Raw genomic sequence first — 144,179 nt, forward strand, 5'->3', positions numbered from 1 at the left:
CTGTTTTGACAAAATTAAGGTTTAAAGATGGAAACTGTAATGTCATTCATTACTGTGCAAGGCCAACATGAAGGCATAATTTCCCCCTTTTTTCAGACACTGCATTATAATTAAAATAGATTAATCCATTACTTTTGTTTCTGCAATGTTTTTTTAATTTTTAATAATTTTTTTTCCTGGCATAGTTGCAAAAATCAGTAAAGCATTTTGCACTGTTTGCATCTCTTTTCTGTCAGTCGGTTATTATTGCTTATTTCAGTTTGTGATGAATACTGAAATACTTTTTTTCTTAAGAGATTTTATTTATGTATTTGTCAGAGAGAGAGCGCAAGCAGGGGGTAGCAGCAGGTAGAGGGAGAAGCAGGCTCCCTGCTGAGCAGGGAGCCTGATGTGGGGCTCGATCCCAGGACCCTGGGATCATGACCTGAGCTGAAGCCAGGTGCTAAACCAACTAAGCCACCCAGGTGTCCCCTAAAATACTTTCATGATAGAGAGGAAGGGGGTATGAACTATCCAGCCTAGGTGTCAAATGTCATAGGTGGGCCTCCAGTTACACCACTGCTTGAACCCCTTTTTCCTCAGCCTCTCCTCGGAAACTTGCTTTCCACCCAGCCTCTTCCTCTGTGCCATCTCATCTCACCTCAATCCCGGAGGCTAGGGTTGAAACGGAGGTTTCATATCAGTAAAGTCAATCAACAAACCCTTAGACATACCTCTAAATATTCCTTCAATGTGGAGGTACTTAATACCATTTGTTTTCAGAATTAGCCTTTGTCTTCAATTCTAAAAGACAAGGAGGATTTTGATCAGCCCATCACAATCACCACAAATTATAGAACAAGTAGACCAGATATTGAATCACTTCTATTAAACTTGATCATACCAGATTGACATTACTTCATTTGAATGTAAAATGACTTTCCCTAATAAACTTGGAAACTAAAAAAAAAATGTTAAGTATTCTATATCACTTAAACTTGTAGTTTTAAGGGGCGCCTGGGTGGCTCAGTGGGTTAAAGCCTCTGCCTTTGGCTCAGGTCATGATCTCAGTGTTCCAGGATCGAGCCCCACATCGGGCTCTCTGCTCCGCGGGGAGCCTGCTTCCTCTCCTCTCTCTGCCTGCCTCTCTGCCTACTTGTGATCTCTGCCTGTCAAATAACTAAATAAAATCTTTAAAAAAAAAAAACTTGTAGTTTTAAAATAGACTAGTAGAGCAATTTAAAATACGTGATAATATAACTTTATTGCACAGGAGAAAGAAATAAGATGGATTAACTTCTTTGCAACTGCTGTAATACTGACAGGATTTGCCAGTAAGGGGAACTTTGCTTCCATTTCCAGTAGGAAAAGATAAAAATTGCTGATATGCTCAGTGTTATTTTGCAAGGAAGCTGTATACTTACTAAATTAGGTGTAAAAACTTAAGAGTACATGACATAAATTCTCCCTGAAAGCATTCAGAGTTTCTCTCAGGCAAGCCCTATTCCAATTTCTTCGCCTGCTTTTGCTTCCCCAGTCCAGAAAGTATGAGTATTTGAGGGTGAGTGATTCTCTTTGCAGTTCCCTCCTGGGAAGAAGTCATCAATGCAAGACCGCAAATGAACAGCCAAGGCTGTTTCTTTGTTGATGAGCCAGAAGCCTGAGCAAAGGGAAGCCAGCCTTTTTTTTTTTCCCCCCTCCTGATCTGGTTGGCAATTTAGGCACCTGAGATCTGTGGATATGTGGTCTACTCTGTGTAAACTAACCCTTCTAGGCGGGGCCCTTGGAATACTATCGCAGAATGGGAAAGAGAAAAGCCAATGAAGCTTAGATGTCTTTTGCTTTGGAAGAGGACTTATACTTGTTTAATGATGTCTTTATAATATCCACTGCATGAAAATAGAAAAATTAAGGATTTTGAAAGTCTACCTTCTATTTAAAGAGAATGTTGGTTCTGGTTCACTGACACGGAGGCAAGAAAATTAGAAAACTGAGTTCAATCTTCATGATTAATAGCTTCTTAAAATCTTTAAAATTGAACATCTATTATCTTTAACCAAGAAAGGCTATCTCAACCTGATTTTTATTGATTTATTTTTTTAAAAGATTTTATTTATTTGACAGAGATCACAAGTAGGCAGAGAGGCAGGCAGAGAGAGAGGGGGAAGCAGGCTCCCTGCTGAGCAGAGAGCCCACCCGATGCAGGGCCCAGTCCCAGGACCCCGAGACCATGACCTGCGCTGAAGGCAGAGGCTTAACCCACTGAGCCACCCAGGCACCCCTCAATCTGATTTTTTAAAAAGAATTCCAAAATGTTTAAAGACTGGTACTTCAAAGGAAAAAAAGGTTAATCAGAAAGGTGATAAAATAGGGCTTGGTTTACATAATGAGGTCTTTTAATTTGGGCTACACCAGCAGAGTTAGGCCATTTCCCTTTTATCATTTTTTTGAAGTATCAATACTTCAGTGAAATCCACTGGGACCTGAAATGAATATTTTCACATTTAATTAAGATAGGTTCCCAGTCCTATTAAGTCACAGACTCCAAGGGTTAAGTGCCTCAAAACCTTTTTCAAATGCCTTTGTTTGACCTGCCTTGCAAATCAAGTTTGCCTAGCATAGGGAAACAATTGTGAAACTATAAAGAGATATTCACAAGACGTTGTGTTTGTTTTATTAATTTGTGGTTAATGAAGTTGACTGAAACTACAACTGGATTTCCCCTGCCTGAGAAGCTTACTAATCCTATTCTTCTCAAAACAGAACTTAGTCCTTTGTCGCCAGAGGCAGGGTTAGCTATCCCAGCGCTTTTTCCCTCGTGGCTACTGTGATTGATCAAGGTGTGAGTCTGTGGCCACAAAGGTCATCATCTTTCCCTGGAGTGGATAAATAGACACTTAGAGGAAAAAATTTTCTCTTTCTCTGGCTTACTAAATTAGGACTACCAGGGGAAAGGTTTCCCACCACAAGGAGATCAATAGGAGAGAGCAACCAAGAATATGAGACCCAGAAGAATCCTGGCCCCAGTGATCTGTGGGTCTTACCTCTCAGCTTTGGCTCCTGAAGCCCAGCCTTTGGTTTGAAGGTAGCTCTTCCAGCTTTCTGAGCAATGAATCTTCACTTTTCTTTCCTGCTTAAAAATCATTTGAGTTTCTGCAACTTGCAGCCAAAAAGTCCAGATGAATATATGTGCCATTTTACACCACTTGTTTATGTCTTTTTTTTTTTTTTTTTTTTTAATTTAGTTTGTAGTTTACATACAGGAAGACTCACTTTTGGGGGTGGGGAAGGGATATGCCATTTTATCAGTTATGTTAACTAGCAAATGCAGACAGTTGTGTAACAACCACCATAATAAGATACAGGATAGTTCCATCACACCCCAAAATACTGATTCTTTTGTTTTGTTTTGTTTTTAACGATTTCATTTATTTATTTGATGGACAGAGAGAGAGAAGAAAGCAGGCTCCCAGAGCAGAGAGCCCGACTCGGGGCTCGATCCCAAAACCCTGGGATCATGACCTGAGTTGAAGGCAGAGGTTTTAACCCACTGAGCCACCCAGGTGCCCCCAAAATACTGATGCTTTATGGTCAATCCCTGTGACCGGGCTCAACCCTGGGGAACCAGTGATTTGTTCTCTATCTCGGTAGTTTTGACTTGTCCAGAACGTTGTATAAATGGAACCATATAACATGTAGTTTTTGTGTCTATCTTCCCTCACTTAGCACAGGGATTGGTAAGCTTTTCCTCTAAGCCAGGTAGTAAATATTTTTAGCTACCACACCATGTGGGCCATATGGTCTTTGTTGCAGCTATTCAAATCTGCCGTAGTAACACAAAAGCAGTCACAGACAATCCCTAAATGAATAAATGGGTTTGAATTGGGCCTAGAGACCAAATAGTGTGTTGGCCCTTAACTTAGTATAATGTATTTGAGCTCCCTCTATCTTGTTGTCTGTAGTAATAATTTGTGTTTATCCATTTAACAGTTGCAAGGTATTTGGGTTGTTTCCAGTTGCTGGTGATTATGAATAAAACTACCAACATGTGTGTACAATGTTTGTATGAACTTATTTCATTCTCCTAAGTAAAATACCCAGAAGTGGAGTTGCTGGGCTGAATGGTTATTGCATGTGTAGTTTTATAAGAAATTGCCAAACTATTTTACAAAGTAGCTGTACCGTTTTGGACGCCCACCACCAACATATGATAATTCCATTCTCTTTTCTTTGCTAGAACTTGTTATTGTTAGGGGTTTGTTTTTGTTTTTGTTTTTTGCCACCTTAATAGTAGTATAATGGGTTCTTGTGATTTTGATTTGAATTTCCCCCAAAGAATAATGATGTTAAGTATTGTTTTAGGTGCTGGTGTGCCTGGGAGGTTTGGTTAAGCCTTCAGCTTAGGTCATGATCCCAGGGTCCTGGGATCGAGTCCCCTGTTAGGGTCCCTGCTTTACAGGGAGTCTACTTCTCCCTCTGTCCTTTCTCCCACTCATTCTCTCAATGTCTCTCTCAAATATTAAATAAATAAAATATTTTTCAAAAAAATATATTTTCAGGTGCCTATCAATCTTCTTTGGTGAAGTGTCTACTCAAATCTTTTGCCCATTTCTTATTGGGTTATTTGTTTTCCTTTTGTCGAGTTTTACAATTTTTAAAAACATATTCTGGATACTTTATAAATATACTTTATACTTTATTATACTTTATAACTATATTTATAAGTATATGCATACTTTATAAATATTTTCTATCAGTCTATGGCTTGGCTTTTCCATTTTTAAATATCATCTTTCAAAGAGCAAAAGCTTCTATATTTTGATGAGGTATGTTAAGGAATTTTTTTCTTTGCTTGTCACGTTCTTGAAGTTGTTTCTAAGATATCTTTCCCCAGTTTGAGCTCACAAGGATTTACTCCTTTGATTTCTTCTAAAAGCTTTATAGTGTCATATTTTACATTAGGTTTATAATCTATTTTGGGTTACTTTTTGTATGACATGTATAATGTCACAGTTCTTTTCTTTGCATATGGTTGAATGATTATTCTTTCTTTGTTGAATTGTCTTTGCCTCATTGCCAAAAATCAATGGGCTATATTTCGGTGGGTCTATACCTGGCCTCTTGATTCTGTTCCATGGATCTACAAGTCTATCTTTTGCCATTTTCCTACTGTGTTGACTATCGTAGCTTAATAGAAAATCTTGAAATCAGGTAGTGTTCATCCTCCAACTTTGTTCTTTGACAAAATTATTTTGGCTATTTTAGTTTCTTTGCCATTCTTTATAAATTTTAGAATTTTTTTCTACCTAAAAAAAAATCCTGTCAGAGTTTCGTTTAGAATTTTGTCAGATCTATAGATCAATTCAGAGAGAATTAACTTCTTAACAATATTGAGTCTTCCATTAACATGACACCTCTCTCTATTTACTTAGGTCTGTTTTTATTTTATTCATCAGTGTTTTATAGTTTTCAGCTCAGAGAATCTGTGTATATTTTGTTTGATTTATACTCAGTATTTAAATTCTTTGTAAAGGACAATTTTCTATAATTTCAATATTCAATTGCTCATTGCTACTATATAGAAATACCATTGACTTTTGTATATTAGCTATTAACTTTGTATCCTGTGACCTTGTTAAACTCACTTATTAGTTCGAAAAGCTTTATTATTATTATTATTATTATTATTATTATTATTATTTTGGATTTCTTGAAATTTTCCACAAAGCAAATGTTATCTTTGAATAACATTCAAAAAAAAGAAAGAGTTTTACCACTGCTTTCCCAATCTGTATGTCTTTTCTTTTTCCTGTTTTATTACACTGTTTAAAAGTTAAAGTATTATACTAAGAGTAAATATGAAATAAATATGGTAAGAAAGGTATCCTTACATTGTACCCACTTAGGAAGAAAGTGTCCAGACTCATGCATTAAGTATAATGTTGCTGTAGGGTTTTTTGTAGATGCTCTTTACCACGTTGGGGAAGTTCCCTTTCATTCCTAGTTTTGTAAGAATTTTTATTATGTATCATTTGTTAATGTAGTGAATTACATTGATTTTTCTGAGGTTGAACCAACTTTGTGTCATAGTGAATTATCCTTTTTATATAACATTGGATCTTATTTGCTAATACTTTGTTGAATATTTTTATGTCTTGGACTTGAAAGATATCATTCTTTAGTTTTTTTTTTTTCTTGTAATGTCTTTGTCTAGTACTAGCCTCATAAAATAAGTTGGAAACTGTATCTTCTATTTTCTGAAAGTGTATTGTAGAATTGGTGTAATTTCCTCTTAGAATTTGGTAGATTTCTCCAATGAAACCATTTGGGCCTAGAATTTTCTTTGTTGGAAACTTTGCAATACAAATCCAATTGTTCAAAAGATATAGTACTATTCTAGTTATTAATTCTCTTTTATAAGATTTTGTAACTTGTGCATTTCAAGCAATTTCTCCACTTCATCTAAGTTATAGAATTTATGGGAATAAAAATTATTGTCTTTTTTTTTTTTTAAGATTTTTGTTTATTTGACAGATCACATGTAGGCAGAGAGGCAGGCGGAGGGGAGGCAGGCTCCCCACTGAGCAGAGAACCCGATGCGGGGCTCGATCCCAGGATCCTGGGATCATGACCTGAGCTGAAGGCAGAGACTTTAACCAACTGAGCCACCCAGGCACCCCTTCATACTCTATTATCTTTTTTTTTTTTTTAAGATTTTATTTATTTATTTGACAGAGATTTCACGTAGGCAGAGAGGCAATCAGAGAGAGGAGGAAGCAGGCTCCCTGCTGAGCAGAGAGCCTGATGTGGGGCTCCATCCCAGGACCCTGGATCATGACCTGAGCTGAAGGCAGAGGCTTTAACCCACTGAACCACCCAGGCGCCCCCTCTATTATCTTTTTAATGTCTGCAAGCTCTGCAGTGATATATCCTTATCTTTATAGTGATGATCTTTATATTAGAGGTTCATTTTTACTCATTTTTTCAAAAATTTAGATTTTCACTGCATTGATTTTTTTTTTTTTTCCTCCTCTTTTCAATACTACTGATTTCTGGTCTTTGTTATTTTCTTCATTATGCTTGCTTTATTAGTTCTTTTAGTTTCTTTAGGAGAAAGTATGAAGCATTGACTTGAGACTTATCTTCTAATGTAAGATTTATGCTATAAATTTGTCTCTAAGCATTATTTTAGCTGCAGTCAAAATGTCTGACATTGTGGTATCTTCATTTTAATTCAGTTCAAAATATTATCTAACTTCCTTTAGATTTCTTTGGTCCATGTATTATTTAGAAGGGTTTTTTTTTAAATTTCCAAATATTTGGGGATTATCCATATATCTTCTTCTTATTGATTCTAGTTTGATTCCATTATGGTCAGAGAACATATTTAGTATGATTTCAATTCTTTTCAATTTGTTATTTTTATGTATTTATTTATTTTTGCCCAATGACATGGTCTATCTTGGTGAAGTTTTCACATGCACCTGAGAAGAAAGTGTATTCTGCTATTGTTAACTGAAGTATTCTGTAAATAAACAAGGATATTTGAACAGGGTATAGAATTCTGGTTGACAGATGTAATTTTTGGCATTTTTCTTTTTTCTTTTCAAACTTTATTTAAATTCTAGTTTTGTTTTGTTTTTAAGATTTTATTTATTTATTTGACAGAGATCACAAGTAGGCAGAGAGGCGGGGGGGGGGGTAGGGAAGCAGACTCCCTGCTGAGCAGAGAACCCAATGTGGGGCTCGATCCCAGGACCCTGGGATCATAACCTGAGCTGAAGGCAGAGGCTTTAACCCACTGAGCCACCCAGGCACCCCTAAATTCTAGTTATTTAACATATAGTGTAATATTGGCTTCAGGAGTAAAATTCAGTGATCTATCGCATACAATACCCAGTGCTCATCACTAGTACCTTCCTTAACACCCATCACTCATTTGGCCTATGCCCTACCTATCTCCCTCCATCAAGCCTCAGTTTGTTCTCTATAGTTAAGAATCTCATGGTTTGTTTCCCTTTGTTTTTCTTTATTTATTTGTCATATGTTCATCTGTTTTGTTTCTTAAATTCCACATCTGAGTAAAATCATATGGTATTTGTCTTTTTAAAAATTTCACTTGGTGTAATACACTCTAGCTCTATCCATGTCATTGCAAATGGCAAGATTTCATTATTTTGGATGTCTGAGTAATATTCCATCACACACACACACACACACACACACACACACACACACCACTTCTTTATCCATTTGTCAGTTGATGGACATTTGGCTTTCTTCCATAGTTTGGCTATTGTTGATAAGGCTACTATAAACATCAGGATACATGTATCCTTTTGAATTGGTATTTTTGTATCCTTAGGTTAAATACTTAATAGTGCAATTTCTGGGTCATAAAGTAGTTCTATTTTTAACTTTTTGAGAAACCTACATACTGTTTTCCAGGGTGGCTGCACCAGGTTGCATCCCACCAATCGTATATGAGGATTTCCTTTACTCTACATTCTCACCAACACCTGTTTTTTCCTGTGTTGTTAATTTTAGCCATTCTGGTAGGTATGAGGTGGTTTTCACCATGGTTTTGATTTTGTATTTCCCTGATGATGAGTGACATTGAGCATCTTTTCATGTGTGTGTTAGCTATCTGGATATCTTCTTTGGAGAAATATCTATTCATGTCTTCTGCCCTTTTCTTAACTAGATTATTTGTTTTTTGAGTGTTGAATTTTTCTTTCTAGATTTTGGATACTAACTCTCTATCAGATATGTCATTTTCAAATATCTTCTCCCATTCTATAGGTTGTCTTTTAGTTTTTTTGGTTGTTTCCTTCACTCTGCAGAATTTTATCTTGAAGTCTTAATAGCTCATTTTTGCTTCTGTTTCACTTGCCTCCAGAGATGTGTCTATAAAGAACTTGCTACAACTGGGGTCAAAAAGGTTGATGCCTTTGTTCTCCTCTATGATTTTGATGGTTTCATGTCTCACATTTAGGTCTTTCATCCATTTTAAATTTATTTATGTGTATGGTGTAAGAAAGTGGTCCAGTTTCATTCTTCTGCATGTCACTGTCTCGTTTTCCTAACACCATTTGTTGAAGAGACTGTCCTTTTTCCATTTGATATTCTTTACTGCTCTGTTGAAGATTTGTTGACCATATAGTTGTTGGTCTATTTCTGGGTTTCCTATTTTATTCCATGTATCTATGTGTCTGTTTTTGTGCCACTGCCATACTGTCTTGATGATTACAGCTTTGTAATATAGCTTGAAGTCCAGAACCAACCTTTCTGTTCTTTTCCAGGATTGTTTTGGCTATTTGGGTCTTTTGTGGTTCCATACACATTTTAGGATTGTTTGTTCTACCATTGTGAAAATGTGAAAAATTCTGGTGGTATTTTGATAGGGACTGCATTAAATGTGGAGATTGCTTGGGGTAGTATAGACATTTTTAACAATCTTTGTTCTTCCAACCCATGAGCATAGAACATTTTTCCATTTCTTTGTGTCATCATCAATTTCTTTCATAAGTGTTCTACAGTTTTCAGATCTTTTAGCTTCAGATCTATAGTTTATAGATCTTTTACCTCTCTGGTTAGGTTTATTCCTAGGTATCTTATTTTGGTGCAATTGTAAATGGGATCGACTTCTTGATTTCTTTTTGTGCTCCTTCATTATTTATGTACAGAAATGCAACAGATTTCTCTACTTTGATTTTTCTATCCTGTGATTTTGCTCAACTCATGTGTTAGTTTTAACAATTTTTTGGTGGAGTCCATTCAGATTTTCTACATAGAGTATCATGCCATCTACAAATAGTGAGTGTTTGACTTCTTCCCTGCCAATTTGGATGACTTTTATTTCTTTCTGTTGCCTGATTGCTGAGGCCAGGACTTCTAGTACTATGTTAAATAGTAATGGTGAGAGTGGACATCCATGTCTTGTTCCTGACTCCAGAGAAAAACTCAGTTTTCCTCATTGAGGATGATTCTAGCTGTGGGTCTTTTGTAAATGACCTTTATGATGTTGAGGTATGTTATCTCTGTCTGTACTTTTTTGAGGGTTTTTATCAAGAACGGGTGCTGTATTTTGTCAAATGCTTTTTCTGCATCTATTGAGAGGATCATATGGCTCTTGTCCTTCTTTTATTAATGCAATGTGTCACATTGATTTGCAAATATTGAACCACCCCTCTAGTGCAGGAATAAACTGCACTTGATTGTGGCGAATAATTCCTTTAATGTGCTGTGGATTCCATTTGCTAGAATCTGTTGAGAATTTTTCCATCTATGTTCATCAAGGATATTGGCCTGTAATTCTTTTTAGTGGAGGCCTTTATCTGATTTTGGAATCAAGATAATCCTGGCCTCATGGAATAAGTTTGGAAGTTTTCCTTCCATTTCTATTTTTTTTGGAACAATTTAAGAAGAGTAAGTATGAACTTTTCTTCAAATGTCTGGCAGAATTCCCCTGAGAAGCCAATTGGCTCTGGCCATTGGTTTGTTGGGAGATATTGATTACTGACTCGATTTCTTTGCTGGTTATGGGTCTGTTCAAATTTTTTATTTCTTCCTATTTCAGTTTTGGTAGTTTCTATGTTCCTAGGAATTTATCCATTTCCTCCAGATTGCCCATTTTGCTGACATATAATTTTTTGTAATATTCTCTTATGATTGTTTATATTTCTGTGGTGTTGGTTGTGATCTCTCCTCTCTCATTCATGATTTTGAGTCTTCTCTCTTTTCTTTTTGATAAGGCTGTCAATATAGTTGTCATTCCTTTGTAATAATAGCTAACACTTTTTGAGTGCCTGCTCTGTACCAGTGTGCTAAACACAGATATGAACTCACTTGAACTTCATAATAAACTTATGAAGAAAGTAGTGTTAATATTTCATGCTCAGTTGGTTCAGCATTTGCCTTTGGCTCAGGTCATGATCCCAAGGTCCTGGGATCAAGTCCCACTCTGGCTTCCTGATCAGTGGGGAGTCTGCTTCTCCCTCTCCCTCTCTCCCTCCCCTCTGCTTGTGCATGATCTCTCTCTCTCTAATAAATAAATAATCTCATGTTATATATAAGGAAATCAGAGCACTGAGAGTTGAAGTACCAATGTAATTGTCCACAATCAATTAGTGGTAAAGCTGGAAGTGTATATTTGTCTTTATCATGCTCAGTACTCTTAGTGTGCTCTTTGGTCAGTAAATTATGTCTTTCAACTCTGGAGAATGCTAGCTCAAATCTTTTCAAATAGTGATTTTTCCACTATTCTCTCTTCACTCTCTTATCAAAGCTCTTTGTTGGCAAAGGTCCTCGTGTATGGTTGTGTAGGTAACACACAGCGTAACTCTAGGAGCACCATTCACACCAGAGGCTATGAACTATATATTTTCTACTTTCAGTCAATTCACTTAGAGACTTTTTTTTGGTCAATTCTCAGTCAAGGAATTGATGTTTAAATACATTTCTACTATATGCTTATAAAGTAGCTATTACTGTCTGGTACACCAGGAAAGAAGATTGTTTCTGATAACTTGTTATCAAGGAAGTCAAGTTTACCTCAGCTTTTAAACCATAATCATAATCATAATCCCACTTTTGTGTGTCACATTCTACTGTCTTAAAAATGACTCTTGTACATTATTTAACCCGAATCTCATCACAGTCCCATGAGATTGTTTGGGACTATCGTATCATTACCCCCATTTGATAGATAAGGAAAATAGATCTCAGAAAAACTAAGGGCCTTACACATGATTACAAAGCTATTGAATGGCAGCTGGATCCATGACTGAAGGGTGAAGTCAAGGCAACACAAATAGACTCTCACATCTTGGCTCCTCTTTCCTTTTCTCTAGTCACTTTTCTTATTACTTTTTTCCAGGCACTATAATTTTTCAACATTCCTAAATACCTCAGGCCATTTCAGAGCTGATCTTTCTCTTCTCTCCTCCCTGCTTTCTGCTTCCTCTATCCCTCTGTAGAGCCCATGGAAGAGGAGACCACCTACAAGTCTACCACAGAGAACCTCATCTATGATTTCTTTACCAAAGTCTGACCTTTTCTGTGCCTGCTTCTTTCCCACCAAATTCTGAGCTCCTGTAGAGGCTGTGGGGGAGGGGGATTGATTCTTACCTCTCTGTGAATTTATGGTTCTTAGCACAGGGCTTGGACAGTACAGAGTTCACAGTAAGTGCCTAACATTTTATGAATGAGTGAATATTTGAAATACAAAATGGACTTCCAGATACAACATTTCTATGAAGTTTAATAGTTTGAAAACACTTTTATATGTCAATGCTTAACTTTTTACTTTCAAACACTCCAAAAAATACTAAATGCTGCATTAACATATGTCAAATGAATAATGAACAAATTAACTAATGAGTGAGTTAGTGGATCATAACAACAAAATAATACAATATCTCCATAGGTGTTTAATAAAAACCACTCTCACTTTAAAATTTAATGCAGTCAGTTTCATATGCAATTACCTCTTAACCTTTACTGACATTTAAATCTATAAACATTTATGTGATGTAAATGTTTTAAAATTACTCAGGGAATCTGAATGAAAAGTATGAGCAAATACAAACCTGCCATGTTAGATATTGATTTCATCATTTCTGACCTGGGAAAATAAAATCAATGTTTAATAGGGCAGCTGATGACAAATGGTAGGGGCTAAATGAGCTTCTTGTGTGTATTCATTCTGATGATAAGTGAAACAAAAGGGATCCATTGTGAATTACGCATGTGGCGGAGTTGATTAAACCCGCCTGCGCAGTCACAGTGTGATTGAAATATCACTGGATCACGATGAGCTGCTCCTCCGGATGCTGTTTGCCTTGCAGGAGAAACAGGCAGGCAGATCTACCTCGGTTCAGTGATTTTACTGCATATATACAATTTCAGCCAAGTGCAACAGAAAATACTTAGAATAAGGGCAGCACCAGAAAGACAGCCAAGCCATAAATGACAGCATGGCTGTTTCAGAGAGCCCTGATGCAAGGAACAGAGAAGCTTGAAAGGAGCAATGGACGCCAGGCATTCCATTACATCGTCAAAGCCAGACTAAAGAAGATCATGTCTCTGCTAGTTTGGTAAGCAGGCAAGGCAGGAAAAATACAAGTAGATATTCAAGGGGAGGAAAATGTAAAGGCACTCGTGTCACACCTGAGCCAAGTACATCATGCAAGATTACAAGGGAATTTAGAAATGAGAGGGGGAGGAGGTACCACTGCAGAGATAGAACCCCCATCACGTAGCTGTCGTACCTGTCGGTGCCAGTCTACTTCCCTTCTCCATTCAGCAAATGTGAATAAAGATCTTGCTGAGATACGTAAAGAATGCAAAGGGAACAGGTCACATCTGTGCTCCGGTAACCCTGCTCGGTTAAAAGTGCCCTTTGCCATTATCAATTTGACGTAGTTGGAGATGATGATGAGGAACAATGTCTGGTTCTTGCATGAAACCCATTTCCCAACAGAATTCTATATTACACTGGATTCCACTATTATTATGTTATCACAAAGATATTTACTTTGGGAGGCATTGAGCATATTTTGGGCCATAGGAATGTTGTTTAGGAAATGATTTCTTCAAATTTCTGGCCATTAGTATCTATGTCAGCAGAGGGTAAGAGGGGAGTTTTATTTATTTACACTGTATGTTCCAAATCAGCAATTTATTTATTCCCTCCAGTAATCTGGCATTCTCTCAGGCTATTTTAGAAACCTCTTTTAGAGATTTCCATTAAAATCCATTAAAAGATGTCCATTTAAACTGAATTATACTTCTCAGCAGGTAGTTAAGATATTAATACTAGGTGACAGTTACTTATAAAGTCTTTTCTGTTTGATTCTGACATAACTCCAGAAAGATACATGGGTCCAGAAGCTCACAGGCTAAAATATCTACCTAAAGGAAACAGGGGCCTTTTGTGGGACTCTGCATTTGTAGGTTTTCAGAGCAGCTAGCTGCAAGCAGGTTAACATAATCACTTCACAAGTTGGACATGAGAACTGGAAGGGTTGAGGGGGAAGCATTAGCAGAGGTGAGTATGATGCATTTTGGGTAGCTTATGCTATTTTAAATAATTCTTTGAAATGTTATTCTAAGCTTAATAATCACAAGGCAGCCTCTGTCTTGACTATATTTTCTCAATTATTTGGCATTTGGAACAAATGCTTCATTTTACATTACATTACACTTGTTTAATTCAATTCAATAAACATTTTAAAGCTGCTACTTATACTCTTTTCAACTGAGAAGTATATCCCAAGGGCCATGTGCTAGAAAGACTAACTATGTAAAGCATAAATTGTGGGGTGGTTCCTGGAGTCTAGATTTTACACAGGAGAAATTTTAAACATTTTTATATTAACATTATGAGTACTACATGATAGATCAGAATGAAAAATCCACATGAATTTTTTGAGAAAGAACAGCTTCAGAGAAATTCCATCTTAAAGCAGTCTGAAGGCATATACTCTTCTGCTGTAAGTGGTACCTAGGAGGAAAAATGTGAGAACATTCTATGTAAGACAAGCTACCTAACATGTAGGAGTGGGAAGAGTCTAACCCTGGTCCTTTTACTCAGAAATTATAATTAAGAAGTAGTTGTAGAAAATATTCTGTGTGAACACCCATGGAAGATGTAGAAAGACATGAAGGAAAGATCAATTCTATTTAAAAGTGTCATATGAGTGTTAATACTTGGAAAGAGCTTGGAAATCTGAGTAGAATTCCTACAGGTAGAGTGTGTGAGAGAATTGTCCAGGTGAAGGGGTCAGCCTGTGCAAAGGCTCAGAGGCATGAACTAGCATGGAAGATTTAGAAACGAGGAACATTCCCTGTGCTGGAACATACACAGGGCAGAAGGAAAAAGATGTGTTTGAAGTTGTGCTTATGTGTATTTTTTTCTGTGTTATTCCAGATTAATCAATATCCAGCCTTTAAAGGAATCTTCCTGTGAGGAATTAACTTTATAAAGTAAAAATAACTTCTCCATTTATCTGCAAAAAGATTAAATTTTAAATTAATTTACATTGTGGCACAACTACTTTTATAGTCTTTTATAATAGATTGGATGAACATTTCTCCCCCATTTACCCACAGAAGGGTTTCGTTTGTTCCCACATAAACAAATTTATGTTTATGTAGTGTCTACTATTGTCTGGAACAGTGGCAAAGACTGCCTCGCTCCTCCAAAAGAAAAAAAAAAAAAGATAGGAAACCTTCTCTGAAAAATGGTCCTAAGCCCAGGTGTATCTAAATATTTACACTTCTCAAGCCTCAGCGGAAGGCCAAATCTTGTTTCAGATGTCAGGATGATCTGAGAGAGAAGCGTCTGCCCTGGGTGAGGCCTCCTGTATTCCTTTTACCAACACCTGCCAGCAGAGGCTTGAATTTAAGTGTACCAGAAAACCAGTCAATTGATGCCACCAACTATAGACAGTAATTCCCAATATTCTCACAAATGTGGAATAAAGCAAATAAATTTCATTGATTCAATACCAGTATTTCCTTTCTAGCACTTGGAGGATTATCACAGAGGTCTCTCTTTACTTTCACTCTCCTTACTCAGAAGTGCATCCTTGGTTTCCTATGAATGTTCTCAAGGAATTCTAAATTGAGAAAAATCGGGGATCATGACCACATTTAAAATGTCACTGGATTAAAAACAGTTGTGGAGATGGGAACTTATGTCAGCATCAATAAGAACAGTAATTACTGACCCATAGTAAGTTCATAGAATGACATAGATAGAAAAACAAACTGGGGCCTTGTCAGGAAAATTTCATGGTGCATGAGACAGGTGGAGAGGGATGAGGTAAGAAGACTGACCAGGCCAAAGGGCAAATGCACAACGTGGTGATTCCTTGTCATGTTCCCCACAGCTAAGGTCTGTGTACCAGCTTTCCAGAGTCAGAACTGCATTTTTCCAGTGCTCCCAGAGTTCTCAGGATAGAGTGATACACAAGCCAAAAAGCAAAGCAAAAACTTTTTGTATTAGCACAATGTCGATTCATTAATCTTGGGATTGATTTCTGTTACGTGGAGCATCCTCTCTGACACCAGGGTCCCAGGAAGGCATCAGAAGCCTGCTTGACAAGCTTGGAGTTAGAACAAAGGAAGGGGGGGAGAAAGAAAGGTAAATCATACGGGTCTCACTGCAGTCCCACAAAAAAGAATGCCTTTTGCTGCATAAGAAGCAGCATAGTGTTGGGTGTGTGGGTTTGGGTTTGAGCTCAGCCTGGCATTTACTACCAGTAACCTTTGGTTGCAGCCTCAGTTCCCTCATCGGTAAAATGAAGATAATAGATAATAACAATGTAGATGATAGCAATAGCTAACTTTTTTCTTTCTTACTCCAAAGGGCTTACAGAGACCAATTTCACATCCAAGTCCAGGGCAGAAGGGATGAAGTCTCCCCAAGAGCTCTTTGCCATCTTTGCCTGCCACATTTTTCTTGGTCTCTTCACTTGTTTCACCAGCAGCAACTCACTACTGCTGATTCCCCCCAGGGACCGAGGGGTCCTGCAGACCTCTTCCCTGGGCTCTCTGGCCCTGCTGATCTCCAACGGATGGCCCAGTAGGGACTGCACATGCCTGGACTGCGAGTCCACCAAGGAGTAGTGTAGCCCACCTCTTCCAGTTCCTGTCGGAGAACCTGCTGCCCCTCCCTCCGCACCAGCAGGCTCTTCTCCGGGGTGAAGACTGCACGGGGCCATCGGACACTTGTTCTGACAGTTCTGGTTTCTTCTCCCTGTGGTTAAGGTCGATACTGAACTTCAAGTCATTGTATATGGTCCTTTCCTGCTTCCGCGCGAATTCTAACATCTCAATCCACCACACTAGGTCTGTCTTGACAATGCCTTGCCTTTTGCTTTCTCCATGGATGGAAGTCACCTAAGCCTGCAATTGGGCTCACTTGGCCCCCTTGGCTCCCAAGCGCGCACATGCGTGTTGGAAAAGTGCAGGATCCTGCGCAGGCTCGGGGCATCTGACTCCATGATGGACCAAGGCTACCTCAACCGCCTCCTACCTCACCACCAGGTAGGGCTCTAGGGCAGGACCAGAGGCCAGGGCTGCCCTGTCAGACGGTCCCAGGCCAGAGCCAAGTGAGTGGCAGGATCTGGCGGCCTCAACCGTGGGGACCCCTCCCTGCTGTGTCCTGGAGGCCTCGGGACCCCCTGTGCGCCCCTGTCTGCATTCGCTAACTGTTAACGAGCAGCTATGTGGACCCGGTGTGGGCCCTGGACCTTGCAGATATCCCTCAATGAACAATAACTCTCAGAAGTGAGCATTACTGTTATCCATATTTGGCAGATGAGGAAATGGTGATGCTATTGGTCCCCACAGAAATGGTGAAGAGTCTTCTCTACCTTGTTATCTTGTCTCCATCCCATTTCACAGAGCAGGGTTTGACTCCTTCCCCAGGTTTCTCTTAGCTTTCAGAGGAGTGAGTCAACTGTTCTCTGGATCTACTGACCCTTGAGGGGCAGTGGGATCTGGAAGGGAAAAGTGATCTCTGGTTTTGTGACATGGAGAGGGGGAGGACTAGTGGTATATTCCAATCCAGCCTGGGGCCCCTTGTCTCCTAAACTATGTGAACTGAAACATGTCGTACTGAGATATAATTGATTCCTGCCCCGCTCTCTAAATCTCCATCTGGCCCATGAGAGGGATTCATATTCCTCATATTTAAACATTTTTGCCCTTATTGTGTGCCAGCTTAATGCTCCTGACTTCAATTTACCAAGTGCATTCACACCCTCCTTTCTCTCTGAGGGTGTAAATTCTGTATTCTCTCATTGACTAGCACTGAAAGGGTCATGCCCAGATCATGGTCCTCTTCTCCTTTGCGTTCCCTCGTGGCTATCAAAGAGTCTTGAATACAACTATACTTCATCCACTTTACCCTATCACAGAAATTCTTTATCTAGTGTCAGATTATCAACATTTTTCTTCTATGGCCAGTGTGGAAAACATCAGTAATGTCCTTAGTAATGTATATCCCAACACAGATAAGAAGAAAGCTGGCTAAGGTAGTATTCAGTGAAGAGGGCTTCTAACTTGGTCTTCCCACCCAGGTTACCAGAATCGTAAGGACAATTACAAATCACTTTAAAATACATATTTTGTTGTTAATCAGGCATTTGGCAAAGCCAAAAGATCAAGAGACAACTGCCATAGAAAAAATAGTTTGTTATATTCACAGTTCCCCAAAGGAGGGGGCATACCACGCCATAGGGGGCCACATAAGGAGGAACTGGGTTTGGTCAAAAGGCAAAGGAATTAAGGGAAAAATGTGGGCACTAGCCTTTATCAAGGTTTCCATGGGAAGGAACTGGAGAGGCAGGGTAAGTAGGTTAGGGTTTGAGAAGTTTTAAATAATATCAGCAGAGTCTGGAGCATAGTGGGTGTCCCTGGTTATCGGCCACCTGATCCTGGGGTGATTAGGGCAGACAGTGGCCCAGAGTGTGAGAGTCCACTAAGGGATATGGTTGAGGGGTGTAGACACTAGATTGGCTGGTTTGCTTATGAAGGGTATGCTTACAGGTGAGTTGTTTGCTGTCTCTAGGAATTAGCTAATCCTGAGAGGGGTACTTGCTCTGGGGAAAGCAAGGTTCCCAAGATGTCAAACAGTGAGAAAATAGAAGACATTGTTAATATGCCAACTGAGTGAGGTCCGTCTGATCCAGACATTAATGCTCTTAGAGCATTAGAGAAGGTCATTAATCCAACACTTAAAAAAGATCACAAAAGAATTGAGAATAACTTAATGAAGACCATATGGAATATGGACTGTAAGCAAATTACTCTAAATTAGTTTGGGCATCGTTCTTTACTACAAACTGTGAACACAATGTGCTATGATATTTATAATAACTTCCAATGTTATCTCACTAGGAATCCCTGGAACACTTAGCATTGTGGCGAAGGGAAGCTTTCGGTTTTGGTCTTCTCTACTTCTGTCCTGCTGTCTCCTCCTCTGCTGGGCCTCTCTTTGATGATTCCCATCCATCTGTTGGAATGGTCATTTCTTATAACTATTTTCAAATAGCTTCTTCTTTTGATCTGTAACCATTGCAAACTTGAATTTTTAAGAAGGCAAGTGTTCTCCAATTGTATTACTACACCCTTGTCAATCTGTTGCTAATTAAAAAAAAAAAAAATCAAGATTCTCTCATGCAAGGCCCATTGAAAATTACCTACCTGAGAATCATATCATCTGCAGAGGGTTAAGGGCCCCACTGCTTTGTGTTCAAGAAGTTTTTATTGAATACTTGGGTCATGAAATAAATAACATTTTCTTTTATTAGCCTTCACGTTTTACTTTCATCTTTAGGATTCATCCATTTGGAGTCCACCTTGTATGATCTACTTCCCCATGCTCCATGCAGACTCTCTCCCCCTGTGCTGAGCTCTGCTAGTCTGCAGGGGCTTGAATGTGCTTTCACAGGGTGAGGGGTTTTTGTTAGGGCCTTATTGTGTTCTCCCAAATCAAATTCCATGTTCAAATTCCATTTCCGCCATTTATCAAATGTCTGACATTCACCAAATAAACTTAATCTCTATAAGCCTGTTTATTGCTCTGTAAAGTGAGTTTATAATAATACTCACCCTATAAGGTTGTTGTGGGGATAAATGAACTAATACATATAATACACTTACCACAACACCTGGTATATCCTAAATGGTTGATAATGGTTGTAATTACTACCACAGATATCCTAATTGGCTCTTCCTGAAAGCTTCTGGCATTTTAAGTAACTTTTGTAAATTATTAGTCTCATTCACTATGTTGATTTGCTAGTTTGATTTCCAAATAAATAACTTTATTTCTAAGCATTACCACCAAGTACCAACTACTGGACCTAGAGCATAAAGACCTTTATAGACTCTATTAAGTTTTATCTAATCAAAAGTATTATAAATTCTTATACATCAGAGTCTATTATGGATAGGACTACATTAAGACTATGGACCCTTGGGGGAGGAGTCAAGATGGCGGAGAAGTAGCAGGCTGAGACTACTTCAGCTAGCCGGAGATCAGCTAGATAGCTTATCTAAAGATTGCAAACACCTGAAAATCCATCGGCAGATCGAAGAGAAGAAGAACAGCAATACTGGAAACAGAAAAACAACCTCTTTCTGAAAGGTAGGACCGGCGGAGAAGTGAATCCAAAGCGACGGGAAGATAGACCCCGGGGGCAGGGGCTGGCTCCCGGCAAGCGGCGGAGCAACGAAGCACAAAATCAGGACTTTTAAAAGTCTGTTCTGCTGAGGGACATCGCGCCAGAGGCTAAACTGGGGCGAAGCCCATGCGGAGTCAGTGTGGCCTCAGGTCTCGCAGGGTCACAGAAGGATCGGGGGTGTCTGAGTGTCACAGAGCTTGCGGGCATTGGAACGGGAAAGCCGGCTACAGAGACAGAGCCGACAGTAAGCTCACAGCTCGGTGTTACCTTGAACCGGTCGCAGGCTCGGTGAGCTCGGAGCGCGGCCGGAGGTCAGGCAGATGGGAGTAACTGGGCGCTGTTCTCTGAGGGCACACTGAGGAGTGGGGCCCTGGGCTCTCGGCTCCTCCGGGCCGGAGACCAGGAGGCTGCCATTTGTATTCCCGTCCTCCGGAACTCTACGGAAAGCGCTCAGGGAACAAAAGCTCCTGAAAGGAAACCCGAGCGGATTACTCACCCCGGCCCCGGTAAGGGCGGTGCAATTCCGCCTGGGGCAAAGACACTTGAGAATCACTACACCAGGCCTCTCCCCCAGAAGATCAATAAGAAATCCAGCTGAGACCAAGTTCACCTACCAAGGAGTGCGGTTTCAATACCAAGGAGAGCAGCAGAATTCCAGAGGAGGAGAAAGCAAAGCACGGAACTCATGGCTTTTTCCCTGTGATTTTTTTTAGTCTTGCAGTTAATTTAATTTTTTTCTTTTTCATTTTTTGTTTTTTTTCTCGCCTTCTGGTAATTTTTTTTAACTTTTACCTTTTTCTTTTTTAACGTTTTTTAACTAGTTTATACAATATATATATTTTTTCTTTTTTATATTTTTCCTATTTGTTTTCTTTTTTTAAAAATCTTTTTCTTTTTTTTTTTTCTTTCTTCCTTTTTGAACCTCTTTTTATCCCTTTTCTCCCCCCTCACGATTTGGGATCTCTTCTAATTTGGTTAAAGCATATTTTCCTGGGGTTGTTGCCACCCTTTTAGTATTTTACTTGCTCCTTCATATACTCTTATCTGGACAAAATGACAAGATGGAAAAAATCAACACACAAAAAAAAAAAAGAACAAGAGGCAGTACTGAAGGCTAGGGACCTAATCAATACAGACATTGGTAATATGTCAGATCTAGAGTTCAGAATGACAATTCTCAAGGTTCTAGCCGGGCTCGAAAAAGGCATGGAAGATATTAGAGAAACCCTCTCGAGAGATATAAAAGCCCTTTCTGGAGAAATAAAAGAACTAAAATCTAACCAAGTTGAAATCAAAAAAGCTATTAATGAGGTGCAATCAAAAATGGAGGCCCTCACTGCTAGGATAAATGAGGCAGAATAAAGAATTAGTGATATAGAAGGCCAAATGACAGAGAATAAAGAAGCTGAGCAAAAGAGGGACAAACAGCTACTGGACCATGAGGGGAGAATTCGAGAGAGAAGTGACACCATAAGATGAAACAACATTAGAATAATTGGGATTCGAGAAGAAGAAGAAAGAGAGAGGGGAGCAGAAGGTATACTGGAGAGAATTATTGGGGAGAATTTCCCCAATATGGCAAAGGGAACGAGCATCAAAATTCAGGAGGTTCAGAGAACGCCCCTCAAAATCAATAAGCATAGGCCCACACCCCATCACCTAATAGTAAAATTTACAAGTCTCAGTGACAAAGAGAAAATCCTGAAAGCAGCCCAGGAAAAGAAGTCTGTAACATACAATGGTAAAAATATTAGATTGGCAGCTGACTTGTCCACAGAGACCTGGCAGGCCAGAAAGAGCTGGCATGATATTTTCAGAGCACTAAACGAGAAAAACATGCAGCCAAGAATACTATATCCAGCTAGGCTATCATTGAAAATAGAAGGAGAGATTAGAAGCTTCCAGGACAAACAAAAACTGAAAGAATTTGCAAACACCAAACCAGCTCTACAGGAAATATTGAAAGGGGTCCTCTAAGCAAAGAGAGAGCCTACAAGTGGTAGATCAGAAAGGAACAGAGACCATATACAGTAACAGTCACCTTACAGGCAATATAATGGCACTAAATTCATATCTCTCAATAGTTACCCTGAATGTTAATGGGCTAAATGCCCCTGTCAAAAGACACAGGGTATCAGAATGGATAAAAAAAACAAAACCCATCTATATGTTGCCTCCAAGAAACTCATTTTAAGCTCGAAGACACCTCCAGATTTAAAGTGAGGGGGTGGAAAAGAATTTACCATGCTAATGGACATCAGAAGAAAGCAGGAGTGGCAATCCTTATATCAGATCAATTAGATTTTAAGCCAAAGACTATAATAAGAGATGAGGAAGGACACTATATCATACTCAAAGGGTCTGTCCAACAAGAAGATTTAACAATTTTAAATATCTATGCCCCCAATGTGGGAGCAGCCAACTATATAAACCAATTAATAACAAAATCAAAGAAACACATCAACAATAATACAATAATAGTAGGGAACTTTAACACTCCCCTCACTGAAATGGACAGATCATCCAAGCAAAAGATCAGCAAGGAAATAAAGGCCTTAAACAACACACTGGACCAGATGGACATCACAGATATATTCAGAACATTTCATCCCAAAGCAACAGAATACACATTCTTCTCTAGTGTGCATGGAACATTCTCCAGAATAGATCACATCCTCGGTCCCAAATCAGGACTCAACCAGTATCAAAAGATTGGGATCATTCCCTGCATATTTTCAGACCACAATGCTCTAAAGCTAGAACTCAACCACAAAAGGAAGTTTGGAAAGAACCCAAATACATGGAGACTAAACAGCATCCTTCTAAAGAATGAATGGGTCAACCAGGAAATTAAAGACGAATTGAAAAAAATCATGGAAACAAATGATAATGAAAATACAACGGTTCAAAATCTGTGGGACACAACAAAGGCAGTCCTGAGAGGAAAATATATAGCGGTACAAGCCTTTCTCAAGAAACAAGAAAGGTCTCCGGTACACAACCTAACCCTACACCTAAAGGAGCTGGAGAAAGAACAAGAAAGAAACCCTAAGCCCAGCAGGAGAAGAGAAATCATAAAGATCAGAGCAGAAATCAATGAAATAGAAACCAAAAAATCAATAGAACAAATCAACGAAACTAGGAAAGAATTAATAAAATTGATAAACCCCTGGCCCGACTTATCAAAAAGAAAAGAGAAAGGACCCAAATAAATAAAATCATGAATGAAAGAGGAGAGATCACAACTAACACCAAAGAAATACAAACTATTATAAGAACATACTATGAGCAACTCTATGCCAATAAATTTGACAATCTGGAAGAAATGGATGCATTCCTAGAAACATGTAAACTACCACAACCAAACCAGGAAGAAATAGAAAGCCTGAACAGACCCATAACCAGTAAGGAGATTGAAACAGACATTAAAAATCTCCAAACAAACAAAAGCCCAGGGCCAGACGGCTTCCCAGGGGAATTCTACCAAACATTTAAGGAAGAACTAATTCCTATTCTCCTGAAACTGTTCCAAAAAATAGAAATGGAAGGAAAACTTCCAAACTCATTTTATGAGGCCAGCATCACCTTGATCCCAAAACCAGACAAGGATCCCATCAAAAAAGAGAGCTATAGACCAATATCCTTGATGAACACAGATGCGAAAATACTCAACAAAATACTAGCCAATAGGATTCAACAGTACATTAAAAGGATTATTCACCACGACCAAGTGGGATTTATTCCAGGGCTGCAAGGTTGGTTCAACATCTGCAAATCAGTCAATGTGATACAACACATCAATAAAAGAAAGAACAAGAACCATATGATACTCTCAATAGATGCTGAAAAAGCATTTGACAAAGTACAGCATCCCTTCCTGATCAAAACTCTTCAAAGTGTAGGGATAGAGGGCACATACCCCATTATCATCAAAGCCATCTATGAGAAACCCACTGCAAATATCATTCTCAATGGAGAAAAACTGAAAGCTTTTCTGCTAAGGTCAGGAACACGGCAGGGATGTCCATTATCACCACTGCTATTCAACGTAGTACTAGAGGTCCTAGCCTCAGCAATCAGACAACAAAAGGAAATTAAAGGCATCCAAATTGGCAAAGAAGAAGTCAAATTATCACTCTTCGCAGATGATATGATACTCTATGTGGAAAACCCAAAAGACTCCACTCCAAAACTGCTAGAACTTATACAGGAATTCAGTAAAGTGTCAGGATATAAAATCAATGCACAGAAATCAGTTGCATTTCTCTACACCAACAGCAAGACAGAAGAAAGAGAAATTAAGGAGTCAATCCCATTTACAATTGCACTCAAAACCATAAGATACCTAGGAATAAACCTAACCAAAGAGGCACAGAATCTATACTCAGAAAACTATAAAGTACTCATGAAAGAAGTTGAGGAAGATACAAAGAAATGGAAAAATGTTCCATGCTCCTGGATTGGAAGAATAAATATTGTGAAAATGTCTATGCTACCTAAAGCAATCTACACATCTAATGCAATTCCTATCAAAGTCCATCCATCTTTTTCAAATAAATGTAACAAATAATGCTAAAATTTATATGGAACCAGAAAAGACCTTGAATAGCCAAAGGGATATTGAAAAAGAAAGCCAACCTTGGTGGCATCACAATTCCGGACTTCAAGCTCTATTACAAAGCTGTCATCATCAAGACAGCATGGTACTGGCACAAAAACAGACACATAGATCAATGGAACAGAATAGAGAGCCCAGAAATAGACCCTCAACTCTACAGTCAACTAATCTTCGACAAAGCAGGAAAGAATGTCCAATGGAAAAAAGACAGCCTCTTCAATAAATGGTGGTGGGAAAATTGGACAGCCACATGCAGAAAAATGAAATTGGACCATTTCCTTACACCACACCCAAAAATAGACTCAAAATGGATCAAGGACCTCAATGTGCAAAAGGAATCCATCAAAATCCTTGAGGAGAACACAGGCAGCAACATCTTCGACCTCTGACGCAGCAACATCTTCCTAGGAACAACGCCAAAGGCAAGGGAAGCAAGGGCAAAAATGAACTATTGGGATTTCATCAAGATCAAAAGCTTTCGCACAGCAAAGGAAACAGTTAACAAAATCAAAAGACAACTGACAGAATGGGAGAAGATATTTGCAAACGACATATCAGATAAAGAACTTAGTAAACTCAACACCCAAAGAACAAATAATCCAATCAAGAAATGGGCAGAGGACATGGGCAGACATTTCTGCAAAGAAGACATCCAGATGGCCAACAGACACATGAAAAAGTGCTCCATATCACTCGGCATCAGGGAAATACAAATCAAAACCACAATGAGATATCACCTCACACCAGTCAGAATGGCTAAAATCAACAAGTCAGGAAATGACAGATGCTGGCAAAAATGCGGAGAAAGGGGAACCCTCCTACACTGTTGGTGGGAATGCCAGCTGGTGCAGCCACTCTGGAAAACAGCATGGAGGTTCCTCAAAATGTTGAAAATAGAACTGCCCTTGACCCAGCAATTGCACTATTGGGCATTTACCCTAAAGATACAAACGTAGTGATCCAAAGGGGCATGTGCACACGAATGTTTATAGCAGCAATGTCCAAATAGCCAAACTATGGAAAGAACCTAGATGTCCATCAACAGATGAATGGATCAAGAAGATGTGGTATATATACACAATGGAATACTATGCAGCCATCAAAAGAAATGAAATCTTGCCATTTGCGACAACATGGATGGAACTAGAGCGTATCATGCTTAGTGAAATAAGTCAAGCAGAGAAAGACAAATATCATATGATCTCCCTGATATGAGGAAGTGGTGATGCAACATGGGGGCTTAAGTGGGTACAAGAAGAATAAATGAAAGAAGATGGGATTGGGAGGGAGACAAACCATAAGTGACTCTTAATCTCACAAAACAAACTGAGGGTTTCTGGGGGGAGGGGGTTTGGAAGAAGGGGGTGGGATTATGGACATAGGGGAGGGTATGTGCTTTGGTGAGTGCTGTGAAGTGTGTAAACCTGGTGATTCACAGACCTGTACCCCTGGGGATAAAAATATATGTTTATAAAAAAATTAAAAATTAAAAAAAAAAAGACTATGGACCCTTTTCTCCTTTAAACAAAATAATTTTAAATTATACTTGATGACAGGATCGGTATAAAAACAATATACTCAAGGCTGCATTTATTATTACATGTTCATCATTATTACGTTCATTGTTTTTTTCTGATTTTAAAAGAAATTAAAACTACAACATTTTCATGGTCCCTATTATAGACCCCAGTGTCTACTGTGTGAAAGAATAAGTCAGGCCTGATTTAATGGGACTCAGACCATAGTGAGAGTCAGGGAGCCGTAGTGATACTATTTCCTCAAATGCAGCTAAAGATACTGCTACAGCTGTTTTGTTAATAGGGTTAATATTACCAAAATCATTTTTGTAGTAAAATATTATAGAATGATAAAGATTCATACCACCTTGAGACCACCTAGTTTAACACCCATTGTTCATAGATAAAAAATTAAGACTCAGTGTCAACGTGTTCAGCTTGGATCTATAAAGAGTAAGAGCTAGAACCCCGTTCTCCTGATTATTGGGCAGTATTCTTTCCACCATACTATCCATTGCTCTTGAAGGCTTTATTTGAGCTTGGTTTTTAATTTGAGCTCATGTTTCCTGGAACATTTCCTGTAAGAATTTTTTTGTGTTCTGGGTTTATAAAACTGACAGTAGAGAGGAATACCCTTTTCCTATTGCTGGTGGCCTTGTTTGGAACCATTTGGTCAGAGCCACTTCTCACTTCTTTCCTATCTCATAATCCCTCCAGGGCACCTCTACTCCAGAGATGTGGGTTGTCTGGCTGTAGTATCCTTGGGAGAGGGCTCCTTTAGATATGCACCTCCCTAGGAACTGAAGTCTAACAGGCTAGGGAGCAACGTCAGGGAAAGGGGAACTAAGATTTGTCTGTTGCTTATTGTATAACAAGTTATTAACTTGGTGTTTTATGTGTAATCTATTCTTTAATCTGGAAAGTACTTATCAATATCTTGTATCTTGAGCCCCACCACTTGCTACATAACTCAAACAACTAGGGAAGGCTAAACATAACTGGTCTCCTGAATATGTTGGCCTTCTTAGAAACTATCTTATTGTGAGCCATAATTTTGCAGTGGATTCCAATACTAGCTTAATCTTTGGGGTTGTGGACTCAAGGTTCTTCAAGATCTACATATATTTGAATATTATAATCTCTGGCAGAATGTCCCAAGTGGCCTGGTAACAATGATTCCAGCTTTGCTATAATGCACAGGTTAATTATATCCTTGTGACAATGCCAAAGTATGGCTTCATTACCCAAGGGATTGTGTTTATCTATAGTGATTAAATTAAACATCCATCGACATTTCTGAGAAATACTCTACCACTATTTTGTAGTCTTTCTAATCCACCTAGATTAATCCTTTTGTGTGCAGACCATCAATATTTCCATAGGATAGTTTTCTTATGGATCATTCCCATGTTAACATACTAAAACAGTATTTAAGATGAAATATTTAGCCTAAATGGAGAGGCATTAAAAACAAAGACCAGCTGTTGTATCTATGTACTTAATAAAAAAAAAACCAAAAACAAAACAAACAAAAAAAAAACAGCTGGAATCAATATAGCATTTGGACACATGGTTGAAGATGTGCTTTTTGTGAGGAATGTGCCCTTGAGGGAAATGAACCTTTGCATTTGTATACTACTGAAGTGGAAAATAGGGGAGAACCTTGAAAGCCAGGGAATATCTTCAATTACATGAGATGAGTGAAGAATGACTGCTTTGAACGTTACTGATTTCAAGACAGCCAAAATAAAACAGCATTTTAATTAAATCCTGCACACTGGCAGGGAAAGCCCAGTCCCAACTTTGTGCTAAATTTTAGGAACTGAGTATGAATAGAACTCTTCGGGTATCTAAGTGGCCTGCACATATTGGATTAGGGCTATCCAAGATGGTAGCACTAGCCATTCATTCAATAAAATACATTTTAAAATTCAGTTCCTGGTCTCACTAGGCACATTGCAAATACTCAGTAGTCACATGTGACTAGTGGCTACTCTATTGACTAGTGCAGGTATCGAACATTTCCATCATTACAGAAAGTTTCTTTAGACAGCACTGCAGTAAACATTCAATAAATACATTGTGAATTAATGAATGAATGGATGGATGCCTAAAAATTTTTTTTTCTGGGTTTACATTCTTTTTCTTTAAATTTTTTATAAACATATATTTTTATCCCCAGGGGTACAGGTCTGTGAATCACTAGGTTTACACACTTCACAGCACTCACCAAAGCACATACCCTCCCCAATGGGATGCCTAAAATTTAAAAGGGGAGAAAAGATATTGCTCTTGTAAAAAGTTGAACCAGTCCTCTTAAAAGAAGACATAATAGGGGCGCCTGGGTGGCTCAGTGGATTAAAGTCTCTGCCTTCAGCTCGGGTCATGATCTCAGGGTCCTGGAATCGAGCCCCACATCGTGCTCTCTGTTCAGCGGGGAGCCTGCTTCCTCCTCTCTCTCTGCCTGCCTCTCTGCCTACTTGTGATCTCTGTCTATCAAATAAATAAATCCTTTAAAAAGAAAAAGAAGACATAATATTTTGGGGGAGGGATGGGGGATGGGTAAAGGGATAGAATGACCTTTTAAGAAGTATAATGTCCTATTTCATTGACATGTCTTAGACTTTTGTGACAAACTTCTCTGAAACTTTTAGTGAAGTCTGTTTTGTTCATGATGACCTGTGTGGGTGGGGAGTTTTTTGAGGAGCTCGTTAAAGGGGCTTTATTTCATATGGGGGGTCAGCATGGTGTAGAACAGAGGCCAGACATAAGGAAGAGGGAACAAGAAGTGGAGGAGGTCATATGTCACCAAGAAGACAGGAACCTTAGGGACAGATTTGAAATTCCATAGACCAGAGAACCAGGCTCAAGCCAACTTTACCTATAATTAAAGTATCCTGACTACACTTTAATATACCGTATCAGGAGTCATCAAGCCAAATCTGGCCCCCTATCTGTATTTGTAAAGCCTACCAGCTAGGAATGGTTTTTATACTTTTCAATGATTGTGAAAAAAAAAATCAAAATAATAGTATAAACACGTGACAATTGTATGTAATTCACATTTCAGTGTTCATAAAAAGTTTTGTTGGAACACAGCCACCTCATTTGTTTACAATTGCCTATTGCTGATTTTGCGTGACAATGGCAGAGTTGAGTGTTTGAGGCAGATACCAAATGGCCTGCAAAGCTTAAACTTTGTGCCCTGTCTCTTTATACTGCATCAGTATAGGGAGCCCTCACAAAAACATTCAGGCCAGGAATGGTTTGCACTAAAACAAGGCTTCCTCATGGGGAACCCTTAAAAAAGAGGTTTTAGAAGATTAGGGATGATGCGAGGAGTAGAGAATTACTTAAAAGGAAGGAAACCTGTACATCAAATGTAAATGTCTGCATTTTTATTGCTGATGATAGCAGGAAAAATGGGAGAGATGAAAAGAAAACTGCAACCTAAGACAAAAATCATGCAGCCTTTCTGAGGATTAGTTCAGGCAAGTGTCCATCTGTGATTCAGAATAGCCCAGCACCAGATGGGTTCAACAAAGGCCTATTTAGTGCCTCCTAAGGGAGGGCCCTGTGCTAAAGTCAATGTGAAGGAAGGATGGGAAGCCTAAGTTGGGCCCTTATTCTCCAAAAGAAACCACACATAATCCCTTGAGGAGATAAGGAACCATACTGGATTATTGGTGATAAATGTGGCAAATGAGAAATTCTGGAAATAAGTTATGGAACTAGGGGTGGGATAGAATCAGCAGGAGTAGTCAAGAAAGATATCCTAAAGAAAGAAGGAAGGAGTTGAGTTGCAGCTTGAAGGCTGACTGGGGGGAGAGGTGGGAAGAAAGGCATTCCAGATGGGGAAACGGACAAGCAATAGCTTGGCATTAGGTGGAGAGAGCTCTCCTCTTTTAATCTCTCTAAAAGAGGAGAGGTCAGCTAGGCTGAAGTAGGTGGATATGATGAGGAGAAGCTGGAAATAAAGAAAAATAGGACAGAGACAGGAGTTTGGGGAAATTTTTGAAAGCCAGGATAAAGGGTTTCCCAGATTGATAAGGAGAAGCACAGTGTGTTTGTGTAAAGAGAAAGGTTAAGAAATTCGTATTCTTCAAAGCAATAGCTCAGGGAAAAGTTATGTGAACATGAAGAAATCAGACAAGTCTGTTGATATTCTAGTAAGAGAGAGATGAACAGTAAGAAATAGTGCACACCTTAGACCTTACAAGATAGGAAAGAAATTGTGTTAACAGACACATCTTCTAGAGCTTCCAAGGATAAAATATAACATGAGTCTAAGAATAAAGGTGGGAATTGTGCAGCCAGCTCTATGAATCTAGGCACATCATGGAATAGCCAACTGCTGGCAACACAGTCAATGGCTTTATTTACACAAGGATCTGGTGAACATCTTCGAAAAGATAATGAGTAGAAGCATTGGCCCAGACAACTGGCTCCTTAAAAAGTATCCTACATGACTGAGGAATCACAGATGTCCCTTACTCTTCTGAACAAAGGATTAGAATTAAAAAGGCAGTTTTTCAAGAGGGGAGAGGTTCATAGAACACTACGCTAACACAACTAAGCCTGAATGGGGGGAGTGGGACATTCTGAGTGGAGTCCTGAGTAATATTATTGGCTCCTGACACAGCCTTTCCAGAACTTCTCTCCAGATTCCTGGGAAGAAGGCAGTGAAGAGAGTGTAATGATCCTCAGTGAATTTTAGATAGATAGATAGATAGATAGATAGATATAGATATCTATATCTATCTACCTATCTACGGTCTCAGAGACACTGCCGAAAAAACATAGCACAGTCACCATCTTTTTTCCACCGCCTTCTCTCTTGACCAGTTCAGTGTGAATGAACGGCCATACCACTGACCTCTGCAGCTAACAGATGACCACATCCCCCTTAGTAATGCTGACCAGCGGTGATCAGAGCCATGAAGCTTGGAGAATACCATCCTAAGATATGATCAGTACACATAGGAAAGGCCATGTTGTCTGTGAAGATGATAAAAGGAACCAAAAGACTTCCATTGCAGAGACTGAACTAAAAATGGCTAATAGTAGATGCTACTGTTTTTATACTGCCCTTAAGAACCAAGCTTTTTACCATTTAGGTTGGTGACCATCCCTAAAAATCCTGACTCCTCCAATAAGACAAAATTATTTTTTATAAACTGAAGAGTAATCATTTTGTTAGTTTTACCAGCAGATGGAACATCGTGTATGATTTTTACTAGGAGTCACTGCTTCCCCATGGGGATGCTCTAAAGAAGAGTTGCACTGCCACATCAGTGAGCCCTGATTTGAGCAGATCAGATGGGCTTGGAATGAATAGCTGCAAGGTCAGGTACACCCTACATGGAGGTTCTTGTCAACACTGACCATAAACATACTTAGTGTTTGTGTGAGAACAAACTGACTGGAAAAAAATAAATAAATAAAAATTATCCCATGATTAAGATGGCTTCTTGTAGGTATGAAATTGAAAATATCCAATTACCAGACTGACCTGGCACACTTGAGGAAAGGGGCTTATTAAAAAACAGAATGTTGGGGCGCCTGGGTGGCTCAGTGGGTTAAGCCGCTGCCTTCAGCTCAGGTCATGATCTCAGGGTCCTGGGATCGAGTCCCGCATCGGGCTCTCTGCTCAGCAGGGGGCCTGCTTCTCTCTCTCTCTCTCTCTCTCTCTCTCTGCCTGCCTCTCCGTCTACTTGTGATCTCTCTCTGTCAAATAAATAAATAAAATCTTAAAAAAAAAAAAGAATGTTAACAAAAAGTTTGAATCATTTCTTGGTAAACAGAATTAATTGTTTCTTTGTATAAGTAAATTTTGTGTGGATGGTATAGAGTTTTATGTTTATGAAGTTGTCCGAAACATCAAAACCTTTTGGTGATGATGCCACAACTACATCAGTGACTAGAATGAATGAGAATCATGGGCACTGAAATTGAAATATGTTTCTGGACTAATTTCTATAGAATAGAGTGGTTGTACTACAAGTAAGCTAAATTCTATAAGGAATAGAGGATTTAATGATCTAATTTCCCATAATTTATTTCTACCAACAGAGAGGGAAGATAGATGGTTAAACTTCAAAATAAAATGTTACTATGCAACTGGTTTATTGTCAGAGCTCTTCCATTTTCCATAAAAAAAAAAATAACTTTTGGATTAAATTCTTCTCATTACATTTTGATGTCATTCTTAGGCAATTAGAATTAGATTATAAAAACTCTAGGAAATCCTTCCAAAAGTAAATAAGAAACAAAACTTCAAAAGAAACCACAAATTACTAGCTCAGAAAAAATTATCTGTGCATCTTTCAGATGAAAATAAAACACATTTGAATGTCTAGTTTATTTAATAGGTTATTTTAAAATCATGAAGTTCAGGGCAAGTTCCCTCAGTGAATACTAATAAGTGGTGAATAGTTATTCTGGTGCTTACTCCAACTCCATAAATTCAACAATGGTGTGATGTCAAAATAAAGGAATATTTTCCTTGTCTGCTGGGAGCACCACTTCCTGAGCCTTAATTAGAGGGTGATGCATAAAACATTTTTTGCTAACCTAACATATTTGGAGTCAAGATACTGTCCAGGGAATATACTTTCAAATGAAAAGAACTTATTTTGGGTAATAATTATTTTTGATAATTAAATGCTTCTCAACTCTCTGCTTAAATTTGAATTGCTCTGAGACAAATGTTTATTTTCAAGCTGGTAACCAGGAAAATGAAGGTATAGACAGCAAAGTTCACTCTTTATGGGGTAAATATATGCATGTAGATGGAATTTTAACTTAAAGTTTATTTAACACTCTCTTTGGCTAGGAAAAAGCAAAAAGCAAAAAGGAGCACCATTTTCTTTTCAAGTAACAAATGTGTTGAACACATGGCACAAGTGCCAAACACATGTATGCCAGCACAGGCCAGGGCAGCAGACTGGCCAGCCATTGTGATGACCTTCCACACAGCCTGGGAGCCTCCCTGGCTACAGCTCTAGGAGGGCTGTGTCTTTGGCCCAGAAAGCATCAACTTTGAAAGTCAGCATCACATTTATACACCGTAATGTAAAACTTTGTTCTTTGGGAGGACAGGTTATTCTTACTTAGATGAACTTTGGAGATTTTCTTCTCCTGTTCAGGGGTTGAGTCAAACATTATAGAGCCTAGAGCTCATTGAAAATTAGGTATGAAAGTAAACTGGTTAAAATAAGAAAGACTATCACATAAAATACACGTTTTTAAAAACGGATTAATACCAACATTCCCAAATCCAAAAGCTAGCATATATCTGATAATTAAATGTCTAACATATCTATAATGCCTTTTCCTACATTTTTGGTTGTATGTTTGTTGATGACTTCTTTATATGAAAAGTATTTTTTATTAATTCAACTTTCTGTACAAAACTTAGAAATAATTCACTCTTTCTTCTGGCAGAGATGATTGATCTTTAAAAAAAACTTGTAATTTAGAAGTTTCTTTCCAACTACACAACTCATTGCTAATGGCCTATATATTTTTAGAAAATTTCTAATAGTGCTTGCTTCAGCAGCACATATACTAAAATTAGAAAATTTCTAGCAAATTGAAGAAATTTAAAGTTAAATGGAAGACATGTGTTGTAGGATTTTAGGGCATCTCAGATTTTTTTCTGGAGTGAGTGACTAATCTTAACGATTATTTGAATTGATACCAGTCTATTATTTGGGTCATTTTCTCTGGAGCCACTGGACAATGGCAGGACAGTCTGTATCAAAATTGCTAAGACTATATCCGATATGCTATGTCACATAAAATGTGTAATTCATGTACAGATGTCTTTACTAATCCACTCCAGGTTTGTATTTTCAAACACAGGAATTCCATTCCATTTGTTTTTGCATAATTCCCATCAAAAAGTGAAAAAAAAAGTGTGTCATGCTTTCATAATTATATGTCTTATTTATTGCCTACATTCCTGACCAGAAAGAACTCTCTTGGTATGGTATCAGTGAGCACCGAATCCTCTGTAATGTTCCACACCGATGATAGGAAAAATTTTCCACAGACCAGCTGATGGCTTGGTACATCACAAACCTTTTTTCCTCTGTGCCCATATGCTTCAGTGGCAACTGTAGTAGGACGTGTTTATAGCCTGATTCCACCTCTGGCCCTGTCGTTGTACTGCAGTGCTGTGAGTCAGCGCAGTGGGAAGTGGGAGTATTCTTGGAGCTCATCCCATACCGAGCCAGCTAGCAGGAATATCCCTGCACAAAGAAGCGACTGCCAACCACACAAATATTTCTCAAACTAAGTGCTTCACCAGTCCTGCCTCCGCTGAGCCGTATTTTAGCCCCTCGTCAATCTGATATACTTGACACTAGAGAAAGGATGGCAGAGAGTATGTTAGAAAAAGACGGCAGTCATGGCCAGCCTTATGGTTATTTTTATACAAATATATGATGATATGGGGTAGCACATTGCTAAGCGTCTACCCGCAGCCTTGAAAGAAAGTTGTGCCATGAAAGGCCCTGAAGCTAAACATTTGTGACAAAATTAACCCTAGTGATTGTTGGGCCATCCAACCAGAGGCTTCGTGGTTCTCCAGAAGTCATTAGTCAGTCTCTCTTCAAGCCTGAAGCAGTGAAGTTGAGACTAGATCTGGGGAGCTTCCCCCTCAGGTGTTCTACGCTAAAATCCGCGTGTTCTTCTATTTAGAGTTTGTGTGGGGGCAACTCTGAAAGGGTGAACATTGGCTTAGTAACTTAACATTGAGAACACCAATGCAGGGAAGGGCAGGGGAGGTGGTAGAACTACTGTTGGAAAAGGCATGTTCTTGACCAAAGTAGAAAAATTTGTAACATGCGATGTGTTTTCCGACTAGTTATTTCAGTGTCTCTAGGCTTTCACAGGATGGAGAAGTAAACCTGCTTGTTATTTAAGCCCCTGTAATCAGTAGTTGCAGCCCAAACTATTGTTGACAGAGACAAGGTAGCATCAGATTACCGAGAGAAAGTTCCTGAGTTATTTCTTCCGCCATTCTGCTATCTTCCAATGCAAGACAATTGTTTAATAATTTAATAATAAGAGGTACCTGGGTGGCTCAGTGGGTTAAAGCCTCTGCCTTTGGCTTGGGTCATGATCCCAGGGTCCTGGGATAGAGCCCCAGGTTGGGCTCTCTGCTCAGCAGGGAACCTGCTTCCTTCTCTCTCTCTTTCTGTTTGCCTCTCTGCCTACTTGTGATCTCTATCTGTTAAATAAATAAATAAAATCTTTTTAAAAAATAATTTAATAATAAACAATTTATTATTTCCCATAATTCTGTGGGATAGATCCGCTTGGCTGGGAGGTTCCGTCCACATGGCGTCATGTGGCTTACATGGGTAGCTGCATGACCCAGGTACTCAGCTGGGGCTGAGGAACACTGAAGAACACCCAAGAAGTCCTCACTCCCATGTCCCACACCTCAGCTAGGTGCTGATGAAGTCTCTCCATGTGGTCTGCCATTATTCAGTAATGTAGCCCAAGTTTCTTTACACAGTAGCTAGCGCCCACCACAGCAAAGCAGAAACTGCCAGGCCTGGTAGAGCCCAGGCCTGGAGTTAGTGCAGCCTTGCCCCTCACCCTCCATCACGCTGTGTAGGACAAAGCCAGTCACTAAGCCAGCCCAGATTTAAAGGCAGGGGAAACAGACTCTATCTCTTGATGCGGTAAGTGGTCTACTGCAGGTAGAAGGATGGAAAATGTGTTGGCAGCCATTTTTGTAGATGGTCTATATGCAAAGAGATGGATGTTCCTAAAAGGACAAAAAAAAAAAAAAAAAAAGGTAAGATGGAGTAGAACCCAGATGCTCGCTTTTCTGGCACATAAAACACATTGTCTCAGTCAGATCTCGGCCTTACTTTCTAGTCAGTCACTATTTAATCACTTGACCCTATAGAAAGTTGATACTGCTGGGAAAAGGGATGATGCATGTTTTCGTAGACGTGGCCACCTAGAATGGCACAATCTGTGGTGACCATGTTCTAAGATTGAGCTTTCAGAGTACAAGTTCCCACACTAGTTTTTCAGCGTATGCTGAGCTGAGCTGATTCACTGAAGCAAACACATTACACACAGATATGCACACACACATGACAATCAAATTGTCAACTTATTAATTTGAAACTGGAAAAATAGCTAAGTAATCCAGAATATTGTTTTCTGATCTGTATATCTTTTCGTAGAATTTGGACAATCTACTTGGAAAGCCAAATTATTTCTGGAGGTCACTTAAGGAAAATTAGAATCAGAATGGAGGAATTAGATTATCTTAATGTGGTGTCCTCTTCTACGAGGTTTAAAGGAAGTGCCTGCCAAGTGGGCAGTTAGTTAGACTACTGGTTCCCTGGCTAAATCAAATCCGTAGTCTGTCTGTGTACAGCCTTCAAGCTAAGAATGACAGTGTTATAAAGAAGAACAAAGAAATATACAACCGAGACCATAGGTGACTAGGAAAGCTTAAGGTATTTACTATCTGGACTTTTACAGAAGAAAGCATACTGAGCCCTGAGCTAGACGGCAAGCTACTTGACAGAAGGTATTCTCTGTTTCTCCTAGAACAGTGTTTACAAACTGCATGTCACACCCAATAGAGGGCTTTGAAACTAAGTTACTGGGTAGAAATCAGTATGTTAAAGGCCCAGTTGTGTCCTCTAATATGCATTTGTTAAAGTCCTAATCCCCAGTATGTCAGAATGTGATTGTATTTGGAGATGGGACTTTCAAAGAGATAATTAAGTTAATATGAGGCTATGATGGTGGGTCCCAATTCAATATGGTTGGTGTCCTATAAGAAGAGGAAATTTGGATACAGACACATACTGAGGAAAGACCATGGGAAGACACAGGGAGAAGACAGCTGTCTATAAGAGGGGCAAAGGTGTCAGAAGAAACCAACCTTGTTGACACCTCGATTTGAGACTTTCAGCCTCAGAACTGTGACAAAACACATTTCTGTTGTTCAAGCCACTCTGTGTGTTATCCTTTGTTATGGTGGCCTTGGCAAACTAACACACAGGAATTTTAGAAATATGCAATAGACTGAATGGAAAATGTCAGGGAGCCCTGTATAGTAAAAGAATAAATATTGTTTAATATGGTTTTATTATTATAAGTATATGGTATGTATGTGTTGGGGAATTGATATCCATGATGTATTTCTCAACATGGCTCATGGTCAAAAAGTTTGAGAGCTACTGACTTAGAATATAGTGGGCGCTCAATGTGTTTGCTAAATAATAACTTGCATCATTGTGTCAGGGCCCCATCTGGGGCTCAATGACATTTCTGCTCTTAACTGTCTTTCCCTGTAAGGACCTCTCTCTTCCTCTTTACATTACTTCTGGTATCATGTTGTGATCACTTAGGGTATGATCCTCTTTTATACTGTCATGTCCCTAATTCTACCCTAAATCCAATTCTGCTATTCACAGGGTCTTAACTGCTTCTTGATTTGTGTGGCTTCTGATCATTTTCAAAACATCTCCAAACAGCTAATTTCCTTCATTTTTTTGGGATGTAGCAGATATCTGTCATTTTTATACGACCAGCATGGATACTGACAAATGGCAATATCCTTCCAACTTCTCTTTTGGGGAACCTATCCATACTCCATGTGGTTCTGGAAAGCTGTTCTGTTCGGTGGGTATGTGACCCAAACTGGTCAAGGTCTTCCCTGATATTTGATATATGGTTCTTAGTTTTAAGGACTATGGGAACCCAGAGATGTTTTTCCTTTAGCATGGTGTACGCACTGTGGAATGAGGCCAGACCCAGACTCGAGCAGAGAGTTGGAGAGAAAGAACTCTGGCAACATGGCTGGAGGCCCGTGACCCAGCCGTGCCTAACAGCTTAACTTCAGCCCTCAAATCAGTATTCTCTTGTCACTGCTTGAATTTAACAAGACGGGTGGGTTCTATTTGCTTCACATCCGTGTTACCGTTGGGTTAGAGTTGGCTATAAGTGCTGGTTATGTGGGCTGATAATAAACACCAGGCTACCCAATGAGAAGTACTGGTGTGTTGATAAAGGTGGATTTAAGGAAAGATGATAGAATCTGGTTTAGGTACTGAGTGAAATCAATTATTTACACTATGCAAGTGGAAAGGAGATGTGTTAACTAGGAAAGATGACGGTAAACAAAGAGTGTTAAATGAATGAAGATCATGTACAAGAGGTCCGCCTGTATGGCCAACAACAGAACTAAACCAATTAGCCAGCAGTTTTAAACCTTTCAGATTTATGATGTTTTGTTTAGAGGAGTAAATTATTGTATGACAAAGATAGTAATTACCCCGTCCATTTTTAGTTTTACTTAAAAAAAAAAAAAAAAAACCGTAAAAATTAGGGAAACAAAGGTATAGCTTCAAAATCAGGTTTTAGTGAGTTAGACTAGACCAGAAGGCAAAATCTGTGTATCTCTGTCTAGTCACCCAGGTGTCTGTGAGGCTCTGCCTTTGACCTCTATAGAAGCCTTGCTGTGGGTTTTGTTTCCTGAGTCGAATAGATCCCCAAAGTGTACATTTTTGGAAGACACTAAATTAATTGCCATGATAAAAAAACATCCCTGTAGCTCATGGACTGTCAAACATTAAGAAAGTACAATAACTTGAAGCTCACCCAATTTTTAATGCACTAAAGAATTACACCGAGACTGAAAACACAGCGAGATTAATAGGGGGCCTAGTGGATGGAGAGTTTCCAACACACTGTGTAGCATATACAGCCAGCTGAGAAGTTACTAGTGCTGCAGGACAATAGGCAGGCTTCACTTCATACACTGAATGAGACAGCACAAAACTAAAGACACTCTCAACAGCCACAGTTTAGAGTCACCCCTATCTTGATCACTTATTTCCAACTTCCTTCTCTGTTTTCCTTCTGTAAAAATCTCCATAGAGCCTCTAACACCACTGATCTCCATTTTATCACTTTTATTTCTTTTTTTCTGGGCTCCCTGTGCTTTAGTTGACTTTTATAAGATTTTGGCTGAAGGATTCTCCTTTTCAAGTGGCTTGCTTGCTGCCGTAAGAGTCCTTAAAATCACACCTGCTATTATATGTCCACTTGCCCCAACTTAGATTTTTTTTTTCCTTAGTAACTTTCTTTATGCATTCACTGGTCCTATTCCATTTCTACTGACTGTCTTTCAATTTCAGCAATTCTTTCTCACATTTTTTGGGCATACACTAAGGAGCTCACCCCAAAGTTCCAGAATGTCATATCCAAAGGATGTGTTTTAGTGCTTGTTTGACCTTTCTTTGAAACTCTTCTCTCTCTCAGCTTTCCATACAGTATTTTCACTGTTTTTTTGTTTTGTTTTGTTTTGTTTTTTTCTACTTCTCAGGGTGGTCATTCATTTTCCTTTCCTGGATTAACTCAGCCCAGCCATTGTGCTGTCCAATGGAGAATTGCACCATCTGGGTGTTTCACCTGCGTCTCAAACTCTGTCTGAAAGCAGCCTCACTATTTCCTCTATCTTAGTTAATTGTATCCATCAATGAAACCAGAAATACGAGATCACCCTTCACTCCTCCCTCTCCTTAACAGCTAATGAGGCATCTCCATGGCCATGACTCTAGTTCCAACCCTGTCAACCCTGAATTCACTTTCTAATGGATCTTCATCTTTATTCTTCCACAGATCACCCTTCCCCACAGCCCATCTTCTCTCACTGCCCACTCTGTGGTTTTCTACAAATGCAAACATGATTCTTGGGCACGCTTGCGTGAAATCTTCCAATACATTCTACCATCTCCCGCAGTGCTTCTGAACCTCAGCCTGACTCTGAATCAGTAGTTGCTTGCTAAAACATGATTTTGACTGGGGCTGGGGTGTGGCAGTCTCCCTTTGCTGCTGCTGCTGCTCCTTGGACCACATTTTGAGTAGCAAGTGTTCTAGATTCATGTCCGAATCCCATAGCCCCTTATAGTCTGCTCCCTGCTTATTGTGATAGCTGCAGTTCTTGACATTGTTGGGAAAACACCTGTGATGCCTCAGTCATTCCAACCCTTCATTCCACCTTGATCCACTGACCTTCACGGTTTTCTAGCCACATTTCTCATTTCATTTGTAGGCCAATTTCAGGAAGTACCAGCTGGGGATTAGTCTATATTCAAAAGAGAAAAATCAAATAAAATTTCCATAATAACAGAGGAATACATGTTTTACAAGCTCTTAAGTGTGAAATGGTTCAATAATATCACATTTGTTTCACATTTCTTAACAATTCACCTTTGGGTCTTTACCATGGCAATCTTTTTTTCTTAATGAAAATCTCACTAAAATTTTCATGAGGCCAGCAGTGAGGGAACAGAACTATATTAAGAGTCTTATGAAAAATATATTATACATCTTTCTCTAGATATTGTCTTTTAATATTTTCATTGGATTATCAATTGCTTATCTTCATTCCAGCTTTATGACTCCTTTTTATTTTATCATTAGAAGTGGTTAATAAAAGGGTAGATTAAAATACATTTGGCTGTTTGATCAGGGTTGAACATAATTTCCTACACCACAGGCACTCGAAAGTAATGTTTATGTGAGAGAAGATTGACCTCCCCTTTCTCTGAGCCCAGAACAGATCTCATCATAGGAAGAACAGTCTCTCCTAAAGAAGTTGAGCCATTAGGTTCGCCCCTATCTCCTGCCACTTCCGGCAGCACAAGCCAACATCTTATTAATCATGGGAGCTGTTGCGCTATTTTACACCTTTCTGTACTTTTGCATATGCTGTTTTCTTTGCTTAAAACTCCCTTCCTCACCCCCGTAGCTAACTCTCCTTGATGTTTCAGAGTTAGGTTGAATGGCACCTTGAATTAGGAAGCCCAAACGGATTGCCTCAGCGGAGCTAGCTTCTTACTGAGTTCCCTACGTAAACACAGCTGGTCCTGCTGGAAGATCTGATTTTTTGCACAACCCCTATCCCCACCCCGTTAGAGGCAGGGACCTTCCAGCTCCTGTGCCTGGCTGGCACAGTGTTCACCTATAAGGTGCTTGTGGTAGGTGGAATAATGCTGTCCCCCTCCTGAAGATGTCCACGTCTTAAACCCCTGAACCTGTGAATGTGTTACTTTACATTGGCCAAAGGGAATTTGCAGATGGAATTAATGATCTTGAAATGGAGAGTTTATCCTGGATTATCGTGAGTGGGCCCAATCTCATCACATGGATCCTATTGAGATGGAAGAAGAGCCAGAATCAAAGGAGATGTCAAGTGAAAACAGAGGCCGAGGGATGCAGTCCTGAGCTAAGGCAGGCAGGTAGCTTCCAGAAGCTGGAAAAGGCAAGGAAATGGGTTTTCTCCTAGAACCAGCAGAAAAGAATGCATCCCTGCCAACAACTTGGTTTGAGCCTGTAAGAACCCATTTTGGACTTCTGACCTCCTGAACCCCAAGATACATTGTTTCAAGACACTAAATTTGGGTAATCTGCAGCAACAGCAGCAGTAGGAAACTAATGTGGTGCTCAATTAATGTTCTTTTACAGAACGCCTGAATTAAAAAAATGCCTCAGGGTCATCTTCTCTCTCCTCCTGTTCTATCTGCTCTTTCTCCCTGAGATGTGAGGAAAGCTGCAAGCAATGGCCCTAGGAGAGCTGCTTGGTCCAGCGGGGTCAGGGCTGGGCAGGAAGGTGGGGGGCTTCCCACTACATCATTCCACCAAAACAGGAAGTCACACTTCATTAAATATTTTCTATCACCTCTTGGTGCAAGACCCTGTGGTTGGTGCTGTGGGAAATCTTATTTGGTCTATAGTTTACTTTTGAATTCCCTAGAACTCTTTGAGAATAAGCACTGCATTACAGTAAATTCACACCTGGCGATCAACCTCTGCGCCCTGCCCCCAGCCTCCCCCTCCCCCCAACCCCCTAGTTCCCTGCCTGCCCCAGAGGTGCTAGAATGCCCACCTCCTTTGAGAACACGTGTTTCCTGACCCACTTAGGTAATTTTCTGAAATAGTGCAGTTTTCCCTTCCCCAGACCTTCATTTCCAGTTTAACGTACATAAATGTGTACTGAAAAAGACTTTTTTAAAAGGTAAATTTCCTTTTCACCATTATCCTCACAGGGCTTTTTAATCACTACGGTGACAAGTGAAATGCCCATAGCTCTGTGACTGTGCTAAGCTGCCAGGCCTCTAGGTGTCGCCACCAGCCAAGTCCTGTTGAAGGGTGTCTGGCCCCATACATACTAGCAGAGCATGTGGTTTTTTTCAAATTATTCAGGAAAAAAAAATATGGTTTTCCTCTGTTACATATATACATTTATATATTCCCTTCTAGCTCTAGTTTGCTGTGCAAAATTCAAACTAAGAGAATAAATGATAGGCGTAGTGACTTTTTAATTTCATTATTTTGTTTTATTTTCCACATCAGCACTGGAGTATGAGGGATTTTGTTGGGCTCTCAGAATATTCATCAAAGAGGCACTCAGTTCCATAAATTCACAAAAAATTGTTTTTCTTGTACAATACCATTTTAATATTTTCCCTTCCTTTAGATCTGCATACAGTTTTGGAGGCTACAGAGTTGATTTGATTTTCAAACCAGGTAGAAAGCAGCAAACATTGAAGAGTGGATACATTTAGAGTTCTGGAAATACTCTGAAAGTTCACTAGTCACTGATACTCGGTTCTTCCCCATTCTGAAATTTTACAACTTATAAATGTAAATATATGGGGCTCCTGGGTGGCTCAGTCAGTTGAACGGCTCAGGTCATGATCTCAAGGTCCTGGGATCCAGCCCCACATCAGGCTCCCTGCTCAGTGGGGAGTCTGCTTCTCCCTCTGCCACTCCCCCTGCTCTTTCTCTGTCTCTCAAAAAGAAATAAAATCTTTAAAAATAAATAAATAATGGAAATACATGGTATTTCAAAATCTGAGTGGGAGAATTCTGAAGGGCTCAGAAGGATGAAAACCCTGCCCTCCAGGACTGCTCCTTTCTGATTTCATCATTTGTCTCCACCTTGCCACATCCAGAAGAGTTGTCTGCTTTGACTTCAAAACATGTGACGGACTTTTACAAAAATCAGTTCCGTTGCTTTCCTTTCTCCCTTACACTAGCACAGCCTCCTCTGTTCACAAGTCCTTGTTTGTGCTGTGGCTCTGCCCCTACCTTCTGCTATTCTGCTTTCATCCTCTCTCCGCGATTCTTGTCCCTGACCTTGGAATCACTGCAGCTTGCTTCTGATGGCTGTGAGAGGTCACATTTCGTCGGCTACGGCAAGATTGACATTGAATAACTGGAAAGAATTTTCTGTTGAAAGATACTTCTTGCCTCGTTTTTCTTTAAACTAAGATTTAGCAGACCTATGTGTACACACAGAAACCACACACACATACGCACACACACATAGAAAGAAAATGAGAACTTTCCAAATCTTGCATTTAATATTTATACAGTCATTTTCTGAAAGCTTTGAATATAACCAAAGCTACTGTTAGGCAAAGAACTTTGACTATAATGAAGGTTATTGTAAGACAAGAGAACATGCTGTTTTTATCATCCACCCACTTGCTCTCCCCAAGAAAAATACTGAACAGCAGTTAGCTCATTTTAAGGGCTATATCTAGTTGCTGCTAAACTGGCAGACTTCTGTCGGGCTTCTAAAAGCAATTCGTATTGATTTCTGACTTTAGGGCTAAAATTAATAAGGAGCCCAGGAAGGCCAGGGTTTTTCCTTGAACAGAGAAAAAACCCAAAGGTTATGTTAGTGACTGAATTTTCTGCACTAGTTAAGGATTAAAAAAAAAAAAAGGAAAGAAAGAGAGAGAGAGAGTACATATATTAAAGACTATCAGTCACATTGAAAAATGGGCAGTTATATAATAAAAGTTAATATCAGATTTTGGTCTCTTTTTATTGTAAGCCAGCAGTGACCCTTCCATTTGCCTATTAGAGAAAGTAGAATGTTTTGTGAGCTAATCATTCTGTAAAATAATACCTCCCTGGCCTGTGTGTTATTAGATGGCAAACTCTGGGTTTGTGGAGTAAGAGTAATTCATTCCTGGAACCAAGACTAATGTTACTACTGATTTATAGACACCTGTAAAATCCGTATCATAGAGCCCAAGAATTAAAATGGCACAGAGCATCTCTAGTGAGGCTCCTCACCCACCACTGCAGAAATCCTTTTTACGAGTGGGCTTGGCGGCACCACCATCACCTCAACAATGAGAGATCCTACTATGACGGAGGTAACACTAGAAGCTATTTTCTTTTTAAGTTTCTTTAAAATTTTTATTTATTTATTTGACAGAGATCACAAGTAGGCAGAGAGGCAGGCAGAGAGAGAGGAAGGGAAGTAGGCTCCCTGCTGAGCAGAGAGCCTGATGCAGGACTCGATTCCACGACCCTGGGGTCATGACCTGAGCTGAAGGCAAAGGCTTTAACCCACTGAGCCACCCAGGTGCCCCTAGAAGCTATTTTTATATTCCCAATCAAGTCCAGAATGGTGTTGGTACTCTTTTTTTTTTAAAGATTTTATTTATTTATTTGACAGAGAGAGAGATCACAAGTCGGCGGAGAGTCAGGCAGAGAGAGAGAGAAGAGAGAAGCAGGCTCCCGCTGAGCAAAGAGCCCGATGCGGGGCTCGATCCCAGGACACTGAGATCATGACCCGAGCCGAAGGCAGCGGCTTAATCCACTGAGCCACCCAGGCGCCCCTGTGTTGGTACTCTTAATATCTACTTGTTACTCTTGATTTAGTAAATGTGTCTCAGTATCACACAAAAGCCTCAAGTACCGGTGAGAAAAATCAAAACAGAAAACGGGCACAGCAAGCATTCCAGTAGCAAGGCTAGAGAGAGCCACAGCTAAGGAATGGACTGTTCTGGAGTGGTCATCCTTGGAAGCCAATTACTTTCTCAGCAAAATTAATTTCTCTTTCACTTCAGGTTCACTTAAAAGTTAATAAAAGGAAGAATATCTGGCAGGATCATCTATCTCTCCATCTACCCACTCGCTTAATTTCTAGCCACCATGAACTGAGAGTCTGGGAATGCACATAATCATTGGATTTAATTGGATCTGGCACATTCTATTTCCTAATAACCTTCTGCCTTGTCTTCCATTAGAGGTAAAATCTTTTAGGGTGAGAGGATAGGTCAGACTTTACAGAGAAGTTTTTCAATTTTCTGTTTGCCATAGGACTAAATTAAAAACAAGAAGATTTAAGAGCCAATAGCTATGTCCTTTATGGAAGTACTGGGTTCTTGGTATTTATTGTTGAGGAATTAGAGATTCTAGTGCAAGGCTAAGACCAATGTTCTAAAAATAGGTTGGTGTGTATCCTCTGATAACTGATTAATGAAGAGTCCTTTCTAAAAGCTTTAAACATATACTTTAGCATCATGCTTTTTCATTTAAATAGTACTTTGTTTTCAATGTGAAACTGAGAACCACAAAGCAAGGAAGACTAGAAGTCATGAAGTCATGTCACATCCTAAGATTTGCATCTTTCTGTAATGTTTGTGTTTGTGACATGAAGCTCACCAGCTTAGGTAATGACTGAGTTGCCAACTTCCTACAATGAAGTTTTGGATACTTGACAGCAAGGCATCAGTGTTGCTTGTAATGCAAATTTTCACTTAAACTGCCTAAACTTCACAAAACACTGATAATCCTTTTGCTCTTAATAAACATGCCTAATTCCCTAAGAGAAGTCACAAAGGAAATTCATTTATGATACATGCCAGCTATTGATCGATCACGTCTTAGCTCCAAATTTCACCCTCAAACATTCTGTAATCATGGACAGAATCCCTTTAAGCAGGTCTCCCTCACGTGAGTCCAATGTTAAGCTTTCTCAGTTGTAGGCTCTCCTGTGTGAGAGCACGGTGGGTCAGTTGTATGGGTCTGATGGTGCTGCCTTCTCTTGCGGTGGTGGTGGGGGGTTGTCGCAGAGCACAGGGTCCCACAGAGACCTGGAGCTCTGGCCCAGCCATAACCTCCCTCAGCCCCCTTGACATGGACTCACGCTTCTAGTCTCCTCTGTCTGTCCTGCATCTTGACTCCCTCTGCAAGCCTCCATGCCTGGCCAGAGCTCCCGGGCCCCTGACCGCACTGGAGTTTGCTTGCTGTTGCACATGACTGGAGACCAGCCAGCAAACCTCGATGCCATCAACCAGTTAGCTGCAACCTTGACACCCACCCCCCACCAGGAGCTCTGAAGCCCCACTTCCCTCCCAAGTTTGTCCCTCCTTGGGTATTCTCCCTTAGCCCTGCAGTAAAACATAAGTGTTCTTATATCTGATAGTCACTTCTTTCTCAGTGCTTGGGAATTCTTTGTATTTAATTTCCTGTACAAATAACCATGTGGTGTTTACCTCTCGCTTGGTTACAGACTGATAAAAACACACTTCACTTAGTGACTGGTAATTGTCAGCAGAAAGAACGCAAGGGATAGGCGTGACAGAGATACAGTAAGAGAAGAACTAGACTTCTCAGCTCATGGCCCTACTTTCGATGATCTATTAGACTGTTGAACACATACTAATAATCCATGTATTTTATTTGACTGTAGGGTCAGCTTTTATGTAAGAAATTTATTGTATGCAAGTTAAAAAAGGACGTACCAGTAATTCATCTCTCTTAATATAAAGCTGACCCAAACCAAATGGTATAAAACACACACACACACACACACCAAGAAGTTAGCTTCTGAGATACTAAGCAGTGAACATTTATGCTCACAAGTAAATTACAAAGAGTACTACACTTTCACAAACATCACACAAACAGAATATCAATACTGGGTGTCAACAAACTCACATAATGGTCTTAATACAGAAGAGATAATGGTTCTGGCTTTTATAACAACAAATTTGGGTTTCACTGGGGACCGATGATTACACCCTCCCTAAAATGGGAAAATGCTATTTTCTTTCTCAGATGTTTACCAGGTAAAAAAAATATATAAGCTGAGATACAAAGAAAAAAAAAATATGACTTACTAGCACAGAGTTCTTGGGCTTTGGCTGGACAGCTTATTTGGTGACTCTTAGTTCTACTACAAATTATGAGAAGGATGCTCTTCCAATCAGCAAAAAATTAGAATGTAAATTTTAACTCTATTGAAAATACTATTCAATAAAGAGCTATTTGCAATGAAAATGCAGTAATGTTTTCAGTAATGGTGAAAACACTGGAGAAAACAGATCTTCCCCATCATCTAAAATCTATTCTCTCCTGAAATTACCCAATTTTCAGGAAGATGGCCATCTCTTGAGGTAGACACCACTCCCACCCAAATTCCCCTATCACAACCTGTCATTTTGCCTGCATATCCGTGATTCCAGCAGTAGGTCTGTCCACCCTTACTGCAGATGTACCGGTTATATGCTGGGGTTCTAGAGGACAGAGCCCCTCTGGAATTGTCTCAGAGTTAGCCTGGTCTCTAAATGAGTCAATGACAGGGAACAGGTTTCCTGCAGTCATTCAGAAGCCACCCACAAGTCTGAATGCCATAGTCATTTCACCTGCCAGATATGTAACTGCTAAAATTCTGTTTGCCCGGTCACTTTATGACTAGAATGGGAAACTTGTCAGGATTCAGTTTCTCATTTTGATTCTGACGGTGTAATAATACATACTTACTAGGCATGTAAAATAGTAGAGCAAGGGAAGCTGCAGCTGGAGGCATTCCTTCTGCCTGCCAATCTGGAGAGTAAAAATATCACTGCTGTCATCACTTCTGCTACCTGTACTAGTTGAGTAGGATGTGGCTAGGAGCAGATTGTTTAGGAGTGGTTTACCACTAAAGACAGGCAGGGAGAGAGAAGAAGGTAAATCCGGTCTAGGATAACAGAGTCAATGCCAAATTACAGGTCTTTTTTTTTTTTTTTAAAGATTTATTTATTTATTTAAAATTACGGGTCTTTTTGCCCCGACTATTGATCTCAGAGTCATCTTTGAATCTGGCTTTGAATCCAGAGCCCAGAATCTGTATTTCAGTCTAGGGATGTTATTAATATGTGGCATGAAATGGATTGATATGAAGAAAAATACTACCCCAATTTAATACTTTGGGATAGTAATATCAATAAGCTACATCAAATGAACATGAGAAATGTTCATCTATAATTTATCTCAGACAGATTCTGTGGGGCTATTCCATCCATCCTGAAAGGATAAAGCCTACATACTATGGTAGTTCATGAGAATGACAAATAATGAGCCCCAAAGCAACATACAAAACAGCTATGTGAAACACAGATAGTTGGCATCTGTTGGCATACAAGGACTATAATACAATCACTCTCATTTCAGGGAAGGGTCCCAAACAAAATAATTAAACAACAACAATAATAACGTCAAACAACAACAACAACAACAAAACCCAGGGCACCTGGGTGGCTCAGTCAGTTACACATCTGCCTTCGGCTCAAGTCATGATCCCAGGGTCCTGGGATTCAGTCCCAATTGGGCTCCTTGCTCAGTGGGGAGCCTGCTTCTCCTTCTGCCTGCTGCTGCTCTCTCTGACAAGTAAATAAATAAAACTTTTAAGAAACAAAACAAAACCCATTCTCCTACTTAACAGCTACTGTCGCCGTCCATTTTTTTAATGACAAAATGTAGGTTTTCCCCCAAAACCGTTTCGCTGAGAGTAGCAACAAGAAAATGGCTTAAAACCCTGAGCAAAAAAGGGAAGATATTTTCCCTTAATACTCACATTCTGTTTTAATCTTTGGCAATGAGACCAGAGAAAAATGTGCAAAAAGTAGATTATCCGTATATTCCTATGAGCTCAAATGAGTTTTACAGATACAGACAATTAACATTTTAGGAAATCTAGGATAAAATCCTATTGATATTTATCACTGTTTGGCAGATTATAGATGCATCTGTATGGTTCATTAAATTTCCTCTTTAAAAAGAGGGGCGACTGGGTGGCTCAGGTCATGATCCCAGGGTGCTGGGATCGAGTCCCACGTGGAGTTCTCTGCTCGGCAGGGAGCCTGCTTCTCCCTCTCTCTCTGCTTGCCTCTCTGCCTACTTGTGATCTCTGTCAAATAAATAAATAAAATCTTAAAGAAGAAAAAAAAAAAGAAAACACACACACACACAGACCACCATGACTGTTTACAGATGTGGACCAATTAGAGAGGAGATACCACTTTGTAAGGCAATAAAGGAACAAGAGGTTAGATACAGAGAGATGCCCCATATTACCATACACAGAGAGATTACTCTTTTTATCCCAGGGAATAAAAGAACCTCCCTCTTCACTACAAAAGTGCTTCAAGCTAGAAGGACAAAAAAGCAAAATGAGAAAAACATCTTTCTTGGCAGTATTAGAAAATTATATTCCAAAAGATGTTCACACTTTCATTTTACAAATGAAAGAAGGAGCATTATGCCAAAAACCCCAAAAACCTTTTAAAGGTTTTGTAAATTCTATTGTAAATTCAGGCAAAGGTTGGTATGGAAATAGTACCATCCAAGAGGACTATAACACAAGCTATACATGTAATTTAACATTTTATAGTGGCTACCTTAAAAAAAGTAAATTCATTTTAATATTAATTTAACCCAATATGCCCCAAATATGATCATTTAAAAATGCAGTCAATATAAGAAGAATCAGTAAGTTATTTTACATTCTTTCCTTCATACTACATCTTCTAGTATGCCAGGATCCTATTAAAAAGCTATTAAAAATGCTGTCCCTGGGCAGCAAGAGCCTCAGAAGATAAGGCTGCATGGTAATTTCTCATTCTTATACCCATCAGTCAGTTCAGACACATGAAAACATGCTATGAGCACATCACATTGTGTTATATTCATAGGCTACAGATCTAACTCATTCAGCTTAAGGATTATTTAACTATGAGTAAAGGTTCAAAACAATCTATAACTTAAAGTAACTTTTTTGATGTCCTTTTAAGTATAGTATCATTTTGGCCTAGCGTAATCTTACATGTTGGTAAACTAAGGAAATGTGCATATATAAAGATTTCCTTTCAATAAAATTTTGTAGCAGAAAACCAAATGATATTAATTTCCTGCCAAATAACTAGAATTGATGAGCCTTACGATAAGCTTCAAAGAAAGAACCCTGCTAGAGCACAGAGGGGCTTCTCTGGGCGAATATGCGGACAAGCTGAAAATTAGCACACAATAAAAACACACAATATATGCACTTAACTTTATTTTCTCCAAATAGAAGAAAGCTTCACATGCTTTTCATACTTTTGGTAATTGCTTCAGAAGATTTTTCTACTCTAAATATAATCTCTTTAAATAGTTAAATAAGCATTAACTGATAAAAAGGTAAGTTATAAAGAACTTTTACAAATTGATAATTAAAAAACAGAATACCATAGGAAAAAAGGTAGGAGACGCAAAGAAGAATTGCCAAATTCCTACTTAGGAATTACCATAATAAAACACATTCAACCTATTAGTAATCAAATATGTGCAAAATGAAACCGCAATGAGATACCATGTTATATTTTTTGGCTTGACAAAAACTTGATTCCAATGATCCTGAAGGTGGGCAGGATCTAGAGTACTGAAAATTCTAGGATACCAGTGGAAGTGTGAGCTGGTACCATGACTTTGGAGAACATATCTACTGATAATGTGCTTTACTGTACCACACAGCAATTCTATTCAAGGTATACATCCAGTCTTGGCTATGTGCACCAGAAGTCATATAAAAGAATGTTCATAGCAACACTTCCTTTTTCTATTTCAAAGAAAGATGCAGTTCAATATCCAGCAACAGAAGAAGGGAAAAACTGTGATACAGTCATACAATGAAGTAATACCTAGCAGTGAAAAGAAACCAGGATACCTGTTCCAAAACGATAGCGCCCAATTGCAAAGAACGTAAAGTGACAGAAGAATACAGTTCAATGCCATTTATTATTACTTAAAGGTACAGAGGATAAAGGAGGTAAAACGGTAAAGGGGAGAAAGGCTATGATCTGCAGACTTCAGGGGAGGGGCTCCCACTCTCAAACGGGGATGGGAGAGGGCCCGAGAAGAGCACACAGCGCCTCAAAGGAAAGGCACTGAGCTGGTGGCAGGCACACAGGCGCTTGTTCTCTTTATATTTTAGTGTGTGTGTATGTACGTGTATATATTCCATTGCAAGAAATAATCTTAAAACCTGGAAGGGCTGTAACAAGTGAAGGAGATTACACATAACATTTCATGACGGAGTGCCAGGAGCTGACCTCGACCCTATGGTTCATCACTCGGCGGTAATGGCCACCATTGACTGAGTTCTCCTTCACGGTGGAGACTCCTGCCCTGCTCAGACAGTACCCACTCCAGTCCAGGAGCTCAACACATGCTGACTGAAAGGATAACCTGCACTTCTAGAAGAACTAGGAACACTGAAAATCTGGGGTATAAGTGGGCAGTAATGACCTGGCTTCTTTGGCCTCACAATTTGGCACATTTCCTTCAAGCTTAGTCTGTTCTCTTTTCTCTCCTCCTTCACCCTCCTTCTGTCTCGGTGCTTAAGGTCTGAGATAGTTCAGTGATGAGATCAGCTTCAGACTCGGCCTTCAGAAATGTTTTCTCCCGCTTTCGGAGAGGGCTGCCTCAAGGGAGGCCTGGCTGTTTAAGGGTGGCGGCTACACTGTACTTGGTTTTTTGCACCCAATTAAGGGAACAAATCCACCAGCCTGTGGCTTCAGTGTACTCAGGAAAGCACTATATCTACTGGAACAACCAAGGGAACAAGAGATCTAATGTGTCCTTGGTCCTGGTCACTGAGAGGATTCTGTGATCACTTCCCATCACACATACACATAGGACCACATCATGTTGGTCTCCTCGAATGGTCAAATGCTCTGTCCACATTTTTACAACAAATCTGCAGCATTCAGGTATGAGATTCAGGAACAGGAGTACAAGTATAACATCCCAATTGAACAGGAAGGTTTCAAGCAAACACAGAACAGACATTAGAAAAGGTAAAAGAAATGGCAGGAGACAAACACTCCATTTTCAGAATATGTGTTTTCTGGAATTTATTTCTCTTTAATGCTGAATATAAAATCTGAGGTTTTACCAGGGCCCTTAAAGACAAATGCATATACACTGAAATCTAAAAATAATAATTATGCAGATCAAAGAGGGCCCTGACACTTAAGAAATGCTGTTAAATGAAAAGTATTTCTAGATAAAGCAAAACCCTATATAGCAAAATCAAATTAAAAAAAAAAAAACAAAACAAAACAGAAAGAGGCTTTGGTACCTTTCAATAACAGAAGACAAAAACAAGTTTAGTTCATTTTTAAATTCATGTAACACAAAAACAGCTAGGTATTTAAAGGAATCTATAAAACAGAAACACATCTAAAATATATCAGAATTTGACAGAGAAAAAAAATTTTCCTTTTCTTCTCTTTGATTTTAACAAAACACTGGAATTTGGAAAAAATCAGTATTTCCCCAACTAAATTTTCTTTTGGTCTGCATATACCTAGCAGGATGGCACTCTGTATTTTATCTAATTTTAAACTGGCATAATTTTATTTTTAGCAGCACATTTCCTTTGTCCCAATGAGCCTACTCCAGGAAATAAAAATTCTGAAATGCCTTTGATATTACATCTACGTCTGCAACTCCCACCTAGTTCTTTCCTAGGTTTTTAAGCGTGTGAATATTCAAATCTAAAGGCAGCTAGTTAAAGAGGGGAACAGGAAATCATTACATGTTTGGAATTTAGCTGGTAAAACAGTACAAGGAAAGAGACAAGCTCCTCTGAAAACAACCTGGTCCCAGAGGGCAGTGCCCGGTGGAGCCTGGGTATTGCTGCAAAGGCCACACAGGGTGCTTCCACCTCCCTCAGAACAAGTACAGCACCAGCCAGGGCTGGGCTCTCTTATTTCTATGCTGATTTAAAAATAATCATTATTATTATTAAAATAATGAGATGAGGAGAAGACGATGTGCGACCGGTAGCAATTTAGCAATGCCATCCAACTAGTCGGTTTAGGAGACCCATTCGGGTCCTGCCATAACCACAGTAAAGCAAAAGTTTTAAGATAAATAGATCTGAGGAGCTGTCTTTGTCTAGCAAGTCTCTTGTTGATCCCACAACCCCAGAATCTAACTTGCAAGGCCTGGATCTTACCAAGTTGGTTCTTGGTGCTCATTGGCAAGAACAGACTAAATGAAGTTAGACCACTGTGGCATTAAGCTCTTTAAAACTGTTGTTATCTGCAAATGAAATTCTGAGCCTAGTCAGAAGACGCACGGACTCAAACACAATATCCAGTTCAAAATAAAAGATTTCTGGATAGTCCCTGGGATTTATCAGATGGAATGTGACCTGGATCTTCTTTAATGCCACCTAAGCAGTAATACCCATGATTTCACAGCAGCTTTCCTTGGAGAGAAAATTGTGGATCATGTATTTGTTCCAGTCAAGTCGAAATCTATGGTCATGCTTGCTCTTCTTCGGTTCCCAGTCCTGGGCTGCAGATCTCAGGCTGGGGTTTCCGCGTCAGCATTCAAGTCCTTTAGAGTGGTCCACATTTAGTTAGTTGGAGGGTGAGGGAACACAGGTGACAGGGCTTTCGTTCTTATGTACTTTGAATTTCTTACATTCTGCTCAGAATCTGAAGGACAGGTCCAGCATCACGATGCTGAGGAAAGCAGAGTATTTTAGGCAACCCTCTAAGAATTTATCCTATTCGAGACTGTTTATGTTTGGCAACCAAAAAATCCAAAGACCATAAACAGGGACAAGGATGGAGAAAAGGAACCTTTGCCTGAAGGAAGCAGACATGCTCAGCATCCATTCCGAAGGCAGTAGAGAGATTCTACATGCCCAGTACAATTCAGAGCTATTCTCTGACCGTTCCTTTCTCTGAAAGCTCACTGGTATCCACACACGGAATGAGAATACGTATCTACATTACCCTGAAAAATCTGGGACTGTACATTGGCCAGAAATAGTAGCAGGCAGTTAAAGGTCTGGTGAAAAGCAACCAAGGGAAAAAAAATGAAATTGTACCCCAATATTAGTATCTTTTAGTATGCCTCATTAAGGGCTCACAAAATATATCTAGCCAAGATCTTCCTTTCTCAAAAAAAATATAATCCATTCACAAAATAGAATAAGCAGCTGTTAGTTAGGGAAGCTGCATTTAAAAATATGTTACTTGTGCATAAAGAAGTTGCTAGAGCTGAAAATCCCTTCAGATAGGAGTCAGATCATTTCCCTATAAATTTACTATCTAATTAGGACACCTCCTAAAATACATCTTTTCTAAGCTCTCTTTTACATTTAAATAAAACTTTTCCCTTGCAGGAGAAGAAGAAGCCTCTATTTTCCAAAATACCAACTATTTTTAATCCCTGTAACTTGGTCCTGATCACACATTGTTACGACAGTGATTTCTGGAAACATCTGTAGGAGTTTGGAGGATTTATGGAAGTAAGAGTGTCCATTACCAAAGGAGGCTAGAACATCTTTATCTAAAGGTGCTATCACGAAGCCCAGGACTAGTGACAGTTGTGACTTTTGCAGCAAAAATCTGCAGCCCTTTGTCAGCCAGCATTGCTTTGTTCCTCTATGATCAAAAGATTCTACTAGCTTGGCAAACTAAGTTCAAGGATATGATCCAGGCTGCTTAAAGAGAGGCGGGTCTGAGCAATACTGGCATCAACTACAACCTAGGACAGATCCAACATCTTCTCTCCAATGGTGCCACCCACTTTATCTTTCAATCATTAAGGAAGCACACCTGTAACAGGTTAGAGTACCTCCAGGTGAATGAGGCAACTGCAGGCAATTTTGAAAATAAGGGAAAACCCACCACAGTCCTGATTTGGTTCTAAGCAATCATGCAACCCCATTTTACCCATGTCTTCTAAAAACACCTTTTCCGTGGCAAGCAAAGTTACTGATGATGCACGTGGCTTTAGTCACAGTGATGCATTAGGTAAGTAGGTGTGTGCTGAGTACCAAGGGGCGCTCCAAAATGCATCTCCGTTATCTTCCACTTGTCTTCTCTAAGGTTCTGCCTATTTATTTAAAAAAAGAAGAAAAGGTCACTTGTTGCATTGGGTTGATAAGAAAATTCATCCCGGCAATGATTTTTAATGATGTCAGGAATGGAGATGTTGGAAATCATAAGAAATCACCGCCATGTGATTGATGAGAGCAAATCCTAGGTTTCACGATCAGCATAGATTGCAATCATACCCACCTAACCTGCCAAGTATAAAAGGAGAAAGGAACCCACCTGTTTCCAATGACTGCACTGACTGACCATGATTTCCTAGCTGTTATATATTTTGAATATCACCTCTGAATGGCAGGGGTCCCAAAGCAGAAACTTCTACTCCAGACTCTGCTTTAGGTCTAATTAAACAACAAACCTGATGGTTTTCTATCTGAAAATTATTGGTGAAAAGGCCTCCTTTTTAGGTAGGTACCCAGGATGGGTTGGCTTCTACTGGCTCCAACCAGCCAAAGAGGAAGTGGGCTCTCCTAGGGTTTCTGTCCTTTCAATTTTTTGAAAGAAGAGAAGTGAGAAACCTGTATTTTTAATATGAGCAACACATTAAATTCTTTTCAAAGTTCTGTGTAGGACAGATGCATCCAGACCCAGTGTGTCCTACAGGCCACCATTTTGTGACCTCTCACCTTTCTCTGCCTGTCCATGTCTAAGAACTGCCCAGAGTCTACCTTACACCTGGGCCTGTTGGGCTTGTGAACGTTCTCTTCCTACCATCTCTCTATTCTCTCCTCACTGTGTAAGAACAATTACAGATGCTAGTGGTGATTTATATGTTCCCTGACATATATGTATATAGTACATAGATAGCCCTATTGTTTATGAACATATACTGTAGAGAGGGAGGGAGAGAAAGGAAAGGAAAAAAGGGGGCATCCATCTTTTAGTACCTTATACCCATGAGTGCTCTGTCTAGGCCTTTGAGTGTGGATTGTGGATTGAGTGTGTTTTACTACCACAGTAAAAAAAAAATATGTGAGTAGGAAGGGGTAAAAGCTGAATTGCTCTTCAACATATTTTCACCTCTCTCCTATGCCAAGTGTGAGTTGCCATTAATCCTTAAGGCCCTGAATGATTCACGAGAGAAGACTGCACAAACACTGCTCCATGGACTTGCACTTTGGTTCCATGTGCTCCTGCTCACGTGACCGACTGAGGGGCTGGAATTTGGTGGGCTGAATGGGTGGGGTTGCCCAGGGCCTTTAATGCCTTTGGAATGGTCGACTGAAATCAAGCAGTTGTCAATGGCCTTGGAAGACCAACTTTAACACTGCGACCACATGTCATATGAAAATGCATACTTATAGATTATAGACTTCCTGGGAAATTTATAAAAATAAATATTTTTAAAGAGTAGAAAAGTCAGCCTTCAAAGTCTCTAAGGAATCTGCCTCTTCAGGGAAAAATGAGAACAAAGATGGCAGGCACACAGTATTTTTTTTTTTAAGGTTTTTTTTTTTGCAGAGATAATGATGTCCACTAGATTTATACATCCTTTAGATTACTCCCACCCATGTTTTTTCCAGGTCTTTGAAGATAAATCTGGATTGTTTAATATTTTTGGATGAAATATGTTGTAAAAACACTATAATTTTCCTAACAAGTATTCCAATGTTCCCTCTTTATAAAAATAGTTTTAAGAACCTTTAAATATTATATGTGTGGGTTTTGCCACTGTTTAAAACATATGCATGGAAACCACCCACAACCATCTGTGGACTTAGTAATGTAAAAACAAAGCAAGATTTCACATCGGCTATGAACTGCGGGTGTTGGTATAAAATTTATATTATTAATAATTTCTGCTTTCCTCCCATAGGTGTTCCAGAAATGGACAGATCCTGGGGAGCCTCAAGAGACCTATTGCTTACAGACATCAAAGTACCCAGTACTGCACTTTCATTTCAATTTAGTGTTAAAAATAGATACTTTAGAATTCAGTCTCAATTTGAAATAGAGTCAAAACCTCAACTGCTTTGTATAAAAAGACTGCAAGGAAATATACCCAAAAAAGTTAACATGCTTATCTCTGGGTGGTGGGATAATAGGTGATTTTTATTTTCTACTCTACTCTATACTTTTGTATTTTCTTAAATGAACCTTTCCTAAATGAGGTTACTTTCATAATCAGAAGAAAATGGTATTTTTTAAAGGGGGAAATAAAATATTACCTTATTTAATAAAGAAACCCTATTTTTTACTTTGGAAGTGAATCTATATATTTCACAAACTTGTAATAATATATATAACTTCTGGTCTTAATACTAGAAAAGCTTGAGTCTTTTATGTTTCTTCAAAGACATATGATATAATAAAGTAGCTTCAAAAAGCTTTCTGATTTAGTTTAGGAATTTTAGTGTTTTTTTCAAAGTTGACCATTTATTATTACAGACCATCTCCCTTCCAAAGTACAGGAGTTAAATGTGCAAAAAACGTTAAAATATGGCTTTGATTCTGCTATTTCGAAAAAATATAAAATAATGTAAACTTGCACTTTAAAATAGAAAGCACTTACTACCTAAATTCTTCTTGGAAGAAGGGGATATAGATTATAAATAAAATAAATGATAGATAAAATTAAACTCTAATATACAATAATTGAAAATTGGAGGGAAAAAAGCTGGACTTCTTTGTGTGTTTTTACACCAGGTAGTCCCTGACCGTGCACTTGAACAAGCAAAATTTAAAAATTTAGGAGACTACATACGCATTCCTCCAACACCTTCAATGTCAACCCCTAGAGACAATTCAAAAAAGATAATTTTAAAACAAGAAAGGATTTCCCTACCTTTGATGCCAACCGTGGTTTCAGGCCTAAAAATGAATAGACCGTGTTGCTTTCCTTTGCTTCAAAAAAACTGTCATAATCCTAGAAAAAAGAGGAAGAGAAAAGAAAAACAAAAAAACAAACAATTATCAGTATTTGGTGCTTCTAAAAAATTCTTTATGGAAACGAAAAAATGCGCCATTGCTTCATGCAGGCCAGGGAAGGCCTATATAAATCTACTGGATTGGCTCTGCTGGAGCATAAAAATTTCTCTGAGTATGACGATGGGTGTACCATGTTTTTAATACAAGGCCTGTGACAGGATTAAAATGTAAAACACTGACAAGACAAGTGAAATCAGAACATGTTCCCCCTCCCTCTTGTTCCAAACTAACATTTATTTGTGTGAAATCACTCTGATAAAAGATTCTACTTCGGGTGCTTCCATACGAAAGGCTGACTCCCAATTCCATTCTTATATTTTGTTATCTAGGGCTTTAAAAGAAAAAAATCACTGGGTAAACAGAAAGCCATAAAGGTCTCCATGTGTCAGTGCAAGTGCTTCTATTCTGCTTTTGAAGTTTTCCACATTCTTTCAGACTCTGTCTTCAGAGAGAATATAAAGATCAAATAAAACCTAGAGGAAACTATATCCTCTGGAACATTTATCTTTGCCTCAAACACAGAATCATTTTTTTTCTTCCTACTTTCACAAGAGAAACTAAGAAGGAATTCTGGTCAAGGTGTTCATCAATTGTTTCTTTTCAAACTTTGCATAGATGTTAACTATATGGTTTCTAAGTTCAGGTAACGCAGTCTCAAAATTCGGTAGTTCCTTGGATAACTTTTTCCAAAGGATCAATGTAAGGAGACAGTGATCAGAATCACTGGAGCCATTTGCTCTGTGCAAGGGACTTTAAAATCAGTACTTCATTCAATCCCCACCACAGATCACCAGGTTGGAGACTGGCTCCGAGTCAAGAAAGTCAGCCCAAGGTTGACAGGCAGTCCGTGAAAGAGCTGAGATTTGGGGCCAATTCTCACTGACATTAAAATCAATGCTTTTTGGACTCTGATGCTTTCTGGCCAGAAGGAAACCAGGTATGGGGCACCCTGTATTTCAGTCACTGAGTCCTAATGAATTCGCTGCTGAGCCGAGCCAATGACATCACAAGTATTTCTGAAACCCGTCTAGGAATGTGGATGACAGTCCATCACTTGAAGAATGGAGATTTGTTTTCTGCAAAGGATGCCTCAATGATGAAAAAAATCTTTGAATTATTTCACTCTGTATAGAGACTCCCTTGTTCAAATGCTTTAGCAAGTCGAGTGTCATGGGGTTTTGAAGGCAGCTTGATTTGAATTCACGATCCTCTCAGCCTCAGGCCTTCCACTCGCTCTTCTTCCATAGATGTTCAGGTGGTAGCTCCCCCTGCGAGTTAGGAACAGGCATAATACAGTGCACCGCCGAAGAGAGCCTTCCTTGACCTGACAAGAAGGAGCAATATATCTAAAAAGCGAGGCTCAGCAAAAAACCCTACGTCAAAAGTGGCATTTTAAGGGGCGCCTGGGTGGCTCAGTGGGTTAAGCTTCTGCCTTCGGCTCAGGTCGTGATCCCAGGGTCCTGGGATCGAGCCCGATGTGCCCTCTCCTCGGTGTGGAGCCTGCTTTCCCCTCTCTCTGACTGCCTCTCTGCCTACTTGCGATCTCTCTGTCAAATGTATAAATAAATAAGTAAGTGGCATTTTAAGCTGAAAGATGGAGGAGGAGAAGAGCTGACCAAGTGAAGGGCTGGGACAGGGAACAGCCCTGGTGAAGAGTGAAGCTGGCAAGTCTGACAGGGAGGAGCATATGCCAGACTGTGCAACACCAAGAAAAAGATTTTGAATTTTATCTTAAGTACAAAAGGAAATCATGTATGGGTTCTGGGCAAAGAGCAGAATGATTTACTTTCTTTTAAGAAAGTAGCTAAGTTAGGGACCCCTGGGTGGCTCAGTCCATTGAGCACCCAACTCTTGATGTCAGCTCAGGTCATGATCTCAGGGTCCTGGGATCAGCCCCACACTGCACCATACCCAGTGGGGAGTCTGCTGGAGATTCTCTCTCTTGCCCTCTGCGCCTCTCCCCACTCACGTGGATACTCTAAATAAATGGAGATGAAATCTTTAAGTCCACTGTGTGGAGAATGGCTCAGAGACAGGCCTACAAGAAGGAAAGCAGGGAGAAAAGTCAAGGGAGTAGTGTTGTAATCAGGTAAGAAGGTGGCAGCCTGAACCCAACCCACGATAATGGAGAGAGAGAAAAGTGGACAGACTGGAGAGATTTGGGAGGAAGAACTGACCATACTCACCTGTAGAACTGTGGGGGAGGAGGTTAGAGAGAATTAAGACTTAAGGCAGCTCTGACCTTTGTGATTTGACAGAAAAGACCAGAGAAAAAGCAGATGTGAGAGTAAGGCTGAAGTGGTTTCAAAATGTTCAGTTTGAGCAACTGTAAGGGACATCCAAGTGAAGAAGGTATCAGCGAGGCAGCTGGAGGTTTCTAGTGACTATCTAGGATATTACAGATTTCGTAGTTTATAAAATTTAATAATTTTTTATAAGAAAAAGGATGTCACAAATAATACAGGTCTAACAGAACTTAGGCAAAATCCCATGAACTGAAAATACTGACAAATATTCTTTATAACAAAGGTATTTCCAAATAGTTGAATACCATTTTACTGATCTGGGTTCAGATCCTGTTCAATGCATACTTTCTCTGGCTTTAACATCACTATGGCTAGGGGGCTTCTTACCTGAATATTGAATTGGATCCTCCCAATAGCTTAGATATTGTCACTTTAGGTAATTAACTCCTTTCAAAGCGACAAATATAAGATCTGGTAATTAACTTTTTAAAAGCAGAGTAATTTAAGGGCAGTAATTTTTAAAAGTGTGCGTTACAACAGTACCTGATACACACCAGGTTACCAATATTTGTCAAGTGGATGAATGAGTTATGTTTGCTAATTAATGACTGATGGGTCATGCTTTAGGAAATCTTATGCTAGTAACATGCTAGTAACATAATTGGAGTGACTCCTATCCTACTATGGGTTCTTAAAAATTATGTAAAAAATTTATTTTCTGATATTTAAAAGTCTGATGAATCTCAAAGTGTAAAAGGTTTTCAGCTTTTTTTTTTGTCATATTTAGGCAGATAGGAGGTTGATAATTTACAATCTAGGATTTCTAACTAGTTAATACCTCCTTTTAGAGATAATAAATTAAACAGTATGACTGAAATAATTTAAGAATAAAGTAGTATTAGAAAATTTTAAATCACCTCCTATTAAGACGTAAGTTTTTATGGCCTTAGGCATTCCCCAATAAAAGAGAAAGTGCTGCTTTCTTATCAAATTCATCTCATTTATCAGGCTTCTATTTTTAAAAATGTATTAAGGTTTTTACTGCAAAAGTTAAAAGCACTGTATTTTAAAAACTCACTATAAAGCCTCGAAGTAGACTTGCTGAATTCTATATAGTCAAAGACACTTTCTGGAATGTCTATAAATACACATCTACAAGTTATCTATTTCAGCAAAACCAACCTTCTGGAACTGTACAATATAATGATCAGTTAACATTACCTTTGGAGAAGGGTACAAATATACGAAGCATATTCAAGATAAAATTGCCCAGTTTCAGAAGCTAGTACATTTTCATTACACATAAGACAAAAGAATAAAACTCACTTTGTTTCTAGTGCAAGAAAAGAGAAATTTCTGGACTATACAGGTATCAACATAACTGAGCACTATTACTAATGGAACATCTATCTAAATGCTGCAATTTTAAGAAAAATAAAGAAGGCTAAACAGCTGTTAAGAAGGGCGGGGGAAGTTTCTGTCACCTAAACTTCTGTTCGCATTCAAGTGAAAACCAATGTCAGAAGGTTTATAAGCTCATGATAAAATCTACAACAGGTAGAGTGCACAATAGCCTCCTGCTTCCACAGAGCTCACTTAAGTACATTACCTGTACACCATGATTAGACTGTTAAGGACTAGACAAGAATTTGAGACAAAGACCTTAAAGTTCTTTGCCCTTTTAGTGTTCCCTAGGAGAACAGTGAGGAAAACCCACAGCAGCCACACTGCTAGGCTGTATCACTTCCCACGCTAACTCAGTGACAGTTAAGTGACAGACCCATATTATTTCCAAATGCCAAGGGCACATCCAAACAGGAGGCTGTGCGGAATAAAAACTACATGACTTGTAAGGAAATGGTGGCAGCAGTCGGTTCTAACTGAACCAAAGCAAATTTGGTTTACCCAAAAGAAAAATAAATAAATAAATGCTAAGACAACCAACGTTATTGCTGCTGCAGCTGAAAATGGGCAGAGGCTCCTTCTTAATATTTTTCAAGCCTGAGGGTAGCCTCTGAGCAGAATATCTTATTTAGTGGTTAAGGACTATGAATGCTATGTTGTATTTTATAAAATCTTGATATAGAAAGAAAAAATAGTTGACAGTTCCAATCCTGGTAGGGTATGTAAGATATATTTGTCTGAAACAGCTTCATTCAGCAATTTCTATGCCAAACACCAAAAATATGGGTAAGCCCAAAGCTGAGGATTTTAAATTCCTAATTTATGTTTAACATTTCTGACCATGCTGGTACAAGATGGCAGAACGAGCAAATAGAGCGACCCAAGCACCAATGGAAACTGAATGGGAAAAAAAAAAAAAATTGTGTGTTAAACATAGGAAAAGGAACCAGCAATAACATTTTAAGAAATACCCAGAGGAGTTAAGTGAAGAGGCAAAAATTAATTAAGAGAATCTCTTGGATATTGACATTCATGTCATTCTCCTTTAAGCCACAGGGATTTCGTAAAATAGAATAACATACCCTCCTCTATGACTGTGGACACAACAGCTCTAGAGAGATTAGCACTTATAGGTTCATACCAAAATAAATATTAAATATGTTTACATATTATATTTTAGAATAGTTATTACAGTCAGAGAGGAGAATGTGACGTATAAGCTTTAGCAATGCTGTGCGCGTGTGTGGGGGAGAATCAACGTGGGGGAGAAATGAGAGAAGCTATAAAGAATGCAGATTTCTCTTCATCTTTCAAAGAAAAACATGCCCTCTAAAGTTTTATATCAAGGAATACAGGCACAGAATGGTGATAACCAAGAAAACTGCAAAGCCGAACCTCACAGGAGAGGCGATCTCTTGGGAGTTCGGGGTGGGGGGCACCTAAGAAGCAGGGCAGAGGAAACCTGACTTTTCACTTCTGACCCTCCTTTATTGTCTTCACGTTGATAGTATTAACACGGCCTTAGTGTCTTTAACAGTTTTGTTTTCTTTTCATTAACTCTAACTGCATGAGGCTCAGAAAGAGAAACATTTTAACCAAAAGAAAACCTCCAATGTGATCCTATTTAAGATACACCGTTAAACATGCAGCTGGGGCAGCCAGAACCTGTCTGAATGAAGGTTTTCAATATTCACGGCATAAGCCATCGTCTTCATGAAAGACACGTCCCAGGGATTCATCACTGCAGAATACTGCAGCAAACATCTCACTGTGCTGAAAGTGGGAGATTAAACATTTATACATAGAAGAATACAAACTACGTTTATATAAGAGAGATAAAACCGCAAAGAATATCTAATTAAATTGTTATGCTTCTAGGCATACAGCTGATCAGCAAGAGATAGAGAGGAATTCCTATCACCCCTTCCCCACCGCCTGACTTTTTCCTTTCCTAGTATCTGTGAGGATGTCAAATAAGATTATTTACAGTAAAACATCTGAAGATTGTTCTTGATTCGATAAGTTATCTTTAATTTGAATTTAATTCAAATTAAGTTTCTTAAGAAAATTCTACCTGTAGGAGAGGCGAGTTTTCAACAGAGGTGATTTTCTAAATAGATTTCATTGTAAAATTTAGAAGATGCCTCAGTGAGCTTCCTCTTAAGACTTGACTGTTAATAATAAAATGGGAATGCGAATGCTCAGAACTTCGACAAGGTGGGACCCAACAGAATAGGTTAGCTACCTGCTCAGATGAAAACATCTGTGTAGCTCTTCACCCATTCATACAACCAGTGTTTGGTTAAGTATGTTCTGGGTTCCTAGCATCATGCAGATACTAAGGTAAATATGCCACAGAGCCTGCTGAAGTGAACAGAAGGAACCTCACGGACTGGCTGAAGGGAACTACATGAAAAAAAATTCTGAGATAAAGATCCTAACGGGAATGAGGCACAGGTTTGCTGGGCCTAGAGGAGGGGCAGTGAAAAGCAGAGCCCTAGTGAGACAAAGCTCAGTAACAAGGCCCGTTTGAATTGAGTTCTGAGAGAGAAAGAGGGTGGAATTCCTTAGGAGATAAAAATTACAGGATTTGGTAATGAAGGGGGATTGAGGGGAGGAAAATGAGTCTGGGATAACTTTCAGGGCTTTGCCTTACACACCATGGGGATGATGTAGTCATTAAGCCTACGTAAATAACATCCATATTTTAGAGACAGAGCACAATCTCCTGTGAATAATGGAAATTTTACTTCAGCTTTCCTTTTTTTACTTTTCCTTATTGACTCCAACAATCAGAGTTACAGTAACACAAAATTACTGTCAGTAATTCAGCCTGGGTCAAAATTCTATCACTATGTTCTACTCCATTCTGCCAGACGATGTACTTCATTTTCAGAGTAGACTTGGAAACAGCTAATCTTGTGTTTCTCAAATGTGGCCTCTAAAGAACCCGCGGAGGCAGAAGAAACAACAGACCTTCTAGATGGCCCCTCCTCGGAGCTAAGCATGGTTTGACATTTTTAAATGACTAGAAAATAAGATGAAGAAAACCAAATGAAAAAGAAGATGTAGCAGAGAATTGGTGGCCTGAAAAGACTAATTTATCAGTTGGCCCAACCCTTGACCTAGAACATTACAGGATATATTTTGAGGCAGCCCCTATAAAAGTGAAATTTCTTTTGAAGCCTTGTTCTATCTTAAAAATCCATGGAAATCAGGCATCCTGCCCCATAATGTATCTGTGTTTCTTTTGCCATTAAAAAATGTGTTTTGCGGGGCGCCTGGGTGGCTCAGTGGGTTAAGCCGCTGCCTTCGGCTCAGGTCATGATCTCAGAGTCCTGGGATCGAGCCCCGCATAGGGCTCTCCGCTCAGCGGGGAGCCTGCTTCCTCCTCTCTCTCTCTGCCTGCCTCTCTGCCTACTTGTGATCTCTCTGTCAAATAAATAAATAAAATCTTTAAAAAAAATGTGTTTTGCAATGTACTCAAAATCTTCAAGCAAAATGCTGTTTTGGGCAGACAGGCAGTCTTTATCCTATGACTTTGCGTACCCCTGAGCCCTCAGAGACTGAACTTGTTTTAACTTTTACTAGTTTTCATTTTGCCAAGTGATTTCTTCTTCACCTAGAACCCAGATTCTAGGGCCACTCAACAATAACCCTTCATTTCTTAATAACATTTCTTAATAAATCCCAAAATATTTTTGTTATTTGACAGAAGACTCTTGATGAAAGAAGGAGAAATGACTCTAAGGAAAAGAAAAACAGTAGAATAGCCTGAATGAGAATGTACTTTACAAAATAACATTCAATTTAAAGCATTCTTCAAAAGAGCTTGCCAGTTGCAAACTATTATTTCAAGTGACTGGAAACAAACTAAATAGCCCATAGGGAGGGAATGATTAAGTTAATTATAATAATCCACCCAAGGGAGTAAGATGCAACCTCTAAAAACCAAGCTTATAATGACATGAAAACTACTTCTGTTAGAGAACAAAGCAGGGCACAAAACGGTATATACAGTATGACAAAAAAATGTGACTTTAAACATTTAAATCAACTGGTAAAAAAAGAGAACATGTATAGGCCAAATGTTTGCAGTTGTATTTGAAAGGTAGTATTTATTGTTCCCCCTTTCTTATTCTCGTTTTTCAAATATTCTCTACTTCCATAATCATTTTAGTGTTGGGAGAAAAAAGTAGCAACAATAATAATGTTGGATAACCAGTTCAATACGAAAATCTCTTTAAAATATCTCTTTCCAACAACTTCTTATAAGATTTCTGGCTGAAAATCATTTCTTACATTTATGTGTGGAGATATATATTTATATGTTCAAATTCAATATATTCAAATTAAAATATATGATTTTTAAAAAATAAAATCATATGCATGAATCAGGGATTTTAAAATTGATCGTTAAGTGAGTTGGTTCTGCATGCTTCAAAAAGATGCCCAAACACACTTAAAATGTAGAAACAATAAAACTACATACATTTAGGTGTTCTGTGGTGTGCTTCTGAGCCTCCACCAATGGTTAGAAGACACTCCTCGTCTCCCTTGATGGGAAAGAAAGAATAGGAGAGGAGAGGCCACGAGGAACCACTGCGGGTCATTCAGCCTTTCTGCACCTCCTTGAGATTATTCTAACCCATCTCTAGTCTACTTCTAGGCTCCAATTAAATGGACAAAGTTGGAGGACTTGCATTTCCTGATTTCAAAACATATTACAAAGCTACAGTAATCAAAACAGTGTGGTACTGGCATAAAGACAGACACATGGACCACTGTTACTGAACAGAGTCCAAAAAATAAACCCACATTTATATGATCAAATGATCTTCAACAAAGGTGCCCCAAGACCACTCTCAATGGGGATAGGACAGTTTCTTCAACACACAGTGCTAGGAAAACAAATGCACATGCAAATGAATGAAGTTGAACCCTTATCTTAAACCATATATAAAAATTAACTAAAAAATGAATTGAAGACTAAATATAAAACCCAAAACTATTTGGCAAGTAATGATCTTAGGTATGACTCCAAAAGCACAGTCAATGAAAGCAAAAACAGACAAATGGGGACTACATCAAATTTTAAAACTTTGTTCATCAAAAAATACAATCAACAGTATAAAAGACAACCTAAGAATGGGAGAAGATATTTGCAAATCAGGTATGTGGTAAGGGGTTAATATCCAGAATATACCAAGAACTCTTAAGACTCAACAACAAAAAATCCAATAACCTGATTTAAAAATGGGCAATGGACTTGAATAGACATTGCTTCAAAAATGATATACAATTGTACCATTAAGTGTATGGAATGCTCAATGTCACTAATCATCAGAGAAATGCAAATCAAAATTACAATGAGATACCACCTCACACCTATTAGGATGGCTGCTCTCAAAACAAGATGAAACTGAAAAAAGAAAACAACAAGTATTCATGGGGATGTGGAGAATTGGAATCCTTGGGTACTGCTGATGGGACTGTAAAATGGCACAACCATTATGGAAAACCGTATGATGGTTCTTCATAAAATTAAAAATAGAATTACCATGTGATGCAACAATCCCACTTCTATGTACGTATCTAAAACAACTCAAAGTGGAATCTCAAAGAGATATTTGCAAACCCATGCTCAAAGCAATACCATTCACAACAGCAAGGAGGTGGAAGCAGCCCAATCTGTCAGTGAATGAATGGATTTAAAAAATGGATATATGCACACAACAGAAGCCTTAAAAAGAATTGAAATCTTGTCACCTGCTTCAATGCTATAGGCTAAATGTTTGTATCCCCCGAAATTCATGCTGAAATCCTGATGCTAAAACACCTTTAGGAGGTGATCAGGCCATGAGGGTAGAGCCTTCAAGGATAGGATTAAAACCCTTATAAAAGAGGTCCTCCGTTCCCTTCCACCATGTAAGGACATTTCCAGAAGTTGGAAATCTACAATCCAGAACAGCATCTTCATCAGAACCCAACTATGCTGTCACCCTGATCTTAGACTTCCAGCTTCCAGAACTGTAAGAAATAAATTTCTGTTGTCTGCAAGATACCCAGTCTGTGGCATTTTGTTACAGCGTCTTGATGGACTAAGATATACAACAACATGGATGATCCTTGAGGACATTACGCTAAGTGAAACTAGTCACAAAAGGACAAACATTGTATGATTTCACTTCTATAAGATATCTAACATAGTCAAATTCATAGGTAGAAAGCAGAACGACTATTATCAAGGTCTGGGGGGAGAGGACAAAGGGGAGTTGTTTAATGGGTACAGAGTTTCAGTTCTGCAAGATGAAAAAGCTCCAGGTATCTGTATTACAGCAATGAATATACTTAACACTACTCACCTGTACAATTAAAAGTAAGATAGTAACTTTTACAATGTATGATTTTAATCAAATATTTTTAATATTTATTTAATTTAATTTAAATGTATTTTTAAGAATCCAAATCTTCCCCACCCTCCACCGAAAAGGGAAGGAGAAAAGAAATGAAAAGGGAGAAAATACTTTCCTTTAGTGCAGATGTGTGCATTTTCACTTCCAGTACACTCCACACGTGCCAGTTCCACACACAGAGAGGACAAAGGTTAAACTTTCAACATGAGGACCATGGGCTTTCCAAAATCCAAATCAGACACTGTAAAAGCCATCAGAAAAGTCTAGAAATGGTTTACCTTTAGGTCACCCATTTCCAGAGAAGAATCTTGCTCATGGTAGCGATACTCCCAGGAAATAGCAAGAACAACCAGTCTGTGCAATTTGGGTTCTTGACTACAAACAACTAAAATGGACATTAGCAACTTAACAGGACAGGAAGTTGTGGCAGTAGAGCGGGAACTTGTGAATCCACATTAAAGCTGGAGAACCAATTTATAAGACGAACTTCTATGTCTGGGTGGCCAAGAACACACCCCGGCCACACCAGGGGTTTGCCCCATTAGGACACCTGCCATGGCTATTCCTGACCCCAAGACCCCCGTCCAACTGCTCCTTTGTTGCTGCCCTATCTCCTCAATGTTCAAAATTGGGGGTGAGAGAAGTGACTAAACATGCCAATGAGCTCCCATTCAGTGGCAGAATTCTTCCCTACAGGCAGATTATTCAAATACTAAAGGGCAGAGAGAGGGAAATGGTTTACACCGATTACCAAGTAGCTTAGCAGCTGTTTATGTCTCCCATGGCTAGCTCACCCAGTTTAAAATAAAGTAGTTAGTTTCTGGCCAATTCTGGGGAACAGGAGAATCTTCACGCTCACTGGATTCTGTCCCTTGCAACGCAGCAGGTTTCCACAAGCTACCCAACCAGGTAAGACCACTCCTAAACGGTCACTAGGTAAAGCAAGGCACACAGGAGCAGGCAGGATGAATGAGACCATGGCTAGTTGCCCTCTAATGCTTTTGCTTCTGCCAAAGTTGAATTGACCTGATGGTGATAAGAGCAGACACTGTCTTCCAAACTCTGCCAGCACAAGCTATAAAGACAGAGTGTGTACCAGTGCTGCTGTCACCAGTCTCACGGGACTAACACTGCTCCATCAGAGAGGAGGCCATTTATCCAGCACAGTTTAATCAATGGGTAAGCCTCTAGCCAGCTCCCAGACAGTCCATCTGAAAAGAATGTCCATAGACTCTGTAAGCCAAAGATACACAGAAATTTAGAAAGTCATAAAGAAGTGAAAGCAAAGGTAAGGAATTAACTTTCTTTCACATTACATTCTTTTATTCATTCAATACATTCCTGTATTAAAAGGGCTCTGAAAAATAGACTTCTATTTTCATGATGACAGACCAAGATGTCTCTTCCTCCTTTATCTTGAAAAATCAACCAAACAAGAATTTTAAAAATAAAAAAACCAGAAACACCATTTAAAAAAAATAAAACTAGGAGACTGCTATAGCTCTGAACCACCACCTATGCAGGCAGTGAAGAGAGAAATGGTGAGAGGTATGAGAGAGGAGAGGAGATCAAACCTCGGTGTCCGAACAAGCTGCGGGGGCGGCCCCCGAGACGTCAGGAATGGAGGCATTAGCTATTGTGACGGTGTGGTGAGTGGGCAAAGGCAGAAAACAGGGAGACTGAAAATCTACCTACACAGCAGTTAGATTTCCAGGGTACCTCACTCTCTCCAAAGGAACTAGAAGGTATACTATTAATAAATATGGCTTCTGGAAGCAATAAACTTACAAACAGCAGCATGGAAGGGCAGGGGGGTGAAAACAGCAACGTGAAGGTGAACAGCAGTGAGCAAAACCCTCCAGCTCTCGCAGCCTGTAGGTCCAGACCTCCAGTAGCCTGGCTGATATCCCCAAAGCAAGAGGCCGAAGAGCCATTCTCCAGAAAAATTAAATCATCATCTGAGAAGAGACTTGCAGATTTTATTATCCATATCTACCACAAGAATATAACAGGCTACCCAATCAAACTACAGAGAAGTCTGGTAGGAAACAAGCCCCCCCCAACATATATATGAGCACATACACAGCTTCTAATTAACTTTCTAGTGCCTCAACTCTTTTTTTTTTTTTAAAGATTTTATTTATTTATTTGACAGAGAGAGATCACAAGTAGACGGAGAGGCAGGCAGAGAGAGAGAGAGAGAGAGAGAGAGAAGCAGGCCCCCTGCTGAGCAGAGAGCCCAATGCGGGACTCGATCCCAGGACCCTGAGATCATGACCCGAGCCGAAGGCAGCGGCTTAACACACTGAGCCACCCAGGCGCCCTAGTGCCTCAACTCTTAAACAAAAGACAAGGATCACCAGATATCTGAGGAGAGAAAAGACCAAAATAAGCACGTGAAAAAAAGGGGAATTAGTAGAACAAGAACAATACTACTAAGAAAAGAAAACCTAAAGAAATCATATTTAACATCTACACTGAGCTAAGATCTTATACTCATCTTACAAAAGCACATTATTAAAAAGAAAAAAATCAAGATGTAAGAAAGGAAAAAAAAAAGATGACATAAAAGTTCAATGAAAAAATTCAGAGATTAAGTTAAAGAAATCTTCCACAAAGTAGAACAAAAAGAGGACAGTACAAAAGAAAAGGATAAGAATATTAGAAAATCAGTGTAAGATGTTCACATGTAAATTAATACGTATTCTAGATAAAAAGAACGGGGAAAAAGCAGGGAGAAATTTTTCAAAGAAAATAATATAAAAACATATTTAATAATCATGTAATTCTTGGATAATAGGGACCTACTCAACACACAGCACAGTGAACTGTGTAACATGGTGTAACATGGTATACATATAACACAGATTACATTATGGTAATTCACCAAAAAATTTTAGGATACACTTATGAGTAAGAGACATTAAAAACCTGGAAAGAAGAAACTGGCAAAAACATACAAAAGATCAAGGAAAAGGGCATTAAACTTCTCCATTGCAGCACTAGGCAGCAGATGGTAATGAAGCAAAACCACCAACACTCTTCCCAACCTAGAATTCTATACCCAGCAGAATTATGACTCAACTACAAAACCAGAACAAAGGAATTCGCATACCTGAGAACTCTGAGGGACAGAAAACTGCTAGATTTTTAAGTCTTACAGCATTATTTGACTAAGAGTTTTGCTTTGTTTTGAACTGTACAGTTTATATACAGTTTCAGCTATACCTCATTTCAGTTTGCAGACATGAGAGTCCATTTTCTAGGGTTTGTAATCATGAACGGGCTATACCTTCAGTTACCACATACTCCCCTAATAAAATATGAGATCACAATGTAAAAAATTCCACAATTAAAACAATAAGCTTTATTCTTAAAAAGTACTTTATAGTCACAAAATATCCTAGGAAGTAAGACAGATATTATTATCCTTTGCTTAAAGATGAGAAAACTGATACTGTAAGGGAAAGGACTTCCCAAAGGTGTCAACACAAACATAAAGTCATACGAGAACTCTCTAAATCTAGCGCCATGTTCAGGATTTTAACCTGACATGAATTCAAGAAGTCTGTGCACAATCTTTATGGCTTTACATTTCAACATCTCTTTCTCTCTTATGCATAGGAAAACTGTTTCCTTTCAAGGTATCTAAAGCACTGTTATCCATTTTCTCCACTCCAATATAACTCAGCTACTTATTTCACCTTGAGCACCTCAGTACTGGAGTCCCTTCTCCTTCTCCAGGACACCCTTAAAGAACTGTAGTACAGGTCCTAAAATAAACACTTAATTATACACTAGAGTGTGACAAGGGCAAATCCTAACTACTCATTAGGAAGAAGTTTCTTGTTTTTTTTTTCCTTAACCCAGGGAAAAGTAAAACAGATAATTAGACAAATGTATGCTACATACAGAAAGAAGGCACCTAATGTATCTCAGGTGTTCATAATGATTCATCTGACTGACTACCATAAAAAAATATATATAAAAAACAATTCAGGTTTATAATTGGCTATTAGCAGATTTTTATAACATAGAGGAGTAAAGATTCAAGAACAACTATCCCTTCCATTCTGCCCCCAAAATGTATTAATCAAAAAATCTGCTTTAAAATTTAGAACACATTAAACACAAACACTCCCCTTCCCCTCCCACCACTTTCCTCAAGCAGAGAGACAGGAGGACTGACAGACAAGTATGCCCTCACATTCACACATCATCTGTGTCCTTGGACTCATATACCCTCTTTTACACTGTGAACCTGAATGGCACAGGGTGAAGAGGTCACAGTCCTCCCTGAAAAAATCCAACTTCACTCTAGGTAACTTGTTTCAAATCACCCAAATAACAGTGTGGTAATAATCTGCTACTTACTCCACAGTATCGGTCACCATTAAATATCTGAGGTGGCAGAGGGTTGCCCTGAGCAGGCTTCTTTTCTGGGGGGATGTTTTTGTACATCCATTGTCTTTGCTCTTCTGACATCGTGATATCCACCTCCTCAAACTCTATCTTGTTGGCTTCCAGAAATCTAACCACATCCTGCTGCTTCTTCTTTATCTAAAGAGGGAAGACAAACAAATAAGGAGACAGGCTCATCTGAAACAATGTGTAAAGATTTCCAAGTTGAACTAGATTTGATTTCTTATTGTCAGAGATCACTGATGAAAAAAAAAAAAAAAAAAAAAGAGGCAATATCCGTAGGCACCAAGCACCATCCTCTCACTGGATATCCAGCAGAAGTCTAGGCAAATCCTGACATGATGATTTCTTCACCTAGACTCCCCAGAACTCTGGGGCACAACCTGGAAGGATCAGATTATGTATGAGGTGAGGGACTCAGTTCTCAGTAGGCCATAACCATTCTCCCTCCCACTTACAGAAGTTGACATTTACAATCATGAAAGCTCCCTCTGCCAGAACCATTCGAAAACCATGTATAGCCCATCTGAGATGTCAACATTTCACCGATTCCCAGGAGCAGCAACATTTTTATTCCCCTCAGCAGTCTCTTTCAGATATTCCACAGCTGTAGCCACTGTCATAAAAGCATCTTTTCATCAGTTCACAAGAGAAAAATGTTCTCTGCTTCTAAGGTGAAAGTAAACAAGCATCATCTTACTTTGAACTTAACCCTTTTTGTTCCTCTCATCTTCAGTCACCAGCAGTAAGGTATGCTCTTGAAGAGCAGCAAACACATCTGTAGGTTTTCAAAATCTTATCAATCTTCTTATTTAAGGGCACATATTAAATAATTCAGACAGAGTGACAGCAGTCAGTATCTTAAACACAGCATGTAGAACATGATTCAAGAGGCTTGCTTTTTCTAAAGTGAATCTGGGAAATGGACATGGAGAAAAAACTGAAATGGTGAAGTAATTTTATAATGGCCATAGAAAAAAATCTTTTTGAGAGATCAAGTCACCAGAAAGACCTCTCATCCAAAAAACAGAATGTCTGAAGAACAAACATTCATATACAGATTGCCCCTACCAATTTCCTCCACCTTCCCCCCAAAAGCCTCAATGACATGTGCTTCTGAGATGGAAACCCGCTGTATGCCATGAGCACACAGTTTTTGATCATTGAGTTGAAGCCTATGAATGACTAACAAGATTGCACAGTTAGTATGGACAGAAATACAAAGCTAGCCAAATAGGAATCTTTACACTCGGTGATATCAGAAAACAAGGGAACTACTATATGGTAGTTTGATGTATTATCTTAGTTTCTTGAATTAAGCTCTTTCTAATTTCTGAAAAAGTTAGCTTTTTTTCCCTCACTGGTACACAACTTCAGAAATGTAGTTATATTATTCTGAAACTTTGGCTTGCAAAAGAAAGTATTTTTCATCCTGCTTAATTTCCCTATATAGCCCTAAAGGCTTAAGATAAACAAGGCTGATGCTGAGGTCAAAGTGGTCACTTATTTTTTTTTTTTAAGATTTTTATTTATTTATTTGACAGCGATCATAAGTAGGCAGAGAGGCAGGCAGAGAGAGAGAGAGAAGCAGGCCCCCCACTGAGCATAGAGCCCGATGCAGAGCTCAATCCCAGGACTCTAGAATCATGACCTGAGCCGAAGGCAGAGGATTTAACCCACTGAGCCACCTAAGCACCCCGTGGTCACCTATTTTGATCAAGGTCTTAGTATGTGTTCTTGTTAAGACAATTATGTCATTCTCCTGTTTATTTAGTGGGTCCCCATTGCCCTTGGAAGAACACACGCATTTCTTAGCATAGCACAATGTCCTTCATGATCCAGTTCCTTTGACTATGAAAGCAATGTATTTGCATTTTTATAAGTCTAGAAACTGTAACAGCCTAATAAGAAGTTACTTGCAATCCTCTCAAAATCTAATTGGAGGAAGGGGTTTGGATTTAACATCCATATGTAGAGCTTTACATATGCAACACATTTCAAATGTTCATGAGAGTGATCAAAAACGTAACTGACACACAGTCACACTTGAGTTTTCCATATAATCTATATACACATAATATCCATCCCACCTCTACATCTTCCCCAAAATGTGAGTGCCTAAAAACTCATATACTCTCAATACTAGGATATATCAAAGATACGTACATAGCTTCTTTAATCCCCAGTTCCCTAGCTCCCCTCACCACATACACACATTTATTAGTGGACTATAATCCCCTATACCGCAACTGGCCATTCCTTTCACAGGATCACCCTCAATAAAAACAGCTGCATCTTGCCCCTTTAACTCAAAAATACACCGTGTACTGTCCTGTCATTAAAATTTTTTCAAAAGCATGACATATGTGCTTAGCAATCCATCATGTACATGTTTTTTGTTAACTTATATTCAATTATTGGTATTTAGAATACTTGTAACTTCCACCACTGGAAGTACCATGTAGTGAACATGTTTATTTAGAAATCTTTGACTGTAACTCTCAACACTATTTTAGTGACAAAGCCCGATGAATGAAACTCAAATCAAAGGGTAGAGACATTTTTTAGGCTCCTGATGAACACATTCTAAACTGCTTTTCAAGAAGTCCGTGTCAATATACGTTCCCATTAGTAATGTGTAAAAGGGTTCACGGCTCAACACCCCTCCGTCCTTACTGCCGATATTTGAAAGATGTATCACACAATATTAAAGTTCAATTGATGTGAGTGATGGATGTGTTAACTATGGTAATCATTTCACAATATATACATATATCAAATCATTGTGTTGTATACCTAACACTTATGCAATATTATATGTCAGTCGTATTGCAATAAAACTGAGGGAAAGGAACAAACTGGCTGCTGTTTAAAAAAGAAATTCAAACACATCATTACACAATGCTCATGAAGCAAAGGATAGTTACTAACAAAGGTGATAACTGACAGTAGTACAGGGAGTAAAATGTAAATAATTATATCTCTGGTTTAAAAGAGGAAAGCAGAGAAGGCAGGAGTAGGTTTACTGTCTTGTTAATTGTGGCCATTCTAACTGGTGTAAGGTGGTATCTGCTATGTTCATAGCAGCAAAGGCCAGGAGTAGGTTTGTGTTTCAAAGGCCACGGTCGCCAAACTGTGAAAAGAACCAAGATGCCTTTCAATGGACAAATGGATAAGGAAGATGTGATCCTTATACACTACTGAGTATTTATGCCTCCATCAGAAAGGATGAAGCCCCAACTTTTGTATCAACATGGATGGGACTGGAAGAGATTATGCTGAGTGAAATAAGTCAAGCAGAGAGAATCAATTATCATATGGTTTCACTTATTTGTGGAGCATAGGAAATAATACGGAGGACATGGGGAGAGGGAAAGTTGGGGGAAATCGGAGGGGGAGACAGACCATGAGAGACTCTGGACTCTGAGAAACAAACTGAGGGTTTTGGAGGGGAAGGGTGTGGGGGGTTGGGTGAGCCTGGTGGTGGGTATTATGGAGGGCACGTATTGCACAGAGCACTGGATGTGGTGCATAAACAATGAATTCTGGTACACTGAAAAGAAATTAAAAAAAAATTAAAAATAAATTAAAAAATGAATTCTTGAGAGAATATAAAAAAACTAACAGAAATTGACCCAAAGCTCCTTGACCCAAGGAGCTTTATCCTCTAGGGGCTAGGGGAGTGGGAACTGGGCGACAGAACAAAGTAGGAGTGAGAACTTGAAATGTTTTTGAACAGTGTGAATATGTCAATATCCAAAAGATAAAATAGAAGAAAGTTATGTTGAGAAAGAGAGCTTCATATAGAAGGGAACAGTAGTATATAGCCATATAGATGTGTTGTTTTTTTGTGGGGTTAGGGTTTTTTTTTTAGTTTTCCTTTTTTAAAGATTTTATTTATTTATTTGAGAGAGAGAGAATGAGAGGGCATGAGACGGGAGAAGGTCAGAGGGAGAAACAGACTCCCCAGCAGAGCTGGGAGCCAATGCAGGACTATATTCAGGGCCTCCAGGATCATGACCTGAGCTGAAGGCTGTGGCTTAACCAACTGAGCCATCCAGGCGTCCCAAGATGCAGTGTTTTATATAAATCAGGTTTTCCAACCGGACATGAAGCCCCAGGAGTCAGAGCATGTTGTTCTCACTGGCCTCCATGTTTACTCAAACTTGTAAGAAAAGCCAGATGATTAAAAAGAAATTTTTCTTGGGTGCGCCTGGGTGACTCAGTCGTTAAGTGTCTGCCTTCGGCTGGGGTCATGATCCCAGGGTCCTGCTTCACCCACTTCCACTCCCCCTACTTATGTTCCCTATCTTACTGTGTCTGTCTCTGTCAAATAAATAAATAAAATCTTCAAAAAATAATAAAATAAAAATAATTTTTTCTTAAGAAAGAGCTAAGGCCACAGAAAACTAATACTACAGCCAATCATTCAAATAAACAAAGGGCAGAAATTTAACCCAGAGCAGGAAGTTTTGGAGTGGATATCTGTGGCATTAGCATCAGGAAGGAAGATGAGTCACAAGCTGCCACTACTGGCTATTTTTAAGACCTGCTGGGGTGAATGGGGCCTGGAACTGCAGAAGCCCAGGCTTATGTGGCAAGGAAAGGGGACCGGCCAGCTTGGGCAGCGGGGACTTGGGAGAAGAGACGGCTTGTTGGGTAGGGCCCCAGGTAATAGAAAGGATTCCCACGTGGCAACAGGAAGCTGCCCACGGCGCTGCACGTGCTGGCATAAACCCAGAATTCAAATAACACCAACATATACCCCCTTGGTCCCTCCTTGACCCAAGGAGCTTTATCCTCCCGTTTCAACTATCCTGAAACAAAATGTACAAAATGTAAATGATATTGATGTAACAATCAATATCAAAAGACACATGAAGTGATTGTGGAAGAGAAGTAAACTGGGGGGCAACAGTGGGACTACCGTCGCTGTCACGTGTGACAATTCAGCTGTGATCAAGGACCTATGTAACTCGGGGTTTTGTTGTTGTTGCTGTTGTTGTTTTGTTTTTTAACACACTAAGAAGCCTCGGCAGATAATGCTAGTTTTTACCCAGTCGCCCATCTCCCTTCCTCTCTTAGTACCAGAAGCCTGGTTTTCTTTGGAAAAGCGCTCCACTACAAAGTCCTGTTTTACCCAGACTCCTCCGGAACCAGAGGGTCGTCACATGACACAGTTCTGGCCAATGAGAGAGAAGGCAGACGTTCTCCGGAGGGCCCCACTTTATGAATGAAAACACGAAGTCCATCATGTCCTTCTCCCTCCTCTCTTGAAGGAATACAGAAGTGGTGCCTGGAGCTGCAGAAACCAATCTGCAACTGTGGAAGCAAACACCAGATGCTAAGAATGGCCAAGCAGAAAGACAGGAGCTTGGGTCCTTGATGCTGTGCAGCCAGCTCTAAACCTTTCTGTATTAGACAAATTAACCCTAAATTGCTTAAGCCACTCTGCCCAGTTTTTCTATAGCTTTATCTGAAGGAAATTCTTAACTGCTACTTAAAATGTCTTCAGAAATACGAGGATGATGGATTGAAAATAAAAGCTATTACTGCATAGCAGAGCCTAGAAATAAAAGCCGTAAGACATAAATTTAAGTGAAATGAATATGTCACTGAATGAACAGATGAATTTTCATTATTATCACAAAATGACTGCCAAAAAAGAAAAAAAAAAGGTGAGGGACCCCCAAACAGAAAAAGAAAGAAAGGAAAGCATGAGAGTTGGATTTTATTATTCAAATATACACCATTACACATCATCCACAGCAATTAAAAGGCATGGATAATCCAAAATCTCTTAGGCTAGATTATGGAAGGCAAACTATGGCCCACAGGCTAAATTTAGCTCATAACAGTTTTTGGATAGCCCACGGTCAAAAATGGGATAATTTTTAATGGGGTCAAAAAAAAATAGTACTTGATAACACATAAAAATCATATGAGATACAAATTTCAGTGTCCATAAATAAAGTTGTGTTGGAAGATGACTCCAACCACTCATTTCCACACTGTCTGTGGTAAAGCTGAGGGCTGCAACAGAGGCACAGGGCTCCCAAAACCTGAAGAAGTAGTCTGTCCTTTATAAAGTTTGCCAGCCCTGATAGACAAAAGATCCCCACTTCTGGCTCAAAGTTCAATTTCTTAATGAGGCCTTCCCTGACAACCAGGTTTTACATTTTTCCAGCACCCCAACCCCCAAACTCCCTACTTCCTTCAAGGCTCCATTTGTTACCACAGCACTTAGCATCTGACATACTGTACGTTTTCCATATTTATTTCCCTATCTCGCCTAATAGAATATAAATTCCACCAGGCCAGGGATTTTAGTCTCCTATTTTGTTCACTGCTGTTTCCCCAGGGCCTCAAAGCGTGTCTGACATGTGGCAAACACTCACTACATGGTTGTTAATGAATAGACAGGATTTTCACACATGGAAGGGCCAGGGTGACAGAAAGGCTTCATCCTGACTCTCAGCAGTGTTGGTTCTCCCGTCCTTTAGGATGCTCTGCCACGGAGAGTCCTCCCTAACCACCTTTGCTCAAGTTCTATTGTCTAAATTTATTAAAATTTTATTTATTAGCCTCTGTACTTGACTTTAGGCTCACCTCTCTCCACAACATCAGTTCTGTCAGCACAGACACTGTGCTGACAAAAAAAAGCAGGAGGCCCTCAGTAAATATTAACTGAACGGATGATTAAAGAATTATCACTCCAGCCCTGAACATCAAAGATTTCCAGGTGATGTTCTAGAGATCAAACGGAGTTGGTAATTTAATTTAGGAACAAATGTAACTGAAGTCTAGCCAAAAAGGAATGTAGATCAAATGTCAATATTTCTCAATTAATGCTAAAGCTGTATGATTTTTAAAAGCAGTATGTCTAGGACGCTACATGTAACTGTAAATTACCTAAATAATTCAGAACAATCTGTAGACCCTGAATGTGAAAAAGGCTTTGCTTTTAACATTGACAAGGATACTGAAGAAGAAAGTTGTAGGTGACTGTATATTTGAATAAATGCTATTGTCAGTTAATTTTAAAAACTGCAAGTGTATAATGTCGTATTTTGTTTGGCCCAAATGTTTTAAATGTTGATATATCTGCAAACTGATGGAAATTGAGAAAGAAGCAAATAAACATACCCATCTTTCCCTGTCTCCGCTTCCAACAACTACCATGGGGTTCTCTCACTCCCATCCACTTCCCCCAATATTTCCAAAGCTCTGAAGCAAGCTTTTTAAGAGGCCCCGTATCAATAAATGATCTGTATTCCCCTCAAAATTCGTATGTTGAAACCTAACCCCCAAGGTGGTGATCTTAGAAGTTGGGGGCCTATGGAAGGTGATTATTTTACGAGGACAGAACCCTCATGAACAGGATTAGTGTCCTTAGGTAAGAGACCTAAGAGCATCCCTGCCCCCTTCCACCATGTGAGGACACAGCCAGGAGTCTGCTGTCTGCAAGCAGCAAAGGGCTTTTCCCAGAACCCAACCGCGCTGGCACCATGATCTTGAAACGTCCAGCCTTCAGAACTGTATGAAATAAATTTAAACTGTTCCTAAGATACCCAGTCAATTTAGTTATCCCAGCCCAAACAAAGACAAAGAATGTTTACCCTTTCAACCCCATACCCTGGCAAGCAAGACCTACCCAAGCCCTGGTGACCCACCCCCACCGGCGCCGGTGCGATAAACTGTCTGGGGGAGTGCTGCTGAATGGGCTGACCTGGCATGAACACTCGACGACCCGTGAAAATCTCAGTGAAGATGTCTGTAGCTCTTTCACTGGGCAACCAGGAGTCCCTCGGGATTGGACGAGAGGACCGGCTAAATAAATTACACTGCACTTGAGTCAGATTAACCCCTACTCGGAGGCACTTTTAAGTAAATTTGCACTCCTCCACTCTCTCTTCTCCTCGGATTAGTTCTTTCCCAGAAGGCTGATGGTTACGTTAGGTAATTGAGGAGCCCCTGCTAGAATCCTTCCATAGGCTTCTAGACATGTCTAGTCATGTGTCAACTCCGGGATATACACAGCTGATGCTGCACCTCTGGATCTTGGGAGCCACTAGCAAATAAAGAGAAATAATCAATTTGAAGAAGATAGTTGCTGTTGTTTTTTTAATAGAGATTTAATGTGCATAATTGTGGCAGAGCAAGTTTAAAGAGAAATGAAGTACAGATGGAAGACAACAAGGAAAACTGCAGGGAGGATAGGGAGTGTGTATTTTTGAGTTAGACTCTCCCGACTGTAATCCTGGCCCTGTCACCTGGGTAGCCTTGGGGCAATTACAAAGCTTCTCTCTCAGCACTGGTTGCCACTTTGGTGTGAAATGGAACCCCCCCCCTTTTTTTTTTCATAGATTCACTGAGAGTATTAAATACAAAAAGAGCTGAGCAATTTCAGGGTCTTGCTCAACTGTCTCATTCCTTCAAACGCATGATTTTTCCTTTCTTTGCCGTAGATGGGACCCTCTGCAAAAATATATACAAAGTGCCTTCTTTATTTCACTTACTTTCACACTTCAAATACAGTTTTCTTTTTTCTGACTTGAGGTAGATGTAGGACTGACTAAGACCTTTTATATACCTCCCATGGAAAAAGTGAAAGGCAGAGGAAAGAAAACAGAAAGTATGAATTTTCTAGTAACTTGACAAAACTTACCATGGAGGGGCTGGACTGAACTAAGGAGAAGCAGAGGGCCCTAAGACAACTCCTTTCCACCACAAAGGGAGGAAAGGACCCATGATCTTTCCCTTGTCAAAGGCCCTAGGAACTTCCCAGCAATTGAGCAAAGTATCTCGAAGAAACATAATTTCAGGGCAAATTATTTTTTTCTGAAGATTTTGTTTATTTGACAGAGAGAGAACAAGCAAGCAAAAGCTTCTGGCCAAGGGAACTGGGGAAGCAGACTCCCCGCTGAGCAGAGAGCAACATGGGACTTGATCCCAGGACTGGGGAATCATGGCCAGAGCCGAAGTCAGAGGCTTAACTGACGGAGCCACCCAGGCACCCCACATGGCAACTTCTTTAACTAATACCTCTCTGGTGGACTCACTAGGCACTATACTGTCAGAAAGAGGATGCAGATGGCAGGAAGTTGTGGCAGACACTAGACTAGTTGCCTCTCTTTCAGTCTGTGAAGACTGGAAAACCAAAGTTCCAGTTTGCCCAGGCACCCTGGCACCTGGGTAGCCCTGTGACCCAGCTCTGGCCCCTGAGGTATGAGCCTGCGTCTGCTGAGCTTCTGAACAAGGCTTTGCTCTCCCGATCAAGCAGAGGGATTCAGATGCCAGGCCCTTCATCCCCGCCCTTCCTCCCCCCTCCTGCTTGGAACCTCAATGTGAGGGTGAGAGGTATGGAGGCAACTTTTCCACCCTAAGCCGGTAAACATCAGGAAAAGACCAAGAGAATCCTAGAAACACAGGTCCTGAACAAATCAGCCTGCAGACTTACAGAGAGACCAACACTTCGGTTCTTTTAAGCTCCCGTTAGCCAGGTTCTCCCTTAGCGCCAGGAGACACACTCCTCACTCGGACACTCACCAATAAGCTTCATTGCTGGGGAGTAGGGCAGGCTGGAGACTAAACCCCAAGAAGCCATCGGCTGTCACCGTTCTCACACTGTTTAACTAAACATGAGGTCACACACAAGTTCAATGTGTCTGGTGTCTGTTGCACGTTATCTTACTAGAAAGCAAATACCAGGTTACCAAGTCAAAGATAAAAATGAGAGAGGCTGTCTAGCAAGAGATTGAAACTTGAGTTTTAAGGAAACAGTGTCAGATAGAGATGGATTATGAAATACATGACGATTTCTGAAATAGCCAGTATTATATGGTATAAATTAAAGCAATAAACTTTTAATAATGGAAAAAATTGTGCTTTTTCATCTGTGTTTTATTAGCACAGTCCCTGCTATTTAACAGGCACTCAATATGTTTATGTTAACTATATAAATATTACTCAGTTTGAATAAATACTTTTAATGTTTTCTTTTGAATCAGTCCACATTTTTGGTCCTCTTTTCTTAAACAATTTGCATTGGTTTCTTTTTTCCATTTTTGTAAGTCATCTTCGCAATTTAGTAATTTTTTATTTTAAATAACTCCCATGATTTCAGCCTGAAACAAGTTTTTTTTATACTATCTTCCAAGGATACAAGATTTAGAAACATATTTAATAGTTGTCATAACATACGCATTTAAGATAGGATATTTTGGTTGTATCAAAAATTATTTTGTTTTTATAATCTTCAGAGTTATCTGACTTTTTCATGATGACGAGTATTATCAGCAGTAAGCTACCTAACATACTAACATATATCAGACCCTTTCTCACACATAGACACACACCCTCTTCTTTCTTGACTCATCCATTCAAGGTAAATATACTTTATCAAGTAACTAGTTTACAGAATGGATTTGAGGAGATGTTTGATAGTATTATTTTTTTTAAAAGATTTTATTTATTTATTTGACAGAGAGAAATCACAAGTAGACGGAGAGGCAGGCAGAGAGAGAGAGAGAAGGAAGCAGGCTCCCTGCTGAGCAGAGAGCCCGATGCGGGACTCGATCCCAGGACCCTGAGATCATGACCTGAGCCGAAGGCAGCGGCTTAACCCACTGAGCCACCCAGGCGCCCGATAGTATTATTTTGATATTATTATTTTGTTACTGAAAACGATGCTTGTCATCTATAAAAACTGTCAGTATGAAAACCTCTAAGTATAACTTTCTAATTTAAAGTGTTTCAAATGGAAAATTTCACAAGAATTTTTAAATTTCTCAGTGTAAAAATGTAAAATTCTTCAACTGGTTTTCAGGAACTTACTGACATCCTGGAAGACAGTATAATTTCAGCTATCAAAATTTAACAGCTTTTGCATGACTAATGAATGGGATCAGAAAAATGATTACCGCTGTTCTTTAATTATAATGATGTTCATCTTCCATCTAAATCTACGGATTCTTGGGGAATTACCTTTTCAACAATGACAGCTGTTAAAGCCAACCTTCAGATTGTAGTATTGATTGTTAGCTCACACTATTCTCGCTAAGAAAAACTGTTTTTCATGAGAGAAAATTTTGATCATTAACAAATACAATCAACAATATTGTTTGAACTGCATCCCATGACTTTTACTGCTATTCTGTGGATATTTTATGATGCATACCTTTTATTAGTAGGGTAGTATATAGACTGCACTTATTTAAAGCATACACATATTGGAGATATGTGCTCAAGGAATTTTTAAATTATTATTAGGATTAGGGTATGTGATCAAAAAATTCCAGAGATGACTGCACTAAAAAAGCCATGGGGACCAGAGGAAACACACATGTGCATGCACACAAGATTATAAGTCTTTATAATGCTTGAGTCTAAATAACTTTCAAGTCAGAAGGCAGATCTCTACTCTAAACATGAGAAACATTGAATTCTATTAATCTAATTTTTCAGTACCTTTTTTCTTATACTAGGTTTTAAAAGTTAAGTTTGCAAATTCCTATTCTTCCAAACCAGCAAAAATGGAGGGAACAAAATCCACCATATTTTCTAAAATTATGGCTTAAATATTGACATCCTTTACCTAGAAACATTCTAGCATGCCTGGGAGTGGAAAAGTTACCACCAGGCTGATAAAGAGATCCTAAAAATCTAATCTTGCTTCACTGTAAATATAGCAGCATGTTATACTGCTAATATATTTTCTATGGGTTAACATAAATGAGACATAGTACTAAAACTAGAGTCAGAAAAGACAGGAATATTAGCATACACTTACAGCACCTGAATCTGGCAAAATTGAGACATCTTAATTAAGGTCTGGGCAACATTCTTTATAATCTGTTTTCTCTTCTTATTAGTACTTTAGCCCTTGATGACATAACACACTTCCACAGCTTCAACTATCACCTCTATGAAAAGATATCTAAAAATCTGCATTTCAAAACTGGCCTTTTACACAGGGTCAATCACACGGTTCCAAAGCCTTTCTGGAAATTTATGCTTGAATGTCCCAATATCACCTCAAATTTGGCGGCTAAAACAAAACAACAAAAACAATGCTGTCACAAAGTCAATCCACCAATCCATTTCCTTCCCCCAACTTTCCTATTTTTATTAACAAAATACAACTTTGTTGATGACCCAGTATGACAAGAGAACCACCTACAAGTCCAAAACTTAACATTTCACAAAGATAACCTCCGTAAATGAAAACCACGCACTTGTGATTCAACTAGATGAAGGGCGACTCTCATACTCAGTCTGGTAGCACTAGAAACAGGGGCAGTATAAAGAATAAAGAAGGTAGGGAGGTAAACCTGACCACAGCAAGCCTGGCCTTGAGGTCTCTGCAGGGCTCTGGTTCATGTGGCACTTTGCTCATGCTGGCTGGAACACTGTGATAATGATGCCAAGGGCAATGGCCTGATCCTCATATGGGCCACATAACTCTTGAGTCATGTTCTAGTCCTGGCCAGGCAGAAAGGAAAGGATCACCCTGGATAAGTTCCTTATTCCATCGAAGCCTCCGTGTCTCCATCTGTGAGAATCTATAGATCATAATTCAGCTCAGAGGGCAGCGATGAAAATTAAATGACATAATGCTCCCAGACTTGTACCTGGCCCAATGAAAGAACTCAATACACGTTTACTATTATTATAATTTTGATTTTATTGTTTTTTTTAAAAGATTTTATTTATTTATTTGACAGAGAGAGAGAAAGAGAGCACGAGAGCACAGGGGGAGCGGCAGGCAAGGAAGAGGGAGAAGCAGGCTCCCCACTGAGCAGGGAGCCTAATGTGGGGCTCGATCCCAGGACCCTGGAAACATGACCTGAGCTGAAAGCAGATGCTTAACCGACTAAGCCACCCAGGAACTGCCTTATAAGTTTTATTCTAAGGCCACTAACCTCATCCTCTGTTCTTTTCTTTAGCAAGCGTGTTCTGCTGGCCACTGGGGATACCCGGACCCGGTACAATTCCAGTCACCCGGCTCCTCCTTCTCCATTCACTCCTTCATTCACTCATTCGTTCATTCCGCCAGGACATTCTGAAGGTCTCGCAGGTGTCAGGCACTGGACCCAGCAGAGGGGTAAACGCTCACCTCTGCCTTACTTCAGCTCACTTCCCAAGTGAGCAGCGAGTTACGGGGAGCCAATATTCAAGCACCGACAGCGCCCAGACTTTACTACTTGACTTAAATGTAGGACCCACTCTTTTTGGGACTGTACATTTTAGTAAGACTGAGTTTCCCTTTAAATACTACCATAACCCTTTCTCACTAGCAGCACATGTTCCCTGAGGGGTTACTCGGCACCCAGGCTCGTGCTCCCACACACGCTCCTGTCCTCCCCGGGCATCGGGCTGAAGCAGCTGGAGAGCGAGCAGAGCTGACCTCTGAACCGAGGCTTGTCCAGAGCAGAACGGGGTTGGGCAAACAGACACTAGTCCTTGCTGTGTGTTCACAAGAATAACCTTTCGACTCTCCATTCTCTGCCGCATACAGGAACTGAGAAAAGGAATGCAAAAGTTAAAACTAGAAAGTGGAACAGGGAGAACACGGGATTTCAGTCAAGGAAAAGAGGAATTAACAAATGCCCCCATGCTATGCCCTCGGACTTAAGTTCACTACTGGTGTATTTATTTTAACACCCAGAGTCAATGTCGATTTAAACACCTTTGTTATTGTGAGTCACAGCGGTCTCTCTTTTGGAAATACAGCTTAAGACCAAGATGGTTTATATGTAATTAGGTCCAGTCAGTTCATTTAGCTCCCTAACTGAAACTCGGGCAGGTGTCTGAGTTTATGGTCTATTGCTCTTAGGCTTAAAGAAATAATTCAGAACCAATCAGAGAGAGGGTGCTACTGCCCCACCACTGACCCAACAATTCTTCCAGTGAACTCAGATCTATCTACCATTAATGAAAATGCTACCTGTATGTACTTCCTGACTGGGAACAAGTATTTTCAGAGCAGCTTAGTCAACTCCTTTTCACATTCCAGATCATAGGTTAGTGAGACATTATTTGTTTCTAATTCTTGGCATAATTTTAAAAGATAACCAAGTAGGACAGTACCAGAACTGAATTAAAATTTAAAAGATAGAGGAATCTCTAAAATCTGCCCCCTCGAGCTTAGTAACTGTATTTTTCAAAACCACACTTACATGTTTGATCCCACATGATTCCTTGTTCATGTGAAAACCTAAGGCCAGCATCTCTCCCAACAGCCCCCTCTCTCCCAACTGCTCCATCAGGGGTTCCAACAGCCAGAGCTTCCTCCAATTTCCTAGTAACCATGAGGTCACCTCCTCCTTTCCTTCCTTCAGCTGCCAAGTCCTGAAACTGCTACCCCTCCTCTCTTGTCCATTTCTCCCCATTTCTAAAGTCCCTATTGTGCTGCTGGCCATACCTCTCAGAAATTTACTGTCCTACCCACTCCCTTCTAAAGGCAGACAAGAATGTTCTTCTCAAGCACACATCACTATCTTTTCAGAATTTTACAACTCCTCGTTGACTCTTCATAAACATCGTAGAAAGACAGCTACACGGTCTCACGTTCTTAGATTTCCGGAATTGTGGAATCCTGATGTACACCGTCACACAGATCGCCATCCAGCCGGAGCACCTCAGCTCACACCCTAGGCCTGTTGAGAACTGAAAGAGGCTTAAAATCTCATCTCGCCTCTCAACAGAACACCCCATCATCTCTTTTCTCTAAATTATGCAAAGTTATCTTGTTTGGCTAGACTTCTAAACACACCGGAGTCCAAACACCTTGGTTACATCTTTATTTACTTATTTTCTCTGACATTTTATATTTTTTGTAGAGCTTACACAGTATTAGTACATATTAATGTCACTTAGGGTTCTAGATGTATGTGGCACATATCCCAAGAGAATTTTCCAGATAGTATATACTCACATTGTTGTCTCTGGAGTTTGTCAGAGAAGTACAGATTCTAGGAAGAGGAATGAGTGCTTAAGATTTACTCACACACAGGGGCGCCTGGGTGGCTCAGAGGGTTAAGCCTCTGCCTTCGGCTCGGGTCATGATCTCAGGCTCTTGGGATCGAGCCCCACATCGGGCTCTCTGCTCAGCAGAGAGCCTGCTTCCTTCTCCCCTCTCTCTCTGCCTGCCTCTCTGCCTACTTGTGATCTCTGTCTATCAAATAAATTAAAAAAAAAAAAAGATTATTTTTTTCACACAGGAGGCCTTTGTGATGTGGGAAACAAGCAGAAAAAAATTACGAATTTCCTTACCCACTGACAAGCCCTTAAAACAGGCAGAGTGACATTCCTCTAGGGACTCAATTACCTCCACCTGGAGGCTTTGCTAAGGGCAAAGGGCAATCCTAGCCTGACTGACCCCCTACCCCCAACCAGGATCCTTAAGTCTATTTTAACAATTCCTTTGGAAACTCTATCTCTAAACCGTCCAAGATACAGGTTGACAATCATTCCCAAACATATGGCCCACTGATATACATCTCAAGAAAAGGTCTCAAGAAATGGTCTTATTACTGGTAATGAATAATCTTTTTCCCAACAACACATAGCCCCTCAAGGTCCTGGAAACCTTGCTACCAAAATTCCTTAGAGACTTAAGCCATCCCTAAACCCCTCTGCAACCTGAAAGTATATAATGACCACACCTCACAGCCCCGGGCAACAGCTCTTTCTGCCTACGGGTCCTGTCCCCCTGCTTTAATAAACCACCATTTTGCACCAAAGACGACTCAAGAATTCTTTCTTGGTCATCGGCTCCAGACCTCACCCCACCGAACCTCACTTATATTCTAAGACTTCATCACTTGGGTGGCTTAGTAGGTTAAGTGTCTGCCCTGCTCAGGTAATGGTCCCAAGATCCTGAGATCCAGCTTCATATGGTATTCCCTGCTCAGCAGTGAGTCTGCTTCTCCCTCCCCCTACGCCTCACCCCCTTGTGCACATGCACAAGTAGTCTTTCTTCCTCTCTGATAAATAAAATCTTTTTTAAAAAATTTTAGTCACATATAAGAAAACCAGAAAATTCAGAAGATCTTCAAAATGGTACTACCACCTACTTATTTGCCCAACCCAGAAACCTGGGCTTCATCTTTTTGACTCTACCATATGGTACAATTAATCAAGTCATGGCCTTTCTGCTTTTCAAATTTTTCTTGAACCCATCCACGTTTCTCCATTTTCACTCCCATTAGCCTTTGCCAAGCCATCATCTCTCGTCTACAGTTTTTATGTGTCTTCTAACCAGATTCCCCCAAACCGCTTTTCACTGAGCAGCTAAAATATAAAGCATAAACCTAATGGCTTCATCTGTCTGTTTAAAACCTCTCTTCAAAAAACAAACAAACCTCTCAGTAACTTCCCATTATCCTTGAGATGAAAGAAAAAAAATCCTTGCCCAGCCTCCTGCCCCTCCCCCACTCACTCTGAAGCAATGGTTCTCCACCCAAAGTACAGCCAGATCACCTCGAGGGCTACTCAAAACAGACTTGTAGAAAGGAGGTCAACCTCAAAGTTTCTCACTCAGTAAGGCTTGGGTGGGGCTCAAGAATTTGCATTATATATCCATAGAATTGAGCATTTTCCGGCCATAAATATGAATGAAGTACTGATACAGGCCACAACAGGGCCCAACCTTGAAACATGCTCAGTGAAAGAAGCTAGTCGTAAAGGAGCATATATACTACCTGATTCCCTTTATAGAAAATGTCTAGAATGGGCCATTCTATAGACAGAAAGTACCAGTGGGTGCCTCCTGGGGACTGAGGTGGGTGGGAGGCACGGGGGAAGGGCTAAGGCGTGTGGGATTGGCCTCTGAGGTCCCAACTTCCTCCTGCCATCTCCCACCTCTCCTTTGCCTACATTTACTTCCTCCCCACAGCCACCGAACCTGTTTCCCTCACCAGTAATGTGGTCTTGCCTTCTCAACATTTAAGTCCTAAACAAACAAACAAACAAAAAACTCAACAACAACAAAAAACATGTAAGTCCTACTCTTCCTACAAGGCCCAACTTCGAGCCCACCACTCACAGTCCGCTCCCAAGTCCGGAGTATCTTCCACTTCCTCTGAACATGCTACTCAAAGTCCTTTTGAACTAGTGGATTTTGCCTAGTCAAGTAGACAAGAATTTTAGACATAATTTTAAATTCTGGAGGGCAGGGAACATATGCTACACCTCTTTGACGTTCAAGGACCTTGCATACTATGTCAGCAAATGATAAAGTTGCAGAAACAACGATGTGAAATTGCCAATGCCTGGACCATGATCCTGGAATCAGTCATTTGTCCTACAATCATTCAATGGCCTGTCCATCTAGTCTTTTGCAAAACAGTAAAACTGGCCACAGAGAAGTCAGTTAAGTGACTAACCCCAAATGACTCACTATGTAAGTAGCAAAAGTCAGGGCTGGAACCTGGATTTCCCAATGAGCAGCTCACCACCCACTTCTCCATTCTGCTAAATGACTGACATTTAGGATTTGAGACACCAAGAACTCTTGTCTCATTATATCATCCTGAGTGAAATTACAAAACTTTAAGCTCCACATATTATTTCCAGCAATTAGTTTTAACGTATTAGCAAGGAAACAGCTAAAATTCAAGAATTAAGCATACCAAGAAACAATAATACAATCATGAACCAGAGCTACAAAAACAAAAGGGAAGAGGAAAAAAAAACCCACGGACACTTCATATATTGAAATTATCGGATATAAATTATAAAATAAGTATATTTAGTAAGTCCAATAAAAGAAAAGTTAGTGGCAGATGGGAGTCTCAGCCAACTAACGCTTTCCAAAGCTTCTAGAGAGGACATGAGTCAGCCTACATAACCACACATCAATGCTGTCCAAAGTCCAAATAAGACTCCATATTATAAGGTCATCAACACCAGGACAAAACCACAAAGGGGACATACCTTTTCCACTCAAAGAAAATGCAAAGGGACCATATGTACTCTCCTTCCTTTCCTTCAGGTACAGGTATAGGCACTGTATGATTATCACAAAAGCTACTTTGGGCCAAAGACACCAAAGTGTTTACAAATCCCAAAAGGAAAGGGACACCCACAATCTGACACACAAGGTTTAGAATGTATACATTAAATTAAAGTTTCAAAGGGGCAATTACCCAGTTCAAAATCATGGCTCAAGGGCAAGTGAATAGAAAAGGTATCTAACTAGAGATAAACAGGCAACTGAAAGACAAAAAGTATAGAAACAAGCTAAATGACATTAATACCTCCTTCTGAAAGTTGCTCCCATCTCAAAAATATCCACTGGACCGCCTCTCCTGACTTCCCAGTCCATTCTGCTCTACCTGGAGACTTTCATTCATGCATTGTGAAAAAAGATTGAGAATGAGGTCCAAGATGTGTCAGACTCCCTGAAAGATCTCACAAACCAGTCTGCCTTCACGTTCCATCTGAACTATGCCTAGACCATCTACTTCCCCACCACACACACTAAATTCAGTCTGATCACAGCCTTGGTGCTTCTTCAAGTATCAGTGGTAAAGGATCAGTTTGCTGTTGTTCTCATGCTAATGTTCCAATCTGTCACAGACTGATACTTGCAGAAAATAAATTTCTAGAGAAACAAATTAACAAAAACATAGAAAGAGAAGATTAGGGGTGCCTGGCTGCCTCACTCAGTAGAACGTGGGACCCTTGATCTAGGGGTCATGAGTTCAAGGCCCAGATTGGGTGCAGAGTTTACTTTAAAAAAAGAAAAAAGAGAGAGAAGCCTAAAGTTTTTATTACTATAACATAAAAAAACCCCAAACTCATAAATTACTGTGTAAACTTACTATAAAAGTTCCTAAATGTTTACCTTCAATTGCAGCGCTAATATCAGCAACAAAGTTTGGTCCATAAGTCAAACTCCGAGTAGCTCTACTCCAAGACTGGCATTTGTGGAAACTGACTGGGTCTTTATGTAAATGCTTCCTCCATTCCCATGCTATCCACACTTCCTATACAAGTTCTATTTATTCTTCACAGCCTAGCCCCAAATCCACACTGTGCTCAACCATGCCTACCCAGTGGTTCTCAATGGGGAATAACTTTGTCTCCCATCAGGGACATTCGTTAATATCTATAGATATTTTTGGTTCTCACAACCGGGTGGTATTACTGGCATTTAGTAGGCAGTGGCCAGAGATGCTGTGAAACATCCTACAACACACAGAAAGCCGTCCACAACAGTCAACAGTATCAAGGCTGAGCAAGCCTGACTTGCACCAACCACTGCCTTCCCAGAGCATCTCCTTCATCAGAGTCCCATCATACTCCTAGTCACTGCCAACCCAGCAAAGAATGACACACAGCCTGGCACGGTTTGGTAACAGCTGCACGTATCTGCGATGTTCCCCAACTCAGCCATAATTCCTCTGAAGACTGAGAACTGTGAGAGAGCATCACATCGGCATCCCCAGTGGGATTCAGGAGGGTCTCTTCGGAGGAGCTGCTTATCACATACCTGTCAGCTAATCTGTCTCCTTCCCCACCTGCTAGATGCAATGTAAACAGCTCTAACTAATTTCACCACCAACACAAGTATAAAACTACTTTCGTCTGCATTTAAAAGAAAACTTGTTTGCATTAAAAACAACAACAAAAAAAGAACAGGAGCACCCGAGTGCTTCAGCCAATACACATGTGACTCTTAATCTCAGGGTCATGAGTTCAAGCCCCACATTGGGCATAGAGCTTACTTTAAAAATTAATTAACTATTAATTAATTTAATTTAAAAAACAACAACTTGTATTACTTATCAATGTGAGGCCATAATAAAACATTAGCAAATGGAATGAAAGATATGGTTGATTTGATTTTATTGTTTTTACATTTTTTTGTCAAGACTACATGTTTACTTCCTTAAAGAAAAAAGTCAGTCAAGTATAAAATATGAATTTAGGATGCCACGATTTTACAAGACTAGAATTGAAAGTTTTACACAATGGCTCATACACGTGCCGCCTGTTAATAAGATAATACTTTGCAGAAAAGCTGGTCTAGCAAAACTTGCTCTAATAGTCAAAATCCTCTGCAGTAAGGAGGAAATCCTGCTGAGGACAGTATTTTCCACAGGCAAGAATTACTGGCCTTCATCCAAAGGCCATGCCTTTATCAATGGCTGGAGATGCTACTCTGTACATAGTGTGTTTTTGAATATGTTGTTCCCATTTCTGCATCAGTTAATCCTCAATTGTGTGGAAAGTGATCCTAAGAGATGATCTGGAAACTACTTCTACTTACATTTGAAAAGTAATTTGAGGGACAGCAGATCATTTTCACAATTACATTTTATGAGGCATCATATAATTAGCTCACATTTCCTTTGTAGGCACAAACTGATACCTCTAAGAGAAAGTCTGGATGCTCTTTTATTTTCTTTTTTAAGATTTCATTCATTCATTCATTCATTCATTCATTCATTTCTGTCAGAGAGAAAGAGAGAGCACAAGGAGGGGGCGCGGCAGGCAGAGGGAAAGCAGACTACCTACAAGGAGCCTGATATGGGGGCTCAATCCCAGGGGGTCATGACCTGAGGGTCATGACCTGAGCCGAAGGCAAACACCTAACTGACTGAGCCACCCAGGTACCTCTGAAAGTCTAGATGCCCTTACCAGCATTCTATGGACCCATTCTGCCTTGGACTGGCCACATCCTCAGCTTAATCTTCTGACCTTGGGCTTCTGAGCAAATCTACGCGCCTTGTCTGCTAAAAACTCTCACCCAGCTTCAGCTAGACACTTGGTTCTGTTTGGCTCTCACACAACTGCCAGATAAAATGAAGTCTTGAGGAATACCTCCAACTTCTGGTGCTTCCACCTCAACTCACTCTGTATCTTTAGCCATAAAATTCTCCATTCCATCTTGACTCAAGAGAGTTAAGTGGAGAAATTAACAAAGGAGAGAGAGAGAAAGAGAGAGAGAATACGCTGGGAGCCAGCACAAAGAAAAATTAAAGTCTTCTTTAAAAGGTCAAGGAGTCATTGTTTACTCACAGGTTTTTATGAGACCTTGTGGAGACCTTGCAATGTGCTAGGCTGTCCTAGGAACTACAGGAACACAGGTGACAAAACAAGGCCTCTAATTTGATGCAGTGCATCGTCTAACGGGGGTGGGGTGGAGACAGGGCTTGCCAACCATGAACTTCCGTATGAAACTGGCAGTCACGGAGAGGTGCCTATAGGGCTAGGCAGGACTCTGTGGGGAAGTGTGGGAGGAAGGGGGGCCTTTATGTAGCTCAGGGACGTGTAAGCAAAGAACAAAAGCACAGTGCCAGAAATATAAAAAGAAGGAATATAATAAATCAAACAGCTCTGAGGATAATGGGGGAAAGGCGCCTACAGGTAGGGATTATACCTAAAGGTAGGGAGAAAGAAGGTGGAAGGCAAAAGAGGAGTCTAACAAGGGGGACAGAAGTAGGAGCAAGTAAGTTACCTTCTCCTGGAACTGGAGATTGTGGTTTTCTGTATAACTGAAGCACATCCCTTCAAACACAAATTTATTTTTACCTCATTTTAAACTAATTTTAGTTCAGAAATCTTTCTAAAATGCACTCCATGTGTTCCTGCATTGTTCAGCAGAGCACGTCAGAGCAAAACATGCCCAACCTGATTCAATCTGTTCTGGATGAAGAATCATCATTATAATCCATTTTTGTACTTTGATGTGGTGCACTGGCATTCTCAGAGTCACTTATGTGTAAAAATCTGCTGTTTTACCCTATACCAACTACAGCCTGAAACTGGCTTCTGGAAGTCTCTCGTTCTGCCTCCAGGAGAAAGCTGGTACTTCTCAGAGCTTCCCTTTGCCCTCAGTGGAGCAGAAGACAGCTGTGGCCGGTTTCACTCAGCTGTCTGAGGTAAGGCTCTGAAGGCCAGCCCCCTGCCCAGCCCCCCAGTATATGGAAGAGCCAACTGCCCCTCAGAGGCCCCTCTGCTTCCTTCCAGGTCTCCAGCGTCATTCCACACAGGCGTTCTAGAATTCTTATATCTGAGCAAGAGAAGGAATAGTATAATACAATCACCTCTCATAATATGCATTCTTCATGCCACTTATTTAAGAAGCAGGAAAATACAGGTATTGTTGCTTTTTCAAAGTTCACAGTATGCCACTTCACTTTTATATAAAAGGCCTACATTAGTACCTATTTTCACTAACTGAAAAAAATCCAAAGAGGATTTTCACCTTGATGTAAAAGGCAAAAAATAGCATTCAGCATTTGTTTGGCAGCAAGCCTTTATAGAAGTAGAGTGCTCCCCAGCAGCGAGAGTGGCGCCCCCAAGCTCCTTCCCTGGAACTACACTCAGCAGCTCAGCTTCAAGCAGCTTTGAACTGTGTCTCAGAGCATCTGTGCTTTATCTCTATTCATTGTACGCATCTGTTAGCAAGATGAGTCTTCAGGTATCAAAAAAGCCTAAGAGAGGTTATCTTCTTGGGTTTGGGAACACTCAACATTGTTTTCATATAAATGAACGATAACTGCTTCTTTGCTTGATGGCATTTTGGCTTATGAAAAGTTTCACAGGAATGTTCTACTTCTGGGTTGCAGGGGAAACCTATAAATCATGTCCCTCGCAGCCTTTTATGTTTTCCAGGGCAGACTTCCGTGTATGGGCTCCATGCTGGTCCCACTCTGGCATGGTCCTGAACTCTTGATAAGCTCAATATTTGTGATGTGGAAGAAACAATATCTCTTTTTCATTCATTCAGCAAGTGCTACATGCCAAGTTCTTTAAAGGAAATGTGGAGGTATAGAAAGATGAATGCAACAGCTGTGACCTCAAAGAACTTAGAACTTGCAGTTCAAACAACCTGGGTACAAAATAATTAAAACCAAGGTGGAACGTGTGGAGGCCCCAGGATAGCAGTTCCATTGGCTGCACCATGTTGGCCTGGAGAAGCAGAGTCCTCCCAGTTTGGAGGGAGGAGGAGAAAGGGAGGGCCGTGGGGAAGACTTCACTGGCAAATCGTACAGGCTTCAAAGAAAGGAGGGGAATCTGGTCACAATGCAGGGTGAGCACAGGCAGAGGGGATGTTAGGAGAAAAGGCATAGAAGGCAGAAGGTAAAAAAAGCCTGGTGTATTTATATAGTAGTCAAAGGAACAGAAAGAGAAAACGCTGCAAAGGTAGGTCAGATTCAGATCACAGAGGGCCCTAAATGCCAGGCCAAAAAGTTAGGCCTTGAAGCTGTAAGCGTTGGGAGCCAATGAAGTTCTTCTAAGCTCTCTGAACCGAACACACAGACTTAATCTTGTTAAAAAGATGAAGCCCTTTTCTCCCCTTTAATGGAAAAGGAATTCAAAAAGTCAATTATTAATCATCTCCTCCCTGTTAATTATCTCTTAAAAACCAAGCTCGCTATTAAAACGGCCCCATGGAACTAACTAGACAGCCTCCATTTGTCTAGCTCTCACACTATGGGAACTACTTATCTGTAGAAAAGGAGTCATCTAGTCTAAAACAAAGGGCAGCACAGACATACAAAGCAAATTCATTCTTTTGATGAAAAATAACAGGAAGGGTGACATCTATTCCAGGCCACAAGCTCATATAAAATATTTTGTGGAAAAAAATAAACTCTCTTCCACTGGCCACTTGTATTTTAGTGAAATTTTCTAGAACAGCCACCTTCCCAAGAGGATGCTATTTTTCCATCTAGCTCTGGTATGACTTTCTTTGTCCTCATCCAAATAAACACATCTGCCCCTGAGACTTACCTACGAGATAGATCATTTTCGCATTACATTCCATGGGACTCTGTATTACCCTCTGTTTTTTCCATGTTTACCTTTTCTCCTCAGAATAGGAGTTGTATGGGAGGGGAAAGGATCATGCCATGTACCCAATCTGCATTCTGAATACGACTAAACACTGTGAAATAAAAAGTACTCATAAACATAGGAAAATAGATTAACCCGATCAATTTCCAAAATAGATATCCCTAAATAGATAACCCAATTCTGTGTTAATCATATTGGTTCATATGTAGACTAGAAGAAAAAACTTAAAAACTCAAAGCTAGAAGAGTTCTTCAAAGGATGGCTCTCAACTGGTTCTTAAAAAGCATCAACATTATTAGTCGTTAGAGAGATGCAAAGCAAAGCCACACGGAAATACCACCTCACACCTACTAAAATGCCTAGAAATGAGAAGACAGACAATAACAAGTGTTGGTGGGGAGGTAGAGGAACTGGAACCCTCAAACCTTGCTAACAGGAATATAAAATGGAACAACCACTCAGGAAGACAGCTTAGCAATTCTTTACAAAGTTAAACATACAGTTACCATATGAACCACCAATTCTTCTCCTGGTCTATATCCCAGGGAATTGAAAACATGATCACACTAATGTTTTCAGTAGCATTATTCATAATAGACCCAAAATCAGCACAATCCCAAAGTCCATCAACTGATGAATGAATGAACAAAATGTGGTATATTGATGCAATGGAATATCATTCAACCATAAAAAGAAATGAAGTACTGATACATACAATAACATACATGGACTCTGAAAACATTATGCTAAATAAAAGAAGCCAGACACAAAAAGCTATATATTATGGGATTCCATTTATGTGAGAAGTCCAGAACAGGCAAATCCATAGAGAAAGGAGATCAGTGGTTGCCAGGGGCTGAGGGCAGGAGGGAATGGAGGTGACTGCTAATGGACATAAAGAGGTAAGGTTCTGGAATTAGATATGGCGATAAGAGGAAATATATCGAAACCCAATGAAAGGTACAACCGGAAAGGATGAATTTTATGGTACGTGAATTATATCTCAACTAAAAACAACAATAATAGCCTGAGGAGAAACCTGGAGCCCAGAAAAGCTTAGTTTCTTGTCTAAAAACAGAAAGCTGATTAAACGGCAGCAAAAAGGGTGGGGGGAGAGCACCTGGCTGGCTCAGTCGGTAGAACATGTGACCCTTCATCTCTGGGTTATGAGTTCAAACCCCATGTCAGGCACAGAATTAACAAAAAAGAAAAAAAAATGTCATCACCAGAACCAGACTGTCTCCCAACTCCCAATGCACTGTTCTAGAAATACAGTGCAGACCTGAATTTAACAGCTCACACCTCATCAGAAGGGAAAGATGAATCAAATGATCTCTTTAGTTCCTTCCGGTTTTAAGGCAATCTTTGTGAGCATTTTCCTCTCTGCTACTATAGATTAGAGCAGGGGTTCCCAACCAGGTGTGATTTTGGCCCCTAAGAGACATCTGGGAATATCTGGAGACATTTTTCATTGCCACAGCTGCGGGCAGGGCATACTACAAACACCCAGTGAGTAGAGACCAGGCACGGTGCTCAGCATCTGCAATGCACAGGACAAGCCCACAATAAAGATTTACCCACACCAAAATGACAACAGTGATGCCGCTGATGCAACCTCACTTAGGGTATGATCAAGTTCATTTTTAGGGTTTTCCAGGAAGTTCTGTCCTGGAGTATAATGACTCCAAGCAGCAGGTCAGAGATCAGAGTGACTGAGAGGCCAACACCAAGCACAGACAGGAAATAGACACTTTTTACTTCCCATAACTATTAGTTTCCACAGGAGTGGAAATGCCCATAGAAGTCAGATTCAAATGCCCATAGGAGTCAGATAGTTAACATAAATTAATGAAGCCAAAAATCACCGAATAACTATTTAGGACTATTATTTCCACCTTTCCACAAAGAAACTTTCACTGGCTTCCAGTCTTCATGAAACACATAGAACCCTCTTAATATAATCTTGTAGTTTCCCACTTTTGATAAACATACATGCGACAAATACTTTGTACTATAAAAAAAAGAATGGCACAAGCTCAGTAACAAGAAGCTCAGAGTTGGGAAGACAGCGGGAATGGTAGGGGGTATGGAGACCCCCAAGAGCGCATGCCCTGATGAAGGGACCACCACTAATCGACTCTAATGCAGCCAGGCCATGATGGAGTAAGGCACTGGGGTCAAAGAGATCTACAGATGTCTCAAGGAGGCAGGAATTCTAGATTGTATGTGTGTGAGAAAATCATTCCCCAGGATTTAAAATCTTTGCTCAAAAACATTTTAAAACACTGTGTTACCTCAAAAGAGAAGGGGTTCTAGCCTCTGCAACTCAACTATGACCTCTAGCCTATACAGACCCTAATAAATACAGATGTGTTCCATTTAACTCGGGACCCATTCTCTGGCTAGAACAATAATTTTTTTTCCCTTAATTAAATCTGAATAGCTTATTTAGAGTTGAAAATTCACAAAGACCAGAGAACTAGTATAGACTTAAATATAAATGAAATTTATAATACTATTAATGGCTGCCTCGTCATTAAGTTCCAACAACTTTACAAATGGGGATACTGAGATCCAGAGAAGTTCAAAGACCTGCTATGCCATCTTGCCACTGACAACACCGGAGCCATAATTTGAACCCAGGTCATTATACTCCTAAAGTTCACCTTCTTTCCACTTACCATCTTATTTATATCACATAAATGTCTTCTACAAAGCATAGCTACAAGGCTCTCTCAGTAAATTACATGTCAAGAATCTGATCTTAGAGAGAGAGATGGCTGACAATATGGAAAGCACAAAAATTACAAAATTATTAAATGGGTCAGATGAGGTGAATGAATACCCTCCTACTTCTATGGGTCCTTCCTGCCTTCCTGTGCACGTTGACTGCATCTTTCTCTCTACACACAGTGGAAGTCTGCACTCCTACAGGCCCTCTGTCCCTCCCCAACAACCACTAACAGCCCTGCCTCTGGTCCCCCACTTTCTACCCACTCTGGCACTGAACTCCCACAGTAGGCTGCAATATACTAATAAACTCTTTCCACCCAAAAGGACACATTCTTTACAGGGTAGAAAACAGGGAATGATGAGCCTGTGGAGAAAATGTCTCCCAAGAACAGAGGATCCCGGATGGAAAGAATGAGAGAACACACTTCTACCACTATCACCATTTGTCCCAGTAGATCTCATGGTGACCCAAAGATCTCAAGGGATTAATTGTCTCTGTCCTGGACCTCATCCCCACCAACCTTTTCTTCTCCTGTATTACCCCATGAATTTCCCATCCCATCTTGCTCCCTCTAGCTCAACACAACTACTCAGCTCTACTCTATCACACAAACGAAGACAACTGCATTTAAGGTAAATCACACATTTGGTTTCAGGACATCCAACAAAACATTCAACAGTATCTTCAAAGACCATCTCCATTTCTCTCTAACCTCTGACTCCTTCTTCTGGGACATGGCCATTGGGAAAATGGATGACACAGACGTAGTATCTGTACCTTCTGGATTCTATGACAAGGCAAGGTATTTGAAATTTCTGAGTTTCATTTTCCTATTTTGCTAGAGAGAGTAAAGGAGGATGGGAATGAATATGAATGGCTTCCAAGCCAAGTTCCTTTGAGGAATACAAAAAACAAACATAAAGCCTTGAGTATGTCCCGCACACGGTGTGAATGAGAGTTGTCGTTTCCATTACTATCATAATCTTTATGAAATATTAGCTTTCCATTTCAACCCGTATTTCTTATATCTCTTACCAGTCTCTGCAGCAGCAAAGTCATTGCACAAAGTCATTTCACATGCCAAGGACACTGCAGCTACAGTCACCTGCTCCACAGCTGAGTGGGGACCCCTGGAACTGCTCCTCTCTCCTTCACTTGAACTCACACCCTGTTATCCAAGCCTATTTCTGAGTCTGCAAGACCCAGCTTCTCACTGGCCTCTGAGCAGGGGCTTTTCTTGTGAGTAACGTGAGATAAAAGTACTGGACACAAAATCTTAAGACAGGGAGGAGTTCAAATCTGGAGTCTTTGAATTGAATGATCCTAGGCATGGTACTTAATCACCCTATACCTCAATATTCTCATCTGAAAAATGGATGTAATAAACAGTTTGTAGAGGCATCCTTATAATTAAATATCTTGTAGGAAAAAACCTACCACATTCTGGGCACAGCAAAACACTAACTGTTCACCTGACCTTCCAGGGCTCTAGGCTCAGCAAGGCTGAGCAAGGCTCAAGGTAGACAGGCTCAAGGCTCAGCAAGGTAGACAGTCATACCTGACAGTCCGCCTATCCCAGTGTCTTTCTCCCCTTCTCCCACAAAGCCCCAACCTCTTTTGCCACCATCCGCCTGCCCAGCTGCCACCTAGGAAAGCTTCCCACAAATGTTTAGCAAGCATCAAAGTTCAGTGTTCAGCTTCACAGTCACGATAATCACTTTCTTCACTCACCTTCATTAAACACAGAGATCCTGGCCCTTCTCTACCGCCCTCCCCCTAGATGTGGGGTGAGATGTTTGCAGAGGATACTGTCTGCCCATCAGTTCAACTTGGTGTCTCCCATTTCTTTCCCCTTTTGCTCCCAGACTCAAAATACCCTACGTTCAGTTATGCAAATCTGAAAGAGCCTATGACAGGGCTGGCAAATACATGACATAAACCCTGGTCCTCCCTGCTCTGGAGCCAGGTCAGACATCAACAGTCAATCACACTGTTTGTTTCCCAGCTCATCCCAGCCAGAGCTCCAAAACCCCTCTCCCAGCTTCACCATCCATCAGTCAAAATTGTCATCCGGGATGAAATCTACTTGCTAAGCATAGGAAGCCTGACATCAAACCAGGACTCTAAATTCATGTACTAGGACAGCAAAGAATAGTGACCAATTAACTGCACAGTAGTAAGCATTCTGTACGTATGAATAAATATGGCTTAGGGCCTCATGCATGACATGCTGTGTACCTATAAAAGGTTCATAAATTAATTATAATTAATTAATTAATTAGAGTTACAGAGCTCTAAGTGATTTATTTGGGGGAATGACCTCAAATTGTAATACTCTTATTATTTATTTAATTCAAACTTCAGTTAAAAAAAATCTTTATCCTTAAATTTACTAAAAATTTGAAAATTTGGCTTAGGAAGTACTATATACTATACATTTTTTTTATTGTTATTACTATTTGCTGCTATTGATAAGGATATATCAGAAACAACAGGTAATATGCACTGAGTTCTTACTATGTACCTGGCACTCTGCTTAATACCTCCTATGGAAAACCTATTCATTCAGTTCTTAAAGCAGTCACATACAGAAGGTACGGTTCCCATCCCATTTTTACAAATGAAGAGTCTCAGGTTACTTGTCTAAGGCCATGTCCTTTAGCAGCGGCAGAGCTAGAATCTGGACAGCCCCAGCCTTAAATGTGAGACTATACTGCCTTCCAATGAGAGATAATCCACGGATGGGGCAAAAGTAGGTGCTTGGCTTCAATATAAGCTAACTCCAGAATTAAATAAACCAGCAAATGTTCAACCCAAATACTTTGGCTTCTAAGTAGTTTATTTATCATAAAAGGTCAGCACAATCCAAAACTCCCGTCAATAGGGGATCCAGGCTTGTGGAAGTGGCCAATTCCCATTCAAAGAACCATCCTAATGAATGTAATTCCTAAAGCAGAGAACCAGTAAGCTTCAAATCACATGGGAATGTCATGAATGAAGAAGACCATACTCCCACTCCGTCTGTAGCACCAAAAGGAAAGCAAAAGAACTCAAAAGCTTACGTTGGTTGTGTTGCTTTGGGTTTTCTGTTTTGTTTGGATTTGTTTTCAACATAGGATTGGTATGCAGTAATAGTTGCTGACTTTAACTATACTTGCATTTACCAAATACCACCCACTGACCTGTCAAGCAAGTCACTTAATTGGGTCTCTCTTCTTCTCAGCCTTCTACTCCCAAATCCACTAGGCCCAAGCTGACAAAATGCCAATTCCAGATCCGAGCCATCGCTGGTAGGAAATAGAAAACACATCTTGAAGTACCGAAAACCCTTTGCCTGCACTCACAGCCAGCATTTCATTTCCGGCTTCAGGAGCTCTGAAGCCATGTTGGCAGAGAGCCTACAAAGGTCCGGCAAGGAGGCAGACACACCCTGATGCACACCACACCCTGCCCTTCCACTTTCGGGGGTCAGTTCCAGGAAACACCCTTTGGGGTGTTTCCAGGTACTGAGCAGCCCAGAAGAGTTCAATCCCTTCAGGAATAAATAAACTGTCAGTGGTAACAGAAGGAACCAGACCCAGGGGACCAAACACATTGTTCTAGTCTCCAGGGGCTGCCCCAGCCTGAAAGGACCTGTGCTTGTTGGTAGGGGGCCGCCTACCTGCCACTTCTAGTTCAGCTATCAGTCCTACTACAAAGCTGCGTCAAGAGCCCAGAAGGCACTTTCCTAGGTTGATTTCTTTTTAGAGTTCAGAAAAAAAATAATCAAATGTAAAACAAATAACAACACTTTGAGTTACCAAAGTTCAGTTCCTCAGTAATTAGTCAGTGCTGGCAGATAAACTCAGATAAGCCTATTTTTAAAAGAGGACAGATAAAAGGCTGCAGGGCCTCAAACGACATTGCTGGGCTGCGGCTGCTTGTTGACTTCTGATCTCCAAACCTACCTCTCCCGGGCCCACAACCACCCCCCATTCCAAGCAATACTGATCACTACTGGGCTCAACAATCACTCAACAGAAGGGCTCAATGACTTACTTACTTACTTTCTTTTTTTTTAAGATTTTATTTATTTGACAGAGAGTGAGAGAATCTCAAGTAGACCCTGCTGAACACTGAGAGGAAATCGGTCCCACATTTAACCAGCTGAGCCATTCACGTGCTCCTCAGAGACATGGTTTTAAACAACTAGAAAAAGGACCACCAAAAAACAATTGTATATAATCAGAAGTGGATCTTTTCCATGAAATAGTAATAAGCATTTACCATGTCCCTATTTCATAGGAAAAAAAGGCCTTTTCACTAAATTTCTAATTTGTAAAGCTAAGGTCCTTTTTCACATACTGAATTAGACAGTGTAACGAAAGCTAATCACAGAAAAAGAAAGTATATGGGAATATAATTTGAATCAGAATAACCTGCTGCTAGCTAACTATGCAGCTACTGTAGCCCCCATTAAAGCAATTCCTACTGAAAATTTGCTGAAACCCGAAAGGATCTCCTTTTGAAGTTAGAGTTTAGAGGGTGACTTTTAAAAAAACTGAATTAGCAATTAAAGTAATAACTTCTTGATCCCATTTTTAAAATCTGCATTTCAAAATAAAGTATTTTAAACTTTCATGTATAATGACCATAATTCACACTAATTTTTATTTTTAAAAGTGAAACATTTTAACGTAAAACATTAAAAATGAAACATTTTAAAAGTGAAACACTCACTAAGAAGCTAGACTCTTTCTCTTCTGTCATCTACTTCTAACTTCACTGAAAAAACAACCAACCATTTTTTATAAATTAAACACAAAAGGGCACCTAGGTGGCTCAGTTGGTTAGGGTTAGGTGCCTGCCTCTGGCTCTTGTCCTGAAATAGAGCCCCATGTGGCTCCCTGCTGAGCAAGGAATCTACTGCTCCCTCTCCTTTTTTCCCTCCCCCACTCCTGCGCAATCTCTCTCAAATCAATTAAAATCTTAAATAAATAAATAAATCATGAAAAAAATCTAAAGAAGTATTATTTAATTTGGTATCTCATACTGCTGCGTATTAAACTGTTTTTTTTTTCACTATAGTTGTTTTCCTTTTGTTTTGACAAAAAAAAATTGAAAAAACACACAAAAAGAGATTCAACTAGTCTTAAATTCCTGCAATGTGGAAACCACATTATATTCCATATTATAAATACTTATGAAAATTTCATTTTCTCAAATAAACAGAAATCTTTACTAAAAGTATCCCAATACAAATGGATAAAAAGCCCCTAGTTTTTTAAGAGTCCATGTCCTTGATTAATATTTTTAAGTTTAAAATATTAAGGTAGAATGAGAAAATATCAAATTTGGGAAATAATAAAATGAACTAGAAAAACTGAGGTCAGGTCTTCAGTTGGGATAGTGCTAATCTCTCTTCCTAACAATAGAACTTATACATTAACTGCAATTCCATACAATTCTATAACCAAAAGCTAACTTTGAGATTCAGAAAATGTGCCTGTAGTCTTCCCAATTAAAGGGGGAAATTCCATTAATTAGTGTTTCTATTTCAACCCTTCTGTATTGTTATGAGTTGAATGGTGCGCCCCCCAAAATGTTGAAATCCTAATCCCCAGTACCTATGAACGTGATGTGACTTTATTTGGAAATAGGATCTTTGCAGATGATCAATCAAGATGAAGTCATTAGGGTAGGCTCTTTTCAACAGGGCTCTGTCCTTATAAAAAAGGAGAAATCTGTGCACTGTGAGAGACACAGACCCAAGGAGAACACCATGTGAACATAAAGGTAGATGTCAAAAATGATGTATCTACATGGCAAGGAATGTCAAAGCTTGTCACCAAACCATCAGAAGGTAGGAGGAACGGAACAGTCTCCCTCCCAGCCCTAAGGAGGAAGCAACCCTGCCAACACCCTGATCTAGCTTCCAGAACTGTGAGACAAATTCCAGTTAACCCCCCAATTTTGGACCTTTGTTAATGGCAGCCTTAGGAAATTAATGCACTTGCCTTCCCTTACAATAACATCCTTGTTCCTACACCCCCCAACTTACTCTTGCTTCTCCTGGTGATTTCTTACATGCTCTCACCTCCCTAACCTCACTCCACACCCTCACTAGCCAATGCTCTTCAGCACCGTTTCTCATGAAGGGTACCTCCGCCATTCTCATGGGGGACTGTCCAGCACACTACAGGATGTCAAGCATCCCTGGTATTCTCATTCCCCCAGGGTATCACGGTGCCCACAGAGGAGAACTGCTCTGGAACCTGCCAGCTGGAGTCTGACTTAGTCTCCCACCATCTACTGTGTCTGATCTCTTCAGGGCAGTTAACTTCAGCTTCTCCATCTGTAAAATGGGAACAAATAACCACCTTGCCCTGTGACTCTGAAGCTTCACTGAGTTAAAGAGGCTAAGCAGGTGTGCCTAGGTGGCTCATTAAATGCTGGCTTAGGGGGGCGTCTGGGTGGCTCAGTGGTTTGGGCTGCTGCCTTCGGCTCGGGTCCTGGGTCATGATCTCAGGGTCCTGGGATCGAGCCCCACATTGGGCTCTCTGCTCCGCAGGAAGCCTGCTTCCCTCTCTCTCTCTCTCTCTCTCTCTGCCTGCCTCTCTGCCTACTTGTGATCTCTGTCAAATAAATAAATAAAATCTTTTTAAAAATAAATAAATAAATAAATGCTGGCTTAGGTCATGATCTTGGTGTCCTGGGATAGAGCCCAGGTTGTGCTCAGTAGCGAATCTGCTTGTCCGGCTCCCTTGCCTTCTGCCCCTCTCCTTGGCTCATGCTTGCTGACTCATGCGCATGCCTGCGCACTCTCTCAAAAAAATAAAATCTTAATAAATAAATAAACAGGCTGATGACGCAGGCTTACCCTCACCAGCTTCTTCTGGCATTAGAATCACATAGGGAATTACTGCCTATTAGTCCATTCTACATGGTCATATCCTGACTTTAGCTGCCGTGGAACTCCTTGCCAGGGCCTCCTCACACAGCAAAGCTTCACTGAGTACATTCTGTGGAGCTGTAACAGCTTCACTGGTTATTACATGTTCAAAATAGCTACGTCATGCCAACTAGTAGGGTATGCCTTCTACAGCTGCAAAGATCCAGACAACTTTGGGCATAGTCTCTATGAGTTCCACCGGCTACTCTCATCCCCACTTGAAAAACAGAGCAGCAGCCCTGGGCAAAGCTCTATGTTCTCCAACTTTGCTTCCAATTTCTTTGTATCTTTTCCTCCCAGTGATGGTCCCTCTCTAATAACCAAGGATATACCACTCATTTCACCATGCTCCATGTGAACACTGCCCAAGCTCACATCAGCCCTTCATTCTCCTTTTAAATGGTTTGTGTCCCAGATCTTTGACCCGTAGTTAGCACTGATGTGTTCCATAAGGCCGGTGTTTAAGTCTTTCCCCAGCCCTCACATACACCTACCACCTAATAGCACCTAACACAGAGCCTGGTACTTAACAGGCTTTCAGTGACTGATGAGCACAAGAGTCAATTAGGGGATGAATGAATGCATTGCTGAATGAACAGAGGAATGAATACATTCAGGAGTCAGGAGATCTAGTGTCCATTTAAGCCTTCCTTAGCTCTGCAGTGACTGATATAAATGACCCCAGGGTAAGCCACTTGATCTCTATGCCCAGATTTCCATCTCTGTGAATTTTAGGTGGTTGGATGTCTCGAGAAAACCACTTTAGGTTTTTTTCCAGCTCAACTGAGCCCAGAAACTTTAACAAAGAGTGAAAGATTGTATTTCTTTTTCTGAGACATTTTAGTCAAGGCAAGCACAGGGGTAAGGAATTTTCTAAAATCACATACCAGGGATCCCTCCCTGCCAGAGAGTCCCTTGTTACTTGGGGACAAAAGGCTCCAGACAGCATACAAGCTGCCAATACTGAAGACATCTCTGAGATGCTGAGCACTGCAGAGTTTGTTATCATGGGCTTCTTGCAGGAACTGAAAGTCTACCCCGTCTTCAAAGAGGTCCACAGGGACACTGGTGGCTTGCCCTCTTCTACCCAAAACTCCTCCCTTTCCAGCCTGAACAAGGTGGGCCCTGCACTCCCTTCTGGGCTCCAAATCTAACTCAAGTCCTTTCTCTGCCATCTGCCCAAGGCTCCCACATGCATATTTTATGATTTCTGGCACATTTCCTCCTTATCTAACATCCTGCAATGTATCCCTCTGCCCCTACATTATTTCTATTTCTGATAATGTGTTCTGAAAGAGGCAAGTGTCCTTGAGGTATACTTTATTACTGGTGGTTTTGGCTTTCCTATCTTATCTCCCCAGTCAGTCCTCACCTAAATTTCTTGAGGGCAGAGGCCACATCCTCTATTCTGCTCCAGTTCCCCACAAGAACAAGGACCAAGCTGCGCAAGCAGCAGATCCCTAGAAAATACTTGTTGCATGAATAAAATAACGAATGAATGAAGTAATTGGCGGACTTCAATTTTTCAAATTTAAAGTCGTATTAATATACTTCCTGAATAAAGTTACCAGGACACCCCTTTCCGGGTATACAACCAGAGTAAATAAAATTTTAAAATGGCACTTTAGAAATACACTATTTTCTGAGGACTGAAATAAATGTCCTTCACTACAATATGAACGAGAGCAACATTATCAGCTGTGTAAGAAATCTGCTTTTCAGGTATCCATAGCATAATAATGTGGCATTTTACTTCCTAGTAAAAGCAGATTTTACCTGGAGCTGGGGCGGATAGCCCCTTGGTGTTAATTATTTCAAATATCACTGTTATGTGTTGAAGCTGGAAAATTCAGGGAAGTCAGACAAGATAGGAGGATTTTTCTCTAAATGCATTGTTTAAATCTCCCGCTGAATGGGGCAGAACACCTTTTTGGAAATACCATCGACTCACTTAGCAAAGTCAATTTCTAGTTATGTTCCTTCCTTGTGGTTTAATAATAAACTTCAGCTAGAACCAAACTGATTTGGAAATCAAATTATTTGTTCTCCCACGCACTTGCTAGTCACAGTTGGTCACCAAATAAAACAGCACCAATGGTCCACACAACTCTGCTAGAGGGAAAACATTAGGGCTATGCCATCAAAGCTTAATGTAGCTTAATTCTATAAGCCCCATTAACGTCCCCAGGCCAACACTTAACCTAAACAACTTCATTATCTCTTAGAAAGCATTACTCTTGCATACCACCATATTCTTATCATCACCGAAAGTATCAACATTACACTATTACAGAAAAACTACGTATTAAGGTAAGAGATAATTGTAATTGGAGGGACTTACTGACTGAGGATTGAGAAAAAAGTGAGGTCCATTAAAATAGACAATTACTATTTATGGACAGAACAAATTATGTCTTCCAGCTCAAATCAAACCCTGTCAGAACACATACTACCAGGCAGGGCAGTGAGAGAAGCTGAGACATCACAATAAAACATCAAAGGACAAGAATAAACTCATTTTGAGGCTAATACGAATACATCTAAAGTGGGGGGGGGGGAACGCTGTTACAAGGATTTATCCACATTTACACAACTGATGAAATCAGAACAGGTTAAAGCTAGAATGTAATGCTGAGTCTTACATCATAACCCTTCATTCTACAGAAGAGAAACTCAGGCAGGGATGGAGCCCCTTCTCCAAACTTTGTTCTCTGAAGTCCAGATTCATGTGCAACACATGTAACCGTAAATTTAAAAATTAAAAAAGGTCATAGGCAGACAAGAAACACTTGTTAATGGATTTGAGGACATAGAGATCCACAATTCCAGAACTATCTTGGTATATTACCTGCTCACAGGATAAGCCAAGTAATTACCTAAAGTTTTGACTTTGACTTGTCCATCATAACCTAGGCTTCTTAATACTACAGATCAGCCCTTCCATAATCAATAAAATGCTCTTACAACAATTATTGAAGCATACAAGTTGGTGGTGAAACCAAAAGCTTTGGAGCATTCCTATGAAGAAGTGTATTTGAAAAAAATCTATCCACAAAATAATATGGGTTTCCTGACACATGAAGTGTAGTTCAATGGGGAAATCTGTAAAGGACAGGTATGACTAAGCAACCACAAATAACCAGAAATACCAAAACTATCAGGAGTATGGGGACACCACACGCCTGCATATAATGATAAGGTGGAGTTTCCCATCTATTGTTCCTAATGATAAAGAGGTCTTTTTTGTACTACAGTGTTGACTTCTTTTTAAATAAAAAGTCTCTTCTTTTTAAATAAAAAGTGGTTTTTAAGGATTTATAAATAATATTTTATTCCATCTTCCATCCCACCTGCTTCAGAAACAAATTTGGTGACAATCTGGTTGTTGCTGGGCAGACAACTGACCAGATCAAATTTAAACAATCAATATAGCACTTTTGATGTATCTGATTATGTATCTCACCAAGGAACCCCTTAAATCTATAGTTTAACTCTTACTTAGGAAAACCAAGTCTTAATAATCATGTAAAACATGTCTTCCTCTGTGGGCTATCAAGTTTATTACTGATTTTTTCCTTACAGTTGGACACCTCGCTATTTAATTTCACTTCTTCAAAAAAAAAAAATCAAACTAAGCAAAATAGCTTAAAATAATTAGAGAGACAACAATTTATTCATCCTCAAGATGAAATTGACCATGGCACTACAAGGGTAAAGAAATCAAACACACACATTTATATAAAGATGTAAAAATATTCTTAGCATCCAAGGCAGGGAAAAAAAAAAAAAAAAGACAAAACAAAATCCGAGCTCGACAGGACAAACCCAGTCCACAGTTCTATTTGCGCAGGTATAAGACTAAAGAAACGTACTGGGTGGCGAGGAAGGGAGGGGGGAGAGCAATTGCTACTTAAACTTGTTTCATTCAGGAGCTAGGTAGCTAAGCAGCCTAGATAAAAGCGGTTTATACAAAATATAACCAGGCTGAATGTCCCAAATCGGGAAGAACTAACACTAAGGGAAACGGGACCCCCGGGGCTCTCAGACTCCCCCTTCCCCAAATTCCCGAGCCACACTCCTGGAGCTGGGGTCTGCCCGAGGACTCCATTTTCCCGCAACGCTGTCTCCCCCGCACGGCCTGTGGGTGAGCTGGGGTCCCCCACCCACCTTTGCTCCCCGCCCTTTTCATTGTTGTGCAAGTGTGATGGATCACCTGCCCGGTGCGGGTTCCCGCGTCCGGACGCGCTGCGCACCGAGACGCGCAGGGGCGAGCGGGGCGCGCCTCCCGCAGGACCCGCGCCTGGTGCCCGCGACCCCCGGAGACCCGATCCCGGCCCGCTGCCAGCCCCCGCAGTGCTCACCGCCACGAAACCCGAGGAGGAGGCGATGAACACGCGGATCACCATCCTCTCGCACGCCGGGACGGGCAGTCGGCTCCCGCGGGCTCAGGGCTGGCGGGGACGCGGAGGCAAAACTCGGCTAAGAGCCGCCACCGCCGCCGCCGCCGCCGCCGCCGGGCTGAGCGCTCGGGTGGGGGAAGATCGCAGGGACCTGACTCCCTCCCGCGGGTCAGCAGATAAAAGCCCAGAGCCTCCCGGCCGCTGGCCGAGGGAGGAGGGGGAGGGGAGGAGGAGGAGGAGGAGGAGGGAACAGGCTGCGGGGCGTGATGGGAGTTGTAGTTTCGTTCTCTGCCTGGAGTGCCTAGTGGACTGAGCTCTTTCCAGCCCCTCCTTACTGCGTGATAATCGCTTACCCGCGCAGGTGGCTGGAGGGGAGAGGCTAGGCAGACGCTGTGACAAGGGGTAGCGAGGATCCCGGTGAGACCGAGAAAAAGAAAACTAGGCAAGAGGGTTTGGTTCAGAGTCCAACCTTGGGTTGTATGTTGTGGTTTACTGATTTGGAGCATCCCCCCCCCCAGAAACGCCGACGGGAGGGATCGAGCGTCCGAGACCCGCGGTCTCGAGGCGGCTAGCGTGCGGGGCAAGCCCGAACCAGCGGCGGGCGGGCGGGTGGGGCGGGGTGGGCCTCTCAGCAGGGGGCGGTGGTAGGTACTGTGGGGCTGGGCGCTCCTGTGTGCTCCCTGCGGCTCTGGAGATTGCAGAAAGGTGATTCTTCTAGTTAAATGAGACGTTTCCTTCTGCAGATTAGAAGCCAGCTGAGAGCACAACCGATATTTTATTTTTCTTTGCAAAACTGTAATTGTAGTAGAAAAAATAAATACCAAGCGAAATTAGAATCCTCCTATCAACATTGGGCATCAGGACCCCACCCGCCCCACCCGCTGCTCTACACAATGGCTTCGCCTCTGTGCCCCTTATATTTACAACGGAGCCAGATCTGGGCTTTTTTCAGAACCGATGCACATTCCAAGCGCAATCTCCCAGGAGGATGCTGTTAAATAAAAAGCTTTTATGTAGTTGCTAATAGTTTAGGAATAGTTATTTAGCAAGAGTTTTATGTTTCACAGAAGTCCAAGCCTCTCACAGGTTGGTGGAAATGAACCAGTTTTCTCTGCAGTTACTGTATTTACTTTCTGCGTTTCAGCAGGGGAGTTTAACAGAGTTCTGGGAACAATGTTAATTAATAGTTCTAGAAATAAAGAAATTAGATAATGAAGCCTCTAGCTCTTTGGTTAATTTCTTGCACAGATACTAACCATCTTTGAGCATTTGCTTTTTAGAGCAATTTTTAATATTTCAAGTTTATAACCTGTCCTATTATGTCATTTCTGTAGTACTCTTTTTTAATTTAGCACGTTAACAGAAGATTCAATCTTTATATGACTTTATTTCTTCTTATAAACAATAGCAAAATATAACCTTTGCTGTAATTAATATCTCTCTGCATAGGCACGTTAATTTGCCTACCATACATGTGGAAATGAATATAAATTTAAAATAATTTCTTAACAGTAGATACTACGTTTCCTATATAACTGCCACTGTTAAAAGTCAACATTTTTTTCAGTTTGGAATTATTGAGCTGTGAAGATATGGCTAAACTCAACCAATAGAAACTTAGAGCCTATTCTCTGAAAGGTACCAAAGTGGATGAAAAGTTGAGTAAGTCATTTCCTCACTCAGCGGAGCACCTATTGTCTGCAAAACAAAAAGACAGGTACAGAAATAGCAACAGAACAAGACACACTGTACCAATAGATTGTTGTGTGGGTATAAAAGGAAAAAGTGGCTTTTTAGAAGAGGTTTTGAAGATGAGTAGAATATCTGCTGGCAGATGGGGGGGAATGCTGGGTGAGACTGTGCAGAGTTTATGAGATCAACAAGCAGTTGGTTGTGCTTCAAGAAAGGGTTATGAGGGGCCTAATAGGAACAATGTGGAAAATGTAGGTTTGAATGAATGCAGCAGGACACTCTCCCTGGTTGTCTGCCTAGCTCCTCGCTCTTTTGTGAAATCTGTTCCTCAGCTTTGATCTAAGAGGTTGTAGGGGTGGCATACCAAATCCCTGTTTGTACAGCAAGACCCAGAGCTCAGTTAGCCACAACTAATTTGTCTAGGGGTGAACACCTGACCCAAGCTTGGCCAAGCAACACCCGTTCCCTAAAGATTTGGAATTAGTACTGGGAAAGAAATAGAGAGCATAAGCTTTAACTTGTGTCATGGAAGCTGGGAGCTTTTCAGAAGCCATGTTTCAACATGAGAACCAGAGAAGCTGAAGAACCTAGTCGGTAGGAAGAGAACAACGAAGCACACAAAAGGAAATTAATTTCAGAGAATCCTGATAATGTTTTTGTCTGGGGGTCCTAAAGCTATGACCTGTGTAGCAAATTGTGTGTTTTATAAATAAAGTTTTATTGGAACACATTAATTTTCATGTTGTCTGCGGCAGAGTGACAGAAACCATATGGCTTGCAGAACCTAATACATTTATTATTTGGCCCTTTATAGAAAGTTTGCCAGTCCTTGTTTATGGCTCAAAATGTTCCTACATCCCTACTTTTAAGGCCTACATAACATCAGTGTATCCATATCATAAATACCTCATTTTACTTAAGCAACCTGAAATGGTTTTCTGTTTCACACAATCACTAAGAAGTTTACAGTGAATTTGTTAAGCTTTCCAAGGAAGAAAAGGTTATGATCGGAGCTATACATTAAGATCATTCTGGCATGGGGTAATTTTTATTCTCTGCTGGTGAAAAGTTTATCTCTAGAACTTGTATGCAGGACAGTGTTAGAAGGCCAAGAACCCACAATAGCACGTGTCGAGTTGAGACCCAGCGTTAATAAACAACATGGAAGAGTGAGTGAGAGTAGAAAGCAATCTGGAATATAAACTAGAGGTCCAAGATCAACACCACAGGGTATCATACCACAGCCATCTGACAAGTAAAGTCTGCAGATAAGGCAGGCAGCCAAAACTGAAAGACAGAACTCTGAAAATTGAGTAGGTCAATAGGCTTTAGGAAAGCTGCTCTGGTATTACCTAAGACTTAAGCCCCTTCGTAAGTCACGATAGACCATCTGGCTAGCATGGGTTTTTTCTTAGCTTTATTGAGATATAATTGTATAAATTACCTATTTCACCCATTTCCCAACCCACCTCCTTTCTGGTAATCATTAATTAGTTCACAGTAGTTAAGGGACTGTTTTTTGGCTTAGCTCTCTCTTTTTTCTTCCCTTGCTCATTTGTTTTGTTTCTTAACTCCCACATATGAGTGGAATCATACGGTATTTGTCTTTCTCTGACTGACTTATTTCACTTGGCGTTATACTCTCTAGCTCCATCTATGCTGTTACAAATGACAAGATTTCACTCTTTTATGGCTGAATAATAATCCATTGTATGTATACACCACATCTTCTTTATCTATTCATCTATCAGTGGACACTTGGGCTGTTTCCATAATTTGGGTTAATGTAACTAATACTGTTATAAACATAGGGGTACACATGTCTTTGAATTAGTGTTTTTATATTTTAGGGGTAAATATCCAATAACTCAATTACTAGATCATATGGTAGTTCTACTTTTAACATTCTGAGTAACCTCCAGACTGTTTTCCACAGTGGCTGCACCAGTTTTCATTCTCGCCAACAGAGCAAGATGGTTCCTTTTCCTCCACATTCTTGCCAACACTTGTTATTTCTTGTGTTTTGGATTTTAGCCATCCTGACAGGTGTGAGTGAGCCACTATGATTTTGAAGTATAAAGGGAAAAAAAATAAAATTTTAAAATATTTGCAACTGTTGGAAAATATTAAAATACCTATGATTTCTATTGGTAACAAAGTCATAGATGTTTACTGCTATTACAGTGGCTTGTTGCCTGCATTCATAATTGAAGGAATTAGTAAATTTTTTGAAAAGATTTATCTGTTCATTTTAGAGAGAGAGAGAGAGACAAGGCACTTGGGCACGTGAGGGTGGAGGGGACAGAGGGAGAGGGAGAAAGAATCTCAAGTAGACTCCCCATTGAGTCCAGAGCCCAACACTGGGCTGGATGTCACGACCCTGAGATCATGACATGAGCCAAAATCAAGAGTCGGATGCCTAACTGACTAAGCCAGCTAGGCGTCTTGGGATTAGTAAAGTAAATTTCTGTTACAGTTTAATGAAAGTATAAATATGTTAATTTTTTTCTCAATTCAAGTTTATGAACTCCGTAACTTCTATCCACAAGTCCCTTGGTTAGAGTGGGGGGGCAGTTGTGTCCAAGAACCCCCGTTTAAGAAACCATAGTCTGACAGTATCCAACTGTGTAAAAGCCTAGGAATTTACCTAAAAAGAAAGTACAGAAAGAAACAAGAAGGAGCCATGAAGAATCCCTTGGAGAACTCTTCCATTCAAAAGTTGGAAAGGGAACAAAGAATTAAAAGGAATGGAGGAACTATCAGAAAAATACAAAACAAAAAGACTACAGTGTCACAGAAGCCACGAGAGGTGTTCTAAGCTTTAAGAAGTAGAGAATAGCACGAACATTGCTCAGCCTGGAAGTCGGGAAAGATAATAAAAAAGGAGGCTTGAAGTCTGTTAGTTGGGTAGGCTGTGTTCACATTCCAGCTTTGCCAGTTAATTTCGTGGACAAATTTTGCCACCTCTCTAAGCCTCCGTTTTCACATCGATAAAGTAAGTATAAATAATGGCTCTCATTCACAATTGTTATGAGAGTTAATTATGCTCAGGATATTCTCCAAATTATGCCTGAGGGTATCAGTTTGCTCCACCTGGCTACAGATGTTTGGACCAAATCTGTGTATTTCCCTCAGTGGGACCCATTGCAGCTTGAAAGCAATTTATGACAATTATGATCAGGCTTGAAAATACATGCCAGTCCTCTCTCCGTAATTCACAGTTGGAAAATCGAAAGACTAAGGCAATTAGCAGTAGGAGCATAAAGGAGGATGCTGCAAGGGAGGGTGGAGTGGGGTTGAGACGCTTTGAGCAAGTGAAGGAATGAGGAAACAGAAACAAAGACTAAGAGAAAGTCTGTCTGTAACAGGAGAATGGAGCCCCTGTGGCCTGAAAAACAGAAACACTAATGAAGAGGCCGGCAGCTATCCTACATCCAGACTCAGTTTCCACAAATCCAAGCGTGCCACAATTCCTGCCTTGGGTTGCTGTTTAAACACCTCCAACTTTATGGGGCGCCTGGGTGGCTCAGTGGGTTAAAGCCTCTGCCTTTGGCTCAGGTCATGATCTCAGGGTCCTGGGATTGAGCCCCGCATTGGGCTCTTTGCTCAAGCGGGGAGCCTGTTTCCTCCTCTCTCTCTCTGCCTGCCTCTCTGCCTACTTGTGATCTCTGTCTGTCAAATAAATAAATCTTTTAAAAAACAAAACAAAACAAAAAAACCCACCTCCATCTTTTATCTTGGGCTTGTGTAAGTCGGGGTCTTTTCCTGACACCTCTAAAATCCTGACCAGAACCTCCACGTGACATGTGGGTAGTGAATCACGTGCCCACAGCAGTCATGAGGAAGGTCCAGGGATACACAGGCTTCACTACGCAGACTATGTAGCAAATGGGACCACCCTGCTCAAAAACTTTGGGTTTTTGTCCGAAATATTCTGATATTTCAATGTCGACTCAATTTTTTTAAAAACTGAGTCAACTAAGCCAAAACTTCTGCTTGCAAGTCCTGTGCGATCCTGTGGTTCTCCAAGTTTCTCCCTCCAGTGTAAGTAGAACTCTGAGGCCAGGCTTGGCGCCCACTAAACCCACAAGTAGCACCAGGTGTTATTATAATGATGGTCTGTTATCATTGCTGGCCTTTGCGAGGGCACTGCCAGCAGAGGATGGAGGCATTCCCCTGACAGCAGTGGCTTGAGGACCGATGGGGCCCTAGAAACAACTGTTTTAGTAACTTTTCTGATTGAAAGTTGGAGAATGATGACAGAAACTTAAAGGGGCATCAGGGAGCATAAACATTCTTCAGGAAGGTTTATCTAACGACTAAATAAAGAGCTCTTTTATTTTATTTTTCTTTAAGATTTTATTTACTTATTTGACAGAGAGAGAAAGATCACAAGCAGGTGGGGAGGGGAGCTGGGGAGATCAGGCTTCCCGATGAGCAGAGAGCCTGATGCGGGGCTCCATCCTAGGATCTCGAGATCATGACCCGAGCCGAAGGCAGAGGCTTTAACCCACTGAGCCACCCAGGCACCCCTAAAGAGCTCTTTTAAACAGTCAGGTGACTCAACTGTCCATATTTTATTTTTAGAATGGTATTGGATCTGATTGATAATTCTTTACTGTCAGGGCTGCCTTCTTTTTAACAGCACTTAATCCAACACTACCTAACTCCCCAAGGAGTTCAGTCAAGGCACGTCAGTCACCACACCATGCCCATCACAAATCCCTGCCTGCTCCAGGCAGCTGCTCCTCTGAAAGCTGAGTTGGTACATTTGGCTGTTAGTGGGTGACAGATCTGTGGGAGAGGAGGTTAGAAGCCAGAAGGCAGGGGTAGATCAGAGTGGTAAAGGAACTGGTCTCGGGGCCAGACCTGTCACAGCTGTATGCACCGTCTTTAGGCAATTTACTTAACTTGGGACACCTCACCTTCCTCGTTGTTGGGGGCTTAACGGAGAAGACGCATGTTAAGTGCTTTATTATATAACGCCTTGGACGTAGTTAGGACTCAGTATTAGCTATTCCTAATCGTGTAAAGTAAATCAGAGAATGGCCTTCATTTGCATAAAGAATATAAATTTCATAAATATTTCCTTTTCTTAAGATTTTATTTATCTTAGAGAAAGTGCCAGCGGGGCTGGAGGGTTTGGGTGTTGGCGGGCAGGAGTCCAGAGAGAGGGACAAGCAGCCTCTGTGCTGAGCACGAACTTGATAAGGGACTTGATCTCACAACCCAAGATCATGACCTGAGCCAGTAAATCAAGAGTCTGATTGTCAACTGACTGAGCCACCCAGGTGCCCCTAGATTTCATAAATATTTCTGTTTTATGTCTGTGGGTTTAACTATCTAAATAACAAGTTATGGTTTGTATGAGTCTCTTTGTACAGTGCCATGTTCAGTTAAAGTACTTAACAAAATCTTTTTGATGTTAATGAAGTTTAGAGGAAGCTGTACTTAAGATAAAAGGGATATTGGTGAAATGAAGCAGTAATAAAGTCAAAGAACAGGAGCTTGAATTCCAGAAGAGAATTCACCCTCTGCTTTTATGTTGCTTCATCAGGCTCATTCTATTTTCAATAAAATAAAATCTTAGGAATACACTAACCAGTCCCTGAATTGGATGGAATTTTCCACGCTCATGTTTAAGGAATGAAGGAAAATCATAAAGTAAGGAATAAGCCTTGAAACCAACTTATTCTTGAATCTGTGCATATTCCTCAGAGGGTTCACTATCTTGTCTTTCAGGAGAAAACACGTTCATTTCTTCAAAGCCTTGACTCCCCTAGAAATTGGAAAAACGTATGGGAAGAAAAGCAAAGGGCATAAGCCACCATCTTGGAACTGTAACAAGGAGGATTTGAGATCTGCTGGTCACCACAGGAAGAACTAAAAACCTTGTGTGCAGTTGATTTCTTTCAGCTATATTCCTTCAGTCTGTGCCAGATGCTGTGCTAGGTGCTAGCCCAGTCCCTACCCTCATGGAGATTATGGCTAATCCAGAGGACGAAAGATGAACAAGAATGTATCTACTTGAAGGACATGACAACACAACAATTGTGTTGCTTTTTGTTGTTGTTTCCTTCATCTTTTTTTTTTTTTTTTTTTTAAAGATTTTATTTATTTATTTGAAAGACGGAGATCACAAGTAGGCAGAGAGGCAGGCAGAGAGAGAGAGAGAGGGAAGCAGGCTTCCTGCGGAGCAGGGAGCCCGATGCGGGGCTCGATCCCAGGACCCTGAGATCATGACCCGAGCCAAAGGCAGCAGCCCAAACCACTGAGCCACCCAGGCGCCCCTGTTTCCTTCATCTTGAAGGCCTTTCCTAATCAACTATTTTTGGTGAGAGATATCTATAAAATTCTCTCCACCACTCCAAGATTACATTGCAGGTCAGAAGATGATATCACCATAACAAAATAAAGATTAAAAGTTGATATTACTTAGATAGTTGTAGGCCACGCAAGGTAGGAGAACTTCCAATACTCTACAATATTTTGGTTGTTAGTTCATTGCCTTTATAAATGATTACCATATTATAATAAACAAAAATTTACATTTCGGTTATTGTTGAATTCTGAAATTACTCTGATTCCTCATGAATATATTGCTAATGAGATTTCAGTTCATTATAATTTCTTATTATGCTAGGCATAAAGGCCGTTTAGAATAATTGCAATGGAGGAAGTATAAGAAAATGTTTATATATAGCTACAATTAAAGAAAATGGAAAAGTCAAGTTAAACAAACATAAAGTGTATTATTGTTGTAGCAATTATTTTTAGTATTTGTTTCCTGTGATTTTTGAAGGGCTTGCTGAATGGAAATTATGAACATTCGCTTTTAGTACATTTTAATACCTTGAGGCATAATGATTTCAAAAAGAACAATGAGGACTTTACCTTTAAATTTCTTGACTCTTTCCTTAAAAGTAAAACCAAAGGATGAGTATAAAATATATAGAGCACTTTAATGTCAGGTTGCCACTTTGTTTCCTCATTTTTTTGCAGCCATCCCTATCTCGGATAGGGATGGTGAAATGAAGCAGTAAAATGAAGTTGTTCCTAATTCCATTGTGGATATCACTCTACTTTGGTCTCGACTACTGTAAGAACCTGTCTCAATACCATTTTTCCAAAGGGAAGGCATTTTTGCATTAAGCAGAATTCCTTTTAACACTGACGTCAGGGAGCGAGACTTCCCTATGAATTCAACTCACTGTAACTCAGAAGCCATGATCTGGCCAGATACTACTAAGTTTGTGACAAAACGAAGTACTTAATAATGGAATTCTGCTCCTTCCTTGCTTCCTGGTTGTAAACCAGACTTATTTGAAAAATTCATTAAATTTTTCTTGCTCTGAGAACAATGTAATGGAAAGTCTTATTTTACTTTAACCACAGTTTACATTTGCCCCAAGCATACAGCTTTTTAAAAGCCCAATCCATTCAGTTCAACTTACTTGTTGAATACCTGCTCTCTAAGTAACTTCAGCAATTTGCTATTCTTTAAAATTTAGTAATTATTGATAAATTATCTCTCAAAACCAGAAAATTATTAAAATGTCTCATAATTCCTGAGAAGCTTATAACTGGTAGCTAGCTTATAGCTAGGAGGGGAACTAAGCAATTCTAATTCTATCCATACCATGACCATTTATCAAGGTCCTACTAGGCACGAGGCACTAGGCACGGGGCATTAGGCACTACTGGATGCTGGGAATATGAAGATTCATAAAACAGAGAGTGTGTGTTGGGGGTAGGGTGAAATGTTTTTGCCCAAACTGAAGTCCTGGGTAGAAGCACAAACAAAGGTCAGTGAGTGGTTGTGTGAGAACAATGCAGACACATGGAATATGGGTCCTTTGAATGGAATCTTTGTAGGGTGATCTGAAGTTTATTTGCCATGTGTATCACTATTGTTCCTGTTTTAGATAGTACAGTGACATCTTAGGTAGTTAAAATCTTATCCATGTCTATTTTCCTGTGATTTGCTACATTTTATCTTTGTTCCTGGGGGAAGAGTAACAACTGTATACTGGGAATCAAGGTTGAAGGGGGGAGATGCTGGTGAAAACAACTCTGCTGTCCTGAATAGAAGACTAGGAGCCTAAAACAGAGATGGGCTTCCCATGTCCAAAATCTACTTCTGTTCCCATTTCAATTGACATACATGCAACTGTATGCTTGGCTAAACCTGACAAATTTTAGGGAACCGGAGTGACATTTAATTATTTCACTTAACAAAACTTAAGAGTACTGGGAGGTGAACCTAGATTTCTTGTAACAATGTCCTCAAAATCCAGGAGCCTTTCCCCTTTTCATTTTGCCATCCTTAGCACAATGACATCCTTCCTTGGACTTGGGGCTTCGCGTTGCCAGTGGCTGCCACAGCCGCAAGTAGAGAATCTTCACACCATCATCAAGTAGTAAGAAAGAAGGAAAGCATGGGACGCCTGGGTGGCTCAGTTGTTAAGCAGCTGCCTTCGGCTCAGGTCATGATCCCAGCGTCCTGGGATTGAGTCCCGCATCAGGCTCCTTGCTCAGCGGGGAGCCTGCTTCTCCCTCTGCCTCTGCCTGCCATTCTCTCTGCCTGTGCTCGCTCTCTCCACCCCCCCCCCGATAAATAAATAAAATCTTTAAAAAAAAAATTCTTATAAAAAAAAAAAAAAAGAAAGAAGGCAAGCAGAAAATATGTTTTCCTCTTCTCACAGACAAAAAGCTTTCCCAGAAGTCCCCTAGTGGACTTCTCCTTCAGCTTCATTGGTTCATTGGTCAGAACTCGGTCACAGAGTCACATGCAAAGGAAGCTAGGAAAATGTGTGTGAGTAAGGAGAATGCGAGAGCCAAGGTGGGCTTATGTCTGTTATCATTCATCCAGCGGGGTAAGATGCAGGGCATACTAAACGCCACGCTACTGAGATTCTGCTGGCAAGGAAGACAGTGGGGGCTGAGCGCAACAGTGACTGCTACAGACATTTGCTTAGTGGGACCTTGAGGAAATTATTGAGCATCCGTGCCTCAGTTTCCACATCACTAAGATGGAGATAATAGTAAAACCTAATTCCTAGCCTTGGGGTGAGGGTTAAATGACATAATCCATGCCAAATGCTTAAATAAGTGCTAGAACATGGTAAGCACTCGTAAATATTGGTTCCTAACAAAAAGAGGCACTGTATTTTCCAAGGTGCTTGATTTACAACCAAATTCCTCAAATTTCCTGCAGAGTACCGTGTGCAGAAGATATAGATCTGGAGAACATGAACATTTCAACCCTCCAGGGAGAGCTCTTCCCATAACACCTATGTCTGTGGCATATAGTTTAGACCCTTTCTCTGCTTTCCCTATAATGTCCCTCATTCTTCTTTCTTTCCTTCCCTTCCCTCCCTTTCTGCTCTTTTTCTCACATCTGCTCTTCCATCTCCTCTTCCCACACACGCTCCTTTTCTCTCTCACGACCCCCCCCAATCCCCCCCCCCCCGCCATCTTTCAGACCAGGAAATGATCGGGGCTTCACCCTGCTCCTGACTTCAAGGCTAAAAAAAAATGCTGACCCTCATGCAGGGCTCTTCTGAGTCCTGACACTGTTATCCTCGAACAGGTGATATATTCGGAGCTGGGTTAATTTATTCTGCATACGTAAAGCATAAGTAACTCACAGGCCGGGTGACAGTCATGCATCTGGTGTGGGGGACTCACGCAAACCACACTTCGCTGCATGAGTTTCTTTTTGCCGTATCACACTCCTAAAGGCCAGAAGAAAATTACCTTAGGAAGAGGCAAGACCTTTTTAATTTAACCAAATTGGTCTACTCACCTTTTTCTAAAAGAGTAGGGCAGAAATAGGACAAATAACTTAAGAGGTAAACTTTGAGAAAGAAAGAACTTGCAAAAAGAATTACCCAACAAGAAAAAAAAATGTTTCTCATTTCAAAAAAAAAAAACAAAAACAAAAAACAGAACCTGATTCTATGAGATTGATGAGTGTGATACCGCAGGAATAAAAGAAAACTAAATAAACGTGGGTGTTGTGAGCTTTGGAGATGAGCGGGGTTGTGGGGGAAGCCAGCTTGAAGCTATCTATCTATTTAAAACTACTCTGAAAGCAATTGTTGGGTCACAGGGTAGCTCTATATTTAACTTTTTAAGGAATCTCCACACTGTTTTCCAAAGCGGCTGCGCCAACTTGCATTCCCACCAACAGTGTAAGAGGGTCCCCCTTTCTCCACATCCTCTCCAACACATGTTGTTTCCTGTCTTGTTAATTTCGGCCATTCTAACTGGTGTAAGGTGGTATCTCAGCGTCGTTTTGATTTGAATTTCCCTGATAGCTAATAAAGTTGAACACCTTTTCATGGCTCTTTACCCCAAAGATAAAAATATGGTTCATATATACTATGGAGTATTATGCCTCTATCCAAAAGGATGAATACCCAACTTTTGTATCAACATGATGGGACTGGAAGAGATTATGCTGAGTGAAGTAAGTTAAGCAGAGAGTCAATTATCATATGGTTTCACTTATTTCTGGAGCATAAGGAATAACGTGGAGGACATTAAGAGAAAGAAAGGAAAAGTGAATTGGGAAAAATCAGAGGGGGAGAAGAACCATGAAAGACTGTGGACTCTGAGAAGCAAACAGGGTTTTGGAGGGGAGGGTGGGAGTTAGGTGAGCCTGGTGGTGGGTATTAAAGGAGGACACTTATTGCATGGAGCACTGGGTGTGGGGTATAAACAATGAATCTTGGAACACTGAAAAAATAAAATTAAACTATTCTGAGAAATCCAAAACATCCATTTTTGAAAATGGAAGTTCCAGCTTCAGTGTGCAATACAATCTTTCTTCAACTGATTAATGGGACTTCTGAATCTTAGTAAAATCCTGTTTCTTTATTTTTTAAATTGCCTTTAAATTAGCACAAGAGGGTGATGGTTCCCGTTTGTGCCTTCTAAAGAAAGGAGAGGGAATAGATGCAGAAGTTAAAACCAAACTGCTCTAAAGCCACTCCCTTTCCTCACTCATCGCTCCCTAGCTCTCCATCCAAACAGGAAGAAGCCTGTGGCAGGATCTGCGGGAAACACCAGCGCTTTAGTTCCTATTTACCCTCTTCTCCAGCAAAGGCAAGTGGACTGAGGGGAGGAATCTTCGGGAGTCTGCTGTACCTGGTGTTCCCTGCCTCCACCCAGCCGGAAAACCATAGCAGAGGTCAAAACCTCAGATGCCAATGAGAACCAGAAGGGTATAAACAAAGCAAAAAGAGCCACAATTAAGATAATATAAGCTGAACTGCTTGTTTTGGATTACATAGCAACAACAATAGTGTAGGATTGTTGAATAAGGTATGCAGTAGTATAAAAAGAATGAGGAAGATATGTATGTACTTATATGGATTCTCCAGGATGTATGTTAATATCGTGAGGAAAGGAAAAAAACCAAAGTACAGAGCAGGGAATATCATTTACTTTGGGGCTCCCGTGTGGCCCAAAGTCATTGGGCGTCTGCCTTTGGCTCAAGTCATGGTCCCAGGCTCTGGGATCGAGCCCCTCATCTGGCTCCCTGCTCTTCGGGGAGTCAGCTTCTCCCTCTGCTAATCCCCAATCCCCCTGCTTGTGTTCCTCTCTCAGTCTCTCTCTATCAAATAAATAAATAAATAATCTTTTTTAAAAAAGATTAAAAAAATAAAGAAGTAGAGGAAATTACAGACACGGACATAAAATGTCAAACCAACAAAAATAAAATAATTGGTTACTGAAAGAGGCCAAGAAGTGGGGAGGAAAGGAGTCAGGGTAGAGGGGATATTTGGATGAACATAGCTGATCTCCCTATGCTTTTATATAATTTTTAATTTGAGCCACATAAATGCTCAAACATGTTTTTACCAATTCAAAAATAAAATTTAACGACAAAGAAAAATAAAAGCAAACCAAATTTGAAATCAAACTGAAACAAAGTAACTATATATCATATGGGTGACATACACAGAAAATTCATCCAAGTGACTTTGGAACACAACACTTGCTGTCCGTCTTTAACTGAATGTATTCTAAGGACAAATAAGAAACTCCCTCCAAGAAAAATCCAAAATTTGCCACATAATTTTTTGGTATTTCTACTTTAAATCTACTTTATATATATTGTAGACTATGGCAAGTAAGTAAATAAGTTAGGGTATTAGGAACTGAGATTTTCTATGTAAAAGAAAAGAGGTACAAGTATAAAATAAAAGGAAAATAACAAAAAATATGTAATACTCCCTCTGCCCCTACCCCCACTCATGTTTGTCCTCTCTCTCAAATACATGAATAAAATAAAAAAAAAAAATAAATGACGTTCATGCCTTAAGTACAAGGATGTTGTGGAACAGATTATCCATACCTTGTAAAACAGATTTTCAAGGAATTCCCACACCTTTGCAATTGTAGTGATGTAGTAAAGATGTTAGGGTTTGAACCCCATGGCCAAGAGAGAATTCTTGAGAAGTCTTTGGTGCATAAAGGTGGTTTTATTAAAGCATGGGTTCAGGGTCGGTGGACAGAAAGAGCTGCACTGTGGTCATGAGGAATGGCTGATTATATACTTTCAAGCTGAGAGGAGATTAGAGATAGCATAGGTCCCTAAGGAATTTTGGAAGCAAGGTTTCCAGGACCTTGAGGGAGCTACTATTGTTGGGAAAAGTCATTTATTACTGTCTAATAAAGCCTCAGTCATGAGACCCTTCAGATGTATATCAGTGGGTCATATGCTTAAGGGATGAATTGCCAGCATGTATCCTGAGGGTTACAGATAAGGAAGTTTCCAAAGGAATTATTATATGTTAAAGCAGACTCACAGCATCCTGGGGATTCAGGCTTAGATCGCCTTTTGCCCTCAGCAAAGTATTAACATCGAGGCAGCTGAGTTCCTAGAGGAATGTCACTCTGGCTGTCTTAAGGACAGCTGTAAGTAGTAGGAAATTTAATTTTTCTTTTGCCTTTGTTTCCCACACCAGAACGACATGTGGATTGTCACTTTAGCCAAGCGATAGTATATGGTATCACTGTTGTTGGACAACCTGGTGTTCTGTCTCCTGATTGAATCAATATGAAGTACAAATCACCTATGAAGTACTCAGGCCAAAAATGCTTAACCTAATTCCAATCCAACCTTTAGACCATCTTCTAGTTTACAGGAAAAGTGGGGGAGGGTGTTTACATGAATACCACAAGGAAAACAGACAGATCAGAGTATGGGTTATTCTACCAAACTTTGGTCTGGGCTCCTCTTAAAGTCAATGTCATGAAACAAAACAAACATACCAAAGTTCAAGGGACTCTTTGTTTACCTTGCTTAACCAAATATAATGAGTAAAGCTTGATTGGCTCTTGGTTCCAAAACACCGGTTGCCCCAATGAGCAGCCATATCGCTTGGGCTTTCAGGACAAAGGCTGAGTGCAGGATCATAATGCAAAAAAAAAACAAAGAAAACTGTAACAGCTTTTGGAGGGAAGGAAATTTTTATCTGGATTGGCTGTTAAACTCTAGGATATAAATGGGCAACTATTATTAATTTGTTTAGGTATGAACATGATTTGTGGTTATGCAAGAAAATGTCCTTATTCTTAGGAGATGCAGGACTAAATAGTTAGGGGTGAAATCTCAAGATGTCTATGACTTAATCTCAAAAATTCAAATAGATGGCATAAAACAGATAGATACAGAGAATGACATGGAAGTATTAAATATGGTGAAGCTTTAACAGTTGTTGAATCAAGGTTTTTGATGTTTTTCATAATTGAAAGTTGGCTGAGGGGTGCTCAGCTGGCACAGTTGGTAGAGAGTGTGATTCTTGATCTTGGGATTAGAAGTTCGAGCCATACGTTGGGTATAGAGATTACTTAAAAATAACATCTTTTAAAAAAAATTGGCTGAGAATTCAAATATGAATTAAATAGAGTAAGACATAATATCTGGCACTTAGTAAATAGGTACTCTGTGCATTTGCAGTGAGCAGAGCTTCCCAACATGACAGGAACAGCATGAGAGAGGTAGACAGGACCCTGGAGGTCATCTGTGCAACACCACCGCCCCCCCTTATGTAATCATAGGAAGAGGAGGTCTGGTCTCTGAACACAGTGGCTGGTGCAGATTCAGACTAGCTCCCTTGAGGCTCTGTGGTTTTTCCCTGTAAGACAATGTGCTCTGGAATCAGGAAGACATGCACTCAAAGTACCTGTGTGATCTCAGGTAAGTCACTTAACATAGCTGCAATGTATCTTCTCCCTATATCCTCCTAACAGGATAGTCACTAAGACGATGTAGCAGAAAAATAGGCAAGAAGAGCCTAGAACAAAAGTGCCACATAGCTCGGAATCCCAGTAAATGCTGGTTTTTATTACTTCTGCCTACAGCTCCTCCCGACCCTCCAGTTTTCTGCTGCCCCCAGCTTTTCCTACAGTTGCCCCGTTGAGTGGCCATGTCACTTGGGCTTTCAGGGGAAGGCTGGCTGCAGGATCATAATTCGAAGGGGCTCCTGCTTCTCCTTGGGGGTGTTGCAGCCCAGCCATCTGATGTGAGCTGTGCTGTGTCTTCGTGCTGAGGGAAGTCCTTCAGAGCAGTTCAGGGCCTTCTGCCTCCCCAGCATGACAAAAGAAGGTGGCTTCAGCCCATGTTCTTTCAGAATGGAACCTGGAAGAAATCAGGGGTAGTTTAAAAAAAGAAGACTTTTTTTTGTTTTTTAAAGAAGAAATACAAAATATTAATAGAGTTTTAAATCCAGAAATCATTTGACGTTGAGATTGGTACAGTTCACTGTGTGCTACAAGTCACACACAGGAGGGGCTAGCAGCACCTGAAAGATAAAGAAGTATGACCATGGAGTGTTCAGTACGATCAGGTGTTGCCTTAGGTACTCAACAGGTGCTGTCACTCTCAGTCCTCAGAGCAGCTCTTTGGAGGAGATATTCTTCCCCTTACAGATGTCTCCCAAGCTTCAGGGAGACAAAGCCACTTGTCTATGAAGCAGCAGAACCACGTTTACAACTGGGTCCCATTCCAAATTTTTATGACCCTATAAGGTATACCAGGCTGTAGAGTTACCTGCACAGACGTGGCCTCACAGAGGTCACTTGGGAATGCCCATTCAGCTGGACATCAACCAGAAATTAGAGTCAAGGTGTAAACTCATGATATCGCCTGCTGACTGACTGAGACCCAAGCTCTATTTGAACCCCTGGCTTTTATTTCAACAGCGTGTGGTCCCTGCCGTGGGGTTTCCAAACTTCAAACAATCAGGGGATCTTATGGGCTCCCAAGTAGAAGGATGGTCCCTAACCAGTGCAAGAGTGTCTGAGTGCTGGTGCTTTAGGCCACTGTCCACTGCAGAGGTTAACAGTGAGTCCTCTGGGCTGTCTCTGGCAGTGTCTACCTACATCAGTCCTTAATGGAAGTAGCCTCTGGGTTGAGCCCTGGAGGGGAGCCAGAAGTGGCTTACTTGGAGAAGAATCTCCTACCAAGCTACCTTTGTTCACATCTATGGTTCTTTCTGTTTCTGCTCCCAGAAACCGGTATACCAAATCAGAAAGTAGTTTTCAGCCCTTTTCGTCTTCTGTGCTGTTGTCTGTCCTGGGTTACTGTCCCAGTCCTTCATAAAACTACCCTTTTCCATGGGTCACCTGGGTGGCTCAGTCAGTTAAACATCTGCTTTCTGGTCTGGTCATGACCCCAGCGTGGAGGGATCAGGCTCCTTGCTCAGTGGGGAGCCTGCTTCTCCCTCTGCCCCTCCCCCTGACTGTGCTCTCGCTCACTCTCTCATGCTTTCTCTCTCTCTCAAGTAAATAAATAAAATCTTAAAAAACAAGCAAACAAAAAACTACCCTTTTCCTCTCCTGTGGCCACTGACCTCCATGACCCACAAAATGCATACTTTGTTTTCTCCAAAAGACCTGTTTCAGGAATAGTCTGTTTGAATAAGAGCAGTTTCTACAATGTGCCAAATCCGTACTCATAAGCTCCCTTGAATACTTCCTGGAGCTAGTTGGGTAAGCAAATAAATGTGTGTCTACTATGTGCAAAGCTTTGCTCTAGGTTGAGAGAGGGATGCCTAAATTCCAGCCTAGGGTAAGACAAAGGCAGAGGTGGTTGTGGTATGAGGTCCAAAGCAAATGATAAGAACAATAGCAGAAAGAAAGAAAGAAAGAAAGAAAGAAAGAAAGAAAGAAAGAAAGAAAGAACACCCAAAATGTTATTTGGGTTTTAAAAAGAAGAAGAATAGGGCAAACTTCTTGGGTCCCCGTCCTCTTTGGGAGCACTGTACTATCACTTTACTACCACCGCTCAATAAATGTTTTGTTGCCCACCAAAAAAAAAAAAATTAAAAATGAACAAAAAAAGAATAAAAGAAGAAGGATAAAGAGGAGGAGGAGAGGGTGAAGAAGAAGAGGAGAGAGGGAAACAAGCCACAAAAGACTATTAAGGATAGAGAACAAATTGAGGGTTGATGGAGGGGGAAAAGGTGGTGGGTGGGCTGGATGGGTGATGGGTATTAGAGAGGGCACTGGTTATGATGAGCACTGGGTAATGCATGTAAGTGATGAATCACTGAATTCTACTCCAGAAACCAATACTACACTGTATGCTAACTAGAATTTAAATTTTAAAAAATTAATTAAAAAATAATAAAATTTTAAAAAGAAGGAGAATCTCTGGTCATCAGGGATAAAGAAAGATTTGAAGGAGGCCATGGATTTTACAGCATTTTTGAGCCCTAAGTATTATATGTCAGGGGGAAAAGACAAATAAAATTCCTCTCCTGCCCATCTTAGCTCTTGCCATCCTACGTAAGCATTCTGGTAAGATTCCACCCAGGCTAAATAATTTGTTCTATCTGTAATGTTCTCTACCACTTTTTACCTTCAACCTGGCTCTTTCTCCCTGAATCACTTCCTTTTAACCCACGGTCTCCAATTGGCTAAATCTAAATCACCTCCCCCAAGACTCATGGCACGGGTCACCTTCTCCAGAATGCTTTCTATGTGGGAACCCCTAATGGACTTTCATAGCAACATGTGTCTCTCTGTCCTTGGTAGTATGGGGTGATTATTAGCAAGGCTTCTAGAGCCAGAATGTCTGACTGTAAATCGTGGCTCTGACATCTATCAGCTAAATTACCTTTACTTGTTAAGAGGACTGAATTCATCCCCACAAAGTACTTAGAATAGTGTCCAGTTATAGAAATCACCAAGAACATTCTACTACTATTAGTGCCACCAGCAGCAGCATAGCATATGTCATTCTGGATTGCAATTCTTTGTCTGTTTGATACTATGACAAGATCTTCTTGAGCACAAGGACTGTGTGTTATACAACTTGGTATCTTCTACGCTTCATACATTTCCCAGCAGATAATAGCATTTAATACATACTTGCTGGAATTGGGGGTGGGTGGATAGAAAAGTGAAATGAATGTGGGCAGGTCCACAGGATAAGACCAGAGAATAGCACTTGGCATGGTCTAAGGCATAACCTGGTGTCATGTGATGAAGGTAGAATGGAGGTCATCAGAGGTGAGGAAGCATGGACTGATGCATCCTGATGTCAGAGGGATTATTCAGATGGGTTTTTTGATCAACAAGGCTGATAAAGGAAGTACAGGGATATCCTGGGAAAACAGGAAATCCAGGGATGTGATGCTTGCGTCAGATGGGATGTGATGCTTGCAAGAGTTGGAAGATGTCGTTGCAATGGAGGAGAGGAAGCATGGCATTGAGAAGAGGAGAGATTGCCTCTCTCCTGTTCTCCATTCCCATTATAGTCTTTATGTTGAAAGCATAAACTTTGTTGGTTAATTGCTTATTCAACATCCTTCCTTGGCTTTCCTAGCCTGTAGTTTGTATGTGTGAACATGAGTGTATGGGTAATGTTAGCACACAGAGAGCTTCATGTTTTGGCCCTACTGATCTCACTACCTTCTACTCCCTCATCTCTCCCTGTCTCCACTATATCATATTTCCATCCTCCTTGCTTTGGAAGGCTGATCTGTATCAGTATTTGCTATGTGACCTTGGACAAGTCACCTTTATTTTCTGGGCTTTTGCATTTTCTGATATAACATAGAAAAGTAGAACTGTAATCTCTACAGCAGTATTTTTAAAACTTCAAGTCAAAACTCATTAATGGATCAAGAGACTGATTTAATGAGCCAAACATTAAAATAGGAAATAGAACAAAAAACAGACAGTAATATGAAATAAAATAGAATATGTATTAGATAGAATGTGTGCATGTGTGTATGTATATGCTGGGCCCTATGTAAATACATTTCTTACTATGAATGATGGTAAAAAAAGATTGAAAACACTCCTCTTTAGATCCTTTTGGCTTTAAAATTCAAGATGTATAGAATAGTTCCAACTTTTCTTTGCAACTTTGAAGGTGGAAATGAGCAGGGGGAAATATGTGTTTTTAAGGAAAAATTACTCATGCCAACAACCAACAACTTCAGGTTGTGCTGATGAGGCAGTTATCCTATGTTTCTTTAATTCAAGAAATTATTCATGATAGTGCAGTGACAGGGACCAGATTTCTGCAGTGACAGAGTATCTAGCTCAAAGTTTCTCACTGAGGGGTGGGAGTGGGAGGAAACCCTCTGGGGCCTTCAGAATCAGGCTTTTTCTTTGGCGGTAGTTACAGAATGAACACAGTGTATCTGCCAAAGGATGAGAGGGAGAAGTAGGAAGAGCCAAAAGGAGGAGGAAGAGGAAGAGGAGAAGTTAATACTTCCTTCTCCCAAATCACAGGACAATGATGTAGTGTTTCTCTCCCTGATGCATAAAATGCCACCATTACCCATCTAGTGCTGTGTGGTAAGCACGATTCCTCCTAAAGATTCTGAGAGGACTCCACCCTAATAAGGTAACATATGAGAGTGAGCTCTACAGGGAAGTGTTAGAGCCTGGAATTCTGTTGAGATCCTGAGTTTGAGTCACAGGAAACACAAGTTCAAGTCCCAGCTCTGAAGTTCAAGGTCTAGGTCAGCTTTCAACTAATGTTTTTTGAGCACCTATAAATGTAATCTTGTTAAGTCCCGTTTTTTTCCCTTTTCTAATGCAAAGGCAATTCATTAGAACTTTTCTGAGTTTCCTTTTATATCCAGGACTCAAGTGAGTGGATTTCACTGTGATGCCTTTATAAACTTTTTACTTTTTTCTTCCAATAACCTTGTGACAGCTATTTTTATTCCCAGTTTTTGGATGTGGTGTGGAGGGTTAAGTGACAGGTCCCAGGTCATGTGACTAGAAGCCAACTATGGTCTCTGCCTCTGAAGCCTTTTATATACTAGAGGTTTTTAAACATTGGTCCTCTCACGCCTGTTTGGGGGCAGTGAATCACTGAACCACAGTAAGGTGGATAGCCTCTCAGATGGTTCTGGTGAGTCCCAAAGCTTGAGGACCACAGCAATAAACAAAGATGTAAAAGAGCTTAGGACTCCCCCACCTCCCCCACTACTCCCCACGCTTGATTCAGGATGAGTTGATGAGATGACTTTCCTGAATGACCACAGCAGCACCTCATATTCACAGCACACTTTCTAGCAGCCAAGCACTGTGTGAGCTTCCTTCTGTGAACTCGCATTGAATGTCAGTCACATTACAAATCGAGTGCTATCCATGCTTAAAAGGGAGATGTCTGAGTTGAGGAGCTTGACCAGGTTATGAAGTTAGTGAGTGGCAGAGCCATAGACGAGGCAACATGGTTCCACTCTCCCCACCTGGGACAAGTGCACCAACCAGTCTCTCAGGTCAATAAAAGAAACTGAAGCAGCACAAGAGAAGAGGGAAGTGGGAAGACTGGACAGAGAGCAGGAAATGAACTGAGGAGGAAGCCTGGAGATCCTGAATACAAATATTCTGTATTTTAGTGTTTTCCATCATTAGCCTTAGTGAGAGAGTGGAGAAACCAGACACATTACGTAGTGTCTACTATGAAGCAAAATGAGGAAAATGACACATCTTCCATTCCTTATTTAAAAGTGTGGCTTTGTCATTAAGGAAAGAGGCAGGACTTAGAGTGTGAAGATAGGGGCTAGAGTCTGTGTCAACCTGGGAACAGCCCAGACTCTGACGGAGCTCCTGCCATCACAGATAATGAGCTGGATGCCTTCACCTTGACCTCTCTGGGTTTCTTTATCTGCAAAAGGGGTATAACAATACCTACTTGATGGAATTGCTAAAAGTAACAAATGATATTAAATATTTGGCCCTGCCTTGTGAACCACCAACAGTTGACCTATGTCCAGGGACATTATTATCCACATGCAGTTTCTTCATCATCATTAGTTTGCCAAGTTCACCCAGCATTGCTTAGACATGGGTAAAAACCCTAATTCGTGGGTAGCACAACCATAGAGACCAAAAGTGGACCAGTCAGAGACTATCAGTACCTTGTTTTGTGCATAGCTCTTGTCAACTCCGTGAGTGCCTTCTCCATATTGCAGATGAAAACTGCAGGTGAAGGAGGTCAAATAAACTCCCTGACCTCAAGAGGCAGAGCAGAAAGCAGGAAAACAATCCCTTTCTTCCAAGGGCACTGGCTCCAGATGAATGTGGCTTTTTATTTTTTCTAATAAAATACAAAAAATAGAGAAGAGTCCCATCTATTATTACTTCTGATCAGTGAATTATCGGAAGGTAGGAATTCCAAAGTTCATTCACTGTTGGTAACATTTACACAGAGCCTTATCTCTAAGTACAAATGCTCTCAGGTGTCGAGGAAGACTATAACTCCTTCTCTACTTTATTTTCCCCCAAAGACCCCAGAAACTACAGATTATAGTACAGTATACTGTAAACTGAAATAAAATGTTCAAAAATTAGTCTATTTTACTGGAGTGAATGTTGCGCTTTCCTTCCCTAGGTTACAGATTGTTTTCATTTCTGATTCTGAAAAGGACAGGCTGGTGGATTGCTTTATTAGCCATGGTATAAATAGAGTACTGTTTGCCTTTGAAGTTAACAGGGCCTCCCAGAGGTATCTCCATGCCTGACCCTCGGGTAATGAAAGTTCCAGTAGGACTCAGGTGATAATAGTTCCAGTAAGACTGGCCCTCCTCAGGGAGAGCCTGAGGTCCCCTGGACATAGCCACTGACAGCAGGATCAGTGGCGGAATGTCCTTGCTGGCCGTCCCAGGTCCTTACATGGCCAGGAAGGACACAGATGGATGAGAGAAGGACTGGCCTGTGCCAGCTGAATTCATAGAATCAATGGACGTTTCCAACTTGATTAGTACACAAATTTGGTTCTATGGATTTTGTGGATTGCTAGAGGACTTCTGTCGCAAATATTTAACATTGAGCAAGTTGGGCTTCTCTGAAACCAGGTAGGCTTTGAGATGTCTCTTCCTGCTTTCAGTTGAGGAGAGCTCAGGAAATGGGAATTGATTTTATCCTAGGTAGAACGTAATGAGAGAGGACATTTTGTTTCTGCAACATCCCAAGCTTCATTTCTAAGTCAAATCAAAATTATTTTTGTATTATTCCGTGGTTCAGATTACTTAGATATTCCAAGCATGTATTTCAGCAACACTGTAACAGACAGCAGGTTGCAATTTGAAATCAGTTAAATTTTTTTCACTCACTTAATAGCAAATCCTTGATAATTGGAGTGCCTGGGTGGCTCAGTGGGTTAAAGCCTCTGCCTTCAGCTCAGGTCATGATCCCAGGACCCTGGGATGGAGCCCGGTATGGGCTCTCTGCTCAGCAGGGAGCCTGTGTCCCCACCTTCTCTCTCTCTACCTACTTGTGATCTCTGTCTGTCAAATAAATAAATAAAATCTTAAAAAAAAATCCTTGATAATCATCTGGAAATTCCTAGACAAGATAGGGTTAGGGGAACAAAACAATCATGGGGAATGCTGCCAGAAATTATTATAGGCTGCAACTGGGCAGTGGAATTTGTAACAGACTGCATATACCTGTTCTCTTGCATGGATGGAGAAGTTATAAAAAAAAACCCAGAGCTTGGGGCACCTGGGTGGCTCAGTGGGTTAAAGCCTCTGCCTTCAGCTCAGGCCATGATCTCAGGGTCCTGGGATCTAGCCCCGCATCAGGCTCTCTGCTCAGCAGGGAGCCTGCTTCCTCTTCTCTCTCTGCTTGCCTCTCTTCCTACTTATGATCTCTCTGTGTCAAATAAATAAATAAAATCTTTAAAAAAAAAAAACAAACCCAGAGCCCAACCTTGCTTAACAACATGGACTTGCTTATAGCTGATATTTTGGGAACAATTCCCATGCCAGATTCTCTCTCTCTCTCTCTTTTTTTTTTTTAAGATTTTATTTATTTATTTGAGAAAGAGAGCAAGTGAACGAGCATGAGCAGGGGGAGGGGCACAGGGAGAGGGATAAGCAGACTCTCCACTGAGTAGGGAGACCCTCTCAGGCTGGATCCCAGAACCCTGGGTTCATGACCTGAGCCAAAGATAGATGCTTAACCCATTGAGCTACCCAGGTGCACCCCCCATGCCAGATTCTTTACAAGCAATGAATCCTCCCAGAAAATCAGCAAAAGAAGCATAATAATTCATATTTTATAGATGAAGAGATTGAAGCTGTGAGTGGTTGAATCACTTGTCTGAGGTTACACAGCTATTAACTGGCTCAGCTATAATTAGAATCTGGATTTGCCCAACACTGGAGTCCATGACTGAATATTTTCAAACTAGAGACTTGAGTTATACACTGTAGTTAATTAAGGCCAATTGATTTAGCAAAGCTCTATTAGCTAAAAAAAGAAAAAGCTGTTATTTGATAATAAAAGCAGCTACCACTATCATTTGTTGGACACCTTCTTATTTATTTATTTGATTTATTTTTTGTTAGTTTCAGAGGTAGAATTTAGTGTTTCATCAGTTGCATATAACAACCAGTGCTCATTACATCGAAGGCTCTCCTTAATGCCCATCACCCAATTATCCCTTCTCCCCACCTTCCTCCCCTCCACAACCTTCAGTTTGTTTCCTAGAGTTCAGCATCTCTTATGGTTGCCTCTCTCTCAATTTTCATCTTATTTTATTTTTCCTTCCCTTCCCCTATGTTCATTTACTTTGTTTCTTAAATTCCTTATATGAGTGAAATCATATGATATTTGTCTTTCTCTGACTGACTTAATTCGCTTAGCATAATACCCTCTATTATTTCTGTCCATGTCATTGTAAATGGAAAGATTTCATTCTTTTTGATGGCTAAGTCATATTCCATTTGTATATTTTATAATGCTTATAGATTATTATTATATATATATATCAAACATCTATCTTCCATATCTTCTTTATCTGTTCATCACAGAAAACTCAGAAATGGACCCTCAAACCCTATGGTCAGCTAATCTTTGACAAAGAAAGAAAGAATATTCAATGGAAAAAAGACAGTGTCTTTAACAATTGTACTGGGAAAACTGGACAGCCACATCCAGAAGGATGAAACCAGACCACCTACTTACACCATACACAAAAATAAATGCAAAATCGATGTTGGTACCTTCTGTGTGTCAGGAATGTTTCCCTGTAGCTCATATCCCTTATTTTATTTAAGCCACAAAATAGCCCTAGGATTGTTACCCACCTTTGTAGGTGAAGATAAAGATAGAGAGGCTACCTGGTTACCTAGCAACCTTTTAAGGATCAGTTCAGGGTCTCTCAGGCTCCATGCAGGAGGATTAGGCTATAGACCCAAGTTGTGAGTAAAGCTAGGATATAAAATTATAAAATCACAGAAACTTGGAGCTGAGAGAGATAGTCAAGGTGGCCTAGTCTAATTCCTTTATTTTGCATGTAAGAAAAGCTAAGTTTAGAAACTTACCAAAAAAAAAAAAAAATCCACATCATCTAGTTGTAAATCAAGACTAGGATATTCAATTTAATTAATTAATTTTTATTTGAGTGCCTCCTCTATGCCTCACATGACCAGGTCTCCTATCTCCAGGATCAAGAGACTTTTTTCTTCAGATTTCATTTAGAAGGCAGAATAAGGCCTGAGATCATGCAGCTCACCCCTAGTTCTGTAGGGGATGAGACTGGGGCCTGAAGAGTAAAGAAAACAGGTGTGACAGGGCTTGATGAGGGAGCTGTATCCGTTCCTTTGCTTACTGACCATTCATATGATACACCTCTAGCAAGGGTCTACTTGTGTGCCAGGCACCACTGTGAAATATGACAGATACGCATGAAATTCCTGGACGCTGTTGGACCTCATGTAGAAGTCAGGATGTGTCAGACCTTGTGTAGAAGGTCATGTGTCTGGGACCTGAGATCTTAGTCATGGGATTGACAACAATTAGTGAGAAAAACTTTCAACCTTCCCTAAAGGCAGAGGGGAAGGATCAGAGCTGGAGCATCACTCACAACGTGATCCTAAACGTGAATGTCAAAAAAATACTGCTCTGAGTTACTTTTGAAATAACTTGTCTAGTATGAAATAAAAGTCAAGGCTTTTGATTAGATCCTCATCGGATGATTTCTTTTAATACAGTTAATAAGAATTACGGAAAACATCTGTTTCGAAAAAACAAAAAAAAAAACAAAAAAAATCTGTTTTGGTAACAAAGGCCATATTCATCAAGTTCACAACTTGTGAACTGTGAGGGCATTTATGAAGATAAGAGTGGCTCTACTGTGCACAGGCAACATAGGGCGCAGCTTCCCCATTGGTTTCAAGGGCATGACTCTGTCTCTCTCTCTCTAAGCTGAAAACATGAACTCCTGAAGCACTTTGTTTATGAGACTCTTTTTACTCTAAATATTTACATATAATTTAAGAAATGTATGTTGAATGATAAAAATGTGTGACTGAAAAATACAATAAACAAATAAATATTTATTTATAAATATAAAATAATAAATATATATTATATGTAATATATAAAAATTTATATAAATAATAAATAAGTAAAATAAAATTAAAATAAATAAAAAGTGAGCTCCATGAGTTAAGAGACAATCCAAGGTTATGTAACTAATTAACATAAATCTTGGACTTGAAGCCTCCATCTAATTTGTATTTCACTCTTCCAATTGGCTTCTTTGGAATCTTTCAACACTATCAAAAAAAAAAGAAGAATGGTAATATTGTGCCTTCCTTTGCTCCAGAGTAAGAATGTCAGCAAAATGTCTTGCAATCTTTGAACAAGCAAGTGTAAAGTTAATGTATGGAAAGGCAGACATTATCTCAGGCAGCATATCTCTAAAACCTGTAACAAGCTGCATAATGACATTTCTAAAATTCTCTAATTTGACACTGGAAATGTGCCTTCTGTGTGCATAAATGTAATAATAATTCCATTTGCTGGGTTACACAAGAAATGAGACTTGAATAACTTGCCTTCGTTGGTCGGATAAATGGATGAGAAGATTCTAGCCAGTCTCTCTTAATTTTGTGTCCACAGGCATATTTACTCCATTAGTGGATATTAAGACCGTCTTTATAATAAAGGCAGCCAGGCTGAAACATGGCTGATTCAGTGTTTTGGAATCCTGAAAACTAATGGAAATATAGCTATGTGACTGACTGCTTGGATCAATGTGGCTATTAGATCAACTGTGTAAGAATGAATTCTTAATAATTGCCATAGAAAAAAAGGATTGTGCCAACTCATTTGGCTCTGTTGACTTAACCACATGGTAGGCCTGGGAATGGATAAGCCTGGACAGAAACATGAGGATGAAAGAGAATTCTCCCCTTGGGAAAGCTGTCAGAGGGAGGAGAGCAGGGGCGGTGTGGGTGGAACCCTGAACCTGGAGGGGCAGGGCACATTCTTGAATCAAAGCCAGTATCAGGTATGGCCATTCCTTCTCAACTAGTCAAACTCGTCTGGATGTGTCTAAGCAATGTCCTTGGTAGGCAAATAGATTTTTCAAACAGTACATGCTCTCTGCCCTCTATATACATTTTCCCCTTATAAAACAATGCTACCTCCGTACTATCAGCACACCGACCTCAAATTCATATCCCGAAGTCCAATGTCATGAATGAGAAGGAGCTTATCACACAAGGGGAAATCCTATTGCTTGCCAATGAGAAGGCACCTCTCCTACCAACCATGAATGTATGTTTTGGTGTAAATGATCAACTTGACTCTCCACTCCTCCCTGTTCTAACCCTGATAAGAAGCAGATTGTTAGGTCCATGGAGTGCTACACGCTCAGTTTCCCCAGAAATTTTGCGGGGTATGGAAGATTAGTCTCTTAGCACAGGACTCTGCATTTCAACCTTCCCCAGGGGCAGCGTACCCCACCCTTGCTAGGCATCAGACAATCACCTAGGCAACTTAAAATAAATAGATGTTTTTCAATTGTTCCCCATATCCAATGAATCAAAATTGATGGTAAGGCAAGTGGGCGTGGGTTTCAGCAAGGACTCCAGGGAGCTCTGATCTACAGATCACTGATCTGAGATAGGAAGCCAGATTCTGAGATTGAATTTGGGGGAGATTTTGTAGGTCATGGACAGAATTTTCCCACTGTATATGCTCAGATATGCTGAGACACTCTTGGAATCTTTACAAAACCATTGTCATAGTGCCCCCGTGTTACTACATTAGTGTCCTCGGCTTGAATTGTAATCTTTTTAGAGGAGGTTCTGAATCCTCTTAAGTCAGAGCCTCTCAAGCAGTTACTATGTGCCAAGACCTTCGGGCAACAAAATAGGTTAAACATGTTTCCTGTCTACTGGAAGCTAACACTGAGTCTAGACTAGGGAGAATAAGCCTGTCATACATGAAAAATCAGATGAGAACCTGGAGACTAAAAGATTAGGAAGTACTGAAGGGATGAGTCTGATACACCTTGATCCGGGTGATGTTGGTAACTGTCCTCCTAGGAGGCCATGGGAGCCCTCATCCAGTCCCACGTTACTTCTCTTGTGATTGATGAAACACCCACGGTTGCTGTGCATCTAGGCTGAATCCGACTGGACCTACCCTGAGTAGGGGAGGACCAAGCAGTAGAGAAGCACCTCCCAGCCTCTAAGGGAAGAACTCAGGAAAGGCTGGAATATCCAGGAAGGCTGTAGATCTGTGGGGTAAGTACTCAAGGGGACTGTGGATTTAAAGAAGGGAGGGAAATGATGATAATGAAAATAACAAGAGATAAGAAGAGCCAGGAATTCTTCCTTCTGCCAGGTACACTGGGAGGCCAGCAGGTGCTTTTTTTTTTTTCCCAGCTATGCATTCTGAGCCTCATATTCCAGTGCTCTGCTCTCCATCTCTGGATTTGTCTGCCAGACTGCGGGCTTTCTCACTTACGCATGCTCTCTTGCAAGGCTAGAGTTCCCCTGTTGTGGTTTGGAAGCTACAGGGAACCAGCTGGGGTAGGAAGCTCCACACTGCAGAAAATTTTAAGACCAGCTAAACCAAACAACATCAACAGAGATCACACTGAGACTGGGAGCAATCAAGGCCTGTGTGTGTATGAGTATGTTGTGAAATGACGTTATTTACGTTCTAAAAAAAAGAGTGCTAGGGGAAAAGATGGATGTTCTGGTAGTAAAGCCAGCCATGAAGTCCCTTTTAAATGTCTCAAGTATTCTAAAAATGTACCGTAGAGGGGTATCTCCTCTACTCTGATAAAGAAGCCAAGTGTGTTTTCCTTTTAAACAACTAGAAAAAAAAAATACTTATGTCTATCTCAAAACTGGAGCCCGAAGTGGAGTTCTGAAAATAATGAACATCCAAAACCAAAATAGTTTTCTTTAAAAAAAAAAAAAGAAAGAAAAAGAAAAATGTGGTTGTAGTTAACAGTGGCGTTACTCATACGATGTGTACAACTGGCAGAACTTTCAGATTTAATTGCACAAATAAATGACAAAAATTGTTAATTTATATAAACTCATCTGAATAAGGAAATTATTCTAGTTCTAAACAACAACCAAAAAATTACAGTATTTAGTAAAAAGAAGGAGGAAGGTGGCTTTCTGATTTCTAAAAAGCCAAATTATCCAATTTCCTTGACAAGGTAACCTGTGACATTTTAAACAAAAAGCAAATGGCTGGACGCCTGGGTGGCTCAGTGGGTTAAGCCGCTGCCTTCGGCTCAGGTCATGATCTCAGGATCCGGGGTTCGAGTCCCGCATCGGGCTCTCTGCTCACCAGGGAGCCTGCTTCCTTCTCTCTCTCTCTGCCTGCCTCTCAGTGTACTTGTGATTTCTCTCTGTCAAATAAATAAATAAAATCTTAAAAAAAAAAAAAAAAAGCAAATGGCTTCTGAAGGGTCTGCCAGCCAGCCAGGTACTTAGGGTCAGACGGTTTTTCTGTGACCCGCCAGTGTCGGTTTGTTAAAACTACAATGTGTAGTTGTATGCATGTATAATGCGGTGTAACCAGAATCATGAGAGCGGAAACTTCTGAACCCTTCCAGCAAGGGTAGTTAATGCCGGGCATGAACAAAAGTTTTCAGAGACCTATGAATACAAATATGGCTGTAGATGTGTATATGACTAGAAGGAGTTGGAAAAAACAAAATAGAAGCCCCACCACCTAACACTGAAACATTCTGTGTATAGATCCTCCTGAGACTTCAAGTTGACCCCGTGACGTAAACAGACTCTCAGCCTTTCCTTCAGGAGAAAGGACGCTTTGCAATCCCCACCTGGGATCAATAGGATGCCAGGTGGGTTTGTGAGCTTCCTGCAGCCAGCTGCTCTACCCAACCATCTCTCACCGCTGGAAAGGCCCTTTCTAGCCCTCAGCCTCAGTTTCCCAATTTGCAAAGTTAGGTTTGGAAGACTAATCTAATGGCACTCTAAAGTTTCATTACCTTACTGCTTCTTTTAAATGAGCAGCCTCTGGCTTGTTCTTTTGGGGATTAATATGATTAAGGCGGTAATCTAATATCCAGGAGAATCAACCATAGCAAAAATTTTCCACCACGGTTCTATTTCCAGATGAAATTTACTTCCAAGTGACCAACTCTACTATAATGCTTTCAGACACTGTTTTCATTTCCTGATTTGCTCAGCAGGAATGATTTCTCTTTTGAATGTGTTTAAACAAACTGACTGTAATAACCACACATCTTCCAAGTTTTCTTCACAAAACTTGCATTTTGGCTGCACCGGCAGTTGCTAGATAATAACAATGCTTGTTCAGCTGCTCGAATTCCTGTGCCACACATTTCATATTCGTACTAACATTTGAACTGAGGTACTCACTGAACTAATTTCCCGCATCTTAAAATTGACTGAATATTGTAGCTTTATACCACAACATCGAACATTCAAGGTGGTTTGTGAAGAAAGTTAGGATCGTCATACTTGTCTGAAGAATTCCTCATGCTACTTTAAGGGCAGAGAATGGGAAATTAAACTGTAATGGGAGATTGGAACAAGATTATGAAGGTATTCATTGTATGATTAGTATAGTTCAACAACTTACTTTTCTCTCAAAATTCTGTGGGTCACTTGCTTGACTGTTCGGCTGATCTCTCCTGGCATCCTTTCTGGGGATGAACCCATGTGGCAGTTGGGCTCGGGGATGGCAGTGGGGGGGACTCAGAGAGGGGCTGTTGGCCCATGGCACATTGGTCTTACATCATGTAGGCTTCCCATAGAACCACCCTGAGCTTTCTTAACAGCATAGTGGTGTCACGGCAGAGTTCTCAGAGGGAGCATCTCCAGAGTGTGAGGAGAGAGTTAGAAAATCTTTTAAATAGAAGCTATAAGACTTGTGTCAGCTCTGCCACATTTTATTGGTCAAAACCAGTCATAAAACCAGCCCCGATTCAAGTGGAAAAGCCACGTTACAACAAGCTTGTGGGATGGGACATATGGAGGCAAGCCATTTCTGCAAAACCCTTTACCCCACCTGACTAAATCAATGCGCTAATCAACACCACCCCCATGGCTCAAACCATGATGGCTCCTGCTTCAAGTTTGGGATTTAGTCATCTCCATCAGGTTCAAATGCAGAAGGGTGAGCTCCCTCATGGGCAGCTGTCAGACGTGCTTCTCTCCAACTGAAAACTTGTGAACCAAAAGGCAAGTTTCTGCTCCCCACACACCCAGCACCCAATGATGACACAAGGACAGGAAAACTGCCCCAGACAAATGATTATATGTAGTGCACCAGGGGGAACCTAAAGGAGGCAGAGGTGAGCATGGAAAAAGTGGGAAGTTGCTGACCGCCCTCGGAAAGATGGATGAGGAGCCCTCGCAGTCCTCTGGTGAGAGATAATCATGGAGTCACCATCATTTCCTGAATATTTACTATACCAGACACTGTTCTGAGCATTCTCCACACACTTTCTCATTTAACGTTCATCACTAATTTGAGAAGAAAGGAATCCATCTAGCAGTTGAGGAAAACCCGGGCTCGGACACGGTTAGTGAACTAAGTCACCTAATCCCCGTGGCTAATGTGGTTGGAGGTGGGAAGACTGAAGGTAGCTTTGAACTTTCTAGCTTGGATATTAACGGGGATAGGCAAGTGGAAAAGTTAAATTAATCTTTGGACATGTGGATTTTGAGGAGCCTGCAAGATACCTGCAGGGAAGAACTAAGGGCCGGAAATACACGCTTAGCAGTGACTGGCCTTCTTTAGAGATGTCTCCACCTCTTATTCAAACTTATTAAAACCTTCAATACAAGTCTGAGTTACGGTGTTTCCAGCATAAATCTGCATTTCTTACTTGTCTCTCCTTTACTTAAATGAGAGGTATGGAGGGGAAAGCAATTTGGGGATATAGCTGGTGATGACAGTGGTAAAATCCAACACCTGCTCAATGCAAGCTTGTTAGGGCTAAAAGTAGCTTCTGTGTGGCTGGCATTTCTTACAAATCATGCTGTGGGGCATGGGTAGGTGGGATGGCTCAGGGCTGGTTTTTCTGCCAGTTGTGATAGAATTCTCACCACAGTTCCCTTGAACTTGCACAAGAAAGCTCTATTTCTAGTGAGAGATGGATTTAGAATATTCATTTCTCTCTCTCCTGGGGAGAATATATTCTTCGCATGCCCCACATTTGAGGAAAATTTGAGCTTTGGTCAATGGAGAGTCTCGTTTCCTTGTAGAGGATAGTTCTTGTGTTTTAGTCTACTTCCGGTCTAATTTTAAATCAATTGCAATTGAAAACATATGAATGTATCAATTGCTGAGACCATTGCCTAATTATATAATAAGGGGCACCTGGGTGGCTCTGTCCGATTCCTGATCTCAGCTCAGGTCTTAACCTCAGGGTTGTGCGTTCAAGCTGGGCACTGGGCTGCACGCGGAGCCTACTTTAAACGAAAAAATTAATAGGAACAATGGTCTCTGAAGGGTTGAAAATCAGAGCCATTGCAATACTTCAGATATTTCTTGATGCCCTCAAGGGGAATTTTACTAGCATTCTAGAGCGCTTCACATGGGAGTAGACATGAAGAGCAGTTGTGTAATGTTGCAATTTGATTTAGAATCACCCTCTTAAAAAATGACAAAAATAACTCATGTCACTGTCAGGTCCATTTTAATATTTAGCTGGCTACAAGGTTATATAACCCTTTGGTGTATGGTAGGCAAGAACACAGATGGTTCAGTAACCATAGCAACAACACTTTGGCTTGTTTTCTGCCTGTCAGCCTTTTTCAACATCATATTCCTTTTAAAGCAGAGGCTCTCTCTTACATTTACGCTCACTTCCTCTACGCTTTCTCCTTCTCTCCCCCTCTCCACATTTCTTCCTCCTTTTCCCCTCTTTCCTTGCACTCTCCTCTGACCACTCACTCTTGGCAAACTGAAAAAGAACAAAACAGTTTCATAGAACTTCCTCCTGTTTATTCAATCACTAAATTATTGAACCTCAGATAGGAGTTTGAATGAAAATGTTTCTTTCATAAACTACATTTCTTATTTGTCTCTCTTTTACT

At 40.3% G+C, this 144,179-nt stretch overlaps 1 protein-coding gene across 2 annotated transcripts; it reads right to left on the reverse strand.

Moving 5' to 3' along the window:
* Nucleotides 1–35,587: 35,587 nt before the first annotated feature.
* Nucleotides 35,588–110,898, reverse strand: SH3BGRL2 (SH3 domain binding glutamate rich protein like 2). 2 transcript variants are annotated; one of them, XM_082730272.1, is made up of 4 exons: nt 110,599–110,898; nt 72,708–72,893; nt 40,380–40,452; nt 35,588–36,099 (listed from the first exon to the last, which is right to left on the reverse strand). In XM_082730272.1, the coding sequence occupies exons 1-3, from the start codon at nt 110,641–110,643 to the stop codon at nt 40,405–40,407; spliced, it is 279 nt and encodes a 92-aa protein (XP_082586398.1). In that variant the 5' UTR covers nt 110,644–110,898; the 3' UTR covers nt 35,588–36,099; nt 40,380–40,404. The 2 variants fall into 2 exon arrangements, with proteins under 2 accessions (XP_082586398.1, XP_082586397.1); XM_082730271.1 differs by lacking the exons at nt 35,588–36,099; nt 40,380–40,452 and adding exons at nt 50,482–55,340; nt 58,125–58,205 and having other exon boundaries at nt 110,599–110,883.
* Between the last annotated feature and the right edge of the window lie 33,281 nt (nt 110,899–144,179).

This window comes from Mustela nivalis (assembly GCF_964662115.1).
Source record: "Mustela nivalis genome assembly, chromosome: 5".
Classification (NCBI taxonomy): Eukaryota; Metazoa; Chordata; class Mammalia; order Carnivora; family Mustelidae; genus Mustela; species Mustela nivalis.

Bases quoted from the DNA above. Each gene is read 5' to 3' on its own strand.
- SH3BGRL2 (XM_082730271.1), bottom strand. From the start codon at position 110,643: ATGGTGATCCGCGTGTTCATCGCCTCCTCCTCGGGTTTCGTGGCG. The intron at 72,894-110,598 runs GTGAGCACTGCG...TTCCCTCTTTAG, and splicing joins CCTCCTCGGGTTTCGTGGCG to ATAAAGAAGAAGCAGCAGGA. The intron at 58,206-72,707 runs GTAAGTAGCAGA...TCTTTTTTCTAG, and splicing joins ATGGTGACCGATACTGTGGA to GATTATGACAGTTTTTTTGA.